This window comes from Candoia aspera, chromosome 11, assembly GCF_035149785.1.
Source record: "Candoia aspera isolate rCanAsp1 chromosome 11, rCanAsp1.hap2, whole genome shotgun sequence".
NCBI classification, from domain to species: domain Eukaryota; kingdom Metazoa; phylum Chordata; class Lepidosauria; order Squamata; family Boidae; genus Candoia; species Candoia aspera.
In genome coordinates, this window is record NC_086163.1 from 1585455 (window position 1) to 1708343 (window position 122889).

At 49.7% G+C, this 122889-nt stretch overlaps 4 protein-coding genes across 5 annotated transcripts; 3 read left to right on the forward strand and 1 right to left on the reverse strand.

Annotated features, from left to right (window-relative positions):
* Positions 1 to 3201: 3201 nt before the first annotated feature.
* On the reverse strand, positions 3202 to 8175 carry SPMIP8 (sperm microtubule inner protein 8). The gene is made up of 7 exons (XM_063312826.1): positions 7953 to 8175; positions 7368 to 7429; positions 6697 to 6871; positions 5685 to 5746; positions 4322 to 4386; positions 4189 to 4221; positions 3202 to 3471 (listed from the first exon to the last, which is right to left on the reverse strand). Exons 1-7 carry the CDS (start codon positions 8173 to 8175, stop codon positions 3441 to 3443), a joined length of 651 nt encoding a protein of 216 aa, XP_063168896.1. The 3' UTR covers positions 3202 to 3440.
* An 11048-nt stretch (positions 8176 to 19223) lies between these two features.
* LOC134504062 (cyclic nucleotide-gated cation channel beta-1-like) lies at positions 19224 to 33273 on the forward strand. Its single transcript, XM_063313075.1, has 11 exons — positions 19224 to 19679; positions 21836 to 21922; positions 23857 to 24156; positions 24276 to 24315; positions 24485 to 24557; positions 24880 to 24961; positions 27560 to 27593; positions 29857 to 30016; positions 30679 to 30754; positions 32132 to 32168; positions 33104 to 33273. Exons 1-11 carry the CDS (start codon positions 19224 to 19226, stop codon positions 33118 to 33120), a joined length of 1362 nt encoding a protein of 453 aa, XP_063169145.1. The 3' UTR covers positions 33121 to 33273.
* Positions 33274 to 45146: 11873 nt separating this feature from the next.
* On the forward strand, positions 45147 to 69446 carry LOC134503948 (cyclic nucleotide-gated cation channel beta-1-like). The gene is made up of 18 exons (XM_063312923.1): positions 45147 to 45411; positions 47954 to 48104; positions 49288 to 49389; positions 53231 to 53388; positions 54065 to 54223; positions 55018 to 55226; positions 55631 to 55681; positions 56242 to 56328; positions 56621 to 56685; positions 58132 to 58254; positions 58371 to 58512; positions 59133 to 59292; positions 60842 to 60939; positions 61026 to 61109; positions 61996 to 62114; positions 66789 to 66935; positions 68086 to 68272; positions 69177 to 69446. Exons 1-18 carry the CDS (start codon positions 45177 to 45179, stop codon positions 69378 to 69380), a joined length of 2481 nt encoding a protein of 826 aa, XP_063168993.1. The 5' UTR covers positions 45147 to 45176; the 3' UTR covers positions 69381 to 69446.
* A 17140-nt stretch (positions 69447 to 86586) lies between these two features.
* On the forward strand, positions 86587 to 121062 carry KIFC3 (kinesin family member C3). Of its 2 annotated transcripts, XM_063312819.1 has the most exons (19): positions 86587 to 86901; positions 92415 to 92547; positions 97738 to 97934; positions 100175 to 100240; positions 102350 to 102490; positions 102568 to 102807; positions 102910 to 103083; positions 104601 to 104748; positions 104936 to 105066; positions 105241 to 105352; positions 105819 to 106000; positions 106277 to 106381; positions 109277 to 109407; positions 109935 to 110058; positions 110782 to 110911; positions 112168 to 112397; positions 116215 to 116349; positions 117665 to 117761; positions 120703 to 121062. In XM_063312819.1, exons 2-19 carry the CDS (start codon positions 92535 to 92537, stop codon positions 120726 to 120728), a joined length of 2382 nt encoding a protein of 793 aa, XP_063168889.1. In that variant the 5' UTR covers positions 86587 to 86901; positions 92415 to 92534; the 3' UTR covers positions 120729 to 121062. The 2 variants fall into 2 exon arrangements, with proteins under 2 accessions (XP_063168889.1, XP_063168890.1); XM_063312820.1 differs by lacking the exons at positions 97738 to 97934; positions 100175 to 100240.
* Positions 121063 to 122889: the final 1827 nt, after the last annotated feature.

A 122889-nucleotide genomic window follows, 5' to 3' on the forward strand; every position in this document is an offset into this window, starting at 1 on the left:
CAGGTATTTACTTTAATAACTCACATAATATCATTCTTGCTGGGCAAGAAAGCTCTTGTCAACAGCAGGAAGATCCCTTTTTCTGGATTTTAATTCTACTAAGTTCAGGCTTCCCCTGAATCCCCCCGAGTTCAGGCAGCACATCTGTTTCTCCCCCACCCTGCCCTTTCCCGTTTTCCCTTCATGGAGTAAGAATGTCTGAATGGGGGGGGAGCTTGTCCCAAACTGATGTCAAACTGTTTGGTTCCTGGGTGAAGGCACAGATGCCATTAATGCACATCCAGAGGCACGGTGTTCTTGCACCACCTGAAATTCAGTGTCAGTGTTCTAGATCAACATGAGCAATATGTCTCTTATCGATACATTTCCAAGACTGGATTATGCACAGCAGCCTCATGTGTGACTCAAGATACAAACCAGGAACTGAACCTTAACCGCAGCGAGCCACAACTGAATCACAAGAACAACCTGGTAGACTCCAGAGTTGCCCTGGACTACACACGCTCATTTAAAACACAAGCACAAAGCCAGTGCCTGAAACACTGTTACTCTGCTGGCAGATCATTTTGCCAGCATCGGAGGCTCTGCCTTGGACCTCTCTTGCGTATCCTGGGTGGGGGAACGTGCCATTCAGGCACAAGCAGTTGCCCCATTATTGAATGACAGCTGCTGAATCATAACAGGTTGTTCAAAGTCCAGTAAAACCAGAGACTTATCAAACAAACTGCCCTTGAATGGTAGCACTGCAGAGGGCAGGCAGTCAAGATCACACAGCTTTCTGACAACAATGAAAGTGTTCAACGCTGGACCAATTTCTGCGAGAATTCTGAATTATGCATCTGAGAAATTGGGCAGGCTGTGGTGGGGCATTAATACAAAAGAGCATTCAGCTGCAGCAGGGAGGCATGGCTGCTTTGGAAGGCCCAGCAGCACCTCCATACCCAGGTTGGTTGGCTGAAATTAAATTGGTCAAGTGGGGCTTCCAGTGGACTGGAAACCTGGACTAGAGGCAGGGGCTTCAGTGCTCCTGCTCTGTTCTCAGGGAGAGATCCTTGCTTGCTGCAGACCCTTGCTGAGGCCGGCCCAGAAACACAGAGGCATGTGCAAAGCTGGAAGGAATGTGACGTCAATGGATGAGAATGTCTGGAGCGTGCAGTTTACAGAACTGCAGCCAGGAGGAGTGAAGTGAGAGAGCAGAGCACAAGAGGTTGCTGCTTTCGGGCACGGGTAGGGAGTAAATAGAGCCTCATCTGGCACAGGGTGGCAGGCGGCAGCACTGCAACCGAAAACTCTCCCCATGACCCGAGTTCAATCCCAGCAGAAGCTGGATTCCCTCTCGGGCAGCCGGCTCAGGTCAACTCCGCTAGATTCTGCCAAGGAAACGTCGCAAAGTGGTGGCCCCCCAAAGGGTCAGACAGGACTTGGTGCTTGCACAGGGGACCTTTCACCTTTCACAGCGAGTAAATAGCAGCCTTGGTTCGGGCAACTGCAGGATAGAGGGAATTCTGGGATGAAGCAAAGGGCTTCACCCATCCTTGGTGCATTGCAGAAAGTTTTGATTCAGGGCACCAGCTGCTCTGTTCCAGATCTCATTTCTACTCATCCTGGTTTGTTCTGGTCCTTTGCCTCAAACATAATTGAGGCTTGGAACAGGAATGGCAACATCTGCCCTCCAGATGTGGATCTGTCAGCAGTCCCTACCAATATGACCAGCAGCCATGGGTGGCAATTGCAAAGCTAGTCATGCTGGGAACAACCTTCCAGAGGCGGTTCTTTGAAGAACAGGCTAAACTAGGTTATTTGGAAACAACATGGCAGATTCATTTGTACCCCCTGCTTGCCCTGGTGTGAAGACGCCTCACTCCCCACTTGTCAAGGACACAGGAGACCGGCATCATCCTGCCCCCCTGAAGGCAGCCTCCATCTGCCCGCCCTTGCTCCCCTCCCGAGGGCTTCCCCCTTCTATTGGCACAGGCTATGCCGAGCTCAGCCAGCCGGGAGGGCCGTCCTGCAGCATTGCCCCACGCCCCTGATGTTTAGGGCCCTTTCCCTTTTGGCTGCAGGGGAGGCTGGCTTCTCTCCCAAAATGCCAGGGGGGCTTTTCTCCCACTTCACTTGCTAGCCTATGGTGGCAGAAAAGAAGGGCAGAGAAGAGGGGAAGCTGCTCTTTGGGGTGCAGGTCTTCCTGGTACGAGAAACCCCTCCCTCAGCTGTCTGTTCTTTAGCCTCTTGGAACTGCGGGAAGGGGAGCCGACAAAAGAGGGGAAGCAGCCGAGGGAAACTTGCTTCCCCTCTTCTCCCCACAAGGCAAGGAAAGCAGCGAGGAGGGGGGAGAAGCAGTGCTGAGGTGAAGGAACGCGTGTCTGGCCTTGGGGTTGGGGAAGGAAAAAGATGAGTCACTTCTGAGAAAAAAACTCAAAGCAACTCTACCTTGACTTTACTTAGCAGGGAGAAACTTGGGTAGGCTTCCAAGATGGATGTGCCTGGAATCCCTGCCCTGCTTCTTGACCTTGCCCACCTCAAAAGGTTGACACTTTGGGGGCAGACAGAAGCCCCAATCGGCTTCATTGGCAAGGCAAAGAGGGCTTGGCAGTGCAGTCAGCCGGTGCCGGTGCTTCTTTCAACTGCCACCAGTTTCTGTTGGCTCCTGTGCCTGAAAGCATCACCTTCCAAAGCAAAACTTGGGTGGGCTGAATTGTGGCTGAGGTATTAAGAAAGTACAACTCCTGGAACGGTGGATTTTGCATGCATCTAGAAATGGATGCTTAGAACTGTAGCTCATCAGTCCCTTAGGCTTGTACCACATACTGCACTTCTGAATAACCTGTTTAGTGTCTTGCGTGAATGCAGCCAGGGCCCTCTGAGCTGGGTCAAGGACTAGCAAGGCAGGCGTTACTGTTTCCACTGGGCCTGCCCCCGCTGAGCGGCTCCCCATTCCCAGCTAGCCCTGTGGGGCCCTCTTTGGGCCTCGGGTGGGCACCCAGACGTGCTCCCGGTGGCAAGACAAGGCTCCCCCTTTAATGCACAGAGCTGGTTCGGGTTTGGGGCAGAAATGCTTCCACAAGCTCCAGGTGAGAACAAGGACTTGCTGGTTCCCCAGTTTTGAAGGAAAGATGCTGGCCTGTATAGGTTGGTCAGATTCTAGTTTGTTTCAGGCTGAGCTGCTTTGACTCTCGGGCTGCTTGTTCCCATACAGCAACACGCAAAGGGAAAGCCCCAGAGAACGGCAGGGAGGCTTTTCCTCTTCTCGGTCTGCTTCCCCTAAACTCAAAGCACAAAGCTGAAAAGAGGATTTGCCTGCCCAGGAGATGCCCTTCCTGGCCGCCTCCTCTCCTGAGGCAGCTAACAGCTTTTATTATTTGTGGATGTTCGAAAGCGGCAGGCAGGCAGGCAGGCAGGCATCCGCCTGGTGTCTCGGCCCCTCTTCCGTGACCCACTCCCTAGCGCCAGGGCTCCAGGTAGTGAGAGCGGCTGAAAGGGAGAAAGGAGGCTGGTCTCAGTCCGCAACGGCTCCTCTGCCGAAGCCTTGGGGATCCTCCCCACTGGATCCCTCCCCCAGACTGAGATGGGGTTGGCTGCTCCAAGGATCGTCTGAGAAGGGCTTTGCCTATGCCCCGGACTGGGGAGCAGGGGCGATGAATGGCTCCTGCCCATGCAGTACCTGTAGACTCTGAAATTCTCCCAGGCAGGCAGTCTCCTGAGGATCCTATTGGTTATATTAGTTGGGGGGACTGCAGCCATGAGGCTGAGATTTCTTCATAGTCGCCCAGCCTGATATTTCTTGGAGGTCTCCCATCCAGGTACTACCCAGGCTCAACCCTGCTTAGCTCTATCCCACAACCCAAGGTCAGCCAAGGTCAGTCAGGTGCTGTCCCGAGGTCCAGCCCTTCTACTCTAGCGTCTTCAAAAGTGCTTTCTGGAAAATTTGTATTACCTCCCACACACTGTGAGCCTATCTGATTTTTTAAAAAGTTACCTAGACCACAGATGTGGCTGCTGAAGGGTTTAAGCACTCTGCGCAGCTTTGGTCTCAGCTCACAGAGTTCTTGCAACTAAAGAGGTACACCAAACCTGGCCCTGCTTTCTTCCGCAGCCAACTCCCCCAGGCTGCACTGTCTCTCTCGGGCCCATGGAGAGAGCAGAGGCCCTCTTCCCCCTCCACTGCTTTTGGTCCCCAGAGCCAGGTACCTGTGGGCTGTTCCAAAGCTCCTGTAGGTATTCCTGCAGCAAAAGAGGAGAACATGCCGTGAGTTACTGGTAAGTCCGGAGGGCAGAGGAGGGCTAGCTCCAAGGCAGGGGGAGGACAGGGGATGATACATACACGGTGTTGTAAGGGAGGGGCTTTGGTCCATATCGATCCAGGCTCGGATTCTGATTGAGGCAATACTAGCATAAAAAAGCGGTAGAAGTTGCCTTAAGTAATCAGCAGCAAGAAAGTTAAAACTGAGGACATCCTTAGTTTGAGATGCTCTCCATTCTCCTCCTCCCTCCCCCTTTCCATGAAATTCCCACCCCTTCTGGCCATCAGACCTGGACTCTCTCCCTCCCTGCAGTTGCTTTCCACCCACTGCAGAGGGAGCCAGGGAGCTGCTGGGGGCCAAGCTCTCCTTGGGCCCCAACCTGCCAGTTTCCTCTTCTGGGTTTCCCCTGCATTTGGGAGTCTTGCGTGGTGCCTATGTGGACACGTTTGGGCCACCAGGCTCAAGTTAGAACTTTGGATGCTCCCTTGTCAAATAACATTTAGACTTTTCAGCTGCCGAGATCCCTGCCAATGTCTCTCTGATATTATGGACATATTGGAGCATTTGAACTGCAACATACTCAAAAGTAATTAAACAAACATTGCTGTGCCTTCAGTTCTGCTTAGGGCATGGTGCAAATTATGCTGCAGACCCAGGACCCAGCTGTTCTGGGCAGGTGTGCATGCACTTTTTTCATTAAAAAAAACCACCCTTTTGTTTGCCTCCGAAATCTGTAGGGAACAAAACAATAAAATCACCAGAACAGGGTTTTTTCCCCATAATTTTTGATAGGTGTATTTTTAATAGCTACATTAAACTATGTTTAGTGAGTTGGAGTTTTGAGCAGGGGACTTCTCATTCAAAAAGATTTTAAAAGATTTTTAAATGTGTGAATTATTGTGTTTTCCTACCCCAAATTGACAGCATAATCCTGGTCCTTCCTGATAGAGAGTAGCTTGAAAAATGTAAACTTAATTAAAAAATAAAAGTGTTCCATCAAAATATTAGGATCCAGATCTTGGACTCATGTTCACATTGTCATCTTGGCAATTCTTTGGTTAAAAGAGCACCTTCCTGGTCCTGAGACAATTAAACAAGCCACCCAGAGTCACTTGTTGAGATGGGCAGCTATAGAAATTAAATAAATAAATAAAAATAAACAAACCAAGACTAGGAAATGTTTCTGAACTGCTACTGCTATCTCTGCCCTTCCTCTTAAGGAGCCAAAGGTCCAACAGCTGGATTAAAAACCAGAATTTCTTTTTCCACTGAGTTCCCCCAATCCACCTTGTGATAATCCCTTAATTGCAATCAAGTCTGGGGGTCTCCTGGCACAGGGTCCCCTTTGCCCTTTAAAAGCCCTTTAAAAAATGCCTTTTGAGCGCACCCCCCCCCCCCAAACAAGATTGACCTCCTCCCCTTGAAGGAGTCCTTCTCGCTTACCCTCCAGGTTTGTGTGACGTCTGGTTTTAAGTATCTCACAGCATAACAGCTGAACCCAAGAACTGAGAAAGAAAAGAAAAGAAAAGATGTGAGTGGGCAGGTTCGCAGTGCTGGTGGATCTGGGTAGGCAGCCTGTGCTCAGGCTTGTTGGAAAGAGGGATGCTGAATGACTCAGGCGAGTAGCCAGAAAGCGCCTCCTCGGCTCAGGGGTCCCGGGCTCAGACTGGCAACCCAGCACTCCTCTCCCGGCTTGGAAGGGAAGCTGCCTGTGGAAAGCTGGGCACCCTTAGAAGTGCTGCATCTGCTGACAGCTCCCAGCCACCCAAGAGATAGGTCTGACATTGATCACATGGCCATGGTTGCCGTCTTGTCTTTTTTGACCCCTGACCCCCACCCAAGCCTGCCCTGCCTCATGTTAAGGAGAAAGGTTGAATGTGGTTTTCCTGCTGGCAGCTGGCATGGGTAGGCCAGTGAGCAGAGCTGGGGGATCCTGCCATGGGTGCAGAAGGGGAGGGAAATGGCCACTTTGATGCCCCCAAGCTCACTGGCCCAGGGGAGGCGCCCCCCCTTCTCCCTCCCCCCCTTGAGAAGAGGCAGGAGAGAGGGGGGATGCAGGCAGCCTTCGGTAAGGTCCCTGCTGGTTCCTGCCCCGGAACAGCCCTTTCCTTGGAACAGTCCTGGGAGCCCAAAGCCGACTTCAGAAAAACCCTCTCAGGCTCAGAGCAGGCGGTTTCTTTTTTAAGGGCTGGGAGGACAGAATGCCACCTGCTCTCCCCAGGATGACTGTGCCCTTGCCTCCTTGGTGGACTTGCTCCGGGAAGGACAAGGGTGGGAAACTGCGAGACGCTGCCCGGCGCCTCCGGCAGAAGGTGGGGAGCGCCGCCGGCACCGGGCCTGGCAGCGAGGGGCGAGGAGCGCGCTTGCCGCGGGCGGGCTGGCCGAGGGCCGGCGCGGGGCCCAGGGAGCAGAGCGCCGCAGCAGCCGCCCGCGCCCCGCCCGCCGGCCCGCCTACCTTTGCGATTCAGGCTCGGGAGCTTGAACTCCCCCGCGGCTGAGACGAAGCGGGACCAGTCCTCCATGGCGCGCGTGTAGCTGGGCCACTCCTCCTGGTTGGTGCTGGGCAGCAGCGGAGCCATCTTCCCCGCTCGGTACCTGGCGGTCAGCGACTTGCCCAGCTCCGTCATGCCCTGAGCGAGGACACGGTCACCGCCCCTGCAGGCGCCCCTTGCCGGAGAGGGTTCGCGGCGCGGGGGAAGGGAAGGCCCCGTGCGCCCCCGCCCCCCGCCCCCCCACTGCTGCCGGGGGCGAGCGGAGGCTCCGAGGCGCTCTGGGCGCCTGCCCGGCTAGGTTTCCCACGGCAGGGGGCAGCCTTGGGCCACGTTGGCTGATCTGGGAAAACTGCAGGGTCCGATCGGGTCGGTACGCGGACGAGAGACCACGAGGAAATCCCCAGCGGGAGACCGGACGGAGAGCTTAAAAAAAAATCCAGGAGGCGGGAACAGCAACCCCCTCCCCTACAGTTGGCCCGAAAACTCCTCGGGGATGGTGTTGGAACCACCTTGGGCTCGTTGTCGGCCGGTCTTTCTGAGAGACCGATTGAACTGCCCGGCCGGGACTGCGTCCGCCCTCCCCGCCCGCCAGCTCGCAGCCCCCGGGCCGGAGATCCGCCGGGCAGCGACTCACCAGGGAGGGGAGGCGCTCGCTGGGCACTCCGGCCAGGGTGAAGGTCGCGTTCTGAAAATCCTCTTGGAAAACAGGAACGAGGGAGGTTAGAGAGGAGCCTGTTCCAGGCTCTGGAAAGCATCACACGAGCGCGGGCGCCCTGAATTCTGGGCGGGAGCACTTTTAAGGCCACAGAAGGCTTAGAGAAGAAATCGCCCCCCTCCCCCCCCGCAGTTCTGCCGGAAAGTTAGCGGAAGCACTAACTAAACTCCTAAGACTTGCCCCCCCACCATTAAAAGGTCATCGTATCAATGTGTGTGGCACGAATTCCAAAAAGACTGAAGTCCAGCCTATCAGCAGAGCACAAAGTTAGGGGAAACCACCGCAGACCGAATGGCAGAAGCATTAAAAGAGGAGACCCGGGAGGCGCAGCGCTTGTCGGCCGCAGCAAGCCCTCGGTTCTGACCCCGGCCTCGGGCCCTGAATGCACGCGCCACCCCGGCCGGCGCTCAGATCGGACTGCGCAGAGTAGCAACTGAGATGGGGTGCTCAGAGCTCCGTCCCAGCCCCGGTTCTGCTCCCCAGACAGCTCGGCTGGCCTGATACCTTTGGAGCAAGAGGTGGTTGTCCTGGAGTGCTCATCTGTGAGCCTGTTGGCAACGGTGTCCATGTCCATGCGCCTCAGCGTGGGCAAGCAGGGGTGGTAGAGGTGGTCCTTCACGCCAGCCAACATGATCTTCTTGGGCTCCAGGGGAATTAGGACTCCGGGCGCTGCATAGATAGGGCTGGCATCCTGGGGCCAGGGGACCAAGTCCAGAGCCTGGGCCATTGCTGCAAATTCAACCAGACAAGAGTTACATTTCTGATGGCCCCTCAGGCCAACCCTTCTCCATTGGACTGCCACCCTGGTTTCTTGCCACATAGCTTAGGCAGTCCTGGTGTAACTGTCTAAGAAACATTATCCTTGCCAATGCGCGCTCTCTCTCTCTCTCATTTATTTAAAAGGCTTACGTGGCAGCCCATCTTAAGCAACTCTGGACGGCTCACAAGTGAGATCATCAGGACTCAGGGAGCAGCATGGTCATTGCAGCCAACTTCCAGGCTCCAGCACCAGGGCACATCCCAGTGCCTACCAAATGTGCCAGGATTATACCTCCCACTGCTATTGGCTATGTTAACTGAGAATTGCTCTGCCATCTGGAGAGTATCAGGTTGGGAAAGCACTGAAAGTGCCAAAGGCTCGTTCAGAGATAATGCCAAGCCATGATTTAATATATCCACATAAACCAAAACAAGGGCCTCAGGCTTCTCTTTCCCCTCCCCTCTGCTGTGCACCAGAGATCATAAACAAGCCATAAACTATGGTTTGTTCCTGGTTGGCTTGAGCTGATCATAATTTAAGGGTGACAGTAAATCAAAACTTTCAAAGTTCTGATGGCAGAAGGAATAGGAGAATTATGTGCCCAAGACGCAGCACGACTCATGTGCCCATAATGTTTAACGATGGATTAACCTGGAGAAGACTATTGAATAAAACTATTGAGACTGTTAATAGTCTTCTGTTAAGAGCAGTCTGCAAATATTTGAACAGCTCCCACATGGATGGAAGAGTAAATGTGTTCAAGTGAATAGCTGGTTCAGTTATGGATGGTGATGAAGGCCACAAGCGGTTAGGTAGTGGATCCTGCCTTTGATGGTTGGACTTTGTTTTGTAAGCAGAACTGAATGGATTTCTTAGGAGCTCCTGCCTTGCCCTGCTGGGTTCTGGGTGAGGAGACCTCTGAGAACCCTTTCATCCTGTGTCTCTGTTATACCTGAACTGGTCAAAAAGCCACAATATCTCAGAGCAGAAAAAGCAGAAACAAAAGAGAGAAAGAGTGCAAATTCTGCGGGTGGTTTGAAGAGAAAGGAAATTTATCTGGGACTGAGTGGGGCTTCATTGGAAAAGCTGGCTCTCTTCCAGCAGGGCTGCAACAGCATAAGTTTCCCTGCTCATTCCATGCGCAGCTGCACACACCTTGGGCTGGTAACAAACTGGACAGAGTAAGGGCTGCACAGCATCCCACAGAACATGTTACCCACCAGAAGCTGCCACGGGGTGCCCTGATAGAAGAGAGTACCATCTTCCCCCAACTGAGCCTCCCGCAAGCTGCTGGCTTGAAATTCTGGGAGTCACAATCCCAACACATCTGGAGGGAACCTGGTTGGGGAAGGTGATGGTAGCCATTTAGATTCTAGGTGAAGGTAAAGGTTTCCCTTGACATTAAGTCCAGTCATGTCCGATGCTCATCTCCGTTTCAACGCCGAAGAGCTGGCATTTGTCCATAGACACTTCCATGGTCATGTGGCCGGCATGACTGAACGGACTGCCGTTACCTGCCCGCCAAAGCGGTACCTATTAATATATTCACATTTGTATGTTTTCGAACTGCTAGGTTGGCAGGAGCTGGGACTAGCAACGGGAGCTCACCCCGTCACGCGGATTCAAACCGCCGACCTTCTGGTCGGCAAGCTCAGCAGCTCAGCGGTTTAACCCCCAGCACCACCGCATCCCTCATTTAGATTCTACATGGAAGGAATTTGGGTTCCTAAAGCAGTTTTGGGAGCTGGTTTGGTGTTGTGGTCAAGGCACCAGGCTGGAAACCAGCAGACCCTGAGTTCTAGTCCCACTTTAGGCACACAGCCAGATGGGTGACCTTGGACCAGTCCCTCTTTCTCAGCCCTAGGAAGGAGACAATGGCCAACCGCTTCTGAAAAACCCTGCCAAGAAAACTGCAGGGACTTGTCTAGGCAGTTGCCAGGAGTCAACACTGACTTGAAGGCACCCTCCCACAAAAAAGTCACTTGATATAAACTCTTGTAAGAACTGAAAAGGGGTTAGGCAGGGCAGGAGGGAAGAGAAGGATGGTTCTGCACATACAAATATGCAGATTAAGAGAAATTATTATTAATTATATCCATAATTATAATTATTTAAAAATCCATTCAATCATGTCCAATTCTCAGAGACTGCCTGGGCAAGTCCCTGCAGTTTTCTTGGCAAGGTTTCTTGGAAGTGGTTTGCCATTGCCTCCTTCCTGGGGCTGAGAGAGAGAGACTGGCCCAAGGTCACCTATTTATTAAAAATCACTAATTATTGATTATTGATTAAAATTAATTAATATTATTAGCAATTGTAACGTGTTAAAAATCCATTGTGTTGGTTAAGACCTTCTGAGATAGCTTGAAAGTTTCTGATGGGTGACCATGGGCCAGTCCCTCTCCCTCAGCCCTAGGAAGCAGGAAATGGCAATCCACTTACAAAATCTTGCCAAGAGAACTGCAGGGACTCGTCCAGGCAGTCAGTCACCAGGAGTCAACATGACTCAAAGGCGCACACACACACAAAAAGCAGTTTACAGATTATTCAGAGTTGTGTCTGTCTGTCTATCTCATTAATGACATATACAACAGAATAAAATAGCAATGGAAGGGCAGTTAAAAGCCATCAATAAAGCTAACCCTGTAGAAACACCAGACTTGGTTGCTCCTGAGAGACTCTGGGCTCTCTGCATTGGTGGGGCAGTTTCTGGGGTCTTTCAACGCCCTTGTCCAGAGAGGTAGTTGGAGCATCCCCATCTGGCTCGGAGGACTGTGGGCAGCTGCCTGGCAGCGGAGGTGCCACCCCTGAGCCATCCAGGCTTTGCTTTGGAGCATTTCAGGCAACTGCTAATTTGGGATGACAGAGGGGGAAATTTAGATACAAAATACTAATAATATTAACTGCATTTCATTATTTGAATCAAATCAGATTTGGGTTTTGTCCTGGCTCTGCTCTTTTCTTTTCTGGCCCCACTTATTTTTGGAGTATGGCCACTGGCATGACACTCAAGGGCTGAAAATAACAACAATAACAATAATAATAAGGGAAGAATTGTTTTAAATATGTTGTTACTGTTATTAGACATTTGAAACAATCCCTTCTCTTCCTCCATCTTCTTTTCCTATCTGGCAGGGAAGCTGCTTACCCAAGCCTTTTGGATGGCACAGGAGCGGCGTCAAGGAGGGTCTCCCAGCCACGTCCCTGCAGAAAGGGCCAGGCAGTTAGGAAGAGGTAGAGCGGGATGCTCTGGAGGGCCTGATGATGCCTCAGAGCAGCAATGCCAAGCGGGCTCTTCTCCAGGTGTGGCCCCAGCACAGATCAGAGGAAGGGTTGTCCTGTGGCATCCCTCGGAACCATCACATGCCAGGCACCTGGTTCCCCACGGCCCAGTCCCTCTGTGCCCTGACCCCTCAGTCTCCATGGCAACCTCCGGGAGCCAGGGAATTGTTGGGGGAGGAGGGCCAGGAGGTTGCTAGGCACCCCCAGCCGGGTCACTGCAGGCCCTGGCCACTGAGCCTGCCCCCACCTGCTCAGAGGAGGCTCTAGGGAGCAGCAGGCCCAGGAGAGACCGGCGGGGGCAGACAAGCCCCTTTCCTTGCGCAGCCGGGAGAGAAGCGGAGCAGCCCAGCCCTGGCTGGGGCTCCATGGGAATCGGAAAGAGTGACCACAAGCATCCCAATGTCAAGTTCAGGCATTTTCCGAGGTTTCCAAATTGTGCTGTTTGTAACAAGTATAAGCAACTAAAAAGGAAAAAAGAAAAAGAAAGTAAAGTTCTGGAAATAAGGAACATGGAAACAGGGTGTCCGTGGGGAGAGGGGGGAAAAGTCAGGGTGGTGGCCGCAACCATGTGATCAAAGCCCCGCCCCTTTTAAGCTTGTGGCCACCAACTTGACTCCCCCACCCCCCAGCATAGAAAGAAGGCAGAGAAATTAGACCTGATTGTTTGAAAATCCTCTTTGGTTGAAAAAACGGCTATTTGAAATACTTACAGACATTTTTATATTTATTTATTAGGAGTAATGAATAAATATATATATAAATACAATATAAACACAATATATAAATCATTACTCCTAATAAATAAATATTTGTTTATTTATTAGGAGTAATGATTTATATATTGTGTTTATACTGTATGTTTGCTGTTTTAATTGACTATTTTATTGTAAACCACCAGAGTCCCCTGATGGGAGGAGATGGGTGGGGACAAATTCAATCAATCAGTCCAGAGCTGCCGGTCCAGTGCAGATTTATTCTTCCAGCATTATATATTCATACTTTTGAGTGGCCCCTGCACAGGATGCCGTTAAAGCTTGTTGATAACTTCCAGGCTCTGAGACTAGGATGAAAAGAGTCTTTCCAAAAAGCAGTGATTGCTGAGGGAGGCTGGCAGCCCTCTGAGTTTCACCTCCATCTGCCTCCTGGTTTCAAACCTCAGCTTCAGATTGTGATGACTGTCATGTTCATCGTTCCAATGGTTTGAATACATCATAACGTTTCACATGTCAAACCGTTGTTCCGTGTCTTACATGCTTGAACGTTTGCTGGTATTTTCCATTATTGCTGTGCTCTTTATTTTGCTGCTTTGGAATGTATGTTTGGGTTTGCAACTCTGTTCAAGGTTACTTTCCCAGGCAGATGTAACGGTTGCTAGCACCTGGGAGGGGGTGGTTGCTAACGAGCGCTTGGGGCGGGACTGGGTTGGAAGCAAGGCTTTTAAGTTTGTATTTGGCGCGCTTTTGCTCATTCTCAGCTTTCTCTGTATTTGCATACTATTCCTTTAATAAATCAGTTATCTTTAAGCCCGAGCTTGTGAGACTGAGTATTTGGGATTAGGCAACCATTACAATGACTCTGACTGGCTTATTTAGTTATTTAGAAGATTCATACGGCCGCCCATCCTGTAGCCCACAACTCTGGGCAGCTAACAAAAACGATTAAAAACAAGCAATAAAACCAGTACCGAAAAAACAAAGTTCTTATTAAACATGCTCTGAAATGGCAAATATACACAAAATAGATTTTTTGTCATATTTTAAGATCAAGAATAGGTAATTTCATATTTAAAAATAAGTAATCTGAAAGCCAAGTACAGAACATGCAAGTTGGATATTCCAATGTTATATATGTCTGTGTTCTTTTCAGAAAGATAAGCTAACTGGCTCAGGAATATCAGATACTAGTTCCAGAGATCCATCACAAATATGGACCTTCAGAGGGACAATTTCATACCTTGTTTATTGGTTTATAATGTATTAATCACATTTGTAGGTTGCCACCAGAATGATTTAGAATCTAAATAGCTGAGCCAACCCTTCCAGTTAGATAAACTGCAAAGAAGTAAATCAAACTGACTTTACATTCTACAAATGTACGTATACCTGTGTGTGTGGGTATGCATAGGTGCATGGATTTAATCTGCTGATCCTGGGTGACCGTATTAGAAAAGGCCCCCATACTGCTCCCAAAGATTTAATCAGAATGCAGGGGTGAGTTATGAGCCCCAGAGCACCAACACTCCCTTTGAATGGCCGTTGCCTGTCCAGCCAGGGTCTTCTCCTCCAGCTGGTTCCTCTGCCCTCCTGGCACAGCCTGGGTTTTCTCTCCAGGTGACTCCCTCCTCCCAGTACTCCATTTCATTCTCATTCGAGCAACATCTCCCCTCCAGGACCGCTCCCCTCTCTCCATCCCCAGAGCCCGTGAGTCTTGCTTGTGGTCGCCCAGGAGGGCCACAGAGATGGCCTCGGAGAAAGAACGTGACGGCAAAACACAAACCAGGGAAGAGACTGTTAAAAACTTAAACTGGTTTTGGTGTAAGGGGGAGGGAAGGGGAAACACTGTTAGGTTTTCAAGATTCCGTTATTAGAGGCTAGATCAACACAGGATTATTTCCAGGATTTCTGTGCCAGTTTCCTGTTTCCTGACTTGGCCTGCCTCGCAGGGGTGGCAGTAGCCTTCCTCCCTCTCTATTCTTGGCTCTTGCTCTGTTCTTTATCTAAGACCACAGAGCTGTCCTGCTTGGTGCAAGAATCCAAATGGACACATCCCAGACCTAGGGCTGTCCAGCCTCTGCTTGAACACCTCCGGGAAGGTCTGGGTCATTGGCTTGGCTGCTGAACTGCTCTTCCCATTGAGCTGTTTCCTCTCACGTTCAGGCAGATTCATTCCTGCCGCCTGGAATGGGCGAGGATGGGCCCGGATGTTCTTGGCCATAGGACGCTTTTGGGCACTGAGGGAGGGTGACCCGATTCCCCCACCCCGCCCCAGCCAGACTTCCTCAAATCTTCCCTGTGCGTGATGTTCTATATTTGGATGTGCTCTCTGGATTGTCATCTTGAAATTTGTTTGGGTCTGATTTCTTCATTGTTTCATTGTTCATTGTACTTCATTGTTTTATGTTGTGCTTTACTTGGTAGGTGGGGCAGCATCAAAAATTGAATAAATAAATGAAAGAAAGCCATCAGAAGCAGTACTAAGCCAGCCACAATTTGCTGATGGTGCAGAAGGCCTCGTTTCCTAGCAACCGAGGTAGCTGCCAAGGTCCTTGGATGAACCTTCCTAGGACCTCCCTGATCACCCCATTGCCCCTCCAGCATCTCTGGATCCTTCGCCAAGTCTGGGACCCAGATCTGGACCTGGGGCTCAAGGGGGTCCTGACGGAGTGAAAAAAACGGAAGCGCTCCTGCCCAGGACTGTAGGAGGGCAGCCTTGTGAGTCCAGGGGTTGCCTTGGAACTCAGGCACCCCAAGTGGCGTGGAGTAGAAGGGACCTGTTCCCTGAATCTGATAGAGAGAAACTCTTTCCCCTTTGCCAAGGTGGCTCTTTCGCCCCACCCGACATACGAATCCCCAAGTGTTTCAGGCAAAGCGAAAAGCGTTTATTAAGGTGGGGTCGAGTGTTTTTATGGGGTACGGAAACAAATGATAATACTTTCAGTATACGTGATACGTCAGAAAGCAACTAATCAAACAATAAAAGACATGAATTACACATGAGAACTAAGCAATAGAAAATATTGATTGCAGACAACATTCCACAAGTGTCAATTTTATGGGGGATGCTGCTCCCTTTCCCTTTGTATTTTTCTTAAAACTTGGAAGTGTGTTGGAGGACTTTCAGAACATGCTCCCTATTGTCTAGTTGCTGAAAAGGCAAGTTCTCCCATGCCAAAAGAAATGGCCTTGGCTGAGAAGAAAAACATGCTTTCCTAAAGTTAGCAAAGAGGCCTAGCCTGCCATGATAAAATGCTAATATCGCCTTTGCTAAAAAGCTAATAAGTAAAGGTGAAGGTTTCCCTTGACATTAAGTCCAGTCGTGTCCGCTCTAGGGGGCAGTGCTCATCTCCTAAAATTCCAGGTAACACAGGGCTTCCCCATGCCAGGACTCTGGTACCAGACCCCTTTGAAGCTCTGCTTCCATGGATGCAGCTAAAGAATAGAGTACAGTACAGTACAGTAAACTTTTATTGTCATTTCACTATATACCAACGAGTACATTAAAACGAAATTTCATTGCAATTGGCTCGAGCAATAAAATAAGAACACCATAATTACCATAATATGTAATATATATTCTTTACCCATTTCACTGGGTACCCTTCCACCCTTCCTCTCTGGCAGCCTCCTCTGCTCTCCTCCCCACCTCCCTTCCTGTCTGTCTCCTCCCCAGACCGGCCCACTGCAGGCAGCCCTTTCCCCTTCCTTGGGAAAATGCCTTTGGGGATGGCCAGGGGCACAGCACGAGAAGCGCCCGTCCGGTCTGCCTGCCTTCTCTCTACTTGCTAAGAAAACACCAGGGTCCAGCTGTGGATTATGATGGCAGGGGTGGGCAGAGACCTGGAAAGAACTCCCCCAAATAAATGTAAAAATGCAGCAACAGAAACCACAGGTGTCTTGGGGCAACCATTGCTGAGCTGTCCACAACGTTGTCAACCACCAGCTGATAGCATGACCAAAATTATTATTTTATTTTCAAAGGTGGGCAAAAAGCCTGCTGTGGTAATGCAAATGGGAGATCCAGAGCTTTCTTTCTAAGGTAAAAGGCTTCCCAAGAGAATGAGCCAAAGAAGGTTGAGCAGCAGCTGCTTTTCCTGGGACCCAAAATGAGGGGACCTCTGGAATCCGCCTCCCCCTCCCTGCTGGCATTCCGAAAGGCCACAAAACCTGGGTGCTCTCCTAGGCCTTGGGGAGGGGTGGATGGGGCTCCCCTGTGCGTGATGTTCTATATTTGGATGTGCTCTCTGGATTGTCATCTTGAAATCTGTTTGGGTCTGATTTCTTCATTGTTTCATTGTTCATTGTACTTCACTGTTTTATGTTGTGCTTTACTTTGTGGGTGGGGAGGCATCAAAAATCGAATAAATAAATGGAAGAAAGCCATCAGAAGCAGTACTAAGCCAGCCACAATCTGCTGATGGTGCAGAAGGCCTCGTTTCCTAGCAACCGAGGCAGCTGCCAAGGTCCTTGGATGAACCAGGGAGAGGCCTAGAAGATCTGTCCAGAAGGAGAGGGGGGGATTAGGGCCGATGGAAAATCCAAGTGGCCGGAGAGGCAGCAGGAAAGGGCTTCTCCCTTAACTGGCAGGCATGGCTCCCGTTGCTCCCCGCCAGGGAACTGGTGGGCCGTGCAGTTCGCCCTTGCACGCTAGCTGCAATGCATGGCCTGCAAACCCTGACTGCAAATCACCTCCTTCTTGGCAGGGCTGTTGTCCACACGCTGTCGGTGGTGGGGGTGGCTTGTTGGGTAGGTCAGCTCCTTCCTTAGGATTTGAGCACAAGCCTGTTGCCTTAATCCAATTTGTGCCCTCTGTCCCCAGCTAATTAATCCCCTTCCCAGTTCCCCAGTTGGTAGCTGAGTCCTGGGCTTCTTTCGAGGAGCAGCGAGAGGAATCCAGAGTGCCATCTTGCCAATCTTGTCTCCTTAAGAGGACAGAGGTCTTTCTTTCTCTCTTTCCGGTAGAAAAGGGGGTGGATGCATCCCATCCCCCTAGCTTTGCTACTGGTAAGTGTTGCCCTGGGAGGGTGGCACTCCGAGGGCAGCTGGAGGTGAGGGGAACTGTCACTCCAGGGCAAGAGCCTGCCTGGAACCCCAAGCTTCCCAGTTCCTGGGAGTGCTGGAAAGCACCCCTTCCCAAATCCCTGGGATGCATCCCCGGCACTCCAGGAATGGGGGAGTTAGGCTTCCAGGCAGCCACCCACTGGGTTCAGCCCCATGTCCTGCTGGAGCATCGATAGCCCACTGAGGTGCCACTTCCTCGAGAACAAATGATGGCTGGCTTCAGGCTTTAGTGATCCCTGAGATCTCTGGTGAATTAAGATGTGCTTGTAATTGAAAATAGGAAAAATGACCCCCCTCCCCACAAGAGGAAAAGGGGAAAAGAAAAATGTTGCCCAGATGGATGTTTTTACAGTAAGGGTGAGGCCAGGAGAGGGCTGGGACATGGGGTGGGAGAAAGATGGTCCTTGCCTCTCCTAGAGGGCAGGAAACGCTATGGGGGATGCTCTGGTTGCTCCCAGTGTGCGCTGGGGGGTGGTTCCTGGGTGGAATGCTTTGGTGGCCTTCTGAAAACATCCCCAGACACTATTATTGCCATAGCACTGACCACAGCAGAGAGAATTCGAGTTGCATCTGCAAGGAAGACAAATGGGAAGCAACTTCCCTGCTTGAGGACGTGCTGGTTTTTTGCCATAATAACGTTTCTGTCTGTCTGCTTGATGATACAGTTTTTCTGCCCCCCCCCCATAACCCCCTCTCTGTATCTATCAGTGAGTGAGTCTTTCTGGGCCTGCAAGTCTCACCCCCTCCTGCAGGTGTCCAAGCCTCCCCAGCAAATGCTGTCCAGCTGCCATTTGAACATCTCCAGCGATGGGGAGCCCACCTGGTTCCTCTGTCAAAGGGCCCTGGCTGGGTAGATTCAGCTGGAATCTGCCTCTCAGTGACTCCATAATGAGTCCGTTATTTGGTGCCCTGGAACACGGCAGAGGACAAGGACCACAGGGCCTTCTTCTGAGAGACATTCTTTCCAGCCCACCGTCCAACTCCAGCTGGGGAGCGGGAAAGGGAAGAGTCAGTGGTAGCATGGAGGGTGCATAAAGAGCAGTTGCAGCTGGATCTTTGCTTGTGGGGAGAGTCCATTTTAGATGAGGGCTGACCACACTGGAGCAAGAGACGCCCCTCAACAAGCATCGCCATCCTCCTCGGTCCCACAGAACAGCTCTGTCCCTACGGTCAGCGTATCCTGAGCATGAACAAGTTGCTTCCCAAGGTTTTCCATCCCTGGCAGGTTTCTTTCAAATGTTTCTGCTGCCATAACATTATTTGGCATTTGGCTCTCAGGTATGTATGCATAAGAACTGAAAATCCTCAGCTACCACCCAGTCTAGATCCCTAAGAGTGCTATTCTGAGCACCTCGCTGCATATTGCCGTATTGAACACAGCAATCCGCTTAGAAACTGGGATGATCTGGCTGGAATCCGGGGCTTGCATCTGCTGGTTCTGCTTCTGGTTCAGGCTTCAACTTAGCTGTGATTCCCTGGCCATCATGATCCTTCTAGATACTGTAATTTTTCTTCTTTTTGGAAAAATTCAGAATGATTTACGCCAGTAGAGCTTCACCTGTCAAGGTGTTCTGTCAAATGTGCCACACATAAAAAGCAGGTGGAGCTTCAATTGCACCGTTGTGGCCGCCATCTTGACTTTTGGGACTATACCCTGCAGTCACCCCAAGCCCCACACAATGATTTTACAGCAATTGCCCTAGCAGTATGACAGCCACTCGCCATGATGTGGCAACGTTTAGGGATCAAAAGGCCCAACTGGCTCCAATATTCTTCGAGAGGCAACTTCCAGGAGTATTGCAGGCCAGGTACTGCCCGATTCCAAATGGGAGTTTAAAAGGGCTGGGATAGATAACTGGAGCAAAGCTGTCTCTGACAGATGGATCGTAGCTTGCCAGCTGCTTAAACTAGTAAACAACACACCAAGCGTCCTTGTCTTTGACAGGGTGTCTGCAGGGTATGGTCCAAAAAGTCCAGGTGGATTTATTAGAAATGGGCAGAGCATCGATCGCACCACTGTGGCTGTCATCTGGAATTTTGGGGCCATTCCCTGTGGTCACCCCTGTCCTCCTAGGAGACTGTAAGAGGGATGTTCGAAGGCCTGGCCCTGGTGGAACTCTGAACCAAGCCAACCGCCAGTCTCTCCTCCAACATGTCCTCTCCCTGGGATTTCTTTTCCAGTCACTTCCTGAGCTCAGAGCTTCTCCCGGTCATCCAGTTCCTGGGCCTCCTTGGGTCGAAGCTGGCACCCTGCCCTTGATTCAGCTTTGTGCCAGCGCCAGTGCCAGGATGTTTGGCTGGATTGAGAAGGTGGTACCACAGCCTCCTGTGAAGTTCCACCTTCCGGTGATGGAAGAAAAAGACACACCAGCAGAACAGAGAGCAGCAGAGGACGAGCCAGGACTTGCTGGGCAGGTGAGTGGCTACCTCAAAGCTGCTGTGGCCATTAGTTCTCTGAGCTCCACAGAATGCAAGTGCCAAGCCAGTGTGTGCAAAACCCAATTGGTCCCCCAACTTTTCACAAGGAAAACCGGATCTTTCAGAGACCACTTGGCAGTGGGGGAAAAACACTTGAGTCATTCTCCATCATGGTCTGAAGTTGACTGGCCACTTGACTGCTGGTGGCTGGACAGACTGTGGCAATGTGACATGCTTTGCTGAAGTGAATGCACCATACAGTGGCTTAATGGGATAGCCTGGATCATACATTATGGCAAGACAATTGCTGGGTTCCCACAATGTGCAGAACTGCCTGACTCTGTTTTACTTTAGTCATTTTATTCTGCGGTGGCTACAGCCAACAGATGATGCCACTTGGTGCAGAGAGAACCTCAGTCAGGTGCCTGGGAATGAAAGCAGCTGAAGTTCAACACACTTGAGGACAAACCAAAGGAAACTGAGTCACACATGCACATGCATTTGCAGAGTGCAGACAACCCACTGATGCTTCCTGCATCTCAACCTTGATTATTAGTGAAATAGGGTTCATGGGTGTCAGCCCTTCCAGGTAAACCAGACAGGAAACATGACTAGATGAACTAATTCTACCTTCTTGTAAGGCTATATTAATAGAATCTTGCAAGTCTGAAAGTACAAATATCCTGCCCTCCCTATTTATCGCTTGAGTGGCCAGGGTGGGTCTTTCCTAAGTTTCTTTTTTAGACCATTACCCTCTCATGGGTTCCCTTTCCTTTTGTCTGATCATTCCTAGGCAGCATCTCTTCCCTCTCTTTTCCAAGGTCGCCCTCACATTCCATCACAAAGAGCTTTGGAACAAGAAAAGAGGCTGGATGTCTAGCATTGAGCTGGATGAGTGTAATGGTATGTGGGAATGACCTTGGGAGACTGGGCCCAGAGCCACTGCCTAGGGAATGGTCAGATAAGAGACAACATAGTCTGCAGCTGGGTAATGGGTGGGGCAAGAGGCTCAGAAGAAATCCTCCCTAATTTCTTGGGGTGTAAAGGAGATTGGGGAGAATTGTACTGTCAGACTTGCAAGATTCTGTTAATGTAGCCTTACAATAAAGTAGAATTAGCTCATCTGGTTGTGTTTCCTGTCTGGTCCACCTGGTAAGGCTGACAATGGGAGCTATTGATCAGGATCTCCAGCACTAGGTCCTCAAAGCCAGTGGGCACATTAAAGGCCAACCTGTGTCCGCCACTCTTTCTCCGCATGAGATTTCCAGGTTCCAGATCAGCCTCCGTTGTTGCTTCAGTTTGTTTGGACAGAAACTCCAGGCCCCACCAATAGGAATCATTCAGCACACCACCCATAGGGAATGGTGGGTTTTCTCATCTTCATCCCCACTCATTTCTGGCTTTGAGCGAAGGGGACCCATTGGAGCTTCCAGGGCTGAAGAGATCCTTGTGGGCCCCACACACTCTCTCCAAGAGGTTCCACCGTCAGGTCTCTTCCATCTAAATCCCCCTCTTCTGGCATGCTTTCTCTCTTCTTTTTCCTGTTACTAAGCTGTGGCATTGATAACTTTTAGTTACCTTACTGTTTTATCAATACAATACACTAGTGGGGACTAGTAGCCACCAGAGGTCAACAGACTTCCCTCACCACCAGTTATCAGGGCCAGTGGGAAGGTATGTCAGAGATGGAGTTCAGTAATGACTAAATGGTCACAGATTGTAACTGGCAGAAGGAATAATCTTGAAGAACAGGAGGAAGAGCTGCAACGAAGACAGCAGTCAGGCAAAAGAAATCTGACTCCGGGCCAGAACTGTAACCTGAGAAAATGTCTAGATGGGACCCTCCCTAGTTCTCCCCAAGATAAAGGTGGGGGGGGGAGCACATTCAGACTTGCAAGATTCTGTTCCTGTAACCTTACAATCAAAGTAGTCTTAGCATGCATGACTTTGGTTTCCTAGTCTGGTCTACTTTGAAGGGCTGATGCCAATTGGCCTCCTCCCCTCAAAGGCTGATACTTAATGGCTGATGCTTAAGGGTGCACTGCAGGATTAGCTCAAAACTATGAGACTGGCAAGGCTGGAGTCCGGGCCTTCTGCTGGCCGTTCCATGTTCCACTGCTTGATGTTTCATATAATCCTTTCTTTTCTTAAAGCTGCCAGAAGGAGATTTCTGCAATCCAGCACAAGGTAATTCAGCTACCAATCAAAGCTTTTGTGGGCAGGTGCCCAAGCTCTGCCAGGTGCTCCCCCCACATCCCAAGGGCAGTCCTTGCCTTTCCTCCAGGCCCTCAGGGCGTGGTCTGTGTGTTTTGCTCAGGCTCTGCTGCAGCGATTTATTCATGAGGTGTCTGGTGGACGCCCACCACCCATTCTCCTGATATTATTTCAGCATCTTTTAAAACTTTGTGGAGGGTGATTGCAGTATCCTTGTACCTCAGAGTTATGTATTCCACCTAGCAACACTATAGCTTCAGAGTGCCTCTTCAAAGCTATAAAAATATTCTGCAATGTTCTCTTAGTCTTTCTCCTTCAGATAGGGGAGAAAGATGGAAGGGACTGGCAGCGCCTCAGGGTCACTCACTCTTTAATCGTCTTGCAACCACCACACTCTAGGCGGGGATGTCCTTGAAGACCATTCTGAAGTTACAGCTGGTCCAGAGCATAGCCATTCAAGTAATTAGGGGAGCATCTTGATTTGCCCATATAACACCCCTACCGTGAGAGCCACACCGGTTGCCACTTGGCTTCTGAATGCAATTCAGGATGCTGGTTTTCACCCTTAAGGCCTTCATGGCTCAGGACATGAGCATCCTCATGAGTACCCACTAACATCTGTCCATCCAATAAAAAATGGAAGATAAGGCTTCCTTCATATCCCTTCAGCATGGGATCAGCTTCAACATTTGCTTTAAATTACTTCTTTAAAATGTTGTATTTTTCCTAGTTCTGTGTTGTAATTAGGGTTAGGATAGCTCAGAGACACAAAAGGCCCCACGTCAGTTCTGCATTGCTCAGAACCCACTCTTCCTAGCACCATTTTCAGGTGCATCCATGCAAAAACATAGCAGAAATAACTGTCATGCTGGTAATCCTGGAGGAGTTGAGGGTTGGAATAGTCGTCCACATGTCTGAACCTCAGAATCAACTTTGAAAAGAGGCCAGAGCCTCGCCCTCCTCCTCTGAGAGCGGGAAGGCAGCCTCAGGTTTTGTGAGCGCTCTTCCCACCCGCCCCTCCCTTTGGATACTGCTTCCTGGTCCCTTCTCTGTTGTGTATGGAAAACTAATGAAGGGGCCTGGGCTTAATTCCCCCGTGTGTTGTGAGAAACCTTAGGGGCCATTTATGAGAGAACCATTACTTTACACCTGGGCACCTGCTGGTACCCCTCACCCCAAACCTGCTGCTTTAATTTTACCCTGTTTACCCCTCCTGGGTAAGTACCCAGGAGCCAAGGCTGGGCGATCCCTTATCAAAGCAGGAGCGGGGACCCTGGTCCTCCCAAGCTTGCTGCACTGCAGGCCCTGGAGCTCCAGCCAGGGTGGCCAATGGAGAAGGACACCAAGGTTGCCTGGCAAAACTCTGCAACCACCCCCGAGAAAAGAGCGGCTGCCACTGAAGGCAGCGATGGAGCGTAGGTTCTCGGGGAGGGGGTGCCGGAGCTTTGTTATCTTGATGTGGCTTTGGAGGAATTGCATCTCAGGGAAGGCAGTGCTTTGTCTGGAGAAGGATTCGCAAGAGACTCCGGACTCACCGCTTCCCACTCAGCAAAGAGCTGCTGTACCTGCAAAAGGGGCGCATCTGAGGAGCAGCTTTCTTTCCGTTTAGGGTCCATCCAGGGAGAAGCCCCAGGCACCGCGGACCTGTGGCTGCCAAGGGAAAGGTACGGGATGCTCTCTTTTCAAGGCTCTCGAGTGGGGAACCCTTTTCCCCAGCGTAAAGGGGCCTTTGGAGGCCTCTTCAACCAGCGGCAGGGATGGTGCACGTTGCTGTCCAGTGTGGCTCTGTCTCTGGGCTCCAGGTTGGGAGAAAGGACTGTGTCCCTGGCCAAAATCATGCTGTCCAGGACAGAAAGAGGAAGAGGGGATGCCTGCACCAGCCCTGCTCTCTGGGAGTCCAAAAATCAGAGTGTTCGCGGGAAGTGCTGAGAGGAAGGAGGGGCCCTCTCAGGAGTTCTAGGGTGGCCAGGATGCCACGATCCAAAACGGGGCTGCAGTTTGGCCAGTTCTTTTAGACCAGTACTGGCAGAGTGACCCTTGGACCCCCTGGAGGCTGCTGGTCTCAAAGGGCAGCGTCTTCCTCCTTTGGCTCCCCCTCACTAGCTTTCTCCCACCTCCCCCCAGTGCCAGCCAGGGGCTCCTCTCCTGGCTTTCCCAGGGCCTGCAGAGGGTCATCCCACAGCCACCACTGGACAGCTCCCTGGTCTCCTTGCGGGTGGCTGCCAAAGCTGCGGAGGCCAGCATCGATATGCCAGAAGGGGTAAGTCAGTTGCCCCCTGTGGTGGGCCTTTGGGTTTCACTCCTGAGGTCAATTCCTGGTGGGAATCCTGGCGGCGGTGGCGGTAGTGGTGACGATGATTGTTTTTTGCCTGTGTTCAGACAGAAGTCCAAAGCATCAATGACGAGGAGGAGGAACTAGGTAAATGTTCTTCACGTACCCTCCCCAGAAGAGGTCCTTTATGTGCGTGGCCTGCGAAGGCTTCCAGAGCCTTTGGCTTGGAATTAGGGCGTTGCATCTCCACCCTTCAGGTCATCGGGAGGCTCGGGAGTCTGGCCTAGCCCTGTCTCCCTGCATTTCTCCTTTTCAGAGGTAGCTATTCTTGAGCCGGAAGACCAGACTGAAGCACAATCCAGCACCAGCAGCAATGCCCCAGATAACACGTAAGCGCTCCAAAAACCCGACCTTCCTCTGTGCTTAGATTAAAGAAGCAAACACAGGCAAGAAACCTCCCAGGTTGGACCTACATGGGGCTCTTTTTGTTTCTGAGGCAAGTGCTGCTCGGTGGGCCACATGAAGTCAGTGGCCAGTGTGCCTGGGTTCCTGATGTGGCTGGCGGCGCCCAGCAACGTCTGATGCTGCAGCTGCAGGAGAGGAGGGAAAGCGGGAGGGGCCGGGTGGGATTCACTGGTAGCGAAGCTGTGAGTCATGACCGATGTGGGAGCTGCCTCACTTTTTAACCCCAGGCCCTTTTTGTCTTTCTAGCAATGGGAGAAAAGTATTTACTTGGCTGATGGAAGGATTTGACAAAATAATGCCTCAGCCAGAGAACAGGAAAAAAGCTGAGGTGAGTGCATGGGAGGCAAAGGGTTCATTTAATTTATCCAAACCAGAAATCAAGAACAGAGAACTGGGGGTCCATTTAAACAACAGGGACTAGAAAATAATATCCTCATAAACCTTGGTCATAATAACATGCAATGGGAATTTTTGGGCTGCAGCCAGAGCTCTTTCTCCACCTGCGGGTTTAAAGAGAGATCACAAAGGCTTTGCAGATATTTGTGAATTCCGGCCCAGCCAAGAAATCAATTCAGTCAAGGGTTGTTAGTCAATGCAATTTTAAACATCAGTAGAAAGCTGCCACCAGCAAGCATCTTGCAGGCAAAAATCATACTGTGTGTTTGCTACAAGTGACATTTCCATGGCGCTTAGCAGCACTTACACATGTGGTCAGTGTAGATCACAAAGAGGAGGAGAATTAACTAAGTAAAATGTATACAGGTGGGTTTGAACTGGACGCCCTACACCTGCCATGTTTCGGATTTCCATGACCATGCACTCCCCCTCTGCTGTTTATAATCACCAAAGAATGTGAACTCATGCGACTTCTGTGCTTAGTTTGTAGCCAAGAAATCCTTGCTCTTCACAGAGAGGAAACTGAAGAACTTGTATTAAATATGACTGGTCTCATTTTAAGCAAGTAACCTGCTGGATGGATTTCAGGGCTATCTATCTATCTATCTATCAAATTTGTCACTGCCCATCTCCTCCCACTGGAGGGACTCTGGGCGGTTTACCACAGATTACTCAGTAAAACAATAAATATATAAAATGCATTATAAAATTACATATTGTTAATAATATAAATAAGAGTGAAGTCCAGATGGCTGTATCTCATTCAGGCTTCACTCCTCTCCTCCCCAACCCAAGCCAGCTGGCAGAGCCAGGTCTTCAAGTTTCTCCGAAAGGCCAGGAGTGATGGGGCTAGCCTCACCTCCGGGGGCAAGATGTTCCAAAGGGTGGGCGCTACTGCAGAGAAGGCCCGCCTCCTGGACCCCCCCAGATGGAATTCTCTTACCGACGGGGTCCTCAGCATGCCCTCTCTGCAAGATTGGGTGGGGCAGGTAGAAGTAACAGCAAAGAGGTGGTACCTCAGGTAACCTGGCCCCATGCCATGTAGGGCTTTAGAGGTGATAACCAATACCTTGAATTGGACCCAGAAGCAAACTGGCACCCAGTGCAGCTCGCATAGCAAAGGTGTTATATGCGCCCTTCTAGAGGCACCACAAATAGCCTGCGCGGCTGCATTCTGGACCAGCTGAAGCTTCCGGATACTCTTCAAGGGTAGCCCCATGTAGAGCGTGTTGCAGTAGTCAATATGGGAAATAACAAGGGCATGAGTGACCGTTCGAAGGGCTTCCAAATCCAGGAAGGGGCGTAACTGGTGCACAACACAGAGCTGCGCAAAGGCCCTTCTGGCCATAGCTGCCACCTGCTCTTTGAGCAGGAGCCGTGAGTCCAAGAGGACCCCCAAGTTATGGACCGGGTCTGTCTGGGGCAGTGCAACCCCATCCAGAACCAAAGACGACAAAGTCCCAGATACAGAAGAGCCCTTAACCCACAGCCACTCCGTCTTGCCAGGGTTCAGCTGAAGCCTGTTGTTCCCCATCCAGGCCCCCACAGCCTCCAGGCACCTGGAGAGGGCAGTCACGGCATCACTTACTTCACCCGGGATGGAGATATACAACTGAGTATCATCGGCATATTGATGATACCTCATCCCGTGGTGATGGATGATCTCACCCAGCGGTTTCATGTAGATGTTGAATAGGAGAGAACCAAACCCTGCAGCACCCCACAATGGAGGGGTCAAGGGTTGGATCCCTCCCCCCCATCACCACCGACTGGGACTGGCCCTGGAGGAAGGAGGTGAACCAGTACAAAACCACACCGCCCACCCCCAACTCCCTGAGCCGGCCCCAAAGGACACCATGGTCGATGGTATCAAAAGCCACTGAGAGATCAAGAAGAGCAAGGATGGATGCACTATCCCCATCTCGCTCCCACCAGAGATCATCCATAAGTGCGACCAATGCCGTTTCTGTCCCGTAACCAGGCCTGAAACCTGACTGAAAGGGATCTAGATAATCTGTTTCATCCAGAACCCTCTGGAGATGCAACGCCACCACTTTCTCAACCACCTTCCCCAAAAAGGGGAGGTGGGAAACTGGACGAAAGTTGTCCAAAACAGTAGGGTCCAGTGATGGCCTCTTGAGGAGGGGCTGCACCAACGCCTCCTTAAAGACAGTTGGAAACAGCCCCTCCCTCAAGGATGTATTAACCATCGCCTGGACCCACCCACATGTCCCCTCCCGAGCTGCTTTCACCATCCAGGAGGGACATGGGTCTAGATGACAAGTGGTGGCATTTACTGTCCAGAGGATCCTGTCCACTTCCTCGGGTCCAACGGGATCAAACTGTTCCCAGATAACTGTTCCCAGTTGATGTTTAGTTGTTGCACCTGTGCTATAAGCTTCCCAGAGCCCTTGAATCACAGGTATGTGTTGTTCCTTTGGGCCATGATGGCTTTTTCTACTCTTGGGGAGGGGCTAGGACAGCGCCACAATTTGGATTCTCATTTCATTCTTCTGTTTTTATGCACCAGGAAGTGACTCCAGAAAGACCTGCTGAAGAAAGTGGTGAGTGACTAACCCTCTGACTTTGAAATGGTGGCTTTTGCAAGTAGTCATTTGCAGTCATTGAACCCCAAAGGGACACCTCACTGAATCATTTATCCCAGCTGGGACAGGTGTGAGCCCTGGCTTTGTACGTGCTCCATAGGCTTCCCTGGTGGTGTCCCTGGCATCACGGTCAGGAACAACACAAGCCTCTCTCACTGGGGGCCATCTGGATCCGACAAGTCACGCTTCTTTCAATTGCTAGAGAGAACTGTTAGTTTAGAGTCTGAATAACTGGAGTGATTAAAAGATGGCACTCAAAGGCATCCAGGCCTTGTTACCAGGAACGTTTTGAGGGAGGCACTTCAGAGTCAGGGAGGGTATTGCTACTTGGAAAACCAAATCAGTAGTTTCCAATCATCTCACTCCTGGTAGTAGGGGAGATTGTAGAAAATCTGCACTGTCCTTACACTGGAATCTTGTGGAGGTGATCTGTCCCTTAAGTTAAGTCTACCTTGGGCTGCAGATAGTTCCTTGAATAGTGCTACCTCCAGGTTTCCTTGAGAAGGAAGGTTGGGCAAGATGCCCCCTCCCCCCGTGAACTTGGCTGGAAGGGCTCCCTCCCCATTGCTGCTGCCACCCTGCTCCTGGCCTTGCCTTCCGCCTCTGGGCCTAATCCATAGAACTGCCAGAAGCAAGAGCCTGGAGGATGAGGACCAGGACCTTTGCTGCCCCCATCCACCCATCCATCCATCCATCCATCCTTGTCACCTCGACTCAGCAGCAAAAAGTAGGAACTGGAGGGCTAAGGAGCTCCAGGAGGTGACAACAGTTTGCTCCCTGTTGAGGCTTTCTTGGGGGGGGGGGCTCCTGATGCTGACTAAGCTCTTCAGCCAGCCTTCTTGGTTAGTGTGGAATGCCCCATTTCTACAAGAGCCCCTTCCCCCTTTCCTGAAACTGCAGAAAGCTGCTGGATTCAGTCCCCCAAACTTTGGGGGTTGGGAAAGGACTCCTCTCCACCTGCTCGCTGAATGGACACAACCTGCTTGGGGAAACTGTTGAAGAGAAACCCCGGTAACTGATTTTGGTCTCCAGGCCAGAGGCTCCCATACGTCTGATTTAGCAGCCACTGCATTATTGTGACCTGGAAAAACCCGCCCTAAGGCAGCATCCTCACTTGCCCCGAACCGCAGCACACACATGCCTGACCTCCTTTCTTCTGCCATAACCCCGGGCACTGCCCTTGTCCCACCCCAGCCCTGGAGCGAGGCAGGCTTGCGATCCCCAGCGCTGCTTCCCCCTTTTCCCCACTGCCCTCGTAGGGCAGCCCAAAGACATGCAAAACCTGTTAGACCCCATGTCTCTCTACGCTCCTGCCCTGCAGGGAGTAGGAATGGAGGTGAGAGGATCTGCCCTGGGAGGGGAACTCAGATCCCATGTGTGTGTGTGTGTGAAGGCTCTCAGTACAAAGGTTGTTACTGATGATCCAGATCAACACACAGACACAAGTTAATGAAACCCAACTGAGCTCCAGGAGGAGCTCATGCATCTGGTTTCCACAGCAGCTGCCCAGAGGTCAACTTCCCTGTCAAAAGAGTCAAGAGGGTGGCCGAGACAGGGAGATCGAAGCTCTGCCTGTTTTTTATGAACTAACCAGGTGGAGCTTCGATTGCACTGTCATGGCCACCATCTTGACTTTTTTGACCCACCCCTGCAGACATCCCTACTACCCTCTGTGTTACTTAACAATCCCTATCCAAAAGCAGCTGAGGGGCAGGAAGGTAAGGCCTGTAGTCAAAATGCCAAGCAAGCAGAAGTTTGAATCCTTCTAAAGCATCTGCAATTTTAAATGCGCACAGCACAACCCCCCATGTTTGTCTCTGTTCTTAAAGCAATCTGTCATACTTCAATTTGCAGTTGTCACTGCCATGTCATGTTGCTCTTTATCACTTTTTCTGTTTTATTTGCACTTTAATGATATTGCCTTTGATGTTAGTTTTTAAAGTAGATGTTAATGGCATTGATTTTATAGTTGTGTTTTATGTATTGCATTTTTAATTGTTGAAAGCCATGCTGAGTTTTTACACAAATAAAAGGCAGAGTATACTGTATATACAGTAATAAATGTTGCTTTAACATGTGCATTGTGGAGTTTAAGAAAAATGATGTTGGCTTCTTGGAAGATTTTACATTTAAACATAGAATCTCAATGCCAGTGCATTCTGTTGGCTTGGTGGTACAAACAGCCTTGTCCTCACTCCTCATGTGTGTAAACGATCCTCAGCCAACTCCAAGGAGAACACCCGAGGGACATCGCAGAGTGACCCATTCCCGGCCAGTTCTCCCCGTTCCACTGGAGTGAAGGGGGGGGCCTCGCCCGACCAGCAGTCCTACCTCAGCCTCCCTCTCTTCCCCCAGAGGCCTGGAGGTGACGGGGCTCACAGGTACGGGAGCCTTCCAGAACACCCTAGCTGGGAAGGGCCCAAGCGGTCGCTGCCTCAGTTTAACTGGGATTGGAGGAATGAGGCTTCCCAAACAGTGGTTGGGTGACCTGGCAGGTGAGAAGCAACTTTGGCAACTGCACCAAGAGAGGCCAGCCCGTCATCCGCCTCCTTGGCACTTTCCCAGAATCTGATCAAGGGCATGAAGTTCATAACGGAGAAAAGATGTTGCGAATAAAGGAAGGAGATTTGTTAAGGTTTAATGCAAAACGTAGGGGAAGCGAAAGAGGAAAGAACCCTGTTTTAAGTAAGAAAATGCTTTCCCCCCCTCCATGCTTATATCTCCCAGATCACTAGATCTGGGAGAGAGACAATAGGCTGGTAAAAAGCCTTTGCTTTTTCCCTGGGACCAGAGAGGGCTTGACAAGGAATGAGAAGACAAAGGACCAATCAGCTACTCTCCCTGGGGAGAATCAGGAGCCCGAGCACTGTTCTTAGGCAGCGTCCCAGTCCTGGTGATTTCACCCCAGAGTGAGACAAGAGGTGTGAACTTGCCACACTTCCTCTCAAGGCCTGGCAGGAAGGGCTCCTGGGGAGGACATTTGATTGGGCACAAGGGAGACGTTGGAGGTGGTTCTGATAGGACTCTTCTGCCTCACCAACAGTCTGTTCATGCGGTTCCTTCAGGGACTGGAGAAAGTGATGCCCCAGCCCGTTACCAAAGCAAGGCCAGATGGGCAGGTAAGGAGGGGAGCCTTCTTGGGCTACGGGGTCTTGGTGGCTGCAGCCAGAGCCATCGACTTGCTGAGCTTGCCATAGTTGATAGGCATAAAACAGGCCAAGAGAGAAGATGAATGATATGGCTAGGTAGTCCTGTGTAGCTCAGAAGCCACTTCATGGGAGTAAGTTGATTTCTCTAATGAAGCATGGGGTGAAAAGGATCAGCTGGGCTACCAGGTCCATGAGCACCACTGCATGAGAAAAAGACCCCTATGATTCCATGAACTGCCAGGGAAGTTGGCTCTTCCTCTGGGCGAGCACGAGGTCAGCCAAGTCTTGCCAAAAGGTTTTCCAAAAGGCCTGGAGAAGTGGTTGCTCTCTCTGCTGATGCTGCTTTGCAGTGAGTTAGCCCCAGGTCCCAGCTCTGCCCTGCCAGGCTTTAAGTCTCAAGCAGGGACCGTGGCTGAGGGGGTGAGCAGGCGTTGTGGGTTAGGGTTAGGCAAGCAGGTAATCCTAGGTTATGACTGGAGGGCCAAGACTTTGCTGGCAAAGTATCTGTCAGTCCTTTGAGGTAGTCCAGACAGGAAACCAAAACCGTGAGTACTGACACTGAGGCTACAGTGACAGAATCTCACAAGCCCGAAAGCGCTTCTCCCCTCCTTTGCTTTTACTCTCCCGAAAACTAGGGAGGTCCATTCTGAGACGCTTTTCCACCCCCACCCCTCCTGTGGACTCAGATTTCCCTTATCAGACTTGTCTGGGCTGTGGCTCTCCCTCCACCTCCCAAGGTTATTCTCACCTCCCATTAGAGAAAAGAGCGTTTGTTAGTGGAGGGACCCAGGCAGAAAGAGGCAAAACAGGGCGGTAACAACTTGAGCAGCAGTTTTCCCCCCTGGTGCTGATCCACGCAAGCCTCTGCTGCAGTAAATGTGTCCATCACGGCCATCTATTGGTGGCCTGCTAAGGCTAACTCAGCTGCCTCCTGCAATAAACACCAGGGAAGGAAGGAAGGAAAGGGGAGGGGGAAGGGGGAATCTTTTCAAAATCTGGAAGCCTCTGCAAGTGCTTGCCAAGCAGTTCTCACATTCAGAAAGATTGTGGTCAAGATCAGGGATAGTGTTTGGTGGGCAAGACTTGAGCCCTTAGTCCAACTCATTGTTCACCTGCCTCAGTCTTTTTCTGGCTACTAGGAGAGAGGGTGACCCCACAGGGTCTCCATATACTTGGGCATGGGGACTTTCTTGCCCCAGGGCAGAAAGCTGAAGATTCACTTGGCTCAATGGCTCCTTGCCTCTAAATTGGAGTAGGGAGGCTCACAATATTCCTTGGATGTAGTCGATGAAAGAGGAGAGCAGGTGGTCACTAACTGCCTTCCTACTTGTTTTTCCTTTCCCCCAGCCTATGAAAAGCACAGTCCAAGGCTCAGAAGAAGAAAGTAAGTCCAGTGTTGGTTCCCTTTGATGCTGTTTTGTTAGCAGCCATGACTGGCACCCAGTTCTTGTTCCTTTGAGATGGTTGGTGGCACCATCACCTGGGATGCTGCAAAAGAGGTCCCACAGGCTGTTAGCAGATAGGCAAGTGCAGCTCCTTGGGAGAAGGGCTGTGGAGGTCACATGTCACAGCCATGTCCGGCTTTGTGCTCTGCAGATGTCTTGGCAACCACTGCATGGACTACAGGACCTTGCTTGATGGAGGTGTAGTCCAATATACCTGAAGGGTATCAGGCAGATGCATCCGAAAAAGTCTTGTGGGAATGATTCTTTACCCCAGAGCATTTGCAAGGCCAATGAAACCATGGTGCAGTCAGGGGTTTATACAACATGTTAAGCCATAAGTGTGGCATTACATGAACTCATCCAGTGGGGCAAACCATGGCATGGCATGAAGTGGGAACCTGGCCATTAGTTTTCCCACCTTCTGATTTTCAATTCCATGCAAGGATGAACAATTCTTCTGAGATACCAGGTCAAGTTGCAAGTCCCAACAATTTCCATCACCATTCAGAAGGTGAAGTTTGAGTGAGGTGGGTCTGTCTCATGTATCCATGTCTTTGCAGAAGGGAAGTGATTTTTTACTTAGCATCTGGGTGATGGTCCTCTAAAAAACCCCTGCAGGGAGCAACCAACTATGCTATCTTTAATGCATTCCAACAGCCATTAAGGCATTCCCTTTATTTCTTTGGTTCTCAGAAGGGGCCAATGCCTTTTGGCCTGGGATCCCTTTTGCAACTGAGAGTGAAGCCGAGCCCATCTGCTGAGCAGCACCAGCTCATGTCCCCATGAGGATAATATTTGGAATGTGCCAGGCTTCTTCCAGCCCAAGGAGGAGTTTGCAGTCATCTAACTTCCCTCCCTTCTCCTTTTGTTTCAGGGAGCAAAGGGGCTTAGCACCCTTGAAACAAATGGACATGGATGGTTTTGGAGATCTCTTTTCACAAACCAAGTGAAGCCAGCCTGACTTGGGGGTGCATATTGAATCATGAATCATGAAAAACAGAGTTCAGAGGGTTTCTTTTCCTAAATTAAATAAAGTAAATCTTACAGCAGACTTTGAACTTTAGATGCTTTTCTTGGTTACAAGTACATGAAAAGAGCAATCCATGGAGAGCTGGGGACAGTGGCCTGAGATCGTTCCCCCTCCTGAAGGTCCTCTTAGCCAGAGGTCAATGCCCTGGCTAAAGCCACATTGAATAGAGGGCATACTTTGTGACTCCGTGGCTCCAGCTTATGGGCACTTATGGTTAGTGCCTCTGCTTGAAAGTCGAACGTGGCTGTGCCGCAAAAGTTTATAGCGAGAGCTGCTAATTTTCTAGCTTGCTTGGATGAAAGAATCAGTGCTTGAATCTGCTTTTTTTTTTTTTACTGTACTATTGAATGTGTCCAGACCTGGTCCTTCTCTGCTCAGAGGACTGTGCAGTGCTATCATGACCTCTGCGTCTGAACGCAGAGCTGCAGCTGGAGATGCTGACGTTCCTACATCTTCCCTGCATGCCCATCAGCAACAGTTCTCCTGGAACAAGGGAGGCTGCATCGTGCCCAGTCTCATGCCAGTATTGGCTGTGTTCACCCAAGACTGTTACCTTAGTCATCAGATTGATCCTTTGGGGTGGGGGGCCTTCACTCAATACAGTAAAGCCTAAACTGACTGAACGGACTGGGTTTGTGTGATATATAACCAGGCTACAAAAAATTAATCAAGATTAAAACCAGTCAAGGTTAGCATGTTAACTTAGCTAATCATGTGTGAACACAGTCTATTGTTGGTCGTGCATAATAAAATCACTGGTGGTACCCCAAGCTTGACATCAATTTCTCTGTACCCCAAAGTCAGCCAAAGGACAGAAATCCTGGGACTCCCATCTTGCGCCACCCTCTCAAACTCAACACCGCCTTCCCATGGATCTGACAGCTTTGTTCTGTTTGGGGTTAACTGAAGTTCATGAGGGAAGTCCATTAGAGTGACAAGGCAAAGTAGAGAGCCCCCAGCCAATCAAGGGGTTAGCAGGAAGCAGGACTCAGATAGCTCCAAGTCAATTCTCCTTTATTAGGATAAAAAAGCATTCTAAGGGCCAGGAATCCTTATTTAAGGAGCCAGGATGCGGACTGTAGTTTTCTGTCTGCACCTTCATCTGGTTTGTAGTCTTGGCCACCTGCAAGGTGGTGGAGATGGAGCTTTCTGCTCTAAGGCTGTATCTTCTCCTGGAAGGTCCAGACTATGGAACTGGCTGACCCTCCTTCTCATCCAAGTCTTCTGCCCCACACTGCAAAGTCCAGGGGCATCGTGACATTTGCTTGGTCTTACCGGCGTGGGTTGCAAATTGTTTTCAGGCCAGGCGAGTGCACAGAGGCACAAGAACACCACAGTGCCTGTCTGCCTGCCTGGCCCAGCCATAGTGGTGGGGGGTCTCCCACCTCCTGAGACCCCGGGGCCTTGTGAGCCCCTGAAAATCTTGGTTAAGACACCTCTAGAAGTTGTTACTCATAGGCCATTTTAATGTGACAGGCAAAAAAATTATGCAGTATATCAACTGTGTTTCATTTTAATTAAAGGTAGATGCAAATGAAATGCCATCAGTTTTGACTTTTGCTCTGGCACACCCCCAGGTTTTTGGCATGCAATCCTCAACTTCTCACTCAAAGACCAAGCATGATACTTTGCATGCCCCTGGAGGAAGGGGACCGAAGATCTGCTGGACAAGTGAGCAAGCGACCTGGGGCTGCACCTTTCCTAAATGCATGTCTCTATGAACGTTACAGGACAATCCCCCCCACTACTGTTTTCCTAAGCTGCCCCACTAAGAATGGTGAAATGAGCAGAGCCAGCAAGAAGCATCCCTTCAGGAGTTCTTGACTGTCCTCCTTGGGGAGAGAGAAGCATCATGCTACTACTCTTTCTGCAGGTGTAGCATTCTGCTGGGGAGGATGGGAGCTGGAGTCCAGTACCACATTACAGAGGTTGCCAAAAGTCAGGAGGGGACTGGTAGCACCTTCATGGCTTTCATGAGCTGCAGTCCCTTCCTTAGATGCAAAATATGTAGGGTGTTCCAAACTCCTGGAAGCCTAGGAGACTTCTCTTCCTGCAATGGCTACCAAAGTTTCCAGTGACCACCCATTTTGAAGCCTAGAGAGGTGCGCACCACCTGCTCTGACTCCACAGGTGACTTGAAGAGCAGGATCCGGCAACAGCAGGTGGGGAGCCAGGAAAAGCCGGGGCAGTTTTTTGGTTGGCATTTCTTCCACCATTTCTTTCCATTTTATGTTGCCATTTGAAACTTCCTTGCTTGGCTCTTTTATCAGCCCCTGCTCTTGCCCTCTCTTCTTGCTCCATGACGTGACACATGCTGCTATGCTATTTCTAGAGCCCATCCTCAGTCAGGGCTGCACCTGCAGCAGGACTTGGCTAGGTGGGACCCGTCTTCCTGGACTGGGAGGTTCTGTGACTTTAAAAGGCAACCCCAACGTTTTCCTGGACCTAAGTTCACCTCCAGATCTGAAGAAAGTGTTCTCAAAAAAAAAATCTATGTCATAATAAAATTACTAATCTTTAAGCTGCCACAAGTTTCTCAGGAGCTGGGATCACACATCGCCCTAAACACTGTCAGTCCAAAGCCGACTGGGTTTCCTTACATTGCATCAGGCACAGACCATCATGCTAATCTGGTCAAGGGTCCTTAACCTGACAAGCTTTAGCACAAAGTTCTGGAATGAAGTGTCCTGCTTTTTCAGCCACTCTACATCTCCATCCGTTTTTCCCGGAGAGCTGCCCGACCGTACAAGGCTTCGATGCTATCTCCTGATTGATTGGATCTGGTGCTCTCATTGAACAATGCGGTCTGATTCATAATCGGATCCTAAATGCTGATTGGGATTAAAAGGGTCCCTCTTGCTCCACTACCATTTGTGCTGTCATATTTGCACAACCTGCTGGATCCTAAACTGGCCCAGCTGAGCATGGTATGTGAGTGCCAAAACAACAACTACAGCTAATTGTGGCCCCAGAAAAGGACAGTTCTGGAGCAACCAGAGCCAGCTGTTTGTGATCTTTGCGAAGATTTCCCATCTGGCACCAACTTGCTTTGCTTGGCTGGATGGTGCTCCTGGGAAATAAACTGAAAACCGAACTGCTTCCCAGGATTCTTCCTGTGATTGCAGGAGCATCCAGCAGGGAGCATCTGCAGTTCTAGCCAGGGTTCAAGAGTCAAGAATGTTCCACACATTCTTGTGTGGCAAGCAGCAACATCTCCCTTTGGGCCTCAGCAGGCTCATTTAGGGCGACTAATTCCCTTCTGGAGAGGAGCTATTGTGGCCAGTTTGCACAGCACTTCATCGATAAAGTTGCTCAGGTTCACCAGAGTCTTGACTCCACACGGGCCCAGTCTGGGGCACCATCTCGTGATGCTATCTGGAACTTCTCTTGGTCTGTGTTCTCCAAGGAAGTAGCCAGGTGCAGTCAAGGTTGTCATCTGCCACCTGCTTTTTGGAAACCTGCCTGACCTGGCTATTGCAAGGAACAGGCACTTGGATCCGGGAGATTGTCAATAGGAGGGGGAGTTTCCAACAGCCTTGTAATGTGCCCCCTTCTGAAGAGATTGTTCCTGGATCCAGGAGCTTTAAATAACTACCACATCCAACCTTCCCTTTCTAGGGTTGAGATGGTCATGGCAGACCAGCTGTGCAGCATCCAGATGAAGTGGATTATCTGGACCCTTTTTAGTTTGGTTTCAGGTCTGGGCATGTGACAGAGACAGCTTTGATTGCACTCCTTGCTGACTTTTGTCAGAACTTAGATGAGGTGCTGTAGCAGAGATGCTGTTGATATCCTACCCCAGTACCTGGAGGCTGTAACGTCTGGATGGGAGAGAACAGGCTCAAGTAAGATGGAGCTGCTATTTGTATATCTGGGCTCTCTGTTGATGCCTCTCTGGATGGATGAGTACTACCCACGGAGGAGCAAGTTCACTCTCATAAATAAAATGGCTGCTGCGGTGGGCATGTCCAGGCCATAGAATGTCTGTTTTTGGAAATCAAACTGGTGAAGTTGCTTCCCCTCAACTTTTTGGATGCCAGATGGCCTCCGCTTACCTTTACTTCTTTCCTTTTTTCTGGACTGTGAACGCATTTTCAAGCAATACTCACTGTTTTTATGTTCTATAAATGGGTGGAAGGTCTCCACAAGGAACCTGTGGAGCCCAGAGATTACAAGGATGGTACTTTGCTTTCCAGTATATTATCTTCCCATTGATTTTACTTTTTTTGTGAAAAGAATCTACTGTACAACTAATTACACTTAGTAGCTGTTGGGAGCCTGGTAGTCTTCAAAGGAGGCATCCATGGGCCATGCATTGCCTACCTCTGATTCCCAGTTGTTCAAACAGGTCCTAAAATAAATTAGCTTACTGTACTGTATGTATAGCCCACCCTTTGTGTAGGGCACTCAAGTATACCAATGTTCTCAATCTTTTGCATCTTAAGTCCTACCACTCACTCTATCAAAGGACCCAGGTGCCACCAGGATTGAAACAAAATCCCCACTTTTTCCCAGAAGAATCTTCTGGTTTGCAAACATAGCAATATTATATTGATCCTTAATTGTGTCCTGTCAGAGTACTTTTTTGAGTCCCACCTGAGGTAAATGTGCCAGAAGTAGAGACCCATTGATAGTGGCTTTGCTTCTCCTCATCCTACCCTTACAACAACCCTGCAAAATAGGTCAGAGATAATGATGGAGTCCCAATTGGCCAGGAAGACTACTGGCTGAATGGAATTGGAAACTGGGTCTCTCTGGAAGAAGCCGTGTTGTAGGCAGGCAAGAGATGTGTTCCCAGGAAAACACTGCCAGCTGAAACAGGCCAGGACCCCGACCCTTCCTGTGACTGGGACCTAAAGTGAAGGTCCTCCATCCAAGAGTCCCCCGCCAACCAAAAGTGTGGCAGCCAAGAGAAAGACATGCAGGCATTCAGGTGGTTTCTGAATCTCTTGGGCCTAAATGCCAGTCTGGGTTGTTTAATGAGCAAGAGAAGGAGCCCGAATCAGGCTTGGCTATTTCGTCTGGAACAAGAATTCCATGTCCCTGTCCCTGGAGACTGATGCCTCTTTCTTTCCTAAAGCCATTTAAGAAGCCATTCTCCCCCTACCTCGTAAAATCCAGGTTCAGCTCTTAGCCTCGCTTTCTTTTTTTTTCAGCTTGTACCCTTTCCAACCAGAGGGATGCGGAAGGAGACGGTGAGATCCAGGATGAAGTGAGGTGTTGGTCCTACCCAGCTGAGTGTCCTCTGGGCTCTCCCCCCAGCCCAGGGAGAAGGCAGCATGGAGGCAAGCTGGAAGGACAGCGGTAAGAGCTAAGGAAGGCCCTTCAGGGCAGATGGCTGGCCAGCCGGGAGAACTGGGGCCACAGAAGCCAAGCCCTTGCTTGGTGGGGGGGGCGAGAGGGGCTGGGGGGCTGGGGAGTGCCTGCTTAACAAAGGCTGGATGGGATGGTGCAGGGAAGGGTTCCCAGATTCTCCAGAGCATCGTTTCTGAACTCTTCTTCAGCTCTTCTTGCTTCTTCCACTGCCATAAGCAGATCCTTCAAGGAAGGGCAAAACAGCAGTGGGTCAAGCTATGCAGTTCCTTGGGAAAACCCATGTGGTTAGTGGTGAAGGTGGGGAGACCCAGGCTCTCGTCCCCCTCAGCCACAGAAGCTCCCTGGGGGACTTTGGCCTGTCCCCTCTCTGTAATGGGCACAAGGAATAACCAGAAGAAGGAAGAGCCACCACCAAGACAACGGTCAGATAAAAGCAATCCAAGTCCGGGGCAGAAATGTAATTTGAGATAGCACTTCAGACATGACCCTCTTTAGTCCTCAGGAAGATGGGGGGTGGGGGGTGGAGTGCATTCAGACTTGCAAGAGTCCATTACCATAACCTTATAATAAAAGTAGTCATAGCATGCATGACTCTGGTCTGCCTTGAAGAGCCGACACTCTCTCAGTTCAAGAGCCAGAGGAGGGTCACTATTAAGGGGTCAGACTCAGATCCTAGAGACTTGGGTTCTAGTCTCCCCTCATCCATGGAAACTTTCTGGGGACTTTGGGTGAGTCCCTCCCTCTCCATGGTGGTTCAAGGTGAAGGTGCTGGACTAGGAGTGGGGAGACCCAGGTTCCAGGCACCCCCCAGGCACAGAAGCTCCCTGGGTGACTGTGGGCAGGGCCTCCCTCTCAGCCAGGAGCCAGTGTGTTCCAGCGGTGAGAGGGCTGACTTGGCGTGGCTCTCGTCCAGGTTCTGGTCCTCTTTTGGCACAAAAGCTGGTGACCCCCCTCTCGGCCCAAGCTACTTCGCAGGAGAAGAGCTCTTGTGGGGGCCAATAGGAGGAGGGGGCGTCATGTGTGCCCTCGAGCTCCTTTGGAAAAGAGGGGACAGAAATTGAATGCATGAAGAAACTGTGATGGAAACAACCCCCTTTCCAGAGAGGGGCTTTGGCCATGCCGTAGCAGCAGATACTTCCTTTGAGAAGAGCCTCCGTCCTTTTCACTTGCCTGCTGAGCTGCAGTCGCTCTGATCTCTTCTGCTGGGGCTGAAGCAGACAACTGCATTTTAAAGTGTGATCAGAGGCTTTTATTCCCACCTCCATGACAGATCTTGTCAGAGCACCTGTGTTCCAAAGCCTCTTTTGCATTCAGAGTAGGCGGTCAAAAGATCAGCCCTTTTTCTGGAGGTCACATCCATCACCAAAAAAGGTGTGAAAAAGAAGTCATTTCCTTCAACGAATATTAATGCTTCACAGAAGCTCAAAGTAATCGTGTTTCTAAAAGACTATCTTCAGGCATTTGTTGCAGTAATAGAAATTAAACACACACTAAACCCCTTGACTGCCCCCCAAAGGGCAGAAGGTTGCATTCTAGCTGAGAAATGGAAGTGCCAGAGGCCTCAGCCTTGAATCACGCCCACGTTTGTTTCTGAAGCTACCAAAAGACCGCATCCAGGGCAGCATCCTTAGCGTGATGTTTCTGAGGGCTCGACAATTAAGCTTGGTGCTTAGTAACCAGCCAGAGCCTCCTGGTGACCCGCTTTCCTTCCTAGCAACTGTTCTCTGCTCCTGGAGACAGCAAGCCTTTGGTCCCTCAGCGCTCCTCAGCTGCAGGGTGGGCGGATGGGGCGCAGTCCCACAGAGCAGCCGGTCCGGTTAATGAGGAAGCGGGATGGGCAGCTAAGCTGACTGCGCCTGGAAATACCAGAGTGGCAGAATCCTGGCTCTCAGAGCGGTTGCAAATATTGTAGCACAGTCAGACAGGGAGGCTCTCAGAAGGATGGCGCGAGCCACAGGGGTGGATGGCCGCGGGAGATGAAGCTCTTCCCTCCGAGGAGCGTGATCCAAGCAGGCGGGTAGGTGAGCCTCCAGCTGCTGCTTCCTTGTTCTGGTTTTTCTCCTGTGACGCGGCTTCTCCTTATAAATTCAGCTGGGCTCATCTGACATTGAGCCCATGAGTCAGAGGTGCTTGCTTAAGTCCAGATTCTGGGAAAGTAGTAAAAGGTGGCTGGGGCATTTAGTGGGGAGGAGCACGCCCTTCTCTATCCCTCACGAACCACCCATCTGCCGTTTTGACGGGGGAAGCACCATTTTCATGCATCATGAGAAGGCACGATGTGCGACGCCTGCGGCACCTGATGCTTTGCTGGATGTCTTGGCACAGAGACTGCCGTGAGAAATCTCCTTCCACATCCTTGAGGTCTCACTCTGACAGGCGAGCCACCTGCTGGGACCCAGAGGCAAGAGAAGCTGCATGACCTCCTCCTCTCGGCCCTGTCTTGCTCTGTTTCTTGGTCACTCGTCAGAACGTGACATAAGAGGCTGGGAAGCAGTTTGTGCACACCACAACTTCCCATGCACAGATGCAAAATGTGTCCCCCACCCTGGTTTATCTATCTATCTATCTGATTTATATTCTGCCGTGGAGAGTGGGTAGCTCACCTGGGTGGCCGCCGGGCTTGCAACCTACGGAAGCTTAATTGCCCGGGAGGTGAACTGCATCAGCGTGCCAGGAGTGAGCACTGGGGATGGTATTCGGGTGGTTCTGGGTTGCGGCACCCTCCCTTTGCAGGTCTTTGCTAACACGGGCAATCGGGGCTGGAGAGCCCTGGATTGTAGGATTCCTTTCTGACTGTCCATTCCACCTGATCCTGATGACCGACCTTCTGTCCTAGGGAAGCATCGAATGGCGGCACATTGGGGGAACCGGCTCCAGAGAAAGTTGAAGCAGACCCCTTGATTCAGGTGGGGGGCTATTTATGTGTTTGTTTGTTTGTTTATTTAGTCATGCTCTCAGTAATTGGTTTCAAGGTAAAACTGCTCTTATTGTTAGGAAATGTTTCCTAACACTCAAATGAAAAGTTTATTATTATACATTCTGTGGAATAACAATATTATACTATGTGAATACTACTACAACTACTACTAATATTCTGTGTGACATCCTGTCAGGCCTTTGAAGAGCGCTCTCATGTTCTGCCCCCCCCATCTTCTATTCTTGGGGCCAAGCATTCCCAGTACCTTCAGTCATTCTCCACAGACTTAGTTTCTACTCCCCTGATCATCCTTGTTGCCTTTCTCTGAACCTGTTCCGATTTCTCTGAATCCTGAATCAGAACTGGACGTGGGACTTGAGGTGGGCCTGATCAAAGCAGATGAAAATGGAACAGTAACTGCCTATGATTTGGAAACTATTCACTGGCGATGCAGCCTCAAGTTGCCTTTTCTGTCTTCTTCTTTTTACAACTGAATATGAATACTGCTGATTCATATTCAGCTTTCAATCAACTATAATTCCAAAACCATTTTCACATGGACTACTGCCAAGCTAGACATCCCTTGTGGTACATCTGTCCACCTGATTCCTTTTTCTAAATGAAGAACTTCACATTTGCCTCCTTTAAATTTCACTCTGTTAATTCCAGCTCATTCTCTAAACTGTCAAGATCATCTTGAATTTTTATTCTGCCTTTTAGGGGCTTAGATATGTCCTCCATTTTTGTCCCTTCTGCAGATCTTAGCAGCATTCCCTCCATCTTTTCTTCCAAGCCTTTAACAAACATTTTGAGGCATAGAGGATCCAGGTCAGATCCTCATGGCGCCTCTCTCAGCTTCTTAGATGTAGCAGGGTCAGTCAGGATGGTACTGAGATAAAACACAAAATAAAAGATACTGCTTCGGGGAATCAAAGGAACAAGGCCTCCCTCATCGCCATCACTGGACCTCTCAGATCGATAAAGAACTGTTGAATTCTTAAGCCTGGTTTGGAAGCCAGCTGTGGACCCACTTAACTGACCTGCTGCTCAGCCTCCACTTCGCTAACCTGTGAATCAGAAAATGTGGGATACCGTCACATGTTGTGACCAGTATTTTGCTATCTACCACATTATCACAATCTAAGGAAGTTAGCCCAGCTAAAATAATTGAATAACGTTGTCTTGTTGTCTATTATCTTTTCCCCATCTTCACTGAAAATATTGTTTCTTTTCTCTTCCTTTTGCTCTGAAGTCATCTGAAGAAGCTCTTTTGGCTGTTCTTCACCAACCTCAGCATCTTCTGAGCCTTGCGTTATTGACTCCAGCATTATAACTACAGGTTATCTGTATGGATAACTGGTTCCTCTTTCATCCATCCATATAAGCTATTCTTTATTTTCAACTTTTCACTAAGCTTTTTGCACAGCCACATTGGCTTCTGCTATCTTCCACTTTTTTCCTAAATTAAAATTGTTTACAGATGTGTTTTTATATGTTCTTTAAAGAATTCCCACCCATCCTGAGCTCATGTTCTCATTAGTATCTTCATTGCTCTGAATTTATTCAAATCTGCTTTTTAAAAATCAAAGCTATGTGTTTGACTCCACTCAGTTTTAGTTTTCCTTAAAATCAAGAACTTCAGCATCATAACATGATCACTTCCCCCGTAGTTCCTGTTATTTCCACTAATTCTCTTGTGTTTTCCTTCAGCAAAACAAATCAGGGATTTCTTTGGGCCATGCTAGGACTTCATGACTCTTTGAAAGATAAGCACTCCATACCTTTTGGAAAGCAATATCCACATCTTTTCCTTGGTTCCATGGACAAAAATATTACTTCTATTTCTTCTTTATTTTAAAACAACGCTCTCCAAAGCATCAAGTTCATTTTCTTAGATTTCTGTGAAGATGTAGATATTTTCAAGGTATAATGTGACACTTACCTCCTTTCTATTATTTGCGTTTCATTCGAAAGAAATTGAAGTTACAGCCTTCAATTGCTGCATTCTAGTCATGAGAACCATCCCCCCAGGCCTCAGTTATACTATTAAAATATATTTCCCTACCTATAACAAAACTTCAGTAGAATAAAAAACATTTGACATCCTCCTGAATCATCCAGAACTGTCCTTCTTCAGGGAGGGAATTCTGCGGCCAAAAGAACCAAGTCTGGAAGCCAGACTTTTGATGCCCCACGATCTGAAGTCCAAGTTGCTGATGAAGAACGTTTTGTACATGGCCTCCAGACCCCTTGGCTTCAGGTGGTTCGGGCTTGTGACATACAGTTTATGCTTTCCTGGCACTGGGACCTGGGAGGATCTTCAGCTAACTTGTGTTTTTCTCAAACAGAAGGATCTCTACAAACCATATTTAATTCAGGTTTTACAGCCAATCAGACATAGGGTTCATACATCACATTAAGCCATGGTTTACAGCCAAGAGGTGAGTTTGAAAGACAAGCTAAGGCTAAGCTAGACAAACCACATTCTTGTTTAGTGAGATGTGACAATTCAGCCAATGAAATACATCGTTCTTAAGGATTATATCTTTGTTTAATAAAGCTGTATAGAGATTCAGTAGTGGATGCATATATTTGGGTGAACCAATTGAGAGCACAATAATTCATCAATTATGTTTTATACATTGATGAATAATTCAGTGAAATACAATTTGTTTCTAAGACTTTTATAGTGCATGTTAAAAAAATCAGCATTCCTGCTATTTTGGGGTGATGGGATGCTTTTCCATGTTGCCATTCTCTGGAATAATGCTTGTTTGTTTTCACATGAAGGAAGAAGAAACAGCAGCAGCAGCAGCAGCAGCAGCTTCCTTTGCTGCCCCTGAAGGTACCCTGCACATCGCACAGCCCAGCAGGCCCTGCGTCTCTGTGGGGCAGTCCTGCAGGCACACAGTCCCACTGGATGGGCTCACTCGGTTCCTTCCACTGAGCGCAGGGGGACCGTTTGGTGCACAGAAACTAACAGGGCGTCCGCAGGGTGGTCAAAAAAGTCAAGGTGGCAGCTGTGCCAGTGCAATTGATGCACCTAAAAGGCAGGTGGAGGTTTGATTCGACCAACACAGCTGCCACCTTGACTTTTTTGGCCACAACCTGTGGACATCCCTGGAGAACAAGGTTAAATAACTATAAAAAGAAACGGTTATATCATATAACCTCCAGATGATACTTCAGATTTGCTCACAAATCAAGACTGTTCCAGGGCAAATTTTTCAGCCCAGTCACATTTTCCCCCTAATTATTTGGCCTCTGAGGACTACCGGAGGTGTCATAACCCAGTGACCCCACTCCACACCAGAAATTGTATTGGACAATTTTTTTCTTTTCTTCTGCCTTTTTCTTTTTCCGTTTGCACTGGGTGTGTGTGTGTGTTGGAGGGGTGTTAAAGATGTGTGTAAAGAGTCACACGCTAGCAGTGTGTTAACAGCAGATATTGTTCCGCTGAAAAAGGCTGTCTGGGTGCTGAATTTAGGCTCCTCGGTGTTGGGAAGTGCCACAAACGGGAGTCCGACAGCAGCGCTCTCTGGGGAAAGTCAGCCGATCCCGTCCCCGCGGGCCGGTCTCCTCCGCGTCCTCCGCCCCCACCTCCCGGCCTCAGCGGCGCTTGTTTCTCGTTGCAGCTCCAGCCCCGCGGCCTCGGCCCGACGCGTCCCGCTCCCCAGCGCCGCTATGTCCAGGCGAGCCCGCGACGTGGAGTTGGCTCGCCTGGTGCCCGAGAAGCCGCGCCACCGTCTGCGCGCCGCCCCCTCCCGCTCGGCCGGCGCGGAGCAGTTGCCCAACGTGCCCAGCTACCGCAGCCCCGCTCGCCCCTCCCGCATCCCCGTCCTCCTCCCTCGGAGGCCGGCGGCGGGCGCGCGCAACCCCGGTTTCCTGCAGGACGACGCTTCCCGCCCGGGCATCGGGGGTAACGTAGCGCTTCCCGCGGCTTTGGCGCTTGCAGCTTTCCTGGCCGGCCTCCCTGCCTGCCTTCGCCCGCCAGCGTCCCCGTCTTCTGAGCTAGCGTAGTTCCACGCAGGGCGCTATTTCCAGAGGGGGCCACGGGGCCGTCCCCGGAACGTAGGAGAAATGCGCACGTTGTTTTGGGCAGGCATTCATTAAAAGTGATGTGGAAAAGGGATGGGATTAATCTGCCCCTCCAGTCATCTGGAAATTGCAGAATGGGAAGTGGGCCTTGTCTGCTAGGAAGGTTTGCAGCTCTGTGACAGACGGAAGCTAAGGAAGGGCATCCCTGCCAAGACAGCCTGGTGAGAAAGCCATTTTGCAGTAACCTCAAAAATAAATAAAATAAAATAAAATAAACCAACCTGAATATTGCATTAATTTCAGAAAGGGACCCCAAGCCTAGCTTAAATCTAAGTAAAGATTTGCATCTTATTTGCATTTAATTGTCATTTTAGCACTATCTGGAAATAAAGTGTTTTCAGGCTGACAAGGGGGTATGCAAGGTGTGGTCAAAAACATCAGGATGGCAGCCGGGATGATGCAATTGAAGCTCCACCTGATTTTTATGTACGATGTGCTTTTTGACCCTACTCTGCAGACATCCCTGCAGGCTGAATGTCAGAAAATACTAGACAGCCCAGGTGTCCCAGCTGTTTGGGGATCTCGGTAGAAATCCCCAAAGGAAAAGCGTAGCTTAGCCCCGGAGTTTCCCGCAGATGGCTGCCCTCCCAAAGAGGCTCCCTCCCATTGCCCTCGGCCTCCATCCTTCCCTTCGGATCGCCGCTCTGCTTCGCAATCAGCCTGTGCAAAGCTCGGCTCTTGGAGGTGGGCCCTCTGCTACCGGTCAGAGAAGAGCTGGCTCCGGGGGCTCTCCCAAGGACTGTGGGTGGGGGCTTAGGAGGGCCTGATATGCTCCTGAAGGGATTCCTGCTGCAAAGGTGGAAAGAGCTGCCTTTGGTTTGGGTGGATGCCAAAGTCCTCTGGCTGCCCCCAGTTTCAGACATCTTGGACGGCCACCATTTCCGGCAACTGTGGCCGAGGTGACGTTGAAAGTTGTAGCCCTTCTCAGGGGAGGGGGCTGGATTGGTGAAGGCTGAAGGCGTCAGATAAAAAGAGGTTTTGGAGGTGATGGTAATACCCAGCACAGAGAACAATAAGAATATTTCAGTGAACCAATTAAATGTAACGTCTGTTGTTATTTGTCAAAAGGTATACAGATTTAAGTTTGAAAATGAATGTAAGTATATTTTTAAAGGAGAACCAGTTTGGTGTCATGGTTAAGGCACCAGGCTAGACACCAGCAGACCCCTAGTTCTAGTCCCGCCTTTGGGCACAAAGCCGGCTGGGTGACCTTGGGCCAGTCCCTCTCCCTCAGCCCTAGGAAGGAGACAATGGCCAACCACTTCCGAAAAACCTTGCCAAGAAAACTGCAGGGACTTGTCCAGGCAGTTCCCAGGTGTCAACACTGACTCAAAGGCACAAATACTGTACATACATAAAGTTTTCTTTTTCAACGTGTTGCATAAAACCAACATAAAACCAACCCTGAATAGTCAGTTTTGAAATGAACAGGTATAGCACCTTACGAAAGATACCTTTATATCTGAAACTCCTTGTCATCATCTTATACTCTCTGTCCTCAACTTCTTATAAGCATAATCAAACTTGAGGGAGCATTTGTACCTTTCATTACATTGCATAAAATACCTTAATTATTCCTTTTTTTTAAAATCTGTTCAATCATGTCCAGTTCTCAGCAACTGCCTGGACCTGCAGTTTTCTTGGCAAGGTTTTCCGGAAGTGGTTGGCCATTGCCCGCGTCTTCCCAGGGCTGAGGGAGAGGGACTGTCATGAGCACTGATGGTGAACAGGAGGGGGGAAAACGCATGCGTAGTAGCAAGGATTTGAGCTGTCATTCAGAGAGACACAGATCAGACCCGCCTTGACTTTTGGGGTTTTTCTGTATGGGTTTTCCCACGCTTCTTCAGTTTGTTAGGATTTTCTGTCTAACGTAGCAGTAATAAAACACTAGAGACCTATTCCTCACCTCAGTGTGGTTCCTGCTTGTCAGGACATCAATCCTGATGCTGTTTAGTATGACAATAATAATATGTAGGCTAATACTGAATCGTAAACACATGGCGAAAGATTTGAAAGAAGCATTTTCTAATGGTATATTAGGATAACTGGTTTATGAAAATAATAGGATTTTTAAAATCTGATTTTACTATATTTCTTAACCCAAATCTTTACATTTTCTGGCTGCCATAGAGGTTGAATTATATAGACATTTTATAGAAATTCTAATTCCTTCAAGAGGTGACTTGAGTTTTCTGCAGAAAATAATGTAGAAACAAGAGAATAATTAAACTAAGCACAGTAGAGGAGGCTGCCAGGGATTTCTGACTGTAACCAACGCCATCTTCTTGAGCATTCTGGAATTTGCTTGAGGTCAAAAACCGATATTGGCAATAACTGAATTTTGCTGGTCTTTCCTGCCCAAGGACAACTGCCAGGCAAATACCCCACAGTGAAGACCCCAAATGTGGATTCTGGCTCTTCCAGGCTGCCAATCCCTGCCTCTCAAGCTGGGCTGTCAGCTCCAAAGAGATCCCACACCCTCGCTGTGCCACCTACGCCGAAGGTTCCCAAGAGGTATGAAACCTGTGTTGGAGGCCTACGCAGAGCCTTGTATTATGTGAGAACTGGACCTGGGCCTGAACTACACTTCTGCAATACCTATCTCTACCATCCCACAGAATGCTCACTGGATTGTGTATGTCCACAACTCTTTTCAGGAGTTTCCAGAACTAATTCAGGAAATTCTAGGACCATTTCCTTAGAACTAGCAGACTCCCCAGCTAAACGTGGCAGAAGCTCCTTGGAGCCTCACCATGGTAAAGCTAGATAATGTCAGACTTCCAACAGAGGCTCAGCAATCACAGGTCTCCAGATAATTAGCCCTTAATTCTGCTGTAGGTTAGACTAGTAGAAACATTCCAGATGTGACTACAGACCAGAATGCAGCCTTATACTCAACCACTGATTTCCTGCTGCACTGCAAAGAAACCAGAGACTCGTAGAGGTTTAAACTCTAGGCTTCTTCTTTTTCCTGCCCTTCCAACTTAACAAATGCTTGGTTGATCCCTGGATGACCATGGCGGGCCGAGACGTATTCCCTTAACGTGTTTACTTTTCCTTCCTTCCTCTCTGATCTACAGGCCACTGGCAGTCTCAGCCCTTACAGATACGAATCTTCATTGTCTAATAGAACTAGTCCTCTGTAAACAGCTGATTGTCCTCAGTCACCACAAAGTGACTCCTCAAAGTGGTTTAATTACTCTGCTTCTTTTTCCTGCCTTTCCCTTGATTTAAACAGTAGTTTTGCCTTGCGCTTCTCAACCTTGGAGCTAAGTTACTGTTGACTGTTGGCATAACCATCCTTTCTGCCCTGGCAAAGCTAACATTGTTCTTTGATGCCTCTTGTGAAATTATTCTTACTTCCAGTTCCTAATAACAGTCCTGAACTTGTCCACTCATCTCTAAAACCAACTGCATCCCTCAAAGTGTTTCTTTCTGCATGAGTTGGCTTGTTGCTATATTTTCTCATTACTTCAACAAATCTCAGTATTAGTTGGTTAATGCAGTTCATGGATAGGAACAACAGTCTGAAAGAGCAGTTAAGAGCATCTTTCTCCAGCTAGTCTATTGAAGCATCATTTGTATGGCAGTATTCTTAGTCTTTTTCTTTGAGCAGTCAGATATAGGAGAAGAGATATTTAAGCAATTATTGTACTGTACTGATGTTTTCTTTTCCCAAATTCTTTCCCCACCTTAGGAGGAAATCCTCTTCCCAAGAAGTAATTGTGGGGGAGCTGAGCCTATCCCCAGTCAAAGCCTGGCCAGACCGGTCCAGTCTGCAGGAAGAAGAACAGATCAGGTATAATCCCAAAGCATTGTACCTCAGCAGATCAGGGATTTCTCCCATGTTATTGCTGCAAGGTTTGATTGAGACCAGCGAATGGTCCATCACTAACCCATTCGGGACTGGACTAGTAGTTGAGCCTGTTCAATCTGTTGCCAGGGCAGCATCCAACTCTGCCCTCCTAAGGATGGGTAGTGCTTGGAAGAACATAGCCAGGGCTGCTACAGTTGCCTACTGGTGGCTTGACAGAGGATGTAGAAAAACTGGAGCCCATTTAATTATGGATAAAAATGATGTTTTGGAAGAGAAGAACATCTACAAAGTCTAGAATGTCATGGTACGCTTTGGTATTGCAAAATACATAATTCCAGCTCTACGCGCCTACGGGAAAGTATGCTGAAATCTTGGAAAACCCCTCCTTGCAAGGCCCAAACCCTCCATCTTAGATAGGGATGTTGCTGTTTTAACTTTGCAGTGATGGACACAGAGAACTAAAGGCTCAGCTTTATCCAGAGGGAGGCAGCCGCTTGGTACGCTGCATGGAGTTCCTTCTGGGTGGAATACGCCAAACAGCACGTTGGAGTACATGGCACCTAGGAGAGAAAGCCTGGCTTGCACAGCATCTGAGCTTTCATTGTGCATGGGGCCCATGACTGGTCCTGTCCTTAAGGTGGCAGGCAGTGCTGCATGTGGCATAGTTACACCTCAGTCTCAGATATTTCCTTCCTTACAGAAAGTGTTACATGAAAGCCTAGCCTGACTAAAGCTGACAGTGGGTGTCAGGGATCAATATTTATGGGTCCATCAGAGATGACCACAGCATTTGGAAGACTGGATGCAGTTTGATTCCATTCTATTTTCCTCATTGCTCCGCACTCAAAGGGCTCTTCCTGACAGCCTCTTCATTGTGCTTCATTGTCACTGTGTCATGTGCAGGGGCAGTTGAGGGGGAGCAGAATGGTGAGATAAATACTGCACTGTTTACCACAAACAGTTTTTATGTGTGTCGTGATGTTGCCTGCCCACCCAACAGGGTGGAGCTTGGGGCACAATGGCACAATGCAGCTTTCATAAAACTGGTGAAAGCAGGAGCCTTCTGCAGACTCTCTTGCCACAAGAAAAGCATCCTTAGTTGCTTTCTTTAAGAAAGGAAGCAGGTTTTGACAGAAAGCTACATCATCTGTCGAAACCTGGTCCTTAGCTCTCTGATGGGTAGATGGTTATGCCTCAAAAGGAGGCAATGTACCAGGTGGAAAACACACACACACACACGTAATGGGTCAGGTGGCACTGCTTTACTGAGTGGGACACCCCCCCAGCCCCGCAGAGCAGGCACAGCCCCCGATCTGATGCAGCCCAGCTAAATTGCTCATTTGCCCCCTGAGGCCAGAGGGGGAGTGGGTAGCTTTATCTGGAGAACTCACCCCTTTATCCCATTTCTTCTAACAGACGACCAGGGAAGGGGGCTCAGAAGGCAGGCAACCAAACCCCTCCTTTTTCCTACTTTTCTAGCCAGCCTTTTTAACCCGTGTCCAGCCTGTTGCAAGTCAGGAAGACTCCACCTGCGCTCTGCCCCACTGAACAAATCCTGAGGCCAGAGAATTGGGAGCTAAAGAGAGCCCCCTTCCTTCCCCCCATCTCTCCCCCCACCCCCGTTTTTGATGTGCATCTAGAAGTCTCCCGCTGGGCAGGTGTCAAAACCCAAAAGGGGGAAGAAAAGCAGAGGGGACTATTGGCTAGAGAGCCTCTCCCAACACATCCTGCCACCTGGCCCTGCTGGCAAGGCTGAAGAACCAGTGGGTGGCAGGAGAAGCAGGAGTGGAGAGAAGCAGGAAGGAAGCTCTCCCTTCTTCTCCTGCCACCTTGAAAAATGTGGGACAGATAGGCAGGTAAGGGGTTAAATCCCTGCCCCTCTCCTGCCAGGATGAGTTGGGGGTGCTGCTTGTGCTGTCTTTAAATGCAGGTCTTGCACTAAAGATCTCTGTTTAAAATTAGCTCTCGCTGCTTCTCTCTGCCCAGACAAGAGGTGATGGAGGAGGAAGGGGAATAAATCTCTGCCCCCCCGGCACCTGATCTTCAGGCCGAGAGGAGAAGTAGGGAGAGCAGGGTTTAGAAAGAGCCCTCCGCACCACTCCTGCTGCACCAAAAGCAGCTGAACAGGCAGGGGACGTGATCTGGAAGCCGGCGCTGGTCTCCCTGCAGCCCAGGCAGAAATGGCCCTAGAGGGAAGTGCACAGACTGGACGCAGGGGGGTGGATGGACGATGCAGCGTCTTTGGGAGGTGTGATGGAATGGAATGTAAACCTGTCCCTGGGAATGGGAAGGGTTGAATGAGGAGCTGGAGGAACAACTGCTCGGTTCTAGAAAAGCAGGAATCATGAGAGAAATTCAAAATAAGCCCACCCTGATTTTATTTGGTGTAAGATGGAGGAAACAGAAACACTGAAAGGTTTTCAAGGTGCTAGTAGGATACCCTATAACAACAAAAGGGATCTCTCAAACCTCACTGCTTTGCTTCCTGTTGTTGCCTGCCTAGAAGGGCTGACAGGTGGCCAACAGGACCCGGGCAGTTCCCAGCCCCAACCACATTGTCCCCAGCAGCATCCAGGAGCACCACAGTTTCTTCTTAAAGCAAGATTTCTATTGGGAGAACTGGAAATTATGCTACTTTAACCCAGTGCCTCCACAGACAGCAGGGGACAAGAGGCAGGCAAAGCTGTGAGGGCAGGACATTTGACAATGGTCAGTGAGGTGAGGCGGCTTTGGTGGCATCTTCTGCAGTTGCCGGACTTTGTCTGTACTTTGCCTTAGACTGCGGGCCCTGAGAGGGCACAGAGCGATGGGTCATATGGCTGGGATGCTTTTGCAGCCAGTCAGTGGAGACTGGGGAATGACTTCAGCCTTGGAGTGGTCATCCGGTTAATTATTTTGAATTAATAGCTAATCCGTTTTATTATATTGGATTCTTCTCCCTACATGAATCATTATCTCAATGCCAAAGAAAGTGGAATTTATCCAGCAGCACCAATACCAATAGTAATGAGAGTAAAGGTGGGACTTTTTGATGAGCCCTTGCAAAACCCAGACAAAGTGTTTTTCATGGATGGGAGTTCCTTTTACCAGGAAGGGACCAGATATACGGGCTGTGCAGTGACCACATGTTGCATCTCCTCCTTTCCCACTTGGGTTTGTTTGTTTCTTAGCTTTGATCAAGGACTTTAGAATACAGTGCTATTGTTCTCATCATTGTCCCTGAAAAGGCTAGTTTTTACACATCAAAGGAAATGGCTTTGGCTCAAGGAAAACCATGGCTTTCCTAAACTTAAACCCTAAAATTCTACATAACAGTACTGATTGTAGGGATTTTGTTTACTTTTTTAAAGTTGTGTTACTTTTTCAGGGTGAACAAATTCGCTCTGTGAGCAATGATCTTGCACTTCCCAGAACCCCTTAAAGAAAAGATGAACAAGACATAGGCTGCATGTGGCCCCAACACCCCAGGGGTTGTCTCCTTGCATCCCAAGATCACACCACCAAAATTCAGCAGCAAAATACCTGATTTCCTGCAGTAAAATTTGTGCTTGACCTTGTTTTTGAGGGAGTGTTTTAAGATGGAGTGGGACTGCAGGACAAAACTCTTCCGTTCCGACTCTTATCTCTCCCCTCTCTGCAAACAAGCCAAGATTCAGCCACAGTGTTCAGCCCTGCCCCTTCCAGAATCCCTGTGTGGTTGGAAGGCCTTTATAGGCCAGGTGTGAGTTGCGGAAGCCGGTCCTCCCTGTCTCCGGGGTAGGCCCATCGCCAGGTCCTCGATGTGGAAGGCAGGACCTTATTCTCCGCCTTGGTTGCTCTGCAGTTTGGCCGGACGCTGCAGCTCAGCCACAAGCCAGAGCAGCGCCATCATCAACGATCGCCTGCAGGAGCTGGTGAGGCTCTTTAAGGACCGGACTGAGAAAGTCAAGGAGAAACTGATTGACCCGGATGCCTCCTCTGATGACGAAACCCCAGCCGTGTGTGAGTGAGCCTGGTGCCAGAGCCAGTGCGCCTTTGTCCCGAGGGGTGGGCTGGGCCTGCAAGGACACGCTTGTCCTCCTGGCTGGGTTTTCCGGGTGCTCAACAAGGCTCAGAGGGGGAGCAGTGCAGCTTGTGGGTGCCCGGGGGGACTCAGGCTCGGTCTTTGCATATGGGCATACCAGGCCATCGTGTTATGCTATGATGCAGCTTCTTTGTTTGGGCCTTGCATGATGTATGAACCCAGCAGCCGGGCTTCACTTAATGTCTTCTCCCCTCCCTGGCCTTCTGGGTCTGAATCCTCTTTCCAAGGGGACCACAATAATTTTAGATTCTGCTTGTTTTTTTGTGGGGGGAGACAATCTATATTATTTTAGTAATGAAGCAAACGATTCCATGTTTCACAACAGCTTCAGCATCCTTGAAATCACACCACACCTACCTACCTACCTAGGCCCAAGATATTCCAGTCCCAACCAAAAAAAAGCAATCCTGGTTGAATCTGGGGGCTGCCAAATGGAGATCTGGGGGCCACCGGCAAGCTGCACTGTGGGTTGTCCACGCTTACTACAGAGTGTGAACTTTCTTCTCCCTCTAATTGCCTTGCCACACATTTGGCCCCTAAGTGATGGGTAAAACATTTTACCTGGGTTTCACCAATTTTGGTTCCTTCCCTCAGCCCCTTCCAAAGAGAAACCCCCAGAGGAGAAAGGCAAAGAAGCAGAGGAAGATGAAGAGGGGCGTTACCACGAAATCCTCTGCTGCAGATTTAAGTATCATCCCTTCCTCTGCCATGTGAGGAAAGTCCGGTTCCCCAGCAGCATTGACCCCTCCTCCAGTAAGTAGCAGGATGGGACTTTGAAGATGCAGCTGCACCTCGAGGGAGAAGGGAAGAGCGAGCAGGTGGGGCTTTGGGGAACACAGACCTGTTGGAAACCCCCAGGAAACTCAATGGTCCGCCCAAGCAATTGGCTAATCCTTATCCCTTGAAAGGAAACATAATTTGCATGGACCCTTAAATAAGGCACTTGGGGTCCTAGTCCGTCTTTCACAAGTGATATTTTCAATGATTGCAAATACAGTCCAAAAAGTAGGGAAAAGACACTCATAACCTGCATAAGCATTCTTGCCAATGTAAGTTAAATAAACTAAGCTGCAAACTGAGTGCGGACAACCGTCGTAAGCCTCTTTTAAGCTCCATGTGCACTTCCCTGAAGGAAGTCTGACGCAATTGGTAGGCGTTGCAGAGGGCTCCTCCTGAGAGCTCCACATCTATCCATTTTTATGGGGAGGCCAAGATGATGATCACCTACGTCCTCATCACTTTTTCTGAATTTGAGAAAGATGCCTGGGACATGGCCTGCCAGTATGTTCGTGCTGAGCTGAATTTGGGAGGAGCAGCTCCACCTCTTAGCCCACTTGCTTCAGGAGCCACATGGCCCGCTGCGTGCCAGCTCTTGCCTCTGGTCTCTGATCCTCTTGACCGGGAGATCAACCGGCAAGTCGTTCCTTCCTCTTGCTCCTTGTGCAAGCAGAGTGGAAGGCCAGCTCTCCCAGCGAGGAGCTCAGAATGAGAGTCCAGTGAGGCTCTGCAGGATTCCTGAGCCTCTCCTGGCTTCCCTCCCCTTCTAGATCTGATGTACGTGTTCTGGCTCTTTCTTGTGGTCCTGGCATGGAACTGGAACTGTTGGCTGATTCCGGTCCGCTGGGCTTTCCCGTATCAAACACCGGAGAATGTCTGTTATTGGATGGCTGCTGACTACCTCTGCGATCTCATCTACCTTCTGGACGTCGCCGTCTTTCAGGTCCGCCTGCAGTTTGTCCATCAAGGAGATATTATTGTAAGTGGCACACCGCAAGCCAAGCTACCCACACCAGTTTAGTTCTTCACCCTTAAATAGGCTATTGGATCTGGTCTGCAAAAATCTCAGTGACCACTACGCCTTTCCCAGCCACAGATGCTTCCTGCCTAGCAAGACTAGCCAAGATGCAGCCAGGACATTTATTTCAGGTTTATAACATGAGGTATCCATCTGTAAAAGGCAGGTAACAACATAAAGTATAAAATCATAGAACATTCTACAAGACTTAAAAAACTGCAGAAGAGGCGTAATTCCTGTGCAGCAGATTTTGATGCTGCGCCTGTTTCCATGCCATGCCAGCGCACTTAGCCTTCTGCTGGCTGTGCCTCAGTTTCCCTTTGAGCTTCAGATGGTGCCTATTTACATTTTCTTTCCTCTTCTAGACTGACAAGAAAGCCATGAGAAAGAATTACCTGAAGTCCCGTCGCTTTAAGGTCTGTAGTGTTTTGTTTGATTTACTCATGGTTGAAATGACCACCAGATCATCTGAGTGAAACAGTGTTCTCAGTTATATGATGCTTATATAATGTTCTGAACACTTAATTCTCTGTCACAATGCAGATTTTATCGAGTTGGGTGTTGTAAGAATGGCATATGAAGCTTACTAATATAACATTCGTATTTAATGTCCTTGTCATTATAGGAAGTAAAATTTGACGTATATCAGGCCACTGATACCGTTTGAGTGATGGGGAGATGGGTAACTCTGTCATTTTCAGAATTAGGTTTGGTCAATTACTCCCTTTGTTTGTAAAATAGCAAAATTTGATTCATTGCACTTGATCATTTTTAAAATATTTGCTCAAAAACGTGTATGGATTGTGGTGCATATTTCCTCAGATACATATTGTTTGCAATTTTGTTTAGTTTCTACAAACCAATTACCCAGATTTAATACGTTTGTGAATGTGATTTCACAGACCTTTGTACTTCGTGCATTCTTTCTCTTAGCGTAGTTTTCTTTAGCAGACCCTCTTTGCGTGTGCCTTTACAGATGGATGCAATCTGCCTTCTTCCACTGGACTTCCTCTACTTCAAGGTTGGCGTGCATCCTCTCTTGCGCTTACCTCGCTGCCTGAAGGTAAGTCCTCCTCATGACCCAGAGTCATGCTGATTTTGCAACTTTAGGGAAGGGCTGAGAAAAAGCATCTCTCCCTTTATTTGCTGGCTTAACCCTGAAGTTTAACACAGAGGAACTTCCAAGGGATCCATCTGATTCTGTGCTTCACCCTCCCCCCCGCTCCAGGAGTAAGGAACAGAGCCGAAAACATCACCAATCACTTTCCTGGGAAATGTTTCTTCTTTCCTTCCCTTTGTGAACTGTGGGCAGAACCTTCTCTGGAGCTCATCAGACTTTTATTCCTTTTTCACAGTACCTGGCCTTCTTTGAGTTTAACAGTCGACTTGAAGCAATTTTGAGCAAGGCCTATATTTACAGGTGAGGCTTCATGTCTCTCTTTTGGGGGAGATGGGCGGTAATTAAATTTGAATAATAAATAAATAAAATAAATAAATGTTCCTTCCTAGGAGGGGTTCAGTTTAGCAGCTCTGCTGAGAAATGAGGTAACCTCTGCATGTCACTCTCACTTGGTTCTGACATGCTTTCACCATCTGGGCCTCTCTAATGCAAATAGCAGCAACAAATCAAATCTGCTCATTGATTTTGCAGAATCAAAATTTATGTTCACTTTATTTCCACATTGCAAGCCACTATATTTTTCAGAGGCACAGCCACTTGTTGCAGCAAAGTAACAGAGACTTCTGCCTTAAAGGCAAGCACTCTTATTCGTATTAGGGCAGGCCTCTTATAGGCTGAGCTTAGCTGGACGTGAAGTGGAAATCCTCAGACAGAGTAATGTGATGTGGTTTAGGTTGGCCGCCTCTAGAAACAGCTTAGAAAGCTCAGCTGACATGGAGACGCAGGAGCAGCTGGGAGTCAATGAGTTAGAATGTGCGGATGTGCTGGTCAATAAATGCTTGCACCGTAATGGCTGCTGTCTTTGACCTATTTGACCATATCCTGCAGACACCTGTGTTTTTTGAACCTGTATTATGCACCTGTTTTTGCTGACCTGGGCTTTTGTCTCTGCCTCCGAGGTCTCCTCCTCGGTGTGTGGGGAGACGCACTGGCCGAAAGGGCTGCGCAAGAGAAATAAGACAAGGAGGGTCACTGGTTTTCCTCCCCCGCTTTCTGTGCATTAAACCCCCCGAACACCACGCCAGCAACGGTGTGAACAGTGGCTATGGAACTAAAGGGCCACGGCAGCATCACTCAGACCAGGAGGAGCTTCTTGGAGGAAGACGAGGAATGCCCTGAGCCTCATGCATCCCCAGCATCCCAGAAACTTTAGCTTGCACGAACAAGAGAGTGCAAACGCATTGAGCTTTCAGTAGCAGCAGCTCCTGGACTGAAGGCAGCCACCCATACTTTCCGTCCTGCAGGGGTGTCCGCAGAGCAGGGTCAAAAAAGTGAAGGTGGCAGCCACGACAGTGCGATTGAAGCTGTGCCTGGTTTTTGTGTGTGCACACACGGCTCACGTAAAGGTCAGGCAGAGCTTCGATCGGACTGCCGTGGCCGCCATCTTGGCATTTTGCCTGCACTTTGCAGACCACCCCGCAATCTTGGCTAGCTGAGAAGAGCTGGGCCATGCCTCTCGGTGTGGGTGTTCCTCTCTAGCCCCGCCTGATTCCCACCGCACCCTCCTAGCCTTCTGCTGCTGTGCATTCCCCGTGGAAGCAACGCACGGTGAGCAGCGCCCCTGAAGTTCTGTGTACAGGGCACCTAGGAGGAGGAGCAGGGGGCCCAGCCACAAAGAGCCTGAGATTCTGAAAGGACGTCAGCAGCCCGTTCCTAACGTGGTTGACCTTTTTGCCCTCTCGGTAGAGTCATAAGGATCACAGCCTACCTGCTCTTCAGCTTGCACGTGAACTCCTGCTTGTACTATTGGGCCTCCTCCTTCCAGGGGCTCGGCTCCTCCGCCTGGGCCTACAATGGCAAAGGAAACAGGTAGGCACAGCGGGTGGCTCCCTCAGCTGGTGGGACCAACTGGCAAAGGGGGCAAGGGTGAAGAAGCACCGAAGCACATGGGCCTTGTGTGTCGTCTCTGCTTTGTGTTTTTGAAGTTACATCCGCTGTTACTACTGGGCCGTCAAGACGTTAATAACCATTGGAGGACTGCCTGAACCACATAACCTCTTCGAGATCGTTTTTCAGCTTCTCAATTACTTCACCGGCGTCTTCGCTTTCTCAGTGATGATAGGTCAGGTAAGCACTCACTTCATGCCTTTTTCAAGTTACAAAAATTGCTGCGTTCTTTTCTCATTTGCTTCGCAATACAATTTTTATGGAAGTGCCAATATTATCACAGGATAATATTTAATACCACTTAAAGTTAAGCTATTTATTTCTTATAATGATGATGTAATTAAAACATTCTTGGTTTAAAATTAAAACTCTTTTTGTAACATGTGCTATAGTAAGTTAACAAGTGTTAAAACATTAAAACAATTTAAATCAAATAACAGCAAAGAAGGGGAGAATCATAAAGAATTTAATAGACTTTTAGAAACTGCTGCTTCTGTTTTATGGAAACTTGGATATTTTCCAGCCTATTCAGGGATAAAATCAATGTCAAGGCATCCACCCCACAGACTGAATAGCTGCCCTTTTGGTATCATGTTCCATCCTAACAAAAACAAACCAAATTCTTAGACTGTCAGGTTTAGCTTTTCAGGTGTACCTAATGGATTTCACTGCAGTACTGAAGATGTTTTTGCTATCTGCATAACTATCTGCAGCTCAGTGAATTCCCATTAAACAAGTCATGGCTGTTGGCAATATGGAATAATGTCTCTCCATTTGCTTTTTTTCTAAATCTTACACAGATGAGGGATGTTGTTGGTGCTGCTACAGCAGGACAATCATACTATCGGAGCTGCATGGATAATACAGTAAAATATATGACTTTTTACAGAATTCCCCGTTCAGTTCAGAACAGAGTCAAAACATGGTATGAATATACTTGGCATTCCCAAGGCATGCTGGGTAAGCACCTTATAGTTTCAAAGACAAAAGGTTTCTTTGCTTATTCTCTGTTGTATAGTTGCAATTATTGGTGGCTGCAAGTGGAGGCAAAAAGTCAAGACTGTGGTCGTGATGGCACCATTAAGTCCTGCCGGTTTTTTACATGCTTCACAATGCTGCTGCCATCTTGCCTTTTTGACCCCTCCCTGTTGCAGACCAGATATAGCATTAAATGCATTTTAACGTTAAACATGTGCATTGAAGCAGATGCTGAGAGCAATAACTGGAGGGGAGAGACGGCTGTATCCTTTCTCTGCAGTCCTGCCAAACAGGCTTCTCTGGAGCTCCAGTTTTCAACTTAGGAAGGAAGGGCCTGCCGGTGCTGGGGGACTGTCTCCCATTCCATCAGAAGACCTGCCGTGATGGTTCTTGTTCTGAGAACTTGTACTTTTGTATCCCAATTTTTTAGAAAACATATTCACCTTGCCTGTTCTGGAAGTGGTTCTTTCCCCTAAACGGTTAGATCCCCATTCTAGGCTGCCTTCGTATCCTCCGAAGTCACGGGACCCTGAGGAAGCTTTACGGCTTAGAAGACTCGTTGACCATCTTTTCCAACCATGGGAAAGGCTGGTTCGCTGCAGTGATTCTTGTAATCCCTGGCAGGATTTTTGTTAATGGGATGCCACAGAAGCTCCAACCAATGCAAAATTCTAGTCAATTTTCTGAATTGTGACACTGAGACAAATACCCCAACCCTCCGCTTTATTATTCATACTTGAGGGCTGCAGGGTTTAGGACCAAAAGGATCCTCAGAATTCATTCTCCACTTTCCATTTATCATCTGCAAAAGAGTTGCTGTTGTGGTTGCACTTCGGGCTCAGAAGGCTCACACAGGCTCTTTGTGGACAGCGGCTGAAAACCTTTTATTTGCACAGGCTGGAGAAATGCCTCTCGTGCCTCCGGCTTTTACTGTATTATCTTTTTATCCTGTTTTACTGTAGTGAATGTCCAATATACTGTGTGACATTCAATTCTCCTTGGGGTGAAAATGTTATTTAAAATAACAATTTAAGGCAATAATACAGAGATGCATTTAGAGTCAGGTCTTGCTTGGCCTCCCACGCTTCCTAAATTGGGAGAGCATTTTGAACGTACTGTCCGACAGGGGAAAGTGGATATCCAGACTGTCTCTCTCTACCCAGGCTGCCCTGATAATCTTGCAGCCCATCGCTTGAGAAGAAGGCTGCAGTCAGACAAACAGCGTGACTGGGCTCTGGGCACTGTCTCCAGCCTGCTGTCCTCACCCAGGCCAGCCCCCTGCCAACATTCTCCCATGGTGGGAGCTTCTGTGGGCAAAAAAACCCAGAGACCCGTGAGAAAGCTTCTGGTCATGGGGAGTCTTGTAGTCACATGCAAGCAAATGCAAGGAGGGCTCTTTGTAAGCGCACCTGCTCAGGATGGGGAATTCAGGGATTGTGGGTCCATAACTGACATCTTGGCCCCGTTCTCGTCTGTCGCAACACGAGGCCAGAACACAGCTGGAGACTTGCTGTTCTCTCCTTCACTGCAGATGAATCGGAACTGCTGATGCAGCTGCCCGAAAAGATGAAGCTGGACATTGCAATTGATGTTAACTACAGGATTGTGAGCAAGGTGCCGCTTTTTCAGGTACTGCCGGCTGACTCAGGGCTCCGCTTACTTGACCCTGGCCTAAAGAGCAGTATCCAAGCAATTCTTTCCTTCCTTTGGTTCAGGGTTGTGATCGGCAAATGATTTTTGACATGCTGAAGAGGCTGAGATCTGTGGTGTACTTGCCCAACGACTACGTGTGCAAAAAGGTAACCAGCAGAGAAACCTTGCGCCACAGTTCAGCCAAACGGGTGAGGGAGGTTCACAGGCACATATAATGCTCCTGCATTGTGCTCTCTTTTCTTTTTGGATTATGCCACCGAAACACACGCAAAGATGGTTCTGAGATTCCTCTAGAGTGTTTGTTCTTAAGCGTGAGGATGTCAGGAGCAACAGAGCTGCTTGGTTGTGGTAGCCAAATCTAGTTGGCCGTTATCACAGACATTAAGTGATTCCTAATTGTTAGATATCAGGGAAAGCTGCATTCAAGCCAGTATACTGAAATAATGGCAAAGCAAATATACGTACTGTATGTTGGACATCATTCATTTTCCTGGTCATTATGTGTCAGTCAGTGTTGCCGACCCTCCATTTACCTTGCTCACAAGAACGAAGAGATGGCAAATTAGCTCCTTTCCTTGCAATTCTCAGCCTCTCTAAATCTCAGGGGCAGACAAGGGTTTTCCTCTGGGGCCAGGTAGGGTGGCCTCTCCAGGCCCTGTGCTGGGAGGGGGGAGCGCAGCCCTTTCCCCTCAAACCTCGCCCTCTCGTTAACCCTTAAGCTGCCAGGAGTTTGTCCTCTCAACGAGGGCTCTGGTAGCTTCCCTTGCTAAAACTCCTATCCCTGCCCACAGAAACACTGCCCTTCCACTTTGTAACTGCAGGATGCAACTTTCTAGGATACACAAGTCTTAAACTGTGTAAGATTTTCAAGAGGAAAAGGTGCCCCAATTATTCTGCCACTTGACGCCCTCTTTGGGAGCTGTCCTCATGGCATTCGGCCAGCTAACCCTGAAGGATCCTGAACTCTGCGGAGCAAAAGTGTCCGCAGGGACCGAACTGCTTGGACCCATTTTCTCCTTGATTTTGCTTCAGGGGGAAATTGGCCGTGAGATGTACATCATTCAAGTGGGACAAGTCCAAGTGCTTGGGGGACCGGATGGGAAAACTGTGCTTGTGACCCTGAAAGCTGGGTCTGTCTTTGGAGAAATAAGGTCAGGCCAACACCACAATGTGTTCATTTTCTTATTTGTTGCATTGATATTCTGCCTTTTCTCTGAGGACTTGGTGTAGCTTCTGTGCAGATACCCCACAGCTGGATCCTCACAGCAACAGACGTGTGAGGCAGGCTGGGCTGAGAAAGGGTGGCTGGCCCCGGGTCAGCCAGGGAGGGCCGCCATTCTGGACCTCCCCTGCCCAGTTCCAACGCCTATGCCACGAAACTGCGCTTTGGGCATCTTGTCTTGACGACGGCCACGTATTTTATGTGAGCTACCCTTGAAAGATGTGCTGCAGTTACAGTAACCACTTACGGGAGCAGGCGATGCTGTTCCCTGTGGCTTTCCAGGCAGAAGGTGAGGCGTTGTGTGGCCGTTGAAACTACGGCAGCTCACGCCCCACCTGTCAGAGGAGCAGCCTCTCCTGCTGGCCCTCAGAGCGCCCAGGACCCTCCTGGAGACAGTCCTGCTGCCAGGCTGCCCCCCCAGGTGCGGGAGGGGCCCACCCTGGGCTTCCTGGCTGCGCAGCACTCTCCCCGGGAAGGGCACCGAAGCCCACACCCCCGCATTTGCAAAACTGCGAAGACGCATCTTTTCACCCTGCCTGTAATAGTTAGTTTTAATTTTGCACATTTTAATGTTTGCTTTAAGCATTTTTAAACTTGTAAGCTGCCCTGACTGCTTATACAGGTACAAAGGTGGGTTATAAACCTAATAAAAGAAATACTTAATAATGCTGCACTGCCCCTCAAACCATCGTGCCTGGGGGAAACTGGGCTTGGTAGCTGGAATAAACAGGGAGAAAATTAGAAGAATGAAGTCTTGCCATGGCTGTTCTTAAATATTAGGTAAAATAGCCTCTATTAGCCTGGCGATCGGATGACTTTCAAGTAGAAAAAGATTTAACCGTGGCCGAGAAGAGCTCTGACAGCAAAGACTCTAAGATCTTGGTTAAGCTTCTCAGTCTCATTTCTTCCCACAAACTCCATTTCCTGCTCAGGTTATCCTCAGGCTGATCTGCATGGGCATTATGGCCTGGCACTGTGATGATAGCCTTATTTCTAGAACATGCAACTCCTGACAAAATTTGAATTCCCCCTCTCTGACAGTTGCTGGGTGGTTTTGACAATTTCAGCCTCTCAGTGCAACTGACTGTCATGTAGCTACTGAGCTCCCAGTTGTACTTCTGGGATCTTGCTAGGGGAAAGTGCAAGCTGTTTGTTTGTTTTTTTAATCTGACAAGCAGGACAAGGGGGGGGGACTTTCCACTGGCACTGAGACACTGACTAGATCCAGTTCTCCGATTAGACCCAGACATAGAATTCACTAGAAAATGTGTGAAATAGCAAGGGGTGGAAGTGGAGTCCCAGAGCTTGCTCCACAGGATTAGTAAGTAGGTAAAGACTGATTTTTTTAAAAAAGCAATCTATAGAACTGTGGCATGAATTAGAGCTATGCACCTTCAGATAGCAAATTAGATTAAACAGCAGGGCAGCAATGGGAGGAGCGCTTCAAGTCCTTTGCTCACCGGAGATACTCTTCTCCCACAGCTACAAAGGGTGGGTTAACCTAACTCTAACCCATGCTACTGCAGGGGATGTTTCTCATCTACAGTTGTAATCGATATAATTCAACCCCTGTTGCAAATCAAGTTGATTGTCAAAATGCACAGACTTTTCAGCTGTTTGCAATGAACAAATCAAACAAAAGCAATTGAAATAGCTCAACACAACAAGTGCTTCAAGTGGTGTCCCCGAAGTCAACTGAAAATGCAACTTATCGTGACTTCTCCAGTCTCAAAATTAGTCAACCCTCTGAATAGAATCCGTCACAACAGCACACATACAATATGCAAAACAGGTGTTGTCTCAAGCACACCTGATGCAACTAATCGAGGGCTTCATTAGCTGCACCAGGTGTGCTTGAGCTGGAACACATGAAATACCTGAAGTGGCTAGGGGTTTGTTGAGTGTCACGTTTGTCTGCATGTTAGACATAAAGTATGGCTAAGTCAAAAGAATGGTCCAAAAAGGTAAGAGAAGAGATCATCGCCCTTCGCAAACAAGGAACAGGATACAAAAAGATAATGAAGGCACTGAATGTTCCTAGAGACACCGTTGGAAGCATAGTTCACAAGTTCAGAGTTCAAGGAACAGTGGTGACACTGCCTGGATGGGGCAGAAGAAGGAAGCTGTCAATGGCTGCAACCAGATTTCTGAGAAGGCAGGTTGAGAGAAACCCTCGAGTGGCTGCAAAAGACCTGCAGCAAGACCTGGTGGCAACAGGCACTGAGGTTTCAGTGAGCACAGTAAGGCTCGTACTAAACACAGAAGGTTTCCGTGCCAGAACTCCAAGACATACACCACTACTGACCCAAAAGCACAAGAAAAGTCGGCTCCAATATGCTCAAAATCATATAGACAAGTTTTGGGATTCTGTTCTGTGGAGCGATGAAACAAAACTGGAACGTTTTGGCCTGATGGATCAGCGGTATGTCTGGAGGAAGAAGAATGAAGCATACGCTGAAAAGAACACTGCCTACAGTTAAGCATGGTGGTGGCTCAGTGATGCTCTAGGGCTGTTTTGCATCCTCTGGCACTGGAAACCTGCAGCGTGTGGACGGCAAGATGGGTTCATTGAAGTATCAGGAAATCCTAGGAGAAAACGTCATGCTGTCTGTAAGGCAGCTGAAGCTTGGGCGTCATTGGACCTTCCAACAGGACAATGATCCCGAGCATACCTCAAATTCCGCTACGGCTTGGATGCAGAAGAAGTCCTCGAAGATTCTACAGTGGCCATCACAGTCACCTGACTTGAACCCCATAGAAAATCTCTGGTGGGGTTTGAAGAAGGCGGTTGCAGCATGCAAACCCAAGAATATTACCGAACTGGAGGCGATTGCTCATGAGCAATGGGCTATGATTCCTCAGGAATGCTGCCAGAAGCTGGTGTCTGACTCTGCATCTCGTTTGCAGCAGGCCATAACAGCAAAAGGGTGCTCTACTAAGTACTGAAGATGCTTGCCATGAAGGGGTTGACTAATTTTGAGACTGGAGAAGTCATTATAAATCGCATTTTCAGTTGAATTTGGGGACACCACTTGAAGCATTCATTGTGTTGAACTATTTCAATTGCTTTTGATTTGTTCACTGCAAACAGCTGAAAGTCTGTACATTTTGACAATCAACCTGATTTGCAGTGGGGGCTGAATAATTTCGATTACAACTGTAGCTACTGAAGAGCAGTTTCATTTTGGAAAGCTTCAGCAAAAGTCCCTCTTTTGGGGGAGATGGGCGGTGACGAAATTTGATAAATAAATGAAAATAAAAAATAAAACTGCAGTCCCAGTCTTGTGTCCCACAGCAGGATCCCAGTCTTGTGTCCATACTGTCCACTACATTCAAGGGGCATCCCAGAAGACATCCCTGAACAAGCTGGGGAGAAAAAGCCATGAGATGAGCCAGAATACCCACCAAGTGCAGGCTTGAATGCCCTGGGGGCACAAGTACAGACACCCTCTAAACAAGTCCCTTATCCAGGCAAGCAGCAAAGGGGAGGCAAGGAGCATGCCAGCCCACCCCAGTTGCCCTGGCTGTGGTCGGTCAGTCAGCCAACTCGATCACCCGGCCAGGAGGAGTCCCTGTTGCAGCCCCTGCCAGCGCATCCCTACCTTCGCCTTGCCAACAAACTCTGAGCACGCGGGTCTCCTGGGATACAAAAAGAGGAGAATCTTCCTGCCCTGGAAGTGGGCTCAGATCACTGGCAGTTGCCACCACTGCTATGGAGAACACCAAATGTACAATGCAGAACTCAAAGCAAACGGTATTTCGACAACACCCCAACTTTTCCATATCTTTATCATGGCAACACAGGAGGACAATCGAGCTGGTAGGAAACGAGAAATGCAACCCAGCGTGGCTCCTTAGATGGCACCATATTGCTGCGGTTCTTCAAGTCAGCCCTGACTCCTGGTGACTGCATGGACAGGCCCATGCAGCTTTCTTCGCAACCTTTTCAAAAGTGGTTTGCCAGAAACTTTCTCTGTGATGTTTTTCGACTAGCCAGTCCAGGGCTCAGAGGGAATAATTGGCCCAAAGTCACCCAGCTGACTCTGACTTCTGCACTAAGGGAGGACTAGAACTCAGCTCTCCCTACTCTTAGTTCAGTGTCTTTAACCATGACACCAGATTGCAAGATACCATATACTGTACTGCAATTTAATTTATAGTTTTGTTTGGTTGCAATGTTTTTGTACTGTACTGTTGAGCTGAAGAAATGTTTGGATTTCTGGATCTTAAATTTCAGTTGTTATTGAATAATAGTCTTGGAAGATATTGGGGGGACAGGTGGAATGAAGATTGCTGCCCCTTTCTGTAGAATAGGAGATAAGAAGTTATTTATTTTATATCCCACCTTTATTTTTTAAGTAACTCAAGGCGGCGAACATACCAAATACTCCTTCCTCCTCCTCTTTTCCCCACAACCACCACCCTGTGAGGCGGGTTGGGCTGGGAGAGAGGGACTGGCCCAAGGGCACCCAGCCGGCTTTCGTGCCTGAGGCGGGACTAGAACTTACAGCCTCCTGGTTTCTACCCCGTTGCCTTAACTACGAGACTAAACTGGCTCTATCAAAGTTAGGTGCTGAGTTTTTATTTTTGCTGTTTCTATTAGTTTACTGGCTGTGGGAGGTGGAAATCGGCGCACCGCTAATGTTGTGGCTCATGGATTTACTAACCTTTTCATTCTGGATAAGAAGGATTTGAATGAAATTCTGGTGCACTATCCGGAGTCCCAAAAGCTGCTGCGGAAGAAAGCCAGGTGAGATGCAGGATGATCAAGGGTTTGTACTTGATTGTTGTATTTATTTAAATTAATTAATCAATTTATTCTCACTTCTATGCTGTGCCAATCAGACCAACTCCAAGAGGCTTAGGGTTAATGTTAGCTGACTTGTGATGGGGCTAATTTTTCCAGAGGCCATGTCTGTTGTCAGGATCTGTTGCGGATGGAACACGTCCTCTTCTGCCTGTTGGTCTCTCCTCTCCTCTCCTCTCCTCAGATTGAGTTTGTCCCAAGTCTGCCATAAGACTCCCTTGTCCTCCTGGGGTAACTTGTTTGGCCAGGAATAGGTGACTCTGCTCTTCAGGACTGTTTTAACTCACAGTCCGGATGATAGAAGTTCAGCCCTTAAGGCTTTATTGTGTTCCCCGTGCGTGCCACAAAACAAGGCAAATTTGGAGGGAGGGGTTCTCTGCTGCTCAGGTGATCTCTGCTGGTCTGGGAGAGGGCTAATCGATGAAACTTAATCCAGGGAAGATGTTCATTCCATTGGTATCTAATCTGTCTGTTTCGCCTCCGGAAGGCAGTTCAGCACATGCCTGGCAGTGAATGACTCACCTTTATGGAGTCAGGTTTACAGTTTGACAGTGCTGTTAGAGGCAGCCTTTAGGGTGGACATTCCCGACTGGCGACACAATGTGTGTTTCATCAGTTTAGATGGTGCTCAAATTACGTTCTCTTCTGACTATTCATATTTTTGGATACCTTTGGTGATTTCCCCACTTTCATGGAAGCAACAGGGAGGCTGATCTTGACTGGCACAATTTCATGGACTACAATAGCTTCCATACGAGGTTTAATTGTACAGCTCCTTGCCCTAAGAGTTTTAAGGGGAAAAGATTTTCCTTCCATTTGCAATCTTCCTGTTTTCCCCCTGCACAATACCTTTCATGCATGGAGCTGCCTGGGACAGTCTACCGTCTGGAAGGGTCTAGCCTCCTGCTTGTTACTTTAAAAGGAAACTTAAAAGAACAGTAAATGCAACTTTTAGAAGAGGAGCCACTGAATGAAGATTCACAGAAGGGCCATCATAAGTGTTCACGCAGTCATTCTGTTGCATTTCCCACATGCTGTTTATTCTTAAAGATCTGACTGATTTCCAATCCTGGTTTTATATTCCCTGTTCTAGGAGAATGCTGAAAAGCAATAGCAAGCCCAAAGATGACAAAGGGATGCCCAAAGACGTCCTCATCATACCTCCAAGAGCTGGGACACCCAAGCTCTTCCAAGCCGCCCTGGTAGCTGCAGGAAGAATGGGAGGCAAGGGGAGACTGGCTCACATCCGCTGGAAACTGAAGGAGCTGAAGGCAATGCAGGTTGTCTCTAAAGGCCAAAGGCCTAGAAGAGGGGCATGTGTTGTGTATCTGCCCGGGATGGGATGGGATGGGGTATAACCCGGAGCTGAAAAGTCTCCATTAAGGAGCAAGGCTGCATTCGCGTCACACGTACCTTCTTCTGCTTTGGCCTAGCCTGCTAATGAATCTAACTTTAAATCATGGTTGTGGCTCAGCATGTGGAGCAAATCAAGCCAGTAATTTATAAATTATGGTTTATGGCTTAAGCATTATGTGAACCCAGCTAACTGCAGCTTGTTCAGTAAATATCTGGGAGACGTCAGGATGGGAAAACTGGCTTAAGGCATTCTGGAGAAAATCATAGTTGAACCTTGAATGGGTAGTTCCATGGGTGAGGTAAGGAGAAGGAAGTCCCTACTATTTTGGGGTGAGTGTATCTATTTGGACGCTAAGAGCATGTCACAGGGGTTCTCACAAAACAGCTGAGCACGGCATCCCCAAATAACCATTGATCAGGAAGACACTGGTGAGGATATGGATTCTTCACTTTACTCCTAGCCTTTAAGATACATTCTACCACCTTAGTTCCTTTTATTGTTTTTCTGAGCCTTGGCTGAAGTCAACTTTACGTTCTAAGAATACTTCTGCCGCTCAGTGGACATTCTGCTCTGCAGCATCCCAGCTCCCATGCCCATCTTTCTTTTAATTAAAGGGATCTAAAGCAAATTCAAAAGTCAGATGAGCAGGGAGCCAAGCGGGCAAAACATCTCTGGGCGTACTCATGCCCATGGACCTAGCCCTAAACCTAGAAGAATGGATTCCAGATCTAGATGTGGGTTCCCCCCGTCTTGAGGCAAGCATCCTTTTCCTGCCAAGAGTAAGCAGGGCCCTTATATGACCCTCAGTCTCCTAACTTCTTTTTCAGGCTGCCAGTTCCACACCGGTTGTCCCTAAATCACCAGCCATCCATACTTCACCAGCTGATGCCCCCAAACCCGATGACGGCAGGCCTGAGACGATCATCTCCAGGAGTCCTGACCATCCTGTTCGGGTTTCCATGAGTCCATCTCCTAACGGGGGTGAGCAGGTTCTCTCGGTGGAAATCTTGGAAAAGGATGAAACCAAGTAGAAGAACCTGAACGAGCCTCCGTATCTGTGGAAGCTGCAACTCAAGGAGGGCTCATTGCGGATAACTGGTCATACTTGCTCGGACTGTTCGACCCTTCAAAACAGAGTCTCTGATGTTGAGCTATTAAGAAAAAAGTTGGCTGCACCCAGCGTCCACAGTAAGGGACCTCTAGAATTTTTACACACCAAGCAGTTTAACTGAGTCTTTAAAAGAATTGCAGCAGAAGTCCAAGAGAAATTTAGAGCAACTGAAATTTGTATGAAGTAATATTGGCTTTTTAAAGATTATAAATGTACAACAAATATTTTGATTTGCTTAAAATAGCCATAGTTTCTTCTGTTGGTGTGGTCTTTTAATACAGTGAGATCAGTGCAGAAAGGTGTAAAGAGTGATTCAGAAAATGAGTGAAGTTGGAAAATGGCACTGGATGAAGGCATCTACCCAGAGTAGAAGATGCAGGCCGCCTAGAAGCAAGACTGATCGTTGACCCCGTGCCATCAAGTCGTTTTTGACTCCTAGCAGCCACATGGGTAGTAGGAGAGATTCATAATACTCAGCTATTTTCCAGGGGTTTTAAAATAGTTGAATTATCTTAACGGCTTCCACGACTCCATTTGGTACTTGTTCGCTCCCCAACAGAAAGAAAAAATGAAACTACAGAAATAGTATTGTGGCTATAGAAATAGTAATTTGAGAGAATCTCAATGGATGCTTTACAAGCCCCTGAATCTAGGTGCAAGATCAGTCGCGTAGCTTATTAGCATCTCCAGACACTGATTTTTCCATTGCACTGATGTGCGGTAAATTTCCCCATAGGCCAATTCCGCACTACGCTCATTTGTGCCTTCTCTTCCTTGCTCTGGAGATGCACGAAACCTTCATTCCTGCTGGGTTTGCTGGGGTGTCCGCAAGGCATGGCCAAAGCCGTCAAACTATCAGCCGCGACCCTGCAATTGAAGCTCCGCCGTTTCTAAACAGCTTAGGGGCTCCGGCCGCACCAGCGGGGCCGCGTCTCGCCATTGCGACGTGTTCGCGGTTGCCCTTCGAGGTCCCTGCTTGCCGCGCACTCTGCCCGGTCCGCGCTTTATTCGGCCCGGCTGGGGAAAGAGCTCGGCGCCCCCCCGAGCCCCGGCCCCGCGGCGTAACCCCGCGCGCGCGATCAGACGCGCAGGCTCGCGCTCGGCCGGGGGTGAGCACGCGCGCCAGCGGCGGTACACGTGTGCTCCCCTTCTCACGAGGGCGGGGAAGGGCCGCGCGTTTGGGCGAGCGCGGCGACCCCCGCCCAAGGCCGCGGAAGGTGAGCGCGCGCGAGGGAGCTGCCGGGGGCTCTGAAGCCCGCGGGGGGTCGAAGTCGCGGGCTGCGCGTCCCGCCTCGCCGCTTCCGCGTTTGCGGAAACAGCATTTACAGCGCGGGGGGGGCTGGCGAGGAAGGTCGGGCAGAGCCGCACCCCTGCCTCTCCAGCGCAAGCCGAGCCCCCCGCCACCGGGGGACGCTTGCGGGCCCCGCGGAGGCCCCGCGGCCTCTGCGCGTGTTTCCCGGCGCACCGCCCCGCGGCCCGCCCGCCCCGCTGCGTGGCGCTGCGGCCGAGCGCCCCGTTCTGACGGGCCCGCCTGCGCCGCGGCGGGAGCGCCCCCTGCCGGCCGCCCCCCCCCCCGGAATCTGTCGACTTCCCCGGAGGGCGAGTTCGCACGAGTCGCTAGATCTGTAACTGGCCTGGGAAACTGGTTTAAAAAGAAGTAACGTTCAGCAAAATAAATGTCTCTGCCCAGTTTCGAACCAGGGACCTTTTGCACATGAAATAAACGTAACTGCTCTGCTCCTGGAGGGAGCACTGCGGGAAAACCCAGAGCAGAACCTGGGTGGCCAAATCTGGGAAAACAACGAACTTTTATCTTAAAGCTAGTTGCTGTTCCTGCGTCTGCTTGAAGCTTGATGCTTTAAGGTTGCAAGCGACCTTAAGCCTTTCAAAAAGTCTGTAGAACCCAGCCCCGGACAGGAAAGTGAGGGGCAGTTGCTTTCCTAGCGTGGATGGGGGAGTGGAACGCTGGGGAGTCCTCCCACCAGGGCTGTGTTAACCGTGGTGGTGAGCGAGCATCAGGCCATCGTTGTGGCAATGAGGACGAAGGGGTCAAAACCCGAACCCGGATTTCTTCAACTGCTCCGCTTCCAGGCGACAAGCGGCAGAAGGCAGAAGAGCCAGCTGTTGGCCTCTGAGAAGCCTCTTGGTGCATTCTGAAGCCCTGCCTTGCCCTGCCTCACAGTCTCATTGTTCAGAGTGGGCATCTTGCTCCGAAAACCTGCTAGGTGAAAGACATTTTGTCTTTTTTTTAAAAACTTCATTGTCCCCCTTCTGTGGGTATTTAAGATTCAGGGGAGGCGGTCAGAAGGGTACGATGGTGCCGACCAAGGAAGGTGGAGCTGGGTCACGGCAGTGAATCCAGATCACAGCAGGTTAGATCGGTCAAACCAGTAAAGCTGAGTAAGAAAAGTCAAGACAAAACCTGGCTGGCCAAATCGTCCAGGGGATCAAATCAACAGGGCCAAGCGAAGGGCCACCTTGTCACCGGAAGGTGTTCTTCATTCCAGCATGCACAGTTCGTCTGGCTTTCTCACTGTGGAGGAAATCAGGAGATGAAGAGCGACTAGGAATGAGGGCAGTTAAGTCCGGGCAGATGGCCCTAGACAAGTAGAAAGCTCTGGAAGGAGATGGTGGGAAGGGGTCCTGAGTCCTTGACTGTCCCAGACATCTACAGCCCAGATGTAGGTGGTGTGTCAGCAAGGATGTATGCATGGTGATGCCATCGGGCAGACTCCACCCTTGCGTACTTGTGCCTCACCACCAGACACAAATATGTAAGCCATGGTTTTTGCATCAGGACACACATTTTGTCACTTGCACATACATACGTGCCAGGCACCTATGTTAACTATTCAGGATTTAGTCACATTCACCTATTATCAGTATTTATTTATTGATTAGTCGACCTTATCAATACAGCAGGATAAAATATGTAAAATATGAAATATAAACAAAGCATAATCAAATAATAGGAAGGGATACAATAATAAAACAAGATACATATATATATGTGTGATCGCAGTAGAAGGAGGCGGGAATCAGTTGAGAGAGTCGCCCTTACAGGGTACCCCAATTTGTTCAATATATTGGGATCTTAAAGCCCCAGCCTTCAATATGAACAGAGCAGTTCTGCATACAGTATATATATTATTACCCTGGAGAAAGTAAGACAATCTAAAATGTGGGTCCCAGTACACAGTTCTTTCCAACAGTGGAGATAGATATTTAAGCCTGATAGAGGCGCTGCGGGTTAAACCGCTGAGCTGCCGATCAGAAGGTCGGCGGTTTGAAACCGTGCGGCGGGGTGAGCTCCCGTTGCTCGTCCCAGCTCCTGCTCACCTAGCAGTTCGAAAACATGCAAATGTGAGTAGATCAATAGGTACCGCTTCGGCGGGAAGGTACGGCGTTCCGAGTCGTCATGCTGGCCACATGACCCGGAAGTGTCTATGACAACGCCGGCTCCAAGGCTTAGAAACGGAGATGAGCACCGCCCCCTAGAGTCGGACATGGCTGGACTTTACGTCAAGGGAAACCTTTACCTTTACCTAGATGCATATAGTTGACAATTAAACAGGATATGAAAAATATTTTCAGTATCAGGCGAACCTCATAGACAAGTTCTCTCATAGTATGGAATGTTGTGAAAGCGTCCACACTTGGCCATTGAATCCAACAACTCAGGTCTTGCTCTGGAAAAAGCCCTTCTTAAAGATTGGGGCAGACTCATAGAGGGGTATTTTTCAGGTTGAAAGTTTGTTTTGTTAGTAGCCAGCCACTTTAAAGATAGCTATTTTTGGCTAAAAGCTCCAAATCAGTTTGGGCACTTAACTCTCTGCATAAAAATTTTCCTTGCTTGGGGGGCCCTGGATAATAAGTGCTGAATAGAGAGCCCACAACGTGGGCATCATAAAGTTGACAGGCCCACACATAATTGCTTACTAAATTACTTACGAGAAGAATACTTTTAGCATCATAAAGTTGACAAGCCCACACATAATTGCTTATTAAATTACTTACGAGAAGAATACTTTTAGCATCATAAAGTTGACAGGCCCACACATAATTGCTTACTAAATTACTTACGAGAAGAATACTTTTAGCATCATAAAGTTGACAAGCCCACACATAATTGCTTATTAAATTACTTACGAGAAGAATACTTTTAACCCACATTTTTACTCCATGGACCTCCCGTAGAATTCACAGGCACTAATTTGAAATGCAGTCTAATTAACAATGAAGTACATCAAAATGAACATCAGAGCCATTAAAATGGAACTCAAAGCAATAGAGAAGATAAAATTTAAATCAGTCCAAAGGTCAGCAGAAAAGGACTACGTATATCTTTCAGCAAAGGAAATCTTTGCCACCACTGTGGATCTGGGGAGGAGGGAAATGGTGGTGCAACCACCCTTTGGTTTGCTTGCCTTCCTCCTCCTCCTCCTCCCCCCCCTGCTGGAATCTTTTCCTCCAGGCCGTGTGTGGCCATGGCCTGGGAGTGGGGAGGGAGGAAGCTCTGTGCCAGCTCTCTTCGTCCCTCCGCTGCAGGTGGCTTGGCTGATGGTGCAGCCCTTGCAATTTGAACTCAAGAATTCCCACAGTATTTGCCCACTTTACAGTTTGGAACCATATACTCCAACTGTATTTTTGGTTGTGGCAGTAATGAGAGGCCTCTGTCTGAACACAACCTCTAAAGCAGTATAATTACTCCTCATTTCCCCTCCTTGGATAAAACCCTGGCTATGCTTACAGCTATTTGCAGATGCGAGCCTGGGAAGACCCCTTGTGGCTTAAAGTTGTCATTCCCCAGCAGGGCCCTTCCACGCTGCCACAGTTTTCATTCATTCCCCGAACCCTCAGAGTAGTTTTAAGTTGGCTAAGACCCTCCTTGCCACCTGGGACCTTGAACTGCTCAAAGCACCACCAGCCAGCTGGAGTCCCACCCAGTTGAGCAAGGGGAACAAAATTGGGCCCAGCTTGTTATTTAAGGTATTTGTAAATTTGCTGATGTTGTCACGATGAGAAGAAAGCCATCTTGGCACCATCCGTCAGCTCACACATAAAAGGTGGCAGAATACTGTTTTTGCATAATGTCATCGTGGCTGGAGAGAGGGGAGTTCCCCCCAGATGGGAAATGATCCCTCGCAGCTCCGTGGAGAAAGAAACTCAACAAACTTTAAGTACCTTTAATTCCACTGGCTTTATTTTCCTATATGAGAGGCCCAACTAGATGGCAGCACTAGGCCGGACTTGGCTGATCTGGAAAAACTAAGCAGCCTTTGGCCTGCCTGGTGTTTAGGTAGGACAAAATCCCAAGATTAGAGGTTAGACTAAGAAGCTAAGCAACCCCCCCACCCCTCATGCCAGAACCCCTTCCGGCTTGTTTCCAAGAAAAGTGCAAACGTGGCAGGTCCAACAGCTGGAAGGAGACGACTCTGCAGGATAGCAAAATGGGGCTGGGGTAGAGGAAGGGCTCGGATGGCTGTGGGATTTATTGCGTCAGGCGGTTCAGATTTCCAGAAGGTGGGGTAACAGTGCTGGTGGCGGATCAGCTGCGTTCTGCAGGTGAAAGAAGGACAACTTGCTCAGTTGACAGGCAGGACTTCTCCACTGCCTGGGAAGTAACATGGCCGCCTGTTGTTGTCAGAACCCCCAGCAGCCAGAGACCAGCGCCTCGGAGAGGCTTAGCGACACGGAGCTGGGCCTGCCCGCTTCTTATTTCTGCCACCGGGAGCCATGAATGATTGAATGGCCGGATCCACATGACATGCTTCACCTGCTTTAACGAAACATAATTGGTGTGAGTCACATAATATGTTATCTCCCCCCCCAAAAAAATCATATTATAGCTTAATGTGATGTTCAGACAATATGCCAAGTTCAATTCCTGGGTCCCAGCTTCATTGTTAGATATCCTGGGTGAACCCAGACAACCTATGTGACAACTCCAGGATGTGCTGTTTAGCAAACTGGTTAAGGATGGGCTGGATGACACAACAAATGAGGGGATGCATAGTTAGCTCAGAAACAATACACAAAGGGCACCCATCAATGCTTCCTCATCAAAACAGGAGGCGGCATTGAGTAGGCGCCACAAGAATGGATCCTGGGTCTTCTACTCTTCCATAATGTTATTAATTATTTCAATAAATAGGTGAAGGGAATCCTTATCAAACTTGCAAATAAACACAAAATTTAGTTGAATAGCTAATATCCTAGAAGACAGAAATAAAATTCAAAATGTTTTGAAAGGTGGAAGAATGACTGCCCCACTAGGTAGAGGAAAATCAATTCCACAGGAAGGCTAATGTCACTTTTTCAACCCAGAGTTCTCATTCAAGATGCAAATGACCAGGCTCAAATTATCCTACTCTGGACACATGCGCAGGCCTAGCAGCTCCCTGGAGAAGGCTCTGACGCTGGGAAAGGGGGCCGGAAAGAAGAGGATGACCTACAGCCAGCGGGAGGGACTCAGTTACAGGGGCGGTGGGGGCACCATTGGAAGACTTGAAAGACCAGGGTAGGGACAGGTCATCATGGAGAAGATCTATGTGGTTGCCAAGAGTCAACAGTGACTTGATGGCACGTAATCAATCAGCCAGTCAATCACAATCAGCCTCCTTTGCCTCAGTGATAGTTCCTGCATGTCTCCATCACAGTTATCTTCACTCTCCACACAGTGTCATGGAGCTGCGAAAAGGCCATTGCAGTTTTAGGCTATGTCAACAGAGGTATAATGTCCAAACACAGGATGAAGTGAACAATTACTGTGTCCCTCACAAGTGCTATGTCCAGTTCTGGGTATCGGAATGATCCAGAGGAATTGGAATAGGTTCAGAGGAAAGGAAAAAAGCCAGGGACAGAAACGAAGTTCTGTGAAGAGAAATTGCAGGAGCTGGGCTTGTTCAGCCTCGAGACAGTAAGACCAAGAGTGACACGACAGCTTCTCCAAATACCCGAAAGGATATCGCATCGTGGAAGGGCGGGGCCTGTTTTCGGCCATTCCGGTCCATAGGATGTGCAGGAATAGATTTAAGTCCCAGGAAGCCAGACTCCAATTCAGCTGCTTACAAGCTTCCCCACAGTAACTGCAGTTTGGTGAGGAACTTGAGCGGCCACTTCCCTCCCCTGGGTGCATTCAAGCGGCGGCAAGGCCAGCTGGAGCGGGACTCCTGCGCTGAGCAGGGGCTGGGGGCCTGGTCTCAGAGACTCCCTTTAATCCTGTTGCTGTCAGTCAGCTTCAGGCACTAGTGAGGAAGAGCTCAGCCGAATCCAACCATAAAGAATTCAGACCTTGAACTGGAGGCAAAGCCAGGAAGCCCGGAGATTGCAAGGCAAGCTTTTGTCTGCAGCTGAGGGGGAAAGGAAGGAACCTCAGAGTGGGACTTAGTGCTGGGGCATCTCTGAGGGCATCTCCGATCCGGATGCCCTGCGCTACGCCTGCTGCTTGAAGGAGCGGAGCGGGCACTGGCTGCAGCCTTGTTGGCGCTCGTCCCCTCCTCTGCCTGCTTCTGAGGGCTTTGACGCTTGCAGCTCAGAGGGAAGGCTGGGGTTTGATGTAATGACAGCTCAGAGCATCTCCGAGATTAATCATCCAGCCTGTTCACGCTCCCGCGGATCTGAGTCAGGCTGGGGAAGTACTTGCTCCTTGAGCAAAGTAGGATTACCCGTGTGCAGAGCAAAGAGTGACACCTTTGAGGTGAGTTCTGTCTGCTCAGAGTTATGGGAGGAGCTCCCCATCGTATCTCGTTCTCGCTTGCCTGACCTCCGAGACAAATCCAATGGGACGGGCTGGCAGGCTGGTTCCTTTTGAGGGGAAGAGACCTGCCTGGACAATTGGGACGCAGAACCTCCCACAGCCAATGGACAGAAGCATTTCTGCGCTCCGGGGCTGAGAACGAAAGGCACGAAGAGGCAGAGCCCCGTCAGCCGCTGCATAATTAGAAGCGTCTCGCCTGCGCCCTGCTGTACCGCCTCCGCCTTCCTAATGGCAAACTGTGACTTGGCTCTTCCATGCTCCACTTTCCACAGAGCCAAACATTCAGGAGCTGAGAATCTTTCCTGGATTTCTCCAGTTCCATGAGGGGAAAACTTAAGAGCTTGAGCTATGTGTCTTCAAGCATGAAGTTTATTAAACTTGTTTTCCTGAATCTTAAAAAAAGTCCTTGAGAAACAAAAGAAATTGAAAAATGCTACACAGTTCTGACAGGATTCAAATGAGCAGTGTTCTCAGAGTAGGAGTGGGGATGACCAACAGACAAACCAACTGTCATTTGGGATGAATAAAACTAACTTGTCTTTTTAGCAAGCTCTACGCTGACTGCAACAGATAGAAATCTCTGTGAATTTTGTGGAATGCCAACTGACGATGGCCAGCCGGCCGGCCAGCCAGGGAGTTCCTCCAGACTCTGGTGCATCTCACTGGCACCATAACAACCATCAGAGACTGTGGGAAATCCTGGGGCACAGACAGGGAGGAACAGAACAGTTGAGAGCCCCAGAGACTGCAGTGGGTCTCCAGGGGTAGAGAAGACCCTCTACTTGATGGAGTTTTTAAAGGTTAATAAAAGAACTCCAAGCAGCTAACAGCAATCTTGCAGAGTAGACATGTGAACCAAAAAAGAACTTGCACATTAAGCTTAATTACGTTCCAAAATAAATTCAGTCTTCGCACTGTAGTTAGATGAAGGAAATAGAGATAGCTTACTTTTATTCAGTAGATCTGGATACACGTAGTTTCATAGTAGAAAGCATTTAACCATCACTGGTTCTTTGTAAACACTTTCTGTGTGGAATAGAAAGTGTGCGTGCAAGCAAGATGTTAGAGGACGAGACCTGCATTATGCAGCGCTCCTGCTTGCAGGTCTGCCCACGAGGTAATGGAGATTGTTAATCCCCAAGCCAGAGGAGGAGGAGGAAGTGGAAATCAGGTGACCCACGTGACATCCCACAAGCACAATAGAGACAATTCTACCAGAGAAACCCCCTTACTATGCTTGTGAGACAATGCTGAGTTGACCCCTGATAATTCCAACACTACTATCACTAGATTGAAATATTTCTGTAAGAGTAAAAAACTGAGATAAATGATACAAGGAAACTTGGTGGTTCTCACGTTTCCACAAGCACATAACGTTAGAAGACTGTAAGAAATGGCAGAGGGCAGATAAGAGTGGGAGAAGACCCCCAAGAGCTACCGGGGTCACTCCAGCACAACTCCCTGGGCCCCTTCATTTCAGCTGGGCCCCACCTGAGTTACAGAGACATTCACCCAGCTGCGCCTCCTCCCCTTTTCTCCACCTGCCTGCAGGGCAAGGCAAGAGGAGGCAAGATGCACCAGAGCTCCCCGACTTCCCCTCTGCCGCTATCTTCCAGCCAGTTCCTTTACAGCAAAATTGCAGTCCAACCCCAACTAATCTCTGTGGCTGGATTCTCACTTGATGAGTCAGTTAAAGACCTGGAGCCTGCATTCACACATGCTAAGCCAGAATAGTCTCAGCATTGGTAAGCTTTCGTGTGACTGAGCATATAAAAAGTGCGAAGCCGGTCTGTTTGGATTCCATGTTTCATGGGAAACCAGGAAAGGGGTTGCTTTGATGCCGAAGGGGACTGTGACACTCCGGTGGCTTGGCATCCTTCCAGCAGCAGTTATGGATCCACTTAATCGGCCAGTTGATAAACAGGAGTGTCACTTAACACTCCGACCCACATAACCCAGTCGAATCCTTGGGACTGGTCTTGGGCACAACAAAAGGCACGGAGGTGCCTGTTCTCTTAATAATCACCCCCACGCATGCCTTGAATGACAAAGTAAGCTCCTAACTTAGCAAGGAATCCCGGACTTGTATTGTTCTTGAGAGCAAGAACATAAATCCGCTCTAATAAATTGTGCTGCTCTTTTCCCTACCAGCTTGAAAGATGGAGCGGTTCCTGGTCCCCTTATTCAGCACATTTTCTTTAAAGCTTAAAAGAACCTCCTGGCATATTTTGAGCTGCCCAAACTGCACCACGAACGGCAGCTGGGGCTCTGAGGGCCGGAGAAGCGGAGGGCGGGGCAGGGCAGGGCCCAGCCAGAGCTGTGGTCTTCACGTGGGGCTGCCCACAAGCTCCTTGTCCTGGTCTTGCGTTTGGGAAGGGGCGGCCTAGGAGGAAAGGGGGCAGCCAAGGGCCCTGGGGGAGACCAGCTGGAGGGACGAGGAACGGGAAGGGCAGCCAAGGGCCCCGGGGGCCAGTCAGGAGGAGTCGAGCAGCAGCTTTTCCCGTTAACGTCTTCGGACCCACAGAAACTCTTCATGCCCGCTTGTGCCTAGTAGAACAGTTCGGCCGTCACAGTACAGCTGCCCCCTGCTTTTGTATTACTTGGTATCAAAATTTAAGTTGGGTGTTCCATTTTTCTCATGGGAAAAGGCACTGCCTAATTTTCTTGGCCAACTTGCTTCCGGGGCTGAGCTGCGGCAGAGACACTGGAGAAGAAAGCAATAGATTCAAAGTAGCATCTTTGCGCCTCTTGGCATTTAGAGCGCCTCTGCATTTTACTCGCAGAAATGCCTTTCCTTCAACCTAGCTCCTCTGCATTTAAGCCATGCTTAATCACTTCCCGTGCCTGCTTTGGCAGCCCTTTTTTGAATGGGCAAATACATATCCTGTCCCAGAATCCCGAACACGCCCACTGACCCCAAACGGAGACTCCATTTTTAAGGGTCTCACACCCTGTCCAACCCCCTGGCTCAGAAGCGTAGCGGGCTTGGGGGGGAGATGAGCCAAAGACAGCGTTGGGGTGGGGTGCGGATTCACTGGGTGACCTGAGCTAGATTAAAACAGAGTAGTTTGGGGTTCTGGGTGTTTGTGAACCAGGCCACCAGACTGCATCATAACAGTTGTTCACAGGCTCTGGCGGTGCATTGTGTTCAGCTCAGTTTGCGCAGGATCAGGCCATGAGGACCATCCTAGCCCTTTCTCCGATTCTGGGGCTCAAATCAGGGATGCTGATCTTTTTTGGGAGGAAATGGCTGCATTGACCTGAGTGGGAAAGCAAGGGGAGCAGGTGTACAGCAGCCATTCTGCCCAAAGGAGGTTGGCATATACTGATGGCATTTTCGGGGGAGGTGGGGTGGAAAAGCAGAAACTTGAGGAATGTCTCCGAAGTGGTAGCCAGGCCTTCCTGGTCTTGCAGCGCCATTCCTGGGGCCGCAGTGTCCAAGGCAGCCGGGTTGACGCTGCAGGCTTAAAGTAGACCCGAAGCGGCCCGTTTTCTACACGGAGTCGCGCGCAGCTGTAGGCCGGGGCAGAACGCAAAGGGGGCAACGGCGAAAGAGGGCCGGGCCGGCGGGGGTCGCGGCTGCAGGGAGGAGGAGGGCGCGCGTGAGGCTGGTTACTGCCCCGCGCGGCCCCGGGCTGCCCGCCGCCTCCCCCCGCCCGCGGAGAGCCGGACGAAGGGCCATGGCGGGGCGAAGCCAGCCCTCCCCGCGCGGGTCGGGCCCGCGGCCCGTCCGTCCTCCCGCCTGCTGGTCGCCGGGAGTTTCCGGCAGCCTCAGCCCAGCTCTCCCTCGCCGGTCCATCGCCAGCCGGCGGGTCCCCTCGGAGAGGCCGCGCGCGAGGCCCTCCTGCGGATCTGGCGCTCTTCGCGTCCGGCCCGGGGGTGGCGAGGCGGCGGCCCCAGCGGGACGCGCGAGCGGCCCGGCGCCTCTTCCGCGCGGCGGGGCATGGCAAGGGGGACGGCGCGCACGGCCAGGTGGGCCGGGGCGGGCGGCGTTTGGCGGCGTCGCTCCGGCCCTGGGGCCGCTGCGCCGCTGCCTCGCCCACCTGGCGAGCCTCCGCGGTGCCGCGCGCGTGCGGCGAGGGCAGGGGCTGCGCTTTGTTCCGGCCCGCCGCCTCTCCTCCCCGGGCGCCCCGCGGAAGGGCCGCCTCCGCCTCCCGCAGCCGCGGCCGGGCCCGCCCCGCCGCCTCCCGCTCGGCAACCGGCCCGGCGGCATTTCTGGCGTTCCATTCCGCATGCCCGAGATGAGCGGAGGGTTTCGGGGGAGGCCGGGCGCCTGAAACAGATACCGCCGATTGTGCAACGTCGGGCTGGCAGAGGAAGGCGTTGCGCCCCAGCCGGAGCCGCAGAGACGCTCGTCCCGCTTTCCTGGGGAGGTCGGTTGGCGCGGAGCTGCCGCGAGGGACCGGCCGCGGGCCGCGCCGCGGAAAGACACGTGGCTTCCCGCGTATTTGGCAGTCGGTTGCTCTTCGCTGCTGGCAGAGACGGCCGGTGAGTCCAGCCGGGGCTGTTAAAGGGACCCGCTTCCCCCGAACGGCGGCCTCGCCCTTTCTGGCTGTCGCTGGAGGACTCGCGCCGGTTTTCGGGCGGCAGGCCCGGGACTGAATGCTCGGCTCAGCCGGGAGGGGTAGATGCAGCAAAGAGGCTACCCGGAGGCTTCCCCCGCCCTTGGGCGTCTCTCTGGCTCTCCCCCCAGGGGCTCCCTGGTCTGTCGCCGGCCACTCGGGTCGGCCTGAAGAGGAGCGAGCCTGGAGGGCGCCCTGGAGCAGCTGGCCCGGGGGTTGGGGAGCAGGGAAGGGCTTCGGAAGGCGAGCGCTCCGGGGTCCAAGGCGACCCCCACGGGGGGCCCAGTGCCGAGAGCGCTCAGGCCCCGAGAGCCCCCAGGCTGCGCAGCTGAGGGGAAGGAGGGGTCACACACGGTAGGAGTCCTGCTGGGGTCTGCCCCCCCGCGTCACCCCCTGCTGCTTCTGCGCAACTGCCTCCCCTTGGAAGGCGCTCCCCCATTTCCCCTGCCTGAAAGTCTTTTTCTCACTCCTCTTTACCACTAGATGGCAGGAGAGAGCCAGAGTTTTCCCTAAAGCGTCTCCGGGCTGCCATCTAGTTTGCAGGGTTTCTCAACCTTGGCGACTCCAAGATGTGTGCAAGATGCAGAAACTGGCTGGGGAATTGTGGGAGTTGAAGTCCACACATCTTGAAGTCGCCAAGGTTGAGAAACCCTGAGTTAGAGCTTTCTGTATCTTTGCTGCCCTCTTGCGGTTGTCCAGGTTGTTGCAGCCCAGTTGTGGTAGGCCTGCCCTGTACCGGTAGGTTCGCGGAAGGGGGCCAGGAGGGGGGCAAACGGGAGCCTGGTGGACTCCCTAGGCCTGCAGATCCCAAGGCAGCTGCCCCCGTGCTCTTGCCCACAGCCAGGGCATGTGGGAACAGGGTGCCAGGTTCTCTTAGCCGTTCCATTATCCCCATTTCTAGATTTGTGTCCTACCAAGAAGGAAACTTGGGGGAGTTCCTCATTATTTTTCAATGAGTGAATTGGACAGTGGACAGAAGGGGTGGGGTGGGGGTGGGGGTGAATGAGCTGTGCTAAGAGGAAAGTTTGTGCGTAGAGCTTTTTAGTTGGAAGAAAAGGCGAGAAAGAAAAAGGCACATGGTGGAGGCATCTAGTTGCGACTGATGTCAGGGGAATGGACCTTCCTCCCTCGTAATGCCCGGGTGCGGACTCACCAGCGAAAGAAGGGCTGCCCTCCCATTCCGGTTCAGATGGGGAATTTCGCTCCCTTGGTCAGGTGTGATATCAACTCTTTTGAGGTGCGGTGGCGGCCTGGAGAGATCCCTGTTTGCCTACCCGGCAATTCCTGCTCCCCCATTCCCGACTCCTGTTTTCCAGTACCGGACTGGCCTGTCCGTGAGGAGCTGACATTGGCAGCACCAACAGGCTCTTCCCTTTCGGCTCCCACCACAAGTGCCCGGAAGTCTCAGCAGGCGTGTGGGAAGCCTAACGCGGGGAACTAGACGAAGTCTGGTCTCCTCCTCTGTGCTGCTGTCTGTCTCCCTTCAAGGTCTTCCTGTCTGAGCGCTGGATTCTGGAGTTATCAGTGCTACAAACCCATACTGATTTTATGCAGCTTTAGTGGTCATGTGGGACGTTTGGTGTTGTAATTTGGAGAAGTTGTTGAGATACATTTTTTTACTTGCATTCTTGCCTGTTAAACCAGTGCAAGTTTGTTCTGCTGTGCTGAGAGACAAGAACAGCCTTGTTTCCTCAGCAATGGCAGCACGTAATAAAACTTGCAAGGTTAGAACAACGAACGAAACGATCTTGTGACCATCCCTGTGTTTGTGTGTACATGGCCGGCCACCCTTACGGCGTCAGGGTAAGGTTGGACCTTGAGCACGGGATGTTGGTTCTTCTTGCCTTGTCCCCCTGAGTTCACCCATCCCCGGACACTGACCTGGCTCAGCTGACCAGCCTTGACAGGGACACAGCCCACCTGGAATGCCAACCGTTTGCCCAGAGTTAGTCTTAAGGCCCTGTTTGTGTTAGTCGGGAGCCAGTGGCTCTTTTCTTCCAGGTAACTTGTCCCACTCTATGGACTGTCATGCCACTTTCAGTGGGCAGAATTCTGGCACAGCTGCCAGGCTGCTTTCTCTTTGGGACTGATTGCTGCGGATGGTGCTTCTGGTCTTAAATTACCTTTGTTAGGCTGTAGCAGCTTCTCTTGACAGAGTTCTTGTGATTGTGTCCATTAGAGAATAAAGTTCTACAGAGGAAAAGTTTTTCTTTTTCTAACCAGGTTCTTGCAGCCTATTACAGTCTTTGGAACACTGACGCTTTCTTTGCTGATAAAATGCATGCAACTAAAATTACTTGGTTAGATTACTTACCTATACCAACTGCATTTGGGCAGGCTGTCAGCAAGTGTGAATAAAACCTTCCTCCTCTCAGTTGGGATCATTGCACAGCAGTGGCCTGGGGGCTTGAGCCAGTTCAGTGGAGAGGAAGGAGCGAAGCGTCTGGGCAGCTGCTGCGGCTCTGGCAGTGCAGTGAGCCAGGTGTTGAATTTGGCAGAAGAGAGCAAGAGGCTGGTTCTGTTTACAGCTGTTGATAAAGGCTCTTGTGGTTGTCAAACAGCTTCCAAATCCAGCTGTTGCCGTGGTTACCTGTGTGGTGGCCTTGAAGATTTGGAAGCGTCTCCCAGGCCCAAAATACAGCAATTTGGTGACCAGCAGGTATTTGCCAGGTAGGCCAAATGAGGTTGGCATTTAGAGAATGAGACTGGCTAAAACTAGTTATACTACTTCAAAAAAACACACATTTTTATTCTTAATTATATACCTATTTGTTACAAATGTTTTATGCCAGAAAACTCAGAATCCAACAGAAATATTTTGGAGCAAACCTCACATTCCAAAGGATCAACAGAACAGCCTCCCTTTCAGACAACGCAATTGTCAGTGTCCCCTGTGCAACACAGTGTCTGTGTTGCAGAGGTGGGTGGATCAGGGCTGCCTGGCACTTCAGCTTTCTTCCTGGGGCTGCTGTCTAGCCCACCCTCCATCTGAGGAATGCCAAATTGGTTTACAGCCTGTAAATAACTTGTGTGCCCATGTGGATGGCACCTGTATTGACCCCTGATTTTCTGAATGTCTTCAGTTATTAGCCTCCTCTTCAGTACTCCTCTCTATTAATTGACTTCCTCCTCCTTTGCCTCCCCCCACCCCTCCTGGATTACAGATCCCTCCTTCAGCCGTCAAGGTCTAACTCTTGCCCTTCTCTGGCTGGCTCTTCTCCTTCAGAGTCCAGCCCGCTGCTGCAGGTTCCTCCCAATTCTGAAAGGACACCCTCCCCTCACTCAGCCAGACCCCTGCCTCTGGCTCCTCTGAGGCAGCTTCTAGCCCAGGGCTCCCGAGTACAGCTCATGGTGGGTCCTCTGACCATTCGCTGAGCTGCCCTGCCTCTGCCTTCCTTCTGTCCGGTTCGGCTTTGCCCCTCGGCGGTTCTCTGTCTGGACGGCACGGCCGTGCCTCCTCCAGGTTCCTGTAAGGAGGAGGAGGGGAGCCAGGAGGGCCGTGTGGGGTTGGACAACCAGGGGCACCACAGTTATGGGCTGCGGTTGCTGCAGTCTATTTTCAATCTGTTGCTCCATTTTCTCTGTGTCAATGTTCCTCTTTGCTTGTTGTGGCTCTTTTTACAAAAACCACCAGCCCCTCCTGGGGTAGTGGTGGGGGACCCCCATCTTTCATCCTCCCGGGCACTTTGCCGGCTTTCCAGTGAAGCAAATCTTAATCCCTTGGAGCTGGTTTTGAGACATTGTTGGCAGCTCCCTGGCTTGGCTTTCGCTTCCTTTTGGACCAGGGCTTCTGCATCCTGACACTGCCCCACAGCTGAGGGAACAGCACTGCAACGTGGAAGACGCTGTAGGAGGTGGCCATGTTAGTCTAGGGCAGCCGAGAACCAGAAGGCGCCTGGTAGCATCTCACCTCGCTGACAGGTTTTGTTAAAAGGCTGGAGGTCTGCTCATCTGCTGAAGTGTGTTGCAGCTCACAGAAACTTCTGCTTTTACAGTAATAAGATTTGTCAACAGGGAAAAGTGCTGATTGTTTGCTGCAACTTCGTAGCATGCTGCTTGCAGAAGCCCAGAACAGCATTAATCAAAGCACGTGGGTACGCCTTTTGAGGAAAAATCGCGTCAGGACAACTGGCTGGAGCCACTGTTGGTTGTTCACCCGCCAGGCAGTCAGCTCAGTGCACATGTGTCAGGCTGACACCGATCGGCCATCATCCCAGACAGCACCACAGCCATGTGGGAGGTGTATTGGCCGGCGATGTGTTTCTGCGTACAGATCAAGGTCCGGGAAGTTCTGCAGAGAGCCTTGGGTGGGGTCTAGGAGACCAGCTTTCCCAGGAGGATTCTGCCTGCCCCTCCATGTGAGCAAAGGGTGCCTGCTGAAGGCCCCTCCTATCTCGAGGGGCCCTGACCGTGGGCTCCCTCTTGGGGCTCCCCTCCTTAGGAACAGCCTGTCCCCCGAGGCAAGGGGACTCCCGCTCTCACATCTTCTGCAGGGCCTTTGAGATTAATTTTGGGCAGAGCTGTTGGTGCTTTATATCATTTGTATTAAATGCAATCATTATTAATTGTTTTATCATCGTAGACTGATTTTCTGCCTCACCTAGTCCTTTGCATTGAGGGGTAAATGAGTCCCACAAACATATCTCCTCTTTCGTTCTCCTTATCCATCAACCACAAACGTTCCTGGTCAGGCGTGACATGAACTCTTTGTGTTTCTTTTTGCCCAGCCAAATTCAGTCTGTTGCCAGATTTTGTCTATCTTTACGAAATCTCTGCTTCTTTTTTCTAATCTTTTTTCAGCCCAAATCCCGGTCGTCTTCCAACTGTACCACAGTACCAGGATACAGCATTTGTTTACCTCTCTTGAGCTGAAGTCCTTCGCTGACTTCCTGGGCATTGCTAGATCTTGCACAAGCCTCTCGCCTCTGCTCAATACTGTGACACATCCTGGGATGGCTCATCCATCTCTTCACCCTCAGCTCTCCGGTGCCTCCTGCCGTGTGAGTCAGCTCTGCTGTTCTCACCAGGCCGCCGTTCCGAATTGCCTCTCCTGTGGCCATCTTTTGGTCTCCTCTCAAAGGTCACCTTTGACACATCCCACCAGTGCCTGGACTATAATGGTAACTAAACCCAAATACGTCAGATTGAAAGCACTACTGTCCTGTTTATTTAGACTTCTGTTTCTGCCCTTAAGTTTTTCCCTAACCCTCTTATTTAAAAGATCCATGTATAGAGATTGTATGGTATAATTTGTAACACTAACAATATAATAGCAGAAAAGTGAGAAATGGGGCAAGAATAATAGAATGGAACAGTTGGAAGGGACCTTCCAAAATCCAGTGAAGGAGAACCTGCCACCTCCCAAGGCAGCTGTAAGGAAATTCCTCCTGATATCCAATTGAAATCTACTTTCTTGTACTTTGGCCCTGTAGTTCCTTGTCAGTCTTCTTGAACAATATTGGAAAAGTCTCCTTGTCTGTTTCTCAACAGCCCTTTAAATACTTGAAGGCAGCTCTCCTGTCTCCCACATCTTTTCTTCTCCAGGCTTAACATACTCAGTGGCCTGATAGTTTTTCCTTCTAGGCCCCTTATATTTCCATCTGACAGTGGAGAGAAGAAAAGTAGAATGCAAAAAGAAAGGTGATAACCTGAATTTTGCAAAGGAATTTCAGAAAAATAGAACATCATCACGCAGATCTAAAGATAAGGAAAAAAGGAATATAGTCAAATATATAGGGCCAGGTTACTGGTGGGACCGTCTCTTCCTGAGGGTATCTGCCTGTCCTGCTAGATTGGACAGGGCGGGTGTGCTCCAGGGGGGCATAGCCCTTTGGAAAGCCTCCCCCCAGAGATCAAAGGGATCCTGACCCTTTTAGCCTTCCGGAGGGCTGTGAAGACCTGGCTCTTCCCCCGAGCATTGGGCTAGGATGGGGGGCTGAGGGTGTACGAATGTTTGCTCTGACGCCCGGGGGGAAGGGTATGTTTTTAACTATGGTTTATGGATTGTTGTGAGCCGCCTAGAGTCACTGTCTGAGAAAGGAGGCCACATAAGTCCTGCAAACGAATAAATAAATAAATAAGCTAGGTAGTATTGGATTATTTCAGAAAGCAACACAGTATCATTTTTCCGATTTTTAATTTCTCTAAAAATTTTATACATACACAACTACAAAAAAACCAACCCTTTAAAAGGAATAGAAAAGAGACAACCCCAAACAAACTAAAAATGCAAACTAAGAACTAAGCGTTCCCTGTTGGGGGGATGGGCAGTGATATAAATTTAAATAATAAATAAATAAGACGAAAAGAGGGGGAAAGTCTACCTTATATTTTACTTAGCAGTAGTCACTGGTTTACTAAAGAAAATATTACTGTAATATAATCAATACAAAATATTATTGTAAAATATCACAAAACCTCAGCCATACTAACACGTATTGCTGCATCCTTTAATTAGCAGAAAAGATTGCCTTTTCCAAAACACACATTTCTGACAGCCATTCCTTGACATCTGGAATAATATCACTTTTCCAATTTCTTTTAGCCTCTCCCATGCTCAGTACAAATGTAATTGCTGATAAACAATCCAAAGCTTTGGTGTATAGTTTAACATTACATTAACATCTTTAAAGATGTTAATCTTTAAAGATTTTCCTATAAATCTGCTTACATACGTTAATATGCCTTTCCAAAAAGACGCCAAATGACTGCATGACCGTGTTATATGGGTCAATGAACCCTCACATTTTTTACACCTTCTGCATTGAAAATCTGATGTCCATCCACAACACAAGATCTCAGAAAGTTTTTTTGTAATAAAACCAAAAAAACTCATAATAAAATCTAAAAAGAAGCGGAAGTTAGCCCGTGTGTACATGCATCTTACCGGGCTGCGGTGCAGCAGACGTGTCCCCCAGGTTGCTAGCGGAGTGGGGGGAGGCCTCTTGGGCGTCCAGGCAGGTGAGGGCGGGCCCAGAGTCGCCCTGCAGGTGTGGCCCTTTTCAGGCCGAGGCCTCTGGCCTGGGACCTCTGACTGGGGTTGGGGCAATGCTGGAGAATCATCGCAGAGCAGAAACTGGGCAGAAGCGGCCCCCGTGCTTTGGAAGCAGCGGCACGCTTTTACAATGTACAGAGCTTTCTGAGACGGAAACCTGTTTTGAGTTGTGCTCCTTGGGACGCTAGAAGGGCTGTATTCGAATCTGAAACTCTGCGCTGCAGAGTTGAAAAGACCCTGACAGGTCCTGGCCGAGTCAGTTAAAAGAGGAAAGGATTAGAGAATCTCATTCCTCCTCTCTCTCTGGGGAGGGGGTGCCTGTGTCTTGCATCTCAATGGACACCCTCCCATTTTTCCATGGACCTGGACTACTTTAGGCTGAAGGAGCGGCAATTTTGTGATTGTGGGACACCGCAGAGAGGAGGGAGCCTGCAAGCCACCTCTGAATGCTAATATGGTAGACGTAATATGGCAACGCTGGGTTACAGAACATCTATCTTCAATGAGATTTAGTCGGAGCCACTGAGTGTGGGAATTTCGAACTATTGCTAACGAGGGAAGAAAGGATTTGCTTGTGCGTGACTTAGAAAGGCTCTTCTGGAACTGCCGTGGCTCGTTCGTGTGTCGAGTGGACCAATTTGGTCTGGAAGCCTGACCTTGCAGATGGGGTTCCCTTAAGAAGTGCACAGTCAGAGACATGGATTTCTTCCCCTTCTTTTGGCGGGGGGTAGCCAAGTACACATCCCTCCCGCTTCTTTGCTCCTGGTGATGCTCAAGGAGCTTTCCGGAGCACAGACCCAGCCTTGCATCTGGGGGGAGGCATCCTGAGAGGGAGACCAGCTGCAAAGGTGCCCCAGAACGCGGTTGCGGCTGGTAATCTCAGTGCCCTGCAGTTACGCTCTTCCGTTGCGGTTGGCTGGTTGGCTTTCATGAGTTCAGAATAGTGTGTGAAAAACTTTTATTTATTTATTTCTACTTTTACAGCCTCTCCGTTTTAAGCCCGAGTCCCAGCCCTCTCTCAGGCACAGAGCTGGCTGGGCCGGTCGCTTTCTCGCAGCCCTAGGAAGGAGGTACCGGCAAGCTGCTTGCCAAAAGGCTGCCCAGCACTGCTCCCCACCCCCGTCCCTTTGTAAAAACTGGTGTCACGTTGGCTGCCTTCTCGTTGTCCGGTACCGATGCCAATTTTAGGAAGAGGTTACCTGTTTTTGCTCAGAGGTCAGCCTTCTCACATCGGAGCCCTTTGTGAGGTCTCAGGTGGATGCTGTCAGGATCTGGTGATTTGTTAGTGTGTCCTAGTCTCTCGAGATGTCCTAAAGAAAGTATCTCCTGCTGTTGCCTCGGCCTGGCTTCATGGTTCCGGTTCAATCCCCAGGGAGTCAGTGCAGGCTGGGATAACCATCCTGTGTCGTCCACAGTGAAGACGGATGCCAGGGACGCCTTTGTTTTCTCTGCAGTCGCCATTTCCCCCTTGAAGATCTCTTTCGCTCCTGTGTCATTTAATGGTCCATCTGCTTCTCTGGCTGCTGTTCTGCTTCAAATAGATTTAAAGAAATTCTTAAGTTTAGAACTTTATGCTTCCCCTCCATTTTTTTTTGCCATATACAATAATAATAATTACAGCAACAATAGTCCCTTTCCTTTTCTTGGCAAGTCTGAATCGCCACACACTTTTCCTGCCAGTTTGTGCTCTTTTGGTGGAGTTTCCATTTCCAGAACGAACTTCCTTCTTAACCTTTTCTGGGCACTGCTGGAAGCCCTGCTGACCACCGCCTGGATCAGGGTGATCCTTTCGTGCGTCACGGAACGCACGGTGACAGCCTTAGCTCTGGCGATTTTGTTTAACCTCACGGTGCATAAAGGAACTTGGCTCCCCTCTCCTTTCAGGAAGATGCAGTTGAACGGATCCTAAACTGACAGACAAGCTTCTCTTGGAACTGGTTTGAAGAAAGAATCCCGTGAACTGAAGTGATGGTATTTTCCACCGATTAACAATGAGCTGTTTAAGCTGAGAAAAACAGTCTTCGTTCTCCCCTCTTGCCTTGTTCATTAAGTACTTCTAAAGTAGTGAACATGTTCAAACATCTGTTTTCGGCAGGGGGGGGTAGCACCTTAGGAATGACTTCAGGTTATTGGCAGAACCTGAAAGCTCATGTGATTGAGGAATGTGGCTCTCCCTCATCAGTTCCCAACTGATCACTCATGGTCCTTCAAGAATTGGGTCCTGCTGAAGCTGGTATTGGGACTGAGCAACCCATTGGTTGCCAGACGGTTGGGGCAACCTGAGGTCAGCGAGAGAGGAGCCCTCCTTCAGCCAGCTGGGCCCGTGTTTCTAGACCACTTTGCCAACCAGGGAGAAGTGTGGATGAATTCACCAAAGGACCAAATTGTTTCAGGAACTGTAGGGCTTTATGGAAGGCCCTGTGTGGCATTTGGGGAGATTCCTGTCAGTGGGTTGCGTAACAGCAGGAGCTTCTAAGAAGGAAAAGCCACAGGGGGAAAAGGCTGAAGTTGCAGAGTATTTCTTGACAGGTGAATATTGGATTGATGTTTCTTGGCTTTTGGGTATTTAGAGCATGGATACTTCACTCTTCAGCCCAGAACATCTCATGAATCCTTTGAAAAAGAAAGCCTGTGGTGCAGTTGAATTGGCCCTTTCCTTTCCTTTCCTTTCCTTTCCTTTCCTTTCCTTTCCTTTCCTTTCCTTTCCTTTCCTTTCCTTTCCTTTCCTTTCCTTTCCTTTCCTTCCCTTCCCTTCCCTTCCCTTCCCTTCCCTTCCCTTCCCTTCCCTTCCCTTCCCTTTCCCTTTCCCTTTCCCTTTCCCTTCCCTTCCCTCCTTCCCTTCCCTCCTTCCATTCCCTTCCCTTCCCTTCCCTTCCCTTCCCTTCCCTTCCCTTCCCTTCCCTTCCCTTCCCTTCCCTTCCCTTCCCTTCCTTTCCTTTCCTTTCCTTTCCTTTCCTTTCCTTTCCTTTCCTTTCCTTTCCTTTCCTTTCCTTTCCTTTCCTCCTTTGGGATTTACAGTTTCCTACTGCCATAAAGCCTGTCCTTGTTCGTGAAGGCTGTTAGACATCCATAAATTAGGAAATGGCCTTAAATAATTGGCTGGACAGGAAATGCCTCTCCCAAGGCTACTGCTTGGCCCTGGTAGAAAGGAATGGCCAGCGGTGACAGCCCGCATATTCTTCGCTCAGTTCCATTCTTTGTCCAGGCTGGGACGCCAGTCTGGCTCCCAGGGTATCACTGTAGGGGTTGAGAGGCAGCTCTTCAGAGGACCCCTGGGGCGGTGGGTGCTAGCAGGTGTGTGTCTCTTTCTAGCATTCTGTTCTTGAGGAACTTAGGAATAGGGGAGGAAAAAGCAATCTGACGCAGGCAGGGCTTTACTCAAGGTTAGGGTTGGGGTGTGCATGTTGAACATTTCACTGGAAAGAGACTTGGGGACGTATTGCAACAGCTCCATGAATTGAGGCATGCACTCACAAACAATGCTGGAATTGCTCTCCTTATCCAGGGACTTCTTCCTGACTTGCTTAAGGCTCCAGGGAGAAAAGGAACTTCATTTCCAAAGTGTTTCTCTTGGTTGTGACAAAACAGTGAGTCAGAAGAGGTTCCACCTTCAGCTGAGGATTTCTGTCTTGCCTACAGCTCCACAAAGGTGCGTGAAACCAGCTGACAGACGAAGATTGAGGTGTACCTTGACAGCCACAGTCAACCTGGACTGGCAGTTGCAGCATCCCAGAGTGGAAAGCTGAAGACAGGAGGAACATGGAGAATGCAGGTACTGCAAATGTGACTAATGGAGCCTTCCCAAAGCTTTCATGTTTCTGCTGGAGTTGCGGGAGGGCAGTATAGAAGCCCTGCTCTAGCATCTCCAGAGGGCGCAGGATTAAGATTAATCGTTAGATCGTGATCTGACCGTGATGCTTGTTGGAGCACCTGCGAGCAAATCAGGATTGGTGAGTCTTTTGGTGCAGAGGGGTTACCTTGTTAGCCCCGGGTTTCATGCATGCCCACAAGGCAGCCTCCAAGCCCTTCTTAAACCGTGATCAGTCGGAGGCATCCTTCAAAGAGGACATTCCTTTGCTGGAGGAGGCCCTTCTGTCCGATGGGCTCCAGAGCTTTCCCCAACCCTCCGATCTGTTGCTCAGCCCTGCGTGTTTGGGCGTCCTTTCTGCTTTTCGGAAGGCACAGAACAGCCCCTGTTCCCTCCTTTCTATCCCGTCCCCCACTGCTCCACGCAGAACAAAATTGGGCATGGCCAGGGCGGTCCACAAGCCGTGGTCAAAGAAGTCATGAGGGCAGCCCCAGTGGTGCAATCACAGCTTTGCTTTTTTATGTGCAAGGCAGCCTCAGTCATGCTGTTGTGGTCGCCATTTGAGTTTTTTGACACCCCGGACATAGCTCAGGATGTTATCATGTGGATGGATTGTTCCTCCCCCCCCAAATGTTGCTTTTTAAGCGGCTGCGGCGAGGGCTGGGTGGCCCTGAGGAGACCCACACAGGGATGGCTCTTGAGACCAGTCTGCTGCAGGGGGGCCAAGTTGGCCTACAATATCCTGCTGGAGCTTGGTAACTAAAAAGTAAATCAATTGGGTTTGGCTTTCTCCTTGAAAACATTTCATTACCAAACTAGGTAACATAGAAAGGGGCAGGGCTTCAGTTGTGCGGTTGGCATAACCATCTTTAGTTTTCTTAGCCTCCCTCGGGCAGACGCCTCAGCTGTCCTTCGAATCTTAGATATGTGAATGTCGAAGTAGCAGATGGCTGCAGAGATGGCAGGAAGCGCGGCAAAGCGGCTGTTTGGATGGGTCCCTGGATGGGCAGAGTCAGGGATCCTCCCCCACAGGGCAGGGGGCATCATCTTTGGCTTCTGGCTGTAGTCATAATTTGCACTGTCCCCCTTCCAGGGATCCCTGGGAAAATGACTTCTGTTTGTTCCGGGGGTGATTCCCCCCACCCCCCAGTGCAAACTGCTGGGTTAGCAAACGATCTAGCTCCTGGCTAGAGAGGATAGCCAGAGGGCAGTCCCTCGCCAACCCCTGCCTGCCCACAGGTGTGGCAGGATGGCTTTGCTGTTACCAGCCATGGCACGTGACTGATGCCTTTCCCCCAGCCATGGTTTCCCTCTGTCTCTGCCCCTCCTTTGGCTGTTGATGTAGCCTTTATGGAGTAGCTTTTTTTTTTCAGGAGAGCTGGAGAGAAGCCAGACAGGGAGATCTGCAGGTTGTTTCTTGCTCTGCTTTTCAGAACCTAATGGCTTGAGCTTGTCCAGGCATAGCTGGGGGAGGAGGCCGTCCCTGGTTTGTCCTGGTTCACAGGCTGCAACAGGTCTCTTTTTTTCTCCTTTTTGGGGCTTTGCAGCAAGCGAACCGGTGATAGGAAGCCCGCGATGTGCAAAAACACAGAGAGATCCTCTGAAAGCAGGCTGGAAACAGGATGGTGCGTAAAGAAGTTGGCAAGCATCAGAGGATGAGCTAGTGAGTGAAGGGCCGGGGAGGAACTCGAAAGCAAGGCGTGGGCCGTGCGTGGCTTCTTTTGGCCAGCAGGGACGGGGCTCGTGGCAAATGCTACTGTAAGGTCTGTAGCTGCTCCCATCCGATGGACTGTGGCGCTCATCTTCCTTGGGGGGGAGCTTTAGAGAGGCAGGCGGGAGGAAGTTTAAAGAAGAATGACGAGGTGGAAGGCCTCCTTCCTCACGAAGCTCCTGCGTTGTCTGGGCTCAGCTGATTTTCTTGCTAGTCGGCGGCTCCCAGTCTTCTCCAGCACTTCAGAGCTCCCTGTGATATAACTGTGATAAAGTTACTGGCTTACACAGGACACTTGCTGGTTGCTCGTGACCGATGCGTCAATGTGTCTGCTGCTCTTACTGCAGGAGGGTTTGTTTCGGCCCTGTGGCATCAGCTGCCTTGGAAAGCTGAAGAGCAGAACAGAAATCGAAAGCATACGGTTAAGATTAGTGGGACATACTGAGGTGGTTCCTTCCAGCAAAGGGCTGAAAGCCTTGTGGGGAAATACGATTCTCAACAAGCAGGTGACACCTGCTGCTTGATGTTCGCCACGCCATGTGGTTACTAGCATGTGAATATTTTCCTTCTAATAAAATCACCTGGGTGTGACATTTGCAAGCAGGACATGGATAATTGGGAGCGAGGCGCACAATTAAGTGGTATGGAATGGGGTCAGACAGGATTTTGGTTCTGAGTTTTTTATACAGTGGTGAGAATTTGCTTCTAAAAGAGTTCTTTTTAATCAGTAACAAACCATTTACTGCCATTTTAGACAACAGATGTGAACAATAGGGATCCAAAATGCCATTTGGATCTGACATGTTGCTTCAAGATAGTAGAGTAGGTTCCCATGTTTTCCCGGATCCATGGAGGTTTCCCGTTCTCCTCGGATGCTGCAGCTGGTTTTAGGAATTGTGAGGAGGGGTGGGGGATCTCTTATCCATCAGCCGCATGGAATGTGTAGTAGGGAAGCAGTGAAGGGCAAGTGAATTTTGCTGACTACAGTTTCTCTGTTTGTACGGCTGTGATTGTACCTCACCTTGTTGCCTGTGGAAGACAGGAGGCTGCTCGCCTCAGTCGGACTCTCTCCGGCTAATGGTGTGTGTGTGTTGGGGGTGGGGCTGTCTCTAGTCCTCCCCAAGCGTTCCCTAGCTTTCCAAAAGACTTCACCTGGTGGATCCTGAAGGCATTCAGAGGCAAACAGTAAACTGGAATACATTTGGCATACAGTCTCAGATTCTATAATTACAAATAATTAAAGTACATTAACCATAATGTTCTGTTTCTTCTTTCCTAATAAACAAAACAAATGCACCTTGGGACCACTGACAAAAATGGTGGTGTATTTCCAGTCCCCCTGCCCCCTTCCTGCTCCTCCCCTGGGCTGACCTGGCTTGCAGTGGAAACCCTGAAACACTGATTGTGGCTTCTCCAAAACACTTCTCCCTCCCTGCCCCCTATGGACCTTTTCCTGGGCTCTCTGGGAATTAACTGCCAACTTGCATTTTACTGATTTTAATCCTGAACTTGACAGATGAACTCAGTTACGTTTAAGTTTGGGTTCCTTTGTGACTCTCGTTGTCTTTCCTGCCGACTGCATAGAAGATAGAAAAACTTAGTTTTCTGTAGTGAAGGGTCCTTTTGATAAAAGTCTTCCAAGGAAGCTGCTTTGGTGCTCAGGGTGAAGTCCTTCTGCAGAAAATGGCTTGTTTTGTTATTTCTCCTTCCTCCTCATTCTGTATGTCAAGGCAAAGGCAGCCCTGGTTTGTTTACAAAATTAATTATCCAGCCATGGTGCTTCAGAGAATCAGGGAGAAGTTCAGAGCTTTTTGAAGCTTTCCTTCAAGCCACATTTTCCTGCAGCTTCAAGAGGTCCCAGACCTCTGTTTGCTGGAGGAAGCCGCACACAATGGACTACGAAATGCCCTGCTGTTTCAGGTTAACTGCCTTTTGTCTTGGCCACCGGTTACCTCTCTTCCTGAGCTGGTTCTCCTCCTCAGAAGAACAGCTGTGCTGCACAGCCAGGGCTAAGTACTGGTGGTGTTGGCTAAGTTGGCAGATGTGTGCTTGCAAGGAGGAGCCATTAATGGAAGGCTTGGGGTAATCTTTCCTGCTATGCCAACTTGTTTTTAGCACAGCGAGTCCCTTCTGTGAGAACATTTCTGTGTTGCTCATCGTTTATTCATTCATTCATTCGCTTATTTATTTGTCATATTTTCTTACCGCCCATCTCCCCCACTCGGGGCTGTTTCTCAGAGAGGTTTTCCTATTAGCTGGCATTTGGCTTTTCTCATATTATTTACCTCGGATTCCCACTAAGACATTCTAGGGATTTTTGTATCTTAAAATCCAGGGTTCTATTTGAGTGTTCTTTGACAGGAAGTTAGAGTGCTGTGGGTGAAGAGCACAGACACGAAGGCCGAGGGGTGCTGCCTTCTCTCCACTTGTGTGGCTGTTGTGGGCTTCCCTCTAGACGTGCTCCTTTCGGGAGTTTGAGGAAGCCGGTGTGATGCAGCCTTTCTGGTCTTTTGTGCCACTTTGTGTCTCTCTCTGGTAATGCTGCTGTGCTTGGAAAGTTGTATTTTTACACGCTTGGTAAACCAGAGGCCCCTGTTTCCTTGTGCAAATGAATTGTGGTTTGGTAACAGATGGAACAATTCAGATTTCTCTCCAACACACTAGAGTATACAAATTGGAGGTAGCTATGTTGGTTGTAAGATGAAATCCAAACAGGCATGTTGATTCAGCAATTGCTAAATTGTTACAAGTGATGAGATTTCAAATTCTCTTAGTTCTGCTTTGAACTAGATATTTAATTTTTTAAAATGTATTGATGTGGTGGAGAAAGGAAAAGGAACTTCAGGGAAGGAACCATTCTCAACGTGCTCCATATGGACAGCAGTTTGGCCAAGGTGTCCTTGGGGGTTCATCCCATGGAAAGTCTCCTTCTGAATGAAATCCCCAGGATTGGTGTAGGGTTTGGCTGCAGGTGTGATTTGCTCCTGCCAGATGGAAAACAGTTCCCGAGTCACAAGGGCTCCTAGGGTAGAGACGGAGGTGAAAGGCCTATTTTGTTTTTGGGAGTACAAATGTCAGAAGAGCCTTGAATCCCTCACCGGCAACTACTCAAGACAAATATCTAAAAGGAATGTTTTTCCACTTGCCGTCCGCTGCTGTGGTGGACAGGCATGGGTGGGGCCCTCTTGGCTGCTGGGTCCCAGGGGGAGCTGGCCACGCACCCCACGTCTCCTGGCAGCAGTGAGCAAATGTCAGGAACCCTCCGGAAGGGGACTCGGCCCTTGCAGTTTCAGCCAGCGGGACCTGCTTGTCAGCTCTGCTGTTCAGGCCCTTCGTGGTGGGAAACGCTGCTTCCCTCCATGCTGTTCTTCCTTAACCCCATTTTATCTGTGGCCAGGCCAGCTCCAGCTCTGTGCTGTGTTCAGTTTCCTATTTTCTAGCAGGAGGAAGAGTCTTTAGTGGGAAACGGGCCAACTTACCAGGGGTGCCTCAGCATCCAGCGGTGCAGAAGTTGGTGACGTCTCGGGCCCAACTGCAAGAGGAGAAGTTGCGGCTGCAGCAACAGTTACTGTTGCTGCAGGAGAAACTTGCTGTGCAAGAGAGCAGCCCACTCACTCGGGCTGCGCAGCTGCGGAACAAGGTATTTTCCTTTGTAGTGGGGTAAGATATGCTCGCTGATCCTCCCGAAACCCTCTGTGGAATCCGCCCTGCGCTGGCATCCCTGCCTGGCACTGCTTTCCGCTCCCTGTCTCTGCAAGGTCGCCCCCCCACAAATCCCCATGGCTGGAGAGAACCGGGAAGCGTCCTCCCCTCCAGTCCTCCTGCGCCAGCTGGACCGTCCTAGCAGCCCCCAGACGCTCCTTGCGCCTGCCGTCTCTGTGGCTCAGCATCACTCCTGTGTTCGCGTGAGTTTAATGCAAAGACCCAGAGGCTGTGCTTACACCGTGCCCTTAATCACCGTGACTAAAGGCACAACACCTGCATTCATATAATACACTGAACTTGGTTCATTTTAACTCAGGCTGATGTGTCTGGGTGTCCAAGCGTGTTATCGAAAACCACAACAAAAACAGAGGAAAAAATAATAATTCAGCTGAGAAATTGGAGGGTGGGGACCCAAAGAAAATCATACCCAAAATGTACAGCGAAAAATGCATACAGCTTTTAAAATGCCCCGCTGCTATATTAAGAGTTGTAGAATTGGAAGGGGCTTCTAAGCCGTATTCCTACATGCAGAGCCAAGATTCTTCTGCCCGACTCAGGGAACCCTAAACAGAAGTCCAAGCCCCTCTCTCTCTTTTGAGGGCGGGGGAAGCCTAGCTGGCGCATAGCAACGGTCGCCTGCTTCCCCCTGGTTGTGTACGCATTTCCCTTTGGGCTGTGAGGCTCTTGGGTCCAGGTCACTCGTGGAAGTTACTGCCTCGGGTGAGAGCCTAAACCACGCTCCAGCAGGCATTTGGGGCTAAGAATTGCTTGAGCAGATCCAGCTTGTCCGATCTTGTTCCTGAAGAAGGGGAGCTGGGCTGCTTCTGCTTTCCCCCTTCAGATCATTCCAGCCCGAACAGTCGCGCGCTTCCTTTTCAGCCCTGGGCATTGGAGGCTCGCGATATCCGCAGGCAGTCCACTGGGCCAGGAATGTCCCTGTGCTCTCCAGTGGGCCAAAAACCTGTGCCTAACCCGCAGCGCTTCTGCTGGAGAAGCAGCTTCAATATCCCTTTCCACATATGCATAAAATGAACCCCCCCCTGGGATGTGCTTTTGTCTTGGCAAGTGTAGGATCTCCTGTTTTCCTCCCCGAAGAAGTGTTCCCTTTTCATTATACAAGCCTCCACCTGCTGCCTGTTTCCCCATTTCCTTCTTGTCCCTCTGAGGGAACTTGGCCTCCATGTCATCATATAATTCTGGGCTGTTTTGTTCCGGAGCCCCCAAACCAATTCCAGCTCACCAGCATGCCTGAACACTTGATCAGCCCTTGATCGGGCCCCTTTCGGTTAATCTGCAGTTCCAGACAGGTAGAAACATCAGGACGCGCACTGATTCCTTGTAGCTGCCTGGCTCGGGAAACTGACACTTGAGTTGGCTAAATTCCAATCATGGCTTGTAGAAGAGAAATGGCAAAGAAGGAATGACCCGTTTGATCTGCAGCTGTGGTTGGCTGCAGCAAATGATCTTAAGTGCTTAGGAAATGCCGAAGCGTGTGGAGCTGCCCCCCCCCCCTTTAGCTCCCACTTGGCCTTCCCAAGTCAGGCCGAGGTCTCTCCGACTCTACTCTGGGCCTCACTACCATCTGTTCACGTGTAACTTTCTCAGCCCTTTGATCCCATTTGCAGGCTCTTGGCTTTTTCATTGTTGCACAGCATTTTTTGACTGTGCTATAGATGGAAAGAGGTGGAAGGACTCTCCTTGGGCCCAGTCTCTGGTGAGACCGAGCTTTGTGTTCACTTTGTGCTTCCTGCTCTTTCAACGGATGCTGGGAGACTTGCTCTCACAGCTGTCGTCGTTGCGTGCAGCAGCCTTTGCGGGCAGTGTGTGCAAGAGGGGCATTTCCAGCCCCACAGGCACCCTTAGCAATTGAGATCTACAGCTCAAGGTGACTTTTGTAGGGGCGGGCTGTCAGAATTAAATCGTAAGTCTGATGTTTTGGGTATGCCAGTGGGAATTAAATGTCTTATTCAAGACTGACAGCTGAGCTGTGTTGACTACAAATGGCAGGATTGGAGCTGAGAGGCCAGAGCCCAGCTTCAGAGAACTTCAAATAACTGAGACTGGAAAACATGCTTATTGAATCACAGAAGTTGATGGGTGGAATTTAACTTACCATTTTCACGCTCCTGGTGCAGAAATGAATGCTGCACCTCAGTCCCTCTTTTGCATTGGCAGACAGAAAGCCTGAAGGACAGGCTCCCAAAGCCGGCTCAGGAGATGAACAGTCTTCATTCTGCGCTGGTGAGTTGTAGATCCTCTTGCTTTTTGTTTGGTTCCAGTGAGGACTTCCCAGAGGTCTTGCCGCATCTGACCGTTTGCTCAGAGAGGCAGAATGACAACTGCTTCAAACCAAGTGAATTCCATTTATGCGTGGGATGCAGCCTTCAATAATGGAAGGAATTCCAGATAGTATGCATAGTATTTTTCTGAAACTCACTGGGGGGTTGGAATTGTTTGACAACCCCAGTAGTTATCAGTAACCAACTGACCATAGCATTTGTATGTCGAAGCTTCCAAAAACTGATGCGACTTATGGGAAGTGCAGCACATTGAATTGTTAACCTTGCATTGTTTCTGAAGCTCACAAAACCTGGTTTGAAGCAGGCACATCCTACTCACATTTAGGCAGATATCAGCACCACTGCCGGCCTTTCTTTCTTGTGCTGGTCCTTTGTGAAAGGGCTGTGCTTAGCCAAGCTGTGTGCATCACTTCGTTGAAGTCTTCTCCCCTTTGAAGTGTTAATTCGGTGGATAAAGCATCTTCCTCTACTGCCTCATTGTTCCTGTGCGTCCTTCCTGCCTTGTTTTTTCCCCAAGCCCTTCTTTTACGGTAGCTTTCTGTTCTTGGAGCCCTCAAGAGGTACTGGGCTACAAATTCCATCATCTACAACCAGCAAGACTGGGCAAGTTGGCTGGGGGTGATAGGAATTGTAGGCCAGTTGGGGGAAGCTATGAATTGGTGCTGGTCAGGAGAAAATCCCCTTTGTCGGGGGGGGGATATTTTTGTTAAAAGAAAAGGCCTGGGCAGGGCAGAGCAGGCGGCTTGCTTGGAGTTGCCAGAGTGTGGGAAGGAGGTGGCCAGCTCTGCTTTGGAACCCCTGCGGGCAAGTTGCCTGCCTGGAGAACTCTGGTCGGTCTTCTGAGAAATGAGCCCAAAGAGCGGGAACTAAGGAACACTCCGGATGGGAAAATAAGTATAGGAAGCCAAAGTATATCCCTGTCATATCTATGTTAATATTTTACAGTAAAGGCAATGTTGTATACAATGCAACATTCGTCCATACAAATTATATGGGTGTTGGTCTGAAGGGAAAATAATAATTAACGCCCCTGCACGCCTGCTTTTTATTGCTAGATCAGTTTGACTGATTCACGGGGTTTGTTTACTTGGCTGCATTCATTTGGGGCGGCTCACTGCCCAAGGATGACACCGACAGGTGTTTGCATTGCGCACGGCGTCCCAGCCCATTCACCTGATCCTCGGGGCTTGTTTATAGCGAGGCTGTGCTAGTCTGGCTGGCGAGTCATCAGGTCCTTTCCTTCTGGGCCAGTCTTTGCTGAGTCTCCTGATGTCTTCCAAAGATTGCCAGGGAACAGCTCCCTCGTGCCCCAGCCTTCCTTCATACCGAGCACGGCAGTGCTGGCTGCCTCCTAGAATTATTTACTATCTGAGTATCCACAGCAGAGACCATGCATTTAGGTGACACACGTACTTAATTCAGTTTTCTGTTGTTTCAGACTGTAACATTTCACCAAGGGTAAATGCATTGGAAACTAATGCTGTATCCAAATAAACAAAAGAGGTCTAGAAGTTGAGGCAACGGGCTAGAAATCGGGACACTGAGAGTTCTGGCCCCGCCTGAGGCATGAAAGCCGGCTGGGAGGCCTTGGGCCAGTCACTCTCTTTCAGCCCAACCCACCTCACAGGGTTGTTGCTGTGGGGAAAATAGGAGGAGGAAGGAGTATTTGGTATGTTCACTGCCTTGAGTTATTTGTAAAAATAATAAAGGCGGGATAGAAAAGGGATAGAAAATAAACAAATCTTAATCTTCACCCATGCACCATATTTATAATTAAATTCAATTAGATGAGGGATGATGCTCTTTCCACATCGGTTCAGAGGGTGGGCATTTCTTATCAGATACTTGCAGTTCTCATTTTGTCATGAAGGGTTTTCAGAAACAGTGATGAGGTAAAATAAGCTCTGAAACTTTCCACTGTTTTTTTAAATGGAAAACTGCTCTTACTGTCTGGCATTTTCTCCAGGAGGCGGCCTGGCCTCTTAAAGAGTCAGTGCCGTCCAGAGCAGATGCTCCCCTGACTTCTGTTCATCTCCTGTGCTCTCCTCAGGGTGGCACAGACCTGGAGAAGCACCGGGACCTCTTGATTGCAGAGAATGCACACTTAAAGCAGGAGATGAAGCGGTGTGAGGCCCAGCTGCAGGAGCTGAGGAAGCCCTCGGCAAGGTGCTCCGACTGCACACACGGCCAGGTGAAGCACGGCTCCTCTCCGACTGGCTCTCTAGCGGGCGGACCTGTCCTTAGGCGCCTTCTCCCTTCCTCCTGCAGGAGAACGTGAAGTTGCAGGAGAAGCTGGCGCAAGTAAGGCAGGAAGCGGAAGAAGTGAAAGGACGCCTCTCGGAGCTGGACCTGGAGGTGGAGCAGAAAACCAACCGTCTGGCGGAGGTAGAACTGCGGCTGAAGGACTCCTTGGCAGAGAGGGCCGAGGAGGAGGAGCGGCTGAGCCGGAGGCTGCGGGACAGCCAGGAGGTGATAGCCAGCCTCAGGGCCCAGCCTCACCAGGTCAAGGTGGGGACGGCGTTGCACGGCGCTTGGCAGGCAGACGGGGTGCGTGGTCCAAGACCTGGCCCTCTCCCCGTTTCCAACTCCGGAGTGTTCTGCCTCCTGCAGTATGTCATCCGAACGGTGGAAGTGGAGTCCTCCAAGACCAGGCAAGCCCTCTGTGAAGCCCAGTCTCGGAACCAGTACTTGCAGGACCAGGTTGGGATGCAGAAGCAGGTGCTGAAGGAGATGGAGCAGCAGCTGCAGAGTTCCCAGAAGGCAGCAGCTCAGCTCAGGGCCCAGGTGAGCCCCCTGTGTACGAAGGAAGGGGAAGAGGGGGCAAGAAGGCTGCGGGGCGGAGGTGGGAAGAAAGGGAGGCCTTCCGGGCTATTCTTGCTCGGGGGACTAAGGACCCCGCCGGTGCTTTTTTGTCTCTGGCTCCTGGTCCCAGTTGGTGTAGCTCCCCTTCCTCTTTGTTTGCTGCTGCAGCTTGACCCAGCAGGGCACACGCTGTGGGTCCTTCGACTCTCAAGCCTTAGTCTCCTGAGGTGCCCCAAAGTACAGATAGTCCTCAACTTACAACCATTTGTTCAACGATCGTTCAGAGTTATGATGGCGTTGAACGAATGGTGGTTATGACCAGTCCTCGGAGTTCCGTTCATCCCAGCACCCCTGCAGTCACGTGATCATGATCCAGGTGCTTGGCAACCCATTAGCACTTACAACTGGTTACAGCGTCCCGAGATCACGTGATTGCCATTTTCAACCTTCCCCAGAAAGACAAAGGGAAGCCGTCAGGGAAGATCAAAGGCCCTGGGGTAAGTCTCCCCCACCCGCGCACCCTCCCCAGATCCTCTGCACTCACGCCGCACCAGCAATTTGCATACTCTCCCTGACCCACACCTCTCACACACCCGTGCCGCACCCTTGCACAACCTCCCTGACCCTCATGCACCTCCTTGCACCCTCCCTGACCTTTGCCACACCAATCGCACATCTCCGCACTCTCCCCAACCTGTGCCATGCCTCTTGCACACCCCCTCGCACCCTCCCTGACCCTCACTGCACCAATTATGCAGGCTCCCCGACCTGCACCCCGCCTCTCGCACCCCCTCACAACCTCACACACCCTCCCCAACCTGTGCTGCACCCTTGTGCACCTCCTAGCACCCTCCCCAACCCGCGCAGCACCCTCACGCACTCTCCCCAGCCCTCTCCCACATCTCCGCACACCCCCTCAGTCCCTCCCCCACCCGTCAACAGCCACTTGCCTGCCTGCCGGCCTGAGACTTGCAACTTCCTGCTGGCTTCCCCACTGACTTTGGTTGTGGGAAGTCGGCAGGAAGTTGCCTCGCCTCACGACCATGGGATTTGGTTAACAGCGGCAAATGGGACTGCCGGGATTGCCATCGCTTTACAGTTGCATTGCTTAATGATGGAAATTCTGGTCCCAGTTGCTGTCGTAAGTTGAGGACTACCTGTGGGCAGAATTTCATTCCTGGATTCTAGGAGGATGGAAGCTTTCTAGTGCTGCAGATAAAATAGTATTGCATAGCTCGTTCTGTCCCTCCTGAACAGAGTTTTGGGGCAAAACAAAGATGAGAAAAAAGAAGGGAGAATGTGGGAAAGTTGCATCGCCTGCCCTCCCTCTCTAAAAGCTTGTGAGGCGGAGCAATTGCACAGTAAAAGCCCTGTCTGGACACGCCCCTCGATCCTTTTCATAAGCGGTAGAAAAAGCCGCCCAGGTCCCGCTAGAGGTGCAGGAGGGAAAAGAAGTCTGTCTTCCTCAACCGCAGAACTTAACCTGGTCCATCTTCTAGGTCAGGGTGTATGAATCTGAGCTAGAACGGTCCCACGAGCAGATGCTGGAGGAGATGCAGAACGTGGAGGAGGACAAGAACCGAGCCATTGAAGAAGCTTTTGCTCGAGCACAAGCAGAAATGAAGGCTGTCCACGAAAACCTGGCAGGTGATCCCTTTTGAACCGGAGGAACGTTCCTCTGCTGGATCGGATTGGCTTTCCGAGAGGCAGTCAGAGGTTCCTGAGCCGCCCGATTGTGGCACTGCTGGAAGAGGGGTGGCGGCTGGTGGAAGTGGGCACTCTCCAGGCAGCTCTTCGAAGCATCCTCCTGAGTGTGCCCTTGTGTCTTTTGCAGGAGTGCGGACCAACCTGCGCACACTCCAGCCAGCTCTTCGCACTCTCACCAATGACTACAATGGCTTAAAGCGCCAAGTCAGAGAGTTCCCTGCTCTGCTTCAAGAAGCCTTACGGAGCACCAAGGCTGAGGTTAGCCAACCAGCAGAACGTTCCTCTCTCTTTCCCGCTGCAAACTTCCTTCTTCACATCCCAAAGGGATCGTTCTAACGTTCCTAAGAAGAAGAGGGGGCCTTGGGGTGACGGGAAGGGCCAGGGCTCTCCTGGGGACACCTGAACTCCTAACGCGGATTGTCTCTCTCCAAGATCGGGCAAGCCATTGAAGAGGTGAGCAGCACCAATCAGGAGCTGCTGAGGAAATACAGAAAGGAGCTGCAGCTCCGGAAGAAATGTCATGACGAGCTGGTGCGGTTGAAAGGTGTGCCCCTCCATTGTGCGCCCATTGGGGCCGAGCAGAGATGCCAGCTGAGGGCCTTGAGTTGGAGCCCAAGTTGCTGATTTGGGGTGGGGTGGGGGGCTTGCCTGGTTCTGGGAGAGAATGACTTGATTGCACCTGGAGGGTGGAGGGGATGCCTGAGTGGGTCTCCGGGAGGCTGGAAGTAGGGACCTAAGCCAGACTTCGTTCCTCAGTAGCAAGATATTCCCTGGGAATACCATAGGGCCGGGTGAACAGAGATTTACCTGGCAGAGCTCTTGGGTTGGGAAACATCTGCTCCAGTTCTTTATCTGTGTTCAGAGTCCCAGAATTTAATGAAACTGAATCCTCTTGCACAGCCAGTGAACTTTTGGCTTTGTTCACTTCAGCAGCGTAATTTGGGGAAGGGCTCCAGTTTGTTTCTGTTGTTGTTGTTACAAATTACAGGCTCTCTCATTTCCTTTTGAAGGTAATATCCGAGTGTTTGGCCGTGTTAGGCCAATACGAACAGAGGATGGTGAAGGGCCAGAAGCTGTAAGTGCGGTGACGTTTGATCCTGATGATGACGCTGTCCTGCATCTGATGCACAAAGGGAAGCTGGCATCATTTGAACTGGACAAAGTTTTTCGCCCGGAAGCAACTCAGGAAGACGTGAGTGAGTCCTTCTGTGTCAGAGAATCAGGGTGCCTGGAACGAAACTCATTTGCCGTATTCCTGAACTAGGGATTCCTAGGGACGATGCTCCCCTATTTATCCGCAGATGAATAAGAACAGATCGTCCCTGTAATAGCTCTTCTTTCTGCTTCACTTGACATTTCCAGAAGCTCTTGGTTTAGAGGGACAGTCCGTGAGAATGTGTCTCAGGAGACGGTTTTCAGCAGTGGGGCACTCCTTCACTGGTAATCGTGCGTATGTTGCTTTCCAAAGGTCTTCCGAGAAGTTCAGGCTCTGATCACATCGTGCATTGATGGTTACAACGTTTGTATTTTTGCCTATGGACAAACGGGTGCTGGGAAGACGTACACAATGGAGGTGAGCCGCTTCCATTTTCTGCCCCCTTGGTATTCTGCCACTCCTGTTCTTCCTGCCTGCTGCAGCCTAACGGGGTTGGTTTCAGAGAGCCCGTGCAAAATGCCACTGATGGGGCTGGGAAGAGAATCTATGATGGCATATCGGCCACTATCCAGTTCCTTCACTCTCACGTCCTAGGACTTAATTTCTATTCACTGATCATCCTTGTTGCTTTCCTCTGAACTTGTTCTAGTTCATCTGAACCTTCTAAAAAAAATGTGTCCAGAATTGGACATGTTTTCATTGGTGGACCTATACCAATGCAGCATAAAGTGGAACTTTGACTTCTATGGTTTGGAAAATGTACTTCTGTTGATATAATTGCATTTGTCTTTTTCTGCAGTCATAGTACCCTGTTGACTCATACTCAGTTTCTAAACTTCAAAGCTGGGTATCCCCCATTCTGCACCTGTGCATTTGATTTTTTGTGCCAAAAGTGAAGAATTTTGCATTTTTCTCCCTTAGATTTCAGTCACTTTCAGCCCATTTCTCTAGCGTATCAGGATAATTTGAATGTTTTTTCTGTCTTCTAGAACATTAAGTGTCCCACCCAATGCTGTGTTGTCTGCAAATTTGATAAACAGGCTCTTCACCCAAGTCATTAATAAAAAATAGCGGAGAGTAGAGGAACTTAACTCTTTCATATCACTTCATCCACTTGCATCTACTTCCAATGGGGGGGGGGCACTGAGGAGCACTGTTTTGGGTGCAGGTTCCAAATCAGCCCCATACCCATTCAGTTGCCAGGTCACCCAGCCCAGAGCTCACTTGCCTGTCCATCAGATGTCCTCGGGCTTAAAGCCCCACTGAAATTGCAAACATCCACCACATATCACCATTGATCATTCTGGGTGTGTTACTTGTCTGCAGGCGCTTATGTTTGGGAAACAGGTGATAACATTTATCATGGTCGTAGATCAGCATCATAAAAGAAACAAACTGTCCATGTAAATATACAGTATAGCGCATATAAAACTAGGGGAAAGAAATACTCCAAGCCAACAGAGTCAGTTTTTTCAGTGGTGAGAGAGAAATACAAGTATATTTGGGGTTTTGGGGACCTGAACAGTTTTTTCAGACATTAGTGGCAATGGGGGGCAGAACTATGTATGTATTTATTTATTTATTTATTCAATTTATAGAGCTGCCCATCTCACATTCATGACTCTGGGCAACTTAAAAACATAAAACAGTAGCAAAAAATAAACAAACAACTGTACAGACAATACGAATGTTAAAAACAACTAAACAATTAAAAGCCATACAGCACAGTCACTGGGAAAGCACAGACACCGAAGAATAGTACAACCATTGCACGGATTCCACACCACTCTCTGAGGCCCAGGCCAGGTGGCGAAGCGAGCTCTTTTAGGCCTCTCCTAGAAAGCTAGCTTTCTGGAGGTTTCTGTGGGTTTTTCAGTCAAAAGGGATAACACTTTCTTTTCATCTGACTGGCCAGAACAATTTAGCACAGCCTTTCTCAACTTTTTGACTCTGGAGGAACCCTTGAACTATTTTGCAAGCCTCAGGGACCCCCTGTGCATGCAGGCTCAAAGATAGGCCAGATGTTACAAAATTATTATATTCACTTTGTGGGTAGGCCTGTAAACTTTCTTAAACTGAAAATAAAGAATGAAATTTATGTCTTTAATGTGAAGTGGCCCAAATTGGAACTAATTTTTTGAATAAATTGTGATCTCCCAGGGAACCCCTAGTGACCTCTCACGAAACTCTGGAGATCCACAGAACCCTGGTTGAGGAACCCTGATTTAGCAGAAGAGAGCAATTAAGTCTGAACACCAGCTGGAGTAGAGAGGGCAGTGCAATAGCGCATGTGTGATTATCTCAGCATCGCCCAGCTGGCAAGGCTGTATTCGTTCCTACCACAGAGAAGGAGGGTTTTGACCTCTTCGTTGAATGGACCTCTTGCTGGGATGTTGTGGAGTGGCGTGGAGAGAGAGATTGTACATGAAACCAGTAATCTGCATGAACCATTCATGCCACTTTGGATACAGTGGACTTTATCCATTATTTTGTAGTGATGTTTAGAGGAAGAGCTTGTCTAAAGTAAACTGAGCTCTGTTAACCAAGGTTAACTATGTTTTATTTATTTATTTATTTATTTATTTGATTTCTATAGCCGCCCATCTCAACAAGTGACTTTGCAAAGGAAATAATGATGGGCAGGGAATGAATTTGAAATACATACATACATACAATACCTGACTGCTGGCCTTTTTTGAACTCTGCCAAGTTCAGAAACCAATTTCCAGGAAGGGTGGCAAAAAGGATTATATTAAGAAATTGGAAAAGTGATATTATTCCAGATGTCAAGGAATGGCGGTATTTTCTACGAATGGAGGGATGCATCAATACGTCTTACTAGGGCAGAGATTCTGTAATGTCCTACAGCGGTACCATGTGTTGCTCATATTGTAGTAGTGAATTCATTGCTAAACCAGTGACTGTTGAGAAGTATAAAATGTTAGATTTTTTTTCTTTTCCTTCTTGGTTTGTATTTTTTAGTTTGTACATTTAATTGTTTTTAGTTTTATTTTTTTCTTCAAGAAAATAAATATATATTTTTTTTTAAAGGAAGGAAGAGTGGTTTGCCTCCACCAGACCCTTGGCCTTGACTAGCACCAGTTGCAGGCTGTCCTTCCAGGGCTGCTCCCCCCGTGCTTGGAAAAGAGGGCAGGGAGGGAGCTGGCCTGTCATCAGAATGCCAAGATCTGTTTCTTCAGGGTGCCCCTAATACTGCCACTCAGGAGGCATCTCTGAAACGGCCACTTCCGGTTTCTTCACTCCTGGAAGTCCTTTCCTTTTGACAAAATGCACACCTGTCTTTCTCATCAGGGGACCCTGGAAAACCCTGGGATCAACCAGAGGGCTCTGCGGCTTCTCTTCTCCGAAGTGCAGTCCAAAGCCCCTGACTGGAACTACAGGATCACTGTCAGTGTGGCTGAAATCTATAATGAAGCTCTCAGGTAACAGCAGGAAACCGGGTCTCTGGCAGGGCTGTGCCGCAGCCGGATTTGGTTTGCAAGAGGTGCGTTGGAGTTTGTGGGAGGACGACCACAGCCCCTGGTGCAACTCATCAGCACCACAACCGCGGTTTTTGCAGGGAGGCTTCAGAGTTGCGCTCAGGGATGTTCCAAAGCTTTGACTCTCTCTGAGCTGCATCGTGCCAGAGCAGCCACGCTTCCAGCCAGGCTGGTTTGTTGTGGCTTGTCTGACTTCATTCGGGTTAGAGAGTAAAACCTTTGGACTAAAACAAGAGCCTTAGTTCTGGGGTTTCCTTCCCTTCCTCCTGCAAAATGGCATTGAATGGGGTTTGGGGTTGGGCCCAAGCAGAGGCCCATTCTTCTCTTTCATTTGCATCTTAATAACGGGCAGTTGCTTCCATCTCTGCCTTTTGGCCATTGTGGCTTTCTGCATCGCTCCCTTTCTCCCTGGATGAATGCGTTCTCCTGGGGTGACCGTGACTGCAGGACTTCCACTGTCTCCTTTTCAGAGATTTGCTTGGAAAGGAGCCTCAGGAGAAGCTGGAGATCAGACTCTGCCCAGACGGCAGTGGGCAGCTCTATGTTCCAGGCTTGACAGAGTTCCCCGTTCATAGCGTTGAAGACATCAACCAGGTTAGCAGAGGACCGGAGGGGGTTCCTGGCCTGCCAGTTCCACCAGGGAAGGGATGTGCCATCAGGTGGAATCCTCTGCCTGGACCTGTTCCTGAGATGGAGCTTTAGATTACCCTGAAGGAAGAGGAAGGCGTTCGTGCAGATAAGATGGCCTCAGCCAGGGAGTTTCAACCTCAGCAACTTTAAGCTGGGTGGACTTCCAGAATCTCCCAGCCAGCTTGCTTCAGATTTTAACAGCCGCAAAATTTGTGTGTTAGGGGCTCCACCATGCTTTGGTGTAAGGGAAACAGTGTCTGAAAAGCTCCGGAGTCATTCCTGGTGCTTAGTCCTCCTACCAGACAGCTGACTACCCTGCCAAGGCTTCAGCTGATGAGAAAAAGGGGAGTGGAAGGCTGAAAATAGGGGGATTAAGCTGATTCTCTCAGTCCCCCAAAGGTCGCTCCCAGCCAAGAAAGCTAATTCTCAGAATCTCATTAGTCAGGTTTATTGCATGGAAAATGGGTTGCAGAGTTTGGGTGCTGAACATGTGCTCTTCCACCTCCACTGGGTTTGTTAGGGCAGGGTCTCCTTGATGCCTCTGATCCTCTTTCTAACTCGCTTGATGGAGGGAAGACGTTGCTATCCATTTGCCTGCCAACTCGTCCGGCCCTGCAGGATTCTGCGGATGTAATTCTGGTTTGCGGGCCCAGGGAATTCCGTTACAGTTTCTCCACCCTCCCGCAGGTCTTTGACTCTGGTCATATCAACCGAGCAACTGAGTGCACCTACCTCAATGAACACAGCTCCAGATCGCACGCCCTCCTCATGGTCACAGTGAGGGGAATCGACCGCAGCACAGGAATAAGAACCACAGGTTGGTATGGATTCTGCATCTGGCTCAGAATGAATTGCTGAACTGGGGGAACATCAGTGAGTTGCCGGCCGGTGTGGCTGAGGGCGGGGGGCAGACCATGTTTGGAGCTCCTGCAGTAGCCGGCCGCGTACCGAGAAGAGATGGACCCCCACCCTGGACTGCGAGTCCTTCCACAGCTGCATAGCAAGGGAGGCTGCTTCTCTCTGGTTCTCTGTAACCCTAATGTCGTCCAACTTTGTTTTAGAAAGCTAAGTCTTCAAGAACTCCTGTGCATTTGAATGTATGTTGTATCAACACAAATGTGTACACTTTTTAAAACATATTTCTACATTACAAAATTCAGAGAAGTGCAAATGGTAAAGGATAATTGCACCCTAGTACGTATATTACTTCGAGATGTTCGGCTTAGATTGTTCCACGTTAACACGCAAGCCACACGGATTTCACGCCCATCCCTGTGTGCAGCAGGTGGGTCACTCTGGGACCGTTGCTCATCCAGGCAACCTGAACACGCAGACGAGGGCTTTTTTTTTTTCAGTCTGGGGAATGGCATCCTGTCTGCCAGTTGAGCCGTGTGTAAAATGCCCCATACCATCCATCTCCACTGTGGGCTGTGCTTGAGCAAGCTTTAAAAAATGGTGTCAGTGTAACATGTTAGAACTCCTCCTTGGAAGTTAGTTGAGATTCAGTGCTGTGGTGTGCTAAATAAGAATGGAGGAATTCAGAACAGAGGAAATCTTCCCATATTTATGCTGAAACACGGAAAAGAGGAGCAGCTTGCTTTCAGTGTGTGGGTGACAGAGGAGTCCCTTTATCAAGTGAGAACATCAGTCCATCTTGTGCAGGTTAAGACTGATGTCAGTCGGTTTGGTGAACGAGTGGAAGTCTGCAGCGAGAGCAGACGGGGTGCGGTCCTAGGGCCACCCAGTTTGATTTTAAGCGGCCTTTGCAGGGGATCAGTTCAAGCCTCTGGTAAGGGCTGCCTGTTCCCTGGAGACAGGAGGGGGTGCAGAAAGATAAAGCGGGGATGGCCGCCACCACCGCCGCCACCGTGCTTTGCCTTGCTCACTGCTGGCCTGTCCCACCCCATCCCCCAAAGCTTACCTTGCAGACACAGCCTGGTTTACAGCTTGAGACGATCTTGGATGGACCTTGGTCTTCCAGGAAGTGGGCAGGTGAGCCCAGCGTCTTGTTGGCATAGTTACAATAAATAACCTTCGGATTGCAGCTTAAGCATCTGCCTTCTCACCTCCTAGGAAAGCTGAATTTAGTAGACCTGGCAGGATCTGAGCGTGTGGGCAGATCTGGTGCAGAAGGGAACAGGTTGCGTGAGGCCCAATACATCAACAAGTCGCTCTCGGCTCTGGGAGATGTGATCCATGCGCTGCGTTCCCGCCAGGGCCATGTGCCGTTCCGCAACTCCAAGCTGACATACCTCCTCCAAGATTCTCTCAGTGGTGAAAGCAAGACCCTCATGATGGTCCAGGTGAGCATTTCCCAGGGAAGGATGGACTTGGCTGGGTTTTTCAGGTGACCCAGGAGAAAACGCAGCTAAGCGTCTTGCGTCTGATGCGCGTGCTGCTTTGATCCTTGTTTCGACGTGTAGGTGTCAGTGGTTGATGTCGCTCTCCAGCCTGCACTGTTTGGATAATTAAAAAAACACTTTTATACGCGTTGTGTGATCTCCCTATTGTGCACACCCTGGTCTAGGCATTCACCCAATCCCCATTTGAAGAAGCAAACTGAAAATCCCTCTCAAAGTTGCAAAGGGGCCCGTGTTCCACTGTGTGCATCTGTTAGGGTGTGGGCCAAGAAGTATTAATGGAAGACTAGATAACATACACAGTAAAACTGATTTTCTGAATGTCTTTATTTATCCAAAGCGGCATTACAGAAGCTCCAAAGGAACTCCAAGGTTTCCAAAACTCTCTGAGAAGAAACCTTAAAGGGGACACCGCCCCACCCCCTGCAATAACCAGTGGAGAATACGGTGCCACTCCTGGACGGGCGGATTCCCATATGAGTTCTCCTTGTTACGTCTCCCTGCGGTTCCTACTTGGTGCACCGATCTTGCTCTTGCATGGTCTCCAAGTGCGCTGCGCTAAAAAGGGGGGCTGATGGTGCCTGTTACAGGTCCGGTTGCAACTGGTAAAGCCCTGCATCACCATCAGCTGGGCAGCTGGGCATCCCGTAGACCGCCTTTTCCAGTCCTTGCCGTCTGCCCCACCAGACAACCAGCGGGTGCCTGTGGGGGGTCCCCAGTGGCCAGGAGGTAGATTGTGAGGGGTCTCCGTGGCAGGCCCCCTCCTCTGGAGCAGCTTCTCTAGGGAGAGCAAACACCCTCATGGCCTCCCAGAAATTGGTGAAGACATGGCTCTTCCCAAACAACTTTAGGGATTAACATGTTCTGATGCCACAGCAATTTTAATCATAATTCAATGTGTTATTTGTGACTCCTTTCTAACATTTAATTTCTAACAATTTAAGCTGCCTAGAGCCCGGCTGGTCTCAGGCGGCAAGATGAATTGGACAAACGAGCAAGTAGATGAACAAACATCATTGAGATGCAGCCTCGCCCTCTAAACCGTCCCGATTTGTGATTCCTGCAGGGAGGCATTGGAGGAGGAGAGCCGCGGTAGATGATGGTGCAAAACACCAGGAGTCCGGAGCACCTTTTCCAACTGGCCAATTTTATTAAAGGGCCTAAGTCTTGTAGTTGCGGCTGTCTCATCGTCAGGCTGTGCTGATGCAGAATTCAGAGGGGGGGGAAGGTGGGAGGACGTTTGAGGAGAAGGAAAAGGCCGGCTTCGTGTTGTGGCTAACGGTGCTGGACTAGGAGCAGCAAGACCCGAGTTCAAGGCTCCCTTAGGCACAAAAGCCGCTAGGGACTCTCAGCCCAGCCCACCTCATAGGTGGTGGTTGTGAGGAAAAGAGGAGGCAGGAGCATTCGGTATGTTCACCACCTTGAGTGATGTACATATAAAAAGATGGAATAAAAATATGATGATGACGAGGGAGGGAGGGAAGACAGGCTAGTTATGGAGAAGCAGTTCCATGTGAAAATCGCCACTCTACACCTCTGATTAAATGAGCTGCAGCTCATGAAATGTGTGCCTTTTAATGAAGTTGGTTAGTGGAATCCTTCTGGTGCTTTGCCACTGAGATGCAGGCAGGGCCAGTTTTCTAACCCTTGGGGAGTCGATTGGGTGCCAGCCCTGGTTCTCGGGCCAGGCAAAGGTGGGCCGCCGCACTAGGGTTAGGGTTAGAGTGTTAGGGTTAACCCTAACCCAGGCGGCTTGGCAGGAGCAGCCAGCCCCTGAACTGGGCAGGGAGTTGGAGCAACCGGGCAGCGTGGGCAGCACCGGGCAAGTCCTCGATGAAGGAAAGGCAGGGGCAGCAACCATCACTTGCGCTCCCCACTCAGTCACTAAGCGATGTCATCAAGCATGACATCACATGACAGCTATCCCTGCAGTCCCTGCTGCCGTCATTAAGTGAGGACGGTGGGTCGGTAACAAGCACCTCCTCACAACTTCCTGCCAGCTTCCAACAACCAAAGTCAGTGGGGAAGCCGGCAGGAAGTTGCAAGTCCCGGGTGGCTCATAAGCAAGCCAGCGGGCAGATAGGCGGCCACTGTCGGGTAGGGGAGGGAGCAAAGGGGCGCGTGGCTGGCCAGGGAGGCCCAGTGGGAGCACGGCAGGGCCTGGGGTGGCTGCTGCCAGGTGGGGGAGGGTACACAAGTGGCCGGGCAGGTGTGTGAGCTGGGTGGGGCTTGGCAAGGGTGTGCAAGTGCCAGAGAGGCATGGTGCGAGCATGACAGGCTTGGGGTGGCTGCTGCTGGCTGTGAGAGAGGTGGAGTCACAGTGCAAGCGCAGTGAGGCTTGGGGAGGGTGCGCGAGTGGCTGTGGAGGCGCAGTGCAAGCACAGCAAGGTTCAGGGAGGGTGCATGGGTGTGGGAGATTTACCCGAGCAGCTCGTGACCTTCCCTGCTGGCTTCCCCATTGACTTTGCTTGTGGGAAGCCGGCAGGGAAGGTTGCAAATGGTGATCATGTGACTGTGGGATGCTGCAACTATCATAAGTGGGAGCCAGTTGCCAAGCGCCCAGATTGCGATCACGTAATCGCGGGGATGCTGGGATGGCTGGAACTTTGAGGACCGGTTGTAACCACCACTCATTCAGCACCATTGTAAATTTGAACAGTTGCTGAACAAGTGGTCATTAAATGAGGACTACCTGTATATAAAATCAATCCTCCATGAATCTTTTTTAATTGACTATCCATAAGTCGTAGTAAAAACTCTGGTTTCACTGAAAGTTCAATTTTAAAATTCTCTGCGTTGCTGTATATATTTGTGTCCAGTATTTTTTCACTTTTTTGCAAGTCCACCATGCATGGTAAAATGTCCCTTTATGCTTTTCACATTTCCAGCAACAGTTAGGTAAAGGTAAAGGTTTCCCTTGACATAAAGTCCAGTCGTGTCCGACTCTAGGGGGCGGTGCTCATCTCCGTTTCAAAGCCTTGGAGCCGGCGTTGTCCATAGGACACTTCCGGGTCATGTGGCCAGCATGACTCACGGAACGCCGTTACCTTCCCGCCGAAGCGGTACCAATTAATCTACTCACATTTGCATGTTTTCGAACTGCTTGGTGTGCAGGAGCTGGGATTAACAACAGGAGCTCACCCCGCCGCGCGGTTTCGAACCGCCGACCTTCCGATCGACAGCTCAGCGGTTTAACCCGCAGCGCCACCGCATCCCTTCCAGCAACAGTTAGAATTACCTTTATACATCTTAGACAGTCTCTCTGGTGACAGATACCAACAGTGCATCATTTTATTGTTCTCTTAAATTGTAAGACAATGTGAATTTCAGTCCTTTTAGCCACATTCTTTCCCATTGATTCATCTGTATATGATGATCAAAATTCTCAGCCCGTTTTATCATGCACTCTTTAACTTGTTCTTCTCCCATTTTAAATCTCAACAGTAATTTATACATTTTAGCAATTACATGATCATCATCTGTACATAATTCCCTTCCACATTCTGTTGGGATTTGGCTTTCTTGTTTCGTCAGTTTGCTTCCTGAGAGGCTCCTGAAACGGGATCCCTTGGTGGCGGTTCTCGGCCAGGGCAACTGAGCCAAGGCCCGTGGCAGCCAGCCTTTTGCCGGGCGGCCTCCTCCCCGCAGCCCGTGGCCCAAAGCAGGCGCCCCCCGTTTTCCCCCCCTTAGCAGCAGCAGCAGCGTCTCCTCCACAAGGCCCTTCAAGCCACGACTGCCCCTTTCTCCTCCTGGTTCCCAGGTTTCTCCGGCTGAGAAGAACACGAGCGAGACACTCTGCTCCCTCAAGTTTGCCGAGAGGGTCCGCTCTGTGGAACTGGGCCCCGGTGCTCGGCGGGCAGAACTGGGCTCCTGGACCAGCCAGGAGCACTTGGAGGTACGGTATGCCTGCCTGCCGGGCTTCTCGGGGCTCCGAGCCGGCAGATTCCCGTTGTTAGAAGCAGCTGTCCCTTCTGACCGCTCCCCTCTGAGCCTTGGAGCGTGGCGGTTCCGCAGACAGAACACTTGGGTCGGCCAAGGGGGTGCAGCCCCCCTGAGTCACCCCCTCAAGGGAACTCCCCTTAGCCCCCTTGGGCGCAGGGGAGGGGCTGCCTTGGCGCGGGTGCTGTTGTGGGAAGAGGGAAGGCGCGGGCTGCTGAAGAACCTTGATCTCCATGTGCCGGTCAATCGCGCCAGCCCCCTCCCGGTGCCAGATCAATGGTGGGGAAGCAGTTTTCAGGGGCTGCCCCTCCACGCTTGTGCTTGAACTGCAAGAGGCCAGATGTGAGGCAGGCAGGGAGACTGCAGCCCGCCTGCTTGCAGAGCAGACTGAGGTGAGCTTGGTGGTAACCCTGGATGGGGGGCACACTCACTGGTGTCTTACAGCAGGGGTGGGCCACAAGCAATCTGTTTTTGGCCCCAAACCCCCCAAGCAGTTGCATCCTCAACTCTCAGGAAAAAAGTGGCTGAATTTCAGGGGCACATTTTTGGGCAAAGACCATAAAGTAAGATTTGAAATGGGAATACAAAATTTTACAAATGAAATGCTCCTCTTAAACCCCTCCACAGCTACAGCCAAAAAAAATGAGCTGAACTTGTTCAGCCCTGCCTTCTGTGGTCAGGGTTCCAGAAGGCTCCGTGTGGCCTGCTGGGAGGATGAGCGAGTGGCCATTACCCAGCCAAAAAAGGTTTCCCACTTCAGTTTTCCCCATTTGCAAAATGTCCTCCGAACTGGACTCCAAGACATGACTGATTTTAAAACACCCAGGCGTTGCGCCCTCTAGCGCAACTGCCCTGAAAGAGCTCCAGATCTGTGTTTACGTGTCTCGTGGAGCCCGGTTTCTCTCGGCCACCTCCTCCAGGCTGGCAGCTTCCGTGTCTTCCTGCATAGGACTCTTCTTCCATGCCCACCAGCAGTTCCAGCCAGATGGGCTTGGCACTCACCCACTGAGGCATGCCATCTCACACCGCCCTGGAATCTGAATCTGGTGTGGCTAAGGGAACTGGCCCAGGCCCAGGCCCAGGCCCGGGCGCAGAGTTCGCAAGAATAAACAGCTTGGATCCTTCAGGCCCAACCAAATCCTAAAACTTGCCCTGATTCTGTATCACGTTCAGCCCCTGGGTGGGGGGAGAGCCCTCGGGTGTGCGATTGCCTTGGCAGACTGAGCCCACTGCCCCATCCACTCTGATCTCCTGTGGCTGCTTGTCTCTAGGCAGAACCCCCCGCCGCCATGCAGCTCTGCGTCCGAACACAGCCTTCCCCTCGAACAGGGCGGTCAAGCTCACTTCGGGCAAAGCTCCAGACTGCGGGTAAGAGCCCCTCTTTAGTCATCAGAGCTTGCTCGGGCTCCTTCCCAGAGAAGGTAACTGCTCCGGCCTTCGCCAAGGGTTGGGCTGAGGTCTGGGGATGGATCTTGGTCTGTTTTGCAGAAGCCTCCTTTGGCATCTGGCAAGCGTGCCCTGGCAGGGTCCTCCTGAGGACACCAAAGGTGCCAGGAATCCTGAAATCAGGTGGGCATCCTTTGTTGCCGTGGGGGTTTTCCTTGCTCTTGCTTACCTCCATGGGTGTGCACAGCAGTGATCCCTGCAGGAATTGGTGGGAAAAAGCAGCCACCCCTCCCCACTCCTGGGGTACCTGAGCGGGATTGCCGAGAGAATGAGCACCTCTCCCACCCACCCTGTTCAGAATCTCACGGAGGGGAAAGCTTGACAGAGCCAAGCTGTGGATGGGGAGGGTCTCCAGGCCTGCCTCTTCAGCCGACACAGCCACTCACGACTCTTGAAACCTCGCCCAACTGCACTGAGGATGGGGGGGCAGAGCGTCTTCCCTGACACTCCCTTGCAGAGCAGCCCTAGGCTTTTTGAGGGCAGAGGTTGTGGCCCCCCTTGCAGGGCTGTCGGAGGCGTCCAAGAGTGGAAGACGGGAGACGGTTCAAGGCGGAGCACAAGAGGCAAGGTGCCCCTGCCTCCTGGTGTAACTGGGCCTAGACGTTTCACAAGCAGCTGAGTCCTGCCAGCTGTCCCAAGAAGGAGAACAGCAGCCGAGTGCCTGATTCAGCCAAGATGGGAGCTGGGTTTGGGGAGCCTTTTGAGGATGCTTAAAAGGAGTCCATAGTCATAGCCTTATTGGGTTGTTCCATATGGAAATGGAACTGTCTGGCAAGTGCAACCAAAGGGCGTATGGCACGGAGGAGTGCAGGATGGAAGGAAGCCTGTAGGCCTCTCAGATGGTCATCTTCATTGCCATGTATCACCCATGTGGTCGTGTGTGCACCATGTTCACAAGCCTCACTAGGAAGATGAGGCAGAAGCCTCTGGAGCATCAGGACAAAAGTCCATCTGGTCATAGTATTAGCCAGATGCTTAGGGGAGACTTAACAGCCATCCCAGAAATTGCGTTCTTCCATTAATGAATGTAGTTTGCATCCATTGGTTGTTCTGTGGGAGAAACTTCAGTTATTCCATTTGATTTCAGACTGGAATTAAGAGATGCTCTGTTTGCCTCCAGGTGAGTGTAGATAAGATGCCCGGATCACGAGATCTTGCTCTGATTAACAAGGTATAACTTCTGCTGTGGCCAGAATGAGAAGAAAAGCAGGATCAATGCTTTCTCTGGTCCTCGGTCAGGGCCACAGTTGATCCTTGTCTGTAGAATTAGCATCAGACTGAGCCTGGGAACAGGCATGAAATCCAAAAATTCCAGTTTCCTTTTAATGTTACTTTTTATTCTTTGCAAGCCAATAGAATGTTGGGAAGAAATTACATAAAGCAGGCTGGGACTTGCCTCTCAGTCTGATTTAATTCTGTAGTCCTGCTCCTGATTTTCTGCAAGAAACTAAGCTACAGAACACAAAAAACTGAAAAAAAAACCTCAGGCTGAGAATAAATGTCCTTTGCATGTTAAAATGGACTTAATATATATAAACAAATATTTTTTTTTACAAAAGTAGAAATTTGGCAGATTTGTCCTGCTTTGTTTCCTTGTCCTGAAATGCTTTTGCATCTGAATCACCAAGGTTGGTTTCTTAAGATTTTTCTCTGTTGGGTTGTAGAAGTGCCTGCTTTTCTTGCTCACAGACTTTCTCGTCTCTTTGATGCTTTCAGCTGCAGATGCAAAAACTGCTTCATTTCCTGAAACACTTTCTGTGCAGGAATCACAGGCTTGATATTGAAGCAATGATCCTCATTGAACGGGTCAAACTTAGTTCTGGTGGGTTATGGAACACAATGTTGGCAGTTTTTAAATTAATTTATTCATTTAATTTTTATCACTGCCCATCTCCCCCCAAAGGAGGGACTCTGGGCGGTTTACAATAAAAAAATGATACAATTATAAAAACAATATATATAAATATGAACAAACAATAAAAATATAAAATATGATAAAATCCAGGTGGACTGAGAAATTCTGCATCAATCGGTGAGTCTAAAGGGCCATTCTAGGGGGCTAGCCATCCCTTTCCCGCTCCAGATGTGCTGGCAGAACCAGGTTTTTAGTTTTTTTTTAAAAGTCCAGGAGCAAGGGGGCTTGTCTCACCTCCAGGGGAAGAATGTTCCAGAGTATTAAGAAATAAAATACAGACTTAATTTTATTCAGAGAAGACAAAACAAATCAATAGAGCTACTTGTCCCTGCTCACTAAAGGCAAAACTGAAATACTTTGGCCACATAATGAGAAGACAGGACAGCCTGGAGAAGATGCTGATGCTAGGGAGAGTGGAGGGCAAAAGGAAGTGGGGCCGACCAAGGGCAAGGTGGATGGATGATATTCTAGAGGTGATGGACTCGTCCCTGGGGGAGCTGGGGGTGTTGACGGCCGACAGGAAGCTCTGGCGTGGGCTGGTCCATGAAGTCACGAAGAGCCGGAAGCGACTGAACGAATAAACACACACACTTGTCCCATTGACCTTAGTGGGTATATTCTAAGAATAATTAGTTAAGCCTGAATCAAACTCCCAATTCTAACCACCCAGAGTCCCCTTTTCGGGAGAGAGGGGCAGTGATAGAAATTTGAAATATAAATAAATAAATTAAATAAATGGAACGCCTGCATCATTTCGATTTACTGTCCGTTCGTGTGACGTTCTGCACAGGGAAAGTTTTGGGGGCAACATGCAGGAGCTGGCTAGCCTGGGTGTGCATGCAGCAAAATGGCAAGTGTATTGGAAAGCAACATTTCCTTAAAATGTCTGTTTGGTGGAATTCCCTGTCAGAGCACAAATGAATTCATTGGTTTCTCTCTCTGTTTTAGGGAAGCTGAGGCCAATTCCTGTATGAAAGTTGATGTAAGGAAAAGGTGTTTCCAAAGAGGACTTTGGGAAGCCATGCCGGCTTTCTAAATCCCCCATCCTGGGCTGGGGCTACAAGCTGCTGTTTCTGGGAATGACAAAGACATCCTAGTGTTTGGATCTGTCATCCCTTGTCCACTGCTGGCAGTGGGGCAGGGCGCTTGGATCCATATGGACTTCAGGAAAGGGTCATTTCCTGATTGACACAGCAAATTTTTAACAGATTTTTTTTAAAAGAGAGCAGAGGTTCTAAACACACTCTGCTCTTATGTACTCTTTCCCTTTCATTTTTATTTGAATAAAAATGTTGCACCCAGTCGGAACTCTTGAAGTCCAGGAGTGTATTGCCAATATTTAATTTTTTATTTTATTATTCTGTCTCTGTCATCTCAACCTTACATGCTACTCAAGGGCAATACAAAAACTATTATTGAAATATAGTCAGGCAGTTCCACTTTCATCTCACACACTAACTCTTGGCAGAGGCGAAAGGTACTTCTCTTCCCAGATTTTTAAAAAAATCCTTCATAGAGTAAGCGTTGGATAGTCAGTTTTAGCGTTAGAGCTCCTGCAAAATACAGATTAAACAGATTTGCTTCCATTTTTTACATTCTACCCCACTTTCTGGAGAAAGAATGTCTCCAAAGGACACCAGTGAATAGCTCAATAGCACTAGGCAATCTCCTAAGACATATAAACTTGAAAGAAAGAAAAAATCAGTAAAGCAGTGAGTTAAATTTAGGCCCTCATCTAGCTGGGGATTATTTAGGTAGAGATGATATACGTAGCTGATGGCCAGAGCTGATAAACTTACTACTCCGACTAAACTGGTATCTTCTACCCATTTATGGGGACATGAGATGATGCAGGGTGGGGTCCTACTTGGTGGCTGTTAGTGAAGCCCCTGAGGCTCTGCCTTCTGCTTTGGCCAGGGTTACTGGTTTCCCTGTTGGAATACACTGGGCAAAACAAATGAATTGGCTGTTGCTGAAACAACCCAGAAGAATGAAGCAAAGGAAAAGCTTTTGGAATTTTCCAGCACTTCCTTAGAGATGCTACAAATTGGCAGCCGCCACCTCCCCGCCTTTTCTTCTTGAAACAGAAAAACTGGTACTCAGCATGACTTAACCTGGTTTTTTAAAGTATATGTACAATAAAAGTTGAGATAGTTCCTCCGCAACTACTATATTAGAAAATACAGAGTCCTATCATCTAAAGTTCCTCAAAAGGTCTACTTTTTTTCCAACTTGCAGGTTGGTCCCAAAAATATTTAAGTAAAAATATAGACCAACATCTGAAGTGTCTTGGATGATTCTGTGGTGTAGCAGTGGTGCTATTGCTGCTGTTAAGATGTTGGAAGGAGTCTGGTAGCAGCTTTTCCGATAACAAAATTGTATTAAAAGGCATCTGCTTTCATGAGCTGCAGCTCCCTTCATCAGCTCACAGAAAGCAATGAAGTTGATCAAAAAAGATGCTACTAGACTTTTTTCTCTCATAGACTAATACGGCTCTCCTATAATGCCTATAAGATGTTGAAGGGGTTGATCCTAAATGTCTAGATTCATTCTCTCTTTCAAAGGCATTGTCCAACCATCAGCCATTAAGTGAAAAAGTATGCTGTCGTACTGACTGGGATTTGCATATTTCATACGGCCTAGGAAAAAGGGTACAGTCCAAAACAAGGTAGAACATGTTTTAAACTAGAGCTTATTCATTTATTATAAATTTAACAAATTTTGTTTTTTGTAAACTGTTTACAGTATTGCAGACTTGTAAGGTTTTAATTTGGTTGTGCAATTCACTCCCAACCCTCCCCACCCCAGCTCTAGAGCAATTGTAAGTCACATGGTACCCTTTATCAATGAATCCTCTCTTGGGTAGAAGATTCTCAATGATGTTTGTAAAATAAGGGCTTAATTGTCTTCATGAGACCTTAAAAGCAAAATTGCAGTATTTGAAATAAATTTCAGATTAATCATCTAATTATAATTGCAACAAACATGTTTCAATCGGCAAAACTCAAATGCATCTAACTGCAGAGACTGCATCAAACAGGAGAGAGAAATGGTGTTTCAGCAAGTTACTAACTTCTCTGAAAATAGTATGAGGAGGCTAATTTAAAATTGGATAGCTCGTTTTCAGGATTGCGA

Coding starts and splice junctions, on each gene's coding strand:
- SPMIP8 (XM_063312826.1), bottom strand. CDS start 8,175: ATGGCCCAGGCTCTGGACTTGGTCCCCTGGCCCCAGGATGCCAGCCCT. Junction 4,387..5,684: donor ACGTCACACAAACCTGGAGG/GTAAGCGAGAAG, acceptor TTTTTATGCTAG/TATTGCCTCAATCAGAATCC. Junction 3,472..4,188: donor AGCTTTGGAACAGCCCACAG/GTACCTGGCTCT, acceptor TCTCCCTTTCAG/CCGCTCTCACTACCTGGAGC.
- LOC134504062 (XM_063313075.1), top strand. CDS start 19,224: ATGGTCCAAAAAGTCCAGGTGGATTTATTAGAAATGGGCAGAGCATCG. Junction 19,680..21,835: donor AGCCAGGACTTGCTGGGCAG/GTGAGTGGCTAC, acceptor CTTTTCTTAAAG/CTGCCAGAAGGAGATTTCTG. Junction 24,316..24,484: donor TGACGAGGAGGAGGAACTAG/GTAAATGTTCTT, acceptor TCTCCTTTTCAG/AGGTAGCTATTCTTGAGCCG.
- LOC134503948 (XM_063312923.1), top strand. CDS start 45,177: ATGTCCAGGCGAGCCCGCGACGTGGAGTTGGCTCGCCTGGTGCCCGAG. Junction 55,682..56,241: donor TGAAGTCCCGTCGCTTTAAG/GTCTGTAGTGTT, acceptor GTGCCTTTACAG/ATGGATGCAATCTGCCTTCT. Junction 60,940..61,025: donor GCAAGGTGCCGCTTTTTCAG/GTACTGCCGGCT, acceptor CCTTTGGTTCAG/GGTTGTGATCGGCAAATGAT.
- KIFC3 (XM_063312819.1), top strand. Junction 106,001..106,276: donor CGGAAGCAACTCAGGAAGAC/GTGAGTGAGTCC, acceptor TGCTTTCCAAAG/GTCTTCCGAGAAGTTCAGGC. Junction 106,382..109,276: donor GGAAGACGTACACAATGGAG/GTGAGCCGCTTC, acceptor CTTTCTCATCAG/GGGACCCTGGAAAACCCTGG.